Below are 144,179 nucleotides of genomic sequence, written 5' to 3' on the forward strand. Positions count from 1 at the left end.
GATTAAGGAAAATAATTTACTCTCCATAATATCGATCAATAATTTAAATAGGAAATGAGATTCGAATCGTTACCTCTGAGAAGAAATATTGTTCATTTTCAGGATAGTCGAGATTATTGTAGTATGATTAATATTAATATATGTGCATAACTAGCATACTTCCCTGTGTAGTTGCGGTGCCTATTTGTTCTTTTTTGAAATGTGGCACTTAACGCTATTGCTTATTATGCAAAAATATTAAAACAAAATGTTTGGATTATCGAATTCCCCGAAAAGCTCAAGTATTATCTACCGTCTCCTAACTCTAGGCTCGCTGCAGCAAATGGTTATCTTCAGTTACACAAGATTATCGCCTTTCGCACCTCCCCGGCATTATAGGTAACCCAAATACAATTATAAGACAAGGATGCATATTACTAAGATAACGAATAATATTTACGCATCGTCAAGAAATTTCAACCATGATACTGTAACTGTTTTCAATTTCAGCATAATATATCAGAGAATAAATTTGATAAGAAAATATGTTCTATGAATGAGAACTTCAGGGAGTTAGTTTCAATCTGCTTGATATAAAAGCTGAAGGTTATCTTGAATTTTATTTTTAATCATGAAATTCCTTTGAGATTTAAAAATATGAAAGTCAATTAGCGAAACAAAGTTGTTTGCTCACTTATAATGAACTTGCTCACTCCCCACACATTAACTGATTTCCCCATAGAATTGTCTCGATTGTTCAAATGGCTTCTCCATTACTTTGTACAGCATCAATTAAACGACAAACTACGCATTTGAGCACCAGAATTAATTTTTTTCTATTCTGATATGTATAGATATTCAATACAATGTTTACCTGCTGTGTGTTAGCATCCTCCACTGGGATATCCGTCATTATTAACAAGTATAGCAGGTTACTGGTTAGTATAAACTTTAGAACAAACAAACATGATACATAACAGAGCATTCACATTCAAGATCTATGGTACGAAGCCAGACAGTTGCAAAGCTCGTTTCAGCAACGGATGCTCTAGAGCACACACTTGGACTCAACTCTTCGACCGCCTCCTGAGGAGTCATTCAATAACCTAGCAATACAGGCAAGGTAATCGGCACCAGGACTGGAACGTTTGCAGAAATTTAAAACTACTTAGAGTCATTTTGTTTTTGGCTGGGATCTTAATAAATAATGTAGCTGAATATACCCACAGGATAATGTGTAACAGTTTTTTAATTATTTACAATTGTAATTATTAAACAATTTTAATTATGGTTATAATTTATGCGGAATTTTTACCACGGTGAATCATGATTGTTGAAATGTATTTGAAACCAATTAATATTGATTTTTAGATCAGGATTAACTTATTTGAAAATCGTGTTAATGGCTACGATAAAATTTTTTACAAAATCTTCCTTCCAATGAGGAAGGGTTCGGGCTAAAGTCCACGGATATTTAAGCACTCATTTAAGTAACTTCGTTTTATTCAGCTTTTGTATCTGGCATTCGCATGACTTGAAAATAGTGCATTAAATTTTATCATCATCGTTTATGAGGTTTTGTTCTTTGAACACATGTACATGAATACACGCTGATAAGTTAAAAATGTCAACTGTTGAAATTGAAATCATTATGGAATAGAATCTTACCTAAAGATGTAATACATACTTTACATCAGGTCTTATGGATCAAATCTTGAAGTTTATAGCAGTGAAATAAAAGGGTATGACGGAAGCAGAGGCCGACTCTATATTACCCTCTATTCCGGCTGGCGCTCTTCCCTCTCTCTTAATGACGACCCTCATCCCATCTGTGATACATGGGGCGCATGCGATTGATGGGCAGTGGCCATCAAGCCACCGTTAACTATAATATTTATGACAAAATATAATAGAAGACTAAAATAAAAGATAATTAGGAATTCAAACACCCACCAGAGAATAAAATTTTTATGCGATTGATGGGCAGAGTGGCCATTCAGTCACCGTTAACTTTAATATTGATGGCAAAATATAATAAAAACCCGAAATAAAACATAATTAGAACTTAAATTACCAACAGGGAACACAATTTTTGGCCTCTGTGCAGTAAGAAACAAAAATAAATAAGTCGCTTCCATGATTGATGACTATGATCCGACGCTGAAAAATGAAACGAAAATATTAGTGATTAATTATCATTGTCATATTTGAATGCAATTGAGTGTTGATAACATAATATTTAGGTATCGGTCGGTCATATTTGGTGCCGGCAGAACGTTTGCGGTATGTGTACTCGAGTTCGTTGTCACGTATTTGGTAACCTCAAACTGACAATATCACACAACCATGTCACATGCCGAATATTATTTGAATCCTACAGCAAAAGGCTAATTTGTTTGAATAAATTTATGTTAATATATCACACATTTTAATAGTTTTATTCTAATTCGTTTAAAAATACATTCAATCTTCAATTTCACTGAAACCACTGAGAGTTATCACATGAGTGGTATGGCGATAAATGGAATGGTTGGAACGGTCAGGCGCTAAATTTCGTAACATATTGTACTTCAAAACAGTAAACTATTGCTATTGGAGTAAATGCCTTAGAGCGCGAGCTTGCAATTGTATTTGTGCACTGAAAACTCACGCAACATCAGATAAAATACTGCATGAAAATAGATATGTCCTATAATAATTTGCTTATAAACTAAGCACAGAAAATAAAATGTCCAGTTTCGTAAAAAATAAAAGGATAATTTTAATAAAAAGTTAGCAATTTTCTTCGAATTATTACCACAAGCGGCCATTATTAGGATTTGTGCGAGGCTTGGTCCTCCATTGTCACTGGACGCCAAATCGGCGAAAACTTCAACATTTTTCCACTCCAGGGTTAGAAGACCAGCCTTGCAGACCTCATAATATCTCTCTTAATGACACACAGGCTAAATCCAAGACATTCCCTGGATTTTCTTTCGTTCAGGATTAGTTAAATATTCTGCGCTATTTGTGTGGCTGCCAAGAGGAGACTTCGGGTGCTTTTTCTAGCAGATAACCGTTATAAGTTTAGTGCTTATAATTAAACAGCGCTATTAACATAATATTGAACAAGATCCACGAATTTTTTTTCATTTTCTGGTGCTATAATTTTTAGAATATTTTTTTAGATAATAATATCGTGCCAGACATTAAAATATGCAAGACTTTAAGAATAATGTCAGACATTAAAGAAAAAATTAATAAATTACTTTTAGTTTATTTAATGGTTAAAGCGGATGAAATGCGATCATGAGCCTCTCGGTTTTTTTGTGCTATTTATTAACGTATAAGTTAAGTGGCCTTCATGCACAGATGTAGATATTTATGCGTCCATCAACTAATGTATTAAAGAAAATTTAAATTTTATGCTCAAGCCTTCTTTGTTATTCTTTAGCTCACAAAAAATTATCCCAAATTGCCTCGTATAGTTCCTTTGCCTTTTATTCATACCCCATCAATATCCAATAATATTATATACGATCTGACGACTAAAATAGTTATCCACCTATCTTGCATGATGTTAAGGCACTCGGTCTTTGCCCTATTCACTGCAAGTCCTACTAAGGAAATACAGCTCAGCGATTATCATATCTAACAATTATAGAAGCCTTTCTGTTGAGAAGAAATAAATGCGATTGGTGTGGGTAACTTTGAAGTATTAGGTAATATTTGATCCCAATATAAACACAGTGTAATAAACCAAAATGATTTTTTACTCGGCAAAAACATTAAACATCTCAATGGTAGCTGCAGGAGCCATGAAATTCCACTACGATTGCACAGACAAATAATATCCTTTTAGATAAGTAAAAAATATGCCTTGTTCATGATAATCACGCACTCACTTCTGAGCGACGCCGTTTTCATGGCCACGTTACTGAGTCAAGATCAACTGGAACCAGGATCTGCGAATGTCATTGATGTGTCGCAAGCATTACAACCCCCATTTGATTGCTCCTTGAACGACCCTTAACTTGCTATATTGCCAGTCGCCAATTGTTCTCCGTCACAGAAAATTTCCCGGATAATGGCCTCTTTTCCTGAGCAAGACCAAACTCGATTCACTGCTCGCCTGCTTACTGCACCCGGCCTTGGTTCATAGAACCTTGAAGAAGTATTGCTCGGAATTATTAGCAAATTATTACCCACAAGCAAATTTTGTTACCCGACTTTCGAAGCATCAAATACTAAAACAGTTGAATTGGTTTGGCACTTGAGGATATAACCTTAGACTTGTATTATACTGTCTTGCGTACTTGGGATTTTCAGCATGATTTGTCATATATAGGAAAGAAATGTTCTAATTAGGCTCCTATATACACTCACATTAACAAGTTGATCAAGTAACTACAAAATTTTTTCTAAAGTTATTTATATGAAAATTATTATTATTATTTATTATTATAATTATTATTAAATATAACCGATTTAAATGTTGAATATTAATAAACCATTAAATCCAAAAAACGGTTATTCTGTTTCATTTGAACATAAATGGGAATGTCGAAGAAAGGCTCCGGAACGGGTTTTTCGACAGCGGGAGCAATAAGAACAATATTAAAATTATGTATTACTTACCTTATATGTAAAAGTATTCCCAGGCAAATAAAAATTGTACGTCGATTAAAATGGACCATATACAATTATCCTTTTCAGAACCAATGTTAATTATCTCATATGCATGTGCCATCATCACTGCTAGTATTTTAGACTCCAAAGCTGAAGAGGCATTTTCATTCGGGAAGTAGAATTTTTAGGTAACAGGTTAAAAATCTTGATGAATTAGTTTAACCATAAACTCAAGCTATTTAAGTAATTTAAGAGTGGCAGATGCAATTTAGGGATGAGACTTGAATCAAGGCCTACCCAGATTTTAAAATAAAAGGTATCTATAGTTTCTTCTAAACTACAAAAAAGTAAATCCCAACGCATCCGTAATGTTTGGTAATCATCGAATACATGATTAGATTGAAAATACTCCAAAAAATCGATTGATTGTAATGATTAGTGAACATGCGGCACGATTTCGAATATGTTTCCTTGTAGGAATTGAGGTAGTGGCGCAGGAATTGACGAGGAGTTGAATCAATTTATTTCAAACACCTGGCAAATGCAACGGAGTATTATTGTGATGTTCTGAAAGGCTATATACCAGATTATTATCACGGTTTTAATTCTATAAAACGTGATCAAACTAAAAGTCATAAGCATTCACCCCAATTCTGACTCACTCTGTGCGTCCGACACAAATATGCAAGATTCCGAAATTCAACACGTTTTTTTTTTCATTCGCGCGGTTTTCTGTATCGATAATTGCGTGAAAAAATTCTGAGAAGATTTTTTCAATTCTGTATTATAATAAATAAACCTATCAACGAATAGGAAGCCAAATTACCCCCTCAGTTATTTAACACTTTACCGCCTGACACGAGTAACCGGAGCAATATTGTCACAAGCCTACTTCCCAAAAATGATACGTTCTAGTTAGCCCAAATTGACTGCACTGATGGTTGCCGCCACGTACGACAACTTTAAAATGTTCTCTGTTGCGAACAAACGTCGTCAGGTTGCTACAATCAATAGTTTACATATAATTTGAATTAGAAGTTATGTTCCCGGAGAGTGACCTACGGTGCTAGAGGTTTAACGCGGTCATTGTTCTCCGATAGTTGACTGCTTGTGAACTCACTTTCAGCCCGATGGTAGCGAATGGGCGACCGAAGATCACATTTTAGAAATTATCATGGACTCGAATAATGATGTGAAGCCTCCGTCTTTTTCATGGAATGCACGTGCAGATGGCGGCGGAGGGCGAGAGCTGCGCAAGAAGTTGTGGGCCGCGGGAAAGCTGCGCCAAGCCTTCAAGTATTTGCATGTGAATCGTTGACACTCGTTTGGCATTTGCATGCCGTCTTTTGGGACATGGACTCGACCGTAAAATGCATGTTATCACAAACCCAGACCTTGGCATGGAACTTCTTCAAGCAGTCGAGCGTTCCTGCTTGAGGAGAGACTGCATTCAAATATATTTTCATACGTGAGTTCAACTAAACTGAAATAATATCTTAAATTTTTTTTAGTTTCTAAGAATACGAAGAACAGAATAATCAGAATTTTCTGCCATAATGCTTCTTTAATTCCATGAATCCGGCCACTAATTACCCCTTTCAAAGTTATTAACAAATCTTCACCTGAAAACTACGTTCTGACGTTTATTCCCATGTTTTGCTATAGACATTTTCAATAAAAATGTTTCGAAAACGAAATTATAATGAAAGGATTTTGTGACGGCAGAATGTCACAGACGCAAAGCAATATTCTCTGCCATGACTGGGCCGTTCATAAACGCTGTCGTTTCCTCGACGCTGCTACTGACGGATCCGCTCGACTGGAGCCAGACTGTAATCGTCGCTGTTATGAAGCGCTGCCCTCGAGACCCATTCCGAGGGCATCAGTAGTCGGGGAGCAGGCGTGACGTGAGGTGTGTGCTTGGCTGCGCTCTGCTTACCGTCCAGCGCGTGTCTTTCCTAATCTTTCTCTGCACCCTCGCTAACTTTAAAATTGGCGGGAACCATAAACTTTGCGTCATTATAAACTCTTAACCCCCGCGAAACGATTGAATTGGAACAATTAATTAAAATATCATGGTGATCCATTGTTTCAGGTCTGAGGTGTGCTCTCTTTGAAGAAGAATGCGTGCGCGATGTCATTCTAGCCCGTCACTAATCTAGTGAGTGAGTATTGTTGCGCATGGCCACCCAAGGTGACTATGCTTTAAAAAATCCCTTGAATGTATTATTCCTTAGATGGCTGTGAAATACGGCCAAACGTATTGTGCACAACTTAGTGAACTATAGATAGAAAGTCGCGGTGTAACTATAAAGTGATAAAAATATTCTTTTGTGCTGCCACAAGACTTGGAAAAGTTTGAAATGTTGAAGTGGAAATTTATTAATTTTCTTTTTAGTATTTTCTAAAGGACTACTTGATTTGCCTCCGTCAATGATTCAATCCTACCGCATTTTGTTATTCATTTACTTGCCTAGTTAATTTTATAGGGAGCTTCCATCTTGTTTTTTTTTTTTTTTGCTCACCAAGTGTTCTTTAAAATTCCTTTCGTTGAAATTTAATCCTCCAGCACAGGAAAGAAAGAATTCAATAAGTGAACAAAGAATAAATTGTGGCTCCAACCAAGTTAGCCAATGGAACAAGCATCCTAGTGAACTCTACCGGACTAGCAGCTCGACAACTGAAAAGAATTGGACGTGCCATGCCAACGATGTCATTTGATCCGAGGGTTGGATGTTGCTTCGCCATTGTACAGATAAACCGCAGATGCGGACACTCCTGCATACCTGCACATGCACCCGAGATTCTTTTCAATGGCTCCCATCATTCACTTTCTGGATAATCAAACTTCTTACAGAATTTTATTTTTCGGAGATACTCCAAAATGTAATTGTGGTTATCAGTATTTGGTAGAAACATGAGTCTGAACAATGGATGAAATATTACTCACTGCATGATCTCATATTATTTGAATTGTAAAGAGTGAAAATTAATGCAACCTTGGAAATATTTCATCGGATAGCATATGGGCAAAATAATATTGCTCTGGTTCCGTAAATGACTTCAGATGAAAATCGTGGCTACCCAAATTTTTATCTGAATTTTAGTTTTCAACTCTCTGTTCTTGTGACTGTTATCAATTTGGAATTGTTTACGATAGATGTTTTCATGCCGGGCCTTTCAAATAAAGCAAGTATATTCGCCAATTTTGGCATTCTTAACACGCGAATGCCAGTTGCATTTGCAAAATATTCGGCTTCTTCTAATGGAAAATTATTTCTCTTGCGGTTGCAAAATTTGTCACTCATCGTGTGAAAAATTCCACTCCTTGCAGTTGGAAAATCTACCTCACCTCGAGTGAAAAATTTCATCTTTGAAGTTGAAAATTAGTCTTCCCTCGTACAAAAAATTCCACCCCATGCGGTTGGAAAATTTGTATCCTTTCGTGTGGAAAAAACTAGGTACCCCTCGCGCGGTAAGAAAATTTGTCCCCTTTCGTATGAAAAATTCTACCCGCGTATAAAAAATTCCAACTACGAATATAAAAGAGCCGACCCCGCGGCTACAAAATATTCTACAACCGGAGTTGACAATTTTGACATAAATATGACTGAATGCTCGTGCGAGTATCAGATTTATTTAATTATCGTCGAGTCCAAGCCTGCTTGTTAGTTTGTTGAAATATTTGAAGAATGCCTGTAAATGAGTAGAGGTCATTCGAGTCCTCATCTTGTATACCAATGCTGTGTGTTAAAAAAAATCACTAAATGAATTTGATTTTTTATTTAGTTAGAATCATGAAGCAACGGGTATCGGAATTGAATGAAAAATTAAACTTGAGGTAATTTTCCTACGATTCAACAGAAATACCAAATTGTAATTACTAATGTGGTGTATTTGACTGGTTTGTTGTTAAATGCTAGATTGGACTGTTTTTTTTTTAATTGGACAATGCCTGAACTCTAGAATGGTTTTGATCGACTAGAATACGATGTGATAGAGAAATTATCGTATGGTCTATTCATACTATGTTATATCTTTTTATAGAGATAGTCTATTTATAATATTTGTTCCCATCAAAGCCGCGAACGGATGGGTAATAAACCGAAAATAGGCTACTGTTTGGTTCAAGCTTATATTTTGATTCAATAGCTTGTATATTGGCAGAGCATAATACGGGATGCTTATCACTAATACAAGGATATATTTTTATCTCAACTACAGTGCAATATAAGCCTCATTCATTATGTCATTCCTTCATTCAAATTCAAGTGAAGGCATCCCGGGCCCTAATTAGTTAATCATAAGTTAAGAAGTTCATCGGTTCATAGAATTTGACATGGAAAACTTTAGAGAGTGATTTTTAGAAATAAATGGAATATAATAACCTGATTACTGAGCTAACAGTATATATTAGAAAGACTGCACGTTTAGATCTTAATGTAATATTTGCCATGAATTTGCATCATGACTGTTTTTAGATTATTAACTTCGATTTATAGAAATTATATGGTTGATCTCATCAACTTCGATTTTTCGTGATTATCTTAAACTCAATTTAAAAATGATTCTTCTTTATCAATGTAATATTACGCCGCCGATAAACACTTCGCGTGATCTGATTCGTCATATTCCCAATTTTTGGTCGCCAAGTTCTTCGACAAAAAATCAGCGAATCACGATTGATTGATTTCTTTCAGTCGAGTTAAAAGGAGTAGATAATTAAATGAGTCTGCCTTGGAGCAGCCCGAGAAATAATCAAAGCTTAATTGACTGTCGGCTGGAATTATCGCTCTTCATTCACCTGCTTGGTCTTGTGGGATTAGGAAAGACGGAGATATTTCAGACAAATTATTCTTCTAAACGGAATAGAGCGGCTATTTATTTGCTCATTTATTGGAGCAATTTGATCTGAAGGCCAGTAAAAGCAAAATGAACGTAGAAAATAAAAAATTTCATACACTAATAAGTTTGAATTTAAATTGTGAATATCTTCACCAGAAGGGACGACACAGGAAAATGATCCGAATTCACCCAGGGCCATACGCTGAATAAATTGAATAAAGCATACAAAATTCTCGTTCTTCTCTCATAATGAAAAATCATCACATTATTGAACTCTATTTTTTAACCTACTGTAAAATCCTATACTCCTTCAATTTACCGGAATAATCTCCAACCATTTCCTAGAACTTTAATACAACATTTTTCTTGAACGAATATTTATAAGCTCAATGAAGTTCACCTGGAAGCCTGTCCTGTAATTTTAAACAATTAAGTATCCGAGGGTTGTAATGCGAGGCTCGTGCCTTAGCCAGAATTTGCACCCTTTCCCCTCATGACCGCTTGAGTCAACTGCTATCTCTACCGCCGAGGGGAACAGCACAATGGCCCTCAGTCTTACGGATTATCTTTTTCCATGCGACGGCGTCCGTAACGTCTCCTACGGCCCGGAAGTGCATCTGCCGTAACCGAGTTTCCGGACATAAATTTAGTGTCATTCTTCTTGTCACGTTGTGGGTCGTAATATTATACAAACATGCCACTGAAATAGAGCGGCTTGCATAGTTAATTGCGCTTGAATTAATTATATCAGTAACGCAGCGGAGGACTTTTTTTGTCTTGCGATGGGAAATGTAATAAGTTGCATCATTCAAGTAAATAGTTCAATAGCATGCTGTTAACATGCAATATGGGAACATATGAATAATTTTATGCCATGAATCTTTATTGTATTTATTATACACTGATTATATTTGTCTCTTCAAAACCTGATCTTGACCTCTAATCATAACTTCTTCTATATGCTTTTTCGTAATTCTCCCTCACTCAGAGCTGTTAAGTGTACTATTTCTCAAATTTTATTAAATTCATGACCTCTGGAAATTAGGAATTAAACTTTTTAATTATACTAATATGGTTCAATTTTTAAAAGAAAGCAATTAATCTACACCCATAGCTTTGAAAGTACAAATGTCAGTGGACGTCTTTGAAAAAAAATGAAACAAAGACATGCATTAGAAGATGCACCTTGGAACACTAAGTGAATTACCTCTCAAGCTCGAGGGATTATTCCCGGCCTTAGGGTTTTAAATTGCAAAGGTCAACCTGCCCAGGCCGCTACGATGACTGCCATTACGGGTGCCCAGGCAGGCCTCGTTAGAGGTAATCATCTGCCATTATTTAAGGATGTTCACGAGCAAATTTTGCTTTGGATGCAAGCGAGTCAACAGCTTCTGATCACTCTTATAGCTGCCATAGCCTCCCTCGCCCGACAAATCATCAGTGTGATAAGGCCTCCAAATAGGCTACTAAATTACGCATCGTTTATATACCGTCTTCATGCCTATATTAGGTATACATATCTATTAAAAGAAGGAAGGATGCCTAATAGGGCCTCCCTATATTTCGGTAGCTGAAGCTGAATTTCTGCGACAATTTATCCTATAGTGGAACATTGGATTGATGAATCCGGAAATATTTTTTAGAGTGATACGAATGCCAAAAGTGCAAAGATTATAAATCACACAATCAGATTGCAATGCTAATCTTTTACTTATCTGGTTTTGAACGTATTCAATGATATAATAATACTATGAAATACGTAAAAACAATAATGGCCAAAGCTTACAAAAGTGTGCATAAATCCTTATAAGTCTTTCTCTTGGGCATACGTCTGAATTCTAACTGCACTGTTTCGGAATAAAACAATAAATTTTTCAATGATAGACTGCTGAGGCTTCAAATAACTTCCATTGCACTAATGCTTCATCCCTTCATTAATGACAAAAAAACCAAGAGAATAAGATTTAATTGAAAGACAGGACCCTTTCTGAATTCTTTTGTCTGAAGAGAAGCGCCTCAGACAAGAGAAGTCCATGCGCCGCCCAATATGCCAGAGCCACGGCCATTTTCATCACATAGCAGCTTCCGTCGATAGCACGGTCTGCTTTCATCTTTAATTGACTGGGAAAAATAGGGACCCGCATTACTGAGCAGCGTCGGAACGCATTAATATTATATATGCCCCTCGGCCAGCGCCGCTGCAGAAGCCCAATCCCCCAGACTGTAATTGACGCCAGAGAAAAAGAATCGAATGCCACAATGGGGAATGTGGTAAGAGAATCGAATGCCACAATGGGGAATGTGGAAAGAGAATCGAATGCCACAATGGGGAATGTGGAAAGAGAATCGAATGCCACAATTGGGAATGTGGGAAGAGAATCGAATGCCACAATTGGGAATGAGGCACTGCTTAATTTCTTTTATTCTGGAAACGCGTTCTCTGATCGCATCGAAAGTCGATGTGAAAAATCAAAATTAATCTCGGAGGCGTTGTGTTTCAATGATTGGAATTCCAGCTACAGTAAAAATAAACGATTTTTTGTTCAAATGATGCTGCAGCTATTAGAAGATGTCGTAGTTTTGATGTAGCCGTTTCGTCACTATATAGAAACAATCATTACTTCATTTATCAATTTTATTAATAGGAGATTTGATTTCTAATTCTGTCTAATACAGTTTGATAAATAAAAAATGCCGCATGCAAAATTTTCTCTTCTAAGTAAAACTATGCACGACATTTTTGAATGAAAAGAATTTCGCCCACTTGAAGCAGATATTTTAAGTGCAGAGTAGTTACATCAAATATAAAAGTTTTCATGCCTTTTTCTACGCTCCCATACAACTCTTTTCAATGCTGCTCTGTACACTGTCATCCATAGACGCCCTAGCACAGAAAGACGGGTCTTTCAATGCCAAGTTTACCGCTGTTTATTAACTCAGTGTTCCCTCTGCCTATCCTTTCCTTGGTCGCCGTATAATGGCTTAGAAATACTGGCCGCTCATCGCGTCATTTTCGTGAAGCTCTTATAGTTCGGCCAAGTCAGGTAATTGGGGATAACGAGAAGCTAAGATCTAAAACTAAGTCAGGCAATCTCTCAGGAAACGTTTTCAGGAGTCACCCTTAGAAATTATGCACGAAGATAGGAGTTTACGCCGCAACTTGGGATGGTCAGTCGAGGTAAACGGTCTCAGCCACGGAAGCTCTCGGATCTCAGCTTGTTACTTCTCTAAATTGATTTTTTCATAGTTTACTTTGCAGGGTCAAAAAGAAGGAATCTTCAAATGATCAACTTTACAATTTTTACAATTATATATTACGTGTTTCAGAAATAATAAGAGCTGAAAACCTCATTTGTATTTTCAGGGAACAGATTGATAATCTTTTTTCTATAATTTTAGAGGTAATTGATTTTAAAACTTGACCGTTTTTTGACGAATACAGGAATGAGATTTTTGCCTCTCTTGTTGATGAAGAATCGCTAAAGATATCAGACAATTTCGTCATTAATAATTTTATATAAAATTAAGTAACTAATTTTTACGACACAATGCTGGTGCTGTAAGCTCATGATATTTCTTATATCTCGAATAATAGGCTATTCATCTTCAATATTATACCTTTCACTCATAAGCATAATTTGCGCTGCACATTGCATCATTAAGCTGCTCGACCAGGCATTGCGCGTGATACATAGTCCGTGGAATTTGAGAATTCCAAGTCTCGTTATTCCGAATTCTGTTACCCCGAATCCTGTAATTCGGAATGCATGGGAAAGGAAATTACAGAGAACACAACATTTGTCATAGAACTCCCTTTAAAATTTCAGTGTGGAATTCACAGTAAACTTAAATTCTTCATGGTCTAAAAAATTACCAAATCATATTAAAATCGAATTTCAAATTATATATATTTTCCAACCTCATGATCGAATCACTAAAAAACTAATAATAATATTTTTTGTGAAAGTATTTCAACATATTTCCAGCGTCATGCCACTAAACCACAAACTTTGGTAGATATATAATGTATAATTAATACTGAAATTCTACAAATAATTTCAATTATGGTTCCCAATTAAGGTTGGAGAAGATTTTTGGCTATTCATTGAGCAGCTTGAGTATTACAAGACTATTCAGATTATTTACACGTTATTATTAAATCTCCTAAATTATTGTTGCACCTTTGTTCCGCCCCAAATGTATGGTCTTCATTGTAGATGAAGAAATTGTCAAATTGTCGCAACAAATTGTAAATGAAATAAACGATGTTTATCAAGCCGTTGCTATTCTTCGGGTAACCCCATGGCGGTCATGCTCGGCAAATTAAACAGCTTCTTCCCTTTGCCCTGCATTTCTATTGATTGAAAAATCAGGTGAAATGAAAATCCAGCTTTATTGAGTAGTTCGCGAAGTTTGTCAGTAATAAAATTTCAAATAATTTCTATGTTAATTGTTTTGGGAGCACATTTAAATTTACCTTATTCCATCTGATGCTAAATGTAGAGTGTGGACGAACCGCGTGCAGTTATTTTACTAAATAATAGAAGCCATTTTCTGAAGGTTCTTGAACATTGCTGTTTGATATCGGGTAAATTAGAGTTTTTAATTCAAGCTGCACGCGCTGTTTTTGGCCCAACTGATGGCAAAGATCGCAGCCAAAGCAAGCAACGTTATCATGCACGAAGTGTACACTGATAGAAATGGATGAAACTTTGTTCAAATAACGGTGCACTTTTTGTCCTATTAAAGGCCATCCTGACCCGATTTGGCCCGGCCAATATAGAGAGTATCAGACCTACTTCCGCTTTCCGTTAGAGATGCTGTGAGGAGGTTCGTCGTTATTTGGACAATATTATACGTTGATTTTTCCGGGTGTACAGCGGTGAAGTGTATTTGAACGCCCTAACGTAACGCACACTGAACACACCCCATGACCTCGTCAATACACTTCCATATGGACGATTGCTGGATTGCATGTTCCTCATGGAGCTATATTAAAAGCTGGCCTCAAAGTCTAATTCTTATATTCTTCTCTTACGTAATTTTTCGAGACGTTTCCTACGTTTCTATTCTGCAATGTTAGCAGTGCATGTGGTATTTTATGAAAATTTTCTCTGAATGTGATATGCTAAAATTCTGTCACAGATAAATTAAAATGTATGAACAGATTCTCTCACTAATATGCTAAAATACATAAATAATCTGATTTTATATTATTTCAGATCAAAATAATGTATGCATGAGTACAATATAGAGAGAAAGAACAATATTTTTCGTCAGAACGAATTTCCATGAGTGAGAGAGTGAAAATTAGTACTGACTGTAAAACTTTGTTTCAATGCCATAACTTCTAGAGCTAAATAATAATATAAAATCTAAAAACGAATTGAACCTCATATTTTGACGTTTTATTGAAGTGTAAGCTCCATAAAATCGGAGCTGGCAGGAAGACTGTGACTGGATGCAAACGAGAATAGAAAGGCTTAGAAAATCAACGGCAAGATGCAGCTGTTTCTTCTGCTTCTATTGATTCATTCCGGTGAGTAACCGCTGTTTTTACACGTACTCTAAATATTTTTTATTAAATTGAATGTGTTTTTTGCTCTCTTAAATGCTAGGTCATTAATTTGGGTTAGTTGAGAATAAGGTTGTGTCAAATACAATATGGCGGTCGAGGACTTGCATGTTTCGCTGCAACATTTCCCGCCTGAGGCATAACCAAAATAAATTTTGCCATTCATTTATTGCAAATTAATTTTAGAGGCAAAGATTTCTTTGGAACTTCAAATATATATCCCATTGAGAAGCCCAACTCGAGGAGGCTCGCGGCTTTACTCCATGCACTTCAGCCAAAAAACACTTCAGCCTGCAGCATTTCAGCCTGCAGTATTAGCTGGAAGTTTAAACTTTAACGCACGTGTAGCTCACGTGTTGTGCACCAAACTTTTGAGTCTATTTCGCATCGAACGCAGTGAATATTTCGCAGTGCAATCCAATTCAAATTCAAGGACGAAGTTTTTTTCTTATTAACATGCGAATTTTTTCGAGCGCCCTGCCTGCTCAAGGTCGCAAACTACTCGGAATTGAAAGTTTAATGCTATTTTTCTCTTGATTATTTCGAATTCTGAACTAAGTAATTTGTTCAGGTCAGCAACAATTAGCTTACAATCGAGATCTAAATATCAGTGAAACAATCAATGCATTTTTTATTCAAATTCAGGTATAATTGTCAGAAAATTTCTCTAAAAGTGTTCTCGCGAGGCAAACTATAGTGACCTCCAATACCTGAAAAATTCTTACAACTATTAAATAGCTGATCCTTTAATTCCGTTGTAATTGATTCCCCTAAATAATGATGCATGCGATTTAACGTACACAAATTGAATATTTGTCTTATGTATAGAAAATGAAGCAGCTTCCTGAAGCAAAAATTTACTTAAATTTATTCAGCCTGTTTGTACTCCGCTTAGCTACCGTCCGAAGACCGCGGTCATGACTTGGAATTCTCTGTTACAAATTACGATTTTACAATCGGATAACCTTGCTTTTAAGTGAATATTTTTTTTCTTTTGCTAACAATATCATAAATTCGGAAAGCAAAGCATGATTTTATTATGATTTTCTCTCATATGTTGTCATTTACTTCGGGCTTTTTAATCTGTTCCTGGAATTGCCGTAGAGATTCGTCTACCGAAGCTCTAATAAATCTCTCGTCAGGATATTTAATTCGTAAAATTTCAGTTGATTGAGGAAATATAGATATCCCAGTTTTAAATCGAAACACGTAGTAAAATAAATGATCACATAAAGTTGATCATTCTCGTTTCTTGCGTACTGGTATTTTTACCTAAAGAGCACCTTGAGTGGACGAACGTTTCTACATTTAAAGCCTTTGCAAATATTATTTGATTTTATTTAAACGTTACTACACTTAAGCTTTCAAACTTCCATCATTACCCTAAATCATACCACTTGAGTTCCACTTAAACAAAAGCCAATGTTTTTAGGTTGGAGAACAAAATGTAAAGCCCGTGGCAGTTGAAGGCAGCTATTGCGATCAGGAGCGTTCAACTTTGACCATTAAGATTTGCACTGCGTAACTCTCCTCTGAATGTTACAGCAACGTCAGTTACGGAGGCATAAACTGGCCGTGGTCATTCTCATATATTTTAGAGCATTCATGTAGCTTCTCTTGGCATTGCCTTACATATAACTTAATATAGAGTGATATAATTAAATAAACACTTGATCCCGTTAAAAAGTACTTGCACGCATTTTATTTCAAAGTTTGGCAATCATACAATTTATTAATTATGTGTAATTATTTTATTAACAAGTCGCTCAACATTTTCGTAATTAAGTGATAGTTACTAGAAAGAAAACTAGAAGTTCTGCACAATAATTATTCGAAAGGAACGGATGAGATCGTCATTGCATTGCACAGTTGTATCACAATGAAGTTTTTCTTATATAAAAATAAGAGAGCAAAAATATCACTGCAATTAAAAACAACTTGTTCATAGGGGACACTAAAAGGTTATTCGGTGGCACGACAATTCTTTTTCGGTTTTACCGCGGGCCATCATAGGAACCTACCAGATTAAATGGAAAACTTTGCATTTACTTGCATTTTTGAAGTCGTGTAGCATGTCTAGGCAACTATACATTGGTTTTCAGCAGTAGAATATTTCACTTTCATCACGATTGAATGATTTTAGTTGATGGGATTATTATTTATAATTTATTGAAGGAATTTACGTGACGTTGACAATGCGAAAGAGAATTTCAAGTGGATACCATCTTGAACCAAGTACTCGTACATACGTACACTAAACGGGGATGTTAATGTAGTTAGGCAGAAGTTCTTCATTTATACAGGTTTGGTTGAATAAAAATAAATAAAAAGTACGCTCTGGTCTTCAACCAAACCTGTATAAACGGGGATGATAGATGAATTAACTTCGTTCTCGAGACACTATTTTTAATAAAAAATCAACAAAAATGATGAAATTTCAATCTACTACAAAGCTCCAATTATATCGCGAGCAGCTTTTCATGTTCACTAGACAAAATTTCGGTATTCAGCTCCTCCACAGCGTGCCTGCTCTTCTACAATGTCCGCTCAGCGCTGAAGATATGAACAGCAATTCAAGCTTAGCCAGTCTTGCTGTTTCTTCGTGCAGCCTCCGATCGCTTTTAAATTCGCACTCAAACAACGGACACTTGAAGCGTAATTCTGTCAAGTTTTAATTTGTTTTAGAATCGAGCCCTCGGTGCTGAACGGCAAGATCACCGACAAACCTTTAACGCGAACGTCGTGCCTGCGAAACGAGTCTTCTTTCAATACAGAAGTATAGGAAATTAGGAGTGTTTGTTATAGTGTCTTCTTCAACGAAATTCCCGTCGAATAAATAAAGCGCGCCAGATGCGGCCTGGCGAAAACTTTGCACTGGAGTTATTTCATAAATTTTGTTTACTTGAACTACCTCTGCTATGCAAGGCTTGAAAAGTTGTCCGGTTTATATCGGAGGTTCTCCGATGCTTTGTTCTTGTGAAGAGGCAAAAATTTTCAGAAAATCCGCTTCTAAAAATTCATGCATTCAGAAAAGAATAAGTCTCGTACACTTTTGTTAGTTCAGATAAATTGACCTCTATGGCTTGCTGCGAATTTTTATGAAATATAGAGGAGAGAGGACGTATTTTTAACAAGGAACGCGCGCGTTGTTTTCCGGTAAGAGCTCTGATGCGAACAACCAAGCTGTAAGTTTAGATTCAGATATGAAAAAAATTGTATGTATAGGGTCAGGTCACTAACGCCTTTTCAATTAACTCATGGTGAAAAATTCCAACCACTGTTGCTTCACTTTCAAATTATTAGAATTCATTTTTCTTTACAGGTGGATAGTTTTTCGTGATATAAAAATTTGTCTGTTGTGTAGTCGAAGTCACTATCTAACGGATGGGTACGTCCAACACATTTAAAAATATGTTAATAGCAAAGATACAATTTGATTCGGCTTTCGGCTAGCCGACGCCAAATAACTTTGTTTCCTATTTGGAAATTCGACTCTTCTCAATTTTCCTACTGAAAAGAGCATGCAAATAAATGAAATTGCTATATTACACCTGCATTAACATGCACTCATATGAATTAGCTACAACACCAACAATCCCTGAACTATGACTTAATAACCACGATATTTTTTTCACTTGAATTGCGGCTCATTCGTGTAATTAATCACTGCCTACAATCTTTAGTACGGATATTGTGACCCATTTCATTATTTAAGTGATCGCCTGCATCTGTGAATAGCTTCGCTTTATCATTATGAGTCTGGGGATGGCCTTGCGTTATGGCGCTAGCGAAGCGTCTACAAAGCGCCCCTGTGGCACTCCATGTAAACCACGGTCATCTGAAATTCCAGTCCGGAATGCCTTCCAACAGATTCCCTATAGGGGCGCGCTGGAGTTTATTGGTGCCCGTAGGTCGCTTGGAGTCGCATTCCGGTCGTTGAGATGAAACTAAATTCCTGTAATTGGCACACATGCGAGATCCGGGCGGCAATGGAAGCGAGCAAGCGGCATATATGTGCGCTCACTGTATATTGTGCACATGTAGTTAATCTTACCTTATGAAATGCGTCGCACCTTCTGACGGTTTACATAGCGAGTCATGTCATTGGGAGCAACAATGCGGGATGGTTTAAATATTCAAATATATCATTACTGCTATGATTCATACAATTCCTACTAGCACGGTGGCCGATTTGTCTAGATTTTACCATGATTGGGGAAAAGAATGTGGGGGTTCGAACGCCCAAGCCACTTAATTATGAAAATTTTGGTCGAGATTGGCGAAGTAAAAAAGTAATTAAGAATGAGCTACAGACCACGCATGCCTAAATCTAAACTGTCACCTAGCTAAGCTATTACCATTGGTTAAATGAAAGTTTTTTTCTTTCATGTCTCAAGCTGGATGTCCATTATACATTTTTCAGAGACGTAATCTAAATGTGTATCTAAACGTACAGAAATAAAGGTACTGTCTGAAGTTTGACTAGGTCTGCCTTTGAGGATCGTTAAAGAGAAAATTAATATTAACTGACATTATCATCAAGTTAACCGTGAAAGTATTTTGAGCGGCGAGAGATCGCATGTCTCATTTGCGGGTCGCTGGGAGATATTCGATGATGCAATTACTAAGTAGTATGAACAACAAAGAGCTCGTGTTTCGATATGTTTTCAGTAAAAATTAATTCATCGTCAAAATTTTTAAAATATACAGAATAAGCGACTGATTCGTAATATTTCAAGAAAGATGGAAATATACCAGCTTGGTCCCAGAATCGCAATCCGTATTCGAATAACTCGCTATGCTAAAGAATGTTAAATTCTGCGTAACAAAAAAAACATTCACAAATTTGTAATGAATGCAAAATTATTCCATATTTGAATTGCTGTTTCACAGATCCCTTGGTGTTTTCAACTTCAACCTAAACACCACCTATCAACTCAATCACGTGTGGGTTTTACTACCTCCGTCTATTTAATTTCAAATTATTCGTTTCTTGTTTCAGTGATGCAAGAGAATTTTGAGTTTATAATGTTTATTGAGGGTGGTGTTTAATTTTTTTTTGCAATAAATTTAAATAATTTATAGCACATTTTATTATTATATAGTGCGAGAACGAAATTAAATCTGATCGCCCCAATCGGGCCCCACTGCCCCAAATGGGTAATAGATGCAGACAACATTAAATTTCCGTTTTACAGAAGAAGTTTGGATTGTTTATCACATCATTGAGGGGTCTTAGTTCCAAATAATTTTTGTTAACTGTCCCTTGTAAACTTACATATCATAGTTTCCCTAACGATGTGTAAATAATTTTAGGAGGTCAACGTTTACATTAATCCAATTACAGTATTTAACCGTATTTCAGATACACTCTAATGAACAGTTTCACGGGCCGTATCCTGTCAACGTCTATAGAACCTTGTCCATAACACTGAACGGGCATGGTGATGGTCCTGAATGGTCACTTTATTAAATTTGAGAATTATACTGAAATGACAAAACTGGGCTGGCTACAGTTATTGTTTTAAAGCGAGAAAAATAAGTAAATGTGCTTCGTTAACCATGAAAGATATAATGTTTATCGATTATAAATTGCATCGTGTAATGCCTCAAAATTTCATTAACCTCCCGCCAACTGACGGTAACTATGATCACCAAGCATCAGGTAGGAATAGCATAGGAGACGCTTAATATTGATTAATACTACTAATCGTGTTATGATATTTGGCGCTATTATAGTGGGTTCTTGTTGACATAGTCTTGTGCAATTGTTATTGGTGTGTCTCATTTTCTACATTGATGGATGAGCTTCCAGTTTAATCAGTGTGAAGAATCTAAATAAAATACATTCTTTGAAATACATTTAAGCCAAAGTATATTTTAGTAATTTTATTTACTCCTGAGAAATGGAGTGCTTACTCTCGCTCAAAATTTTTACGCTGATAGTAGCTTTTGAAAAACCATGAAAACGTCCATTTCGGAATATATCACAGGGGTCCGCATGGGTTGATAAGGTTTGCACTAGAAATTCAATCACTCGAGCAGCCGCGGTTGTCAGCTCAAATTTCAATTTTATTCCCGGAAATTCTTCCGCAATGCGCATTGATATTGATGGGGTTTCCACGAGACTTCAAACTTTCAATAAGATTTCGGCGTCTCACGGAATTCGTGGCAGTGGACATTTTGTATGAAGATATTGCAGTCCATGTTCGCTTCCACTGCATTGCATATGCGAGAAACTCTGGGCATATTTCCATCAACTTCGATGGGGTAGACGACGCTATCAAGCTAAACTGTCATGCATGTGATGTCATATTCGGGTTCAACTATGATTGAAATTGGTGCATTGTTAGCAACGTAAACCTCAGGATCAAATAAATTCACACAATGTCAGTTGAACTTCATGCATGGAAACGAGGATCCGTTGTTGGATTTTATCTGTTCTGCGCTTAGTCCAATGGTGGATTAACTCCGGAAGTGATAACTATCATTCCAAAATGTTGTTCTGATATTTTACACCCGCTATAGCAGAGGAGTTTTTCTACCTGGTATTATATTTGATCAGAAATAAATTGTTGTGAGAGATCCAAGTTCGATTGGTTATCGATACTTAATTCTTGCTGGTAAAATTATATTCTCGATGGCATTAGATTAATGCCCGATATATCATATAATGACAAACTTTTCAGGATGATTGTGGAGTAATTATTGCGAAAACTTAAAATCAGTTTCGTGATTTCTATTTGCGTCTGAATAACCCTCGCTCCATTTACGCTGCACTGCATGTAAGCCAAGTTTGAGCTGTACAATAATGGAATTAGCTCCGAATGTTCTAATTCTAAATAACATTGCACAAAATCAAATTATTCCTCGTGTTCCTACCAAAGGAGTCGCTCCATTTACTGCAAATTAAATTCAAGGTTAAGCTTATTCTCAGATTTGAATGCAGTTGAATGCAATCCGCCTTCCTTATCAGCAGCCTTTGCAACATCCTAGCTCCCAATCTCAGAATAAACTTCAGATAAGAATTTGTGTTGTAATTACGCAATCGAAAGTTTTTTTTCCGGTAAAGTTATCAAATCAAACATTTTTTAGTGAATCCCAGTTAGAAATATTTTATGCAGGCACTTCATCAAATGTGAATATTTCATACGGTCATTTTTGCTGTGGCTTGAAAGTCCATCAAACCCAAGAACAAAACATTATCTCTTTAATTTTTTCCACGGCTGAGTTTTTTTAGAGGATATATAGGATTTTCTTATGAATAAACCATTGCTAACACAACTTTAACAATGATAAAACCGAACACACACAATTTCATTCGATCTTGACTCCACATACAATTTTATTCGCCTCCTAATTTCACTCAAATTCATTTTCGGTTTCGGCAATTCAAGTCCTATTCATTGTTATGAGTTCCACGCAACAATGTCGTTCAATTTACCATTATCGCTCCCTGAATTGAGGTAAAATCACAATCCAAATTCACAGAACTGGTCAATCAAACCACGAGGCTCCATTGAATCGACTGCTGCTATTGGAACTCTGATTAATTTAATAATCTGGAAATTGAGTTAGCCAACTGAATTGAATGAAATTAAACTACTGGTATTTGGGTGCAATCCTGCATATATACTACTCTATCGAAATGGCAAGACTTCGATTCTAAAATGTAACTCAAATTGCAAACAACGATATAAGGGAATCTTTTTCCTGTTGGTGTGATATCCTTATTCGTGATCTTGCAATTTTTTGATAATTAATAATATCATAATGCTACAGATTTTTCAGTACTCGTTTCTCCCATGAAGCCCACAGATCGTATCCGCACTTACTATATATCAGACATGCACAATTTGTACAACCTTAAATCCTTTGTAATGACAGTTAATGACAACCACTAAAAGTCTCTAATCAACTATTCAAGCATCAATTTTACCAATTCTCAAACACTATTCCTCTTGCAGCAGAGAAATTACCTCGGAATTTTGTGGAATTTTGTGGCATTGGGGGCCAGTCTGCCGTATGTTTCCTCTATCTCACCCATCGCCGATCAAAGGAAGCTCAGGCTGCGGCAATCGGCCGCGATCTTTAGCGCCACTAAACGCCGGAAAACGAACAATGCACCGAGCTCGTGCGGTCAGCAAATAACTTTGATCATTAGTGACGATGAGAATGTAAAATAGAGAGCATCCCGTTAAAATTAAGCTTGAAACTATGTATACGAATGAACTACATACGAAGAAAGTGTTTTTTTTCTGCTGTCCATGGTGTTATGAGTTACTGGGCGACCTCCGTAACTTCTCTTAGATTGTTTCCCGAAAGTTTCTCGACTGAACTCCAATTAAACTTGATGCTGGGGTCGCTGTTCAATTTTTAATTCGGACTCTAGATTATTCCCGTCGGAACTGAGGTTTAGACAATGCGTCTTCACGCCGTTAAACATAATATTGTAACCTCCATTATGATGAATGTCATTCATGAATGAAATCAGTACTCACAACGAGCAATTCTCACTCCAGAATTCATGAACTATTTTTTTAAGAAGTTTTTATTCATCACGACATCAATGAGCTCAGTGCTGCGAGCTTAGCTACAACATTCGTGCTCAGTTCAATTTGTTTTAGCAGGTCAATTGCTCTCCTTATTTTTTATTCGAACCCTATGCAAGCACCGTGATAAAAAAGTTAGTTTTAATGATTGGGGAAGCAAATATACTAGAATATCATGCATGTTTCGCTAGTTACTAATAACAAGCAAGTCTACATTTTTCCCAGGCTTGTCTCCTCGCTTTCGAAAGAAGTAACAATCAATTCAACAATAACAGAAATAAATACTGTATATTTTCATTCTTCTCTACCAATGTCGCGGGGAGATATTTTTCAGCAATCCCATGGACGATCGTTTAGGAAAAAATTCTTGTGACGGTTATCTCATTACTTGCTGGATTTCATTGACCTCTTGTAGGCCTTAGAGCGAACACAAATTTCCTGCATGGAAATGAGATCGGCAGCTCAAGCTTTCCGTGCGCCGCTGCCACCTTGACGCGCATACGCCCGGAAATGGGGCCGCAATACCGACAAGTTGCCCGCTCCGTGCGTAACCGTCCGGCGTACGGCTGCGTAGGCTTTTGAACGCTGCGTAAAATGACGGTTGAACCTTTGACATCAAAACCCATTTATTCTATTTTTATACAATTTGTCATTCGTAATTCGGAATAGTGATAGAACAAGTGCCTTGAACAGATTCAACTATCGTAAACGAGAACAATTATTTCAGTTAATTTCAAATTTCTTGGAATCATTCAACTTCTTGCAAAGACTTTCATGTTACGTGGAATTTACATGCTTTTGTTGCATTTTTTATTTTTAATCGATCGAAAGGTTGAATTGAATTTATCAATAATGAGCAACTAGCATGTCTTGCAGTAGTTCACTGTTTGTCTACAGAGATACTTTGAATACAAATAAGCGTCTATAATTGTAATTTTTAAGAAAATTTTATTAAAGTCGCCATGAAATTAATACTGGCAGTAAATCAACTACAATATTTCTTAAATGACATTACCGAGGAATAAATTCTAAATCATAATTGAATAACTTCTCTGCCAATGGTAACCTTCTACATATGATTCGAAAAGTAATCATGTAAAATAGTATCATAGATAGAAGCAGTTTACGAAATTTTATGAGGTGAAAACTCCGTTGATAGCAATTAAATATTATTTGAAATATTTATATATAAATATATAATAATATTTATTAATATATTTAGTTATTAGTTGTTGCCGGAAAATATTGTATGTATAATGGTCGCATATCGCTTGCTAAATAAAGTTTTCACAGGCTTGAACTAACGAAAATTTGCGTATCGTCCCAATCTTATGAATCAATCACGTATTGATGAGTAGAGCTTAATTAATTAAATTAAAAACAGTATTTTCGATTGCCTCAAATGTTGCCGATCAGTCAGCGGCTGTCGAAATAAAATCACCTCCTTATAATCGGCCACGAAATTAGATCTGTTAATGAATATTTTCAATGTCTCCAGGGAATTAATATGTCGCGAGATATTGATTCATTCCACTCAGATCAGAATTAATATTGTGGTTCTTCTAATCAAACGTAAAATTTGTCGCCTGGCAAGAGGTTGAGTTCGAAGAATTTCTGCTCAGCAGAAATCATCTTATATGATTTCTGTGTGGGGCATATGTAAATTTAACGAATATTTTTCGGGAAATTGTCATTCTTTAATTAATAATATGGAGCCATGATCAGTTGAAAAATGCGTTGGTATGTAATTTGCATTAGTAAATTAGTAAATTTGCATTAAACTAGTAATCACTTCTTGGAATAAGTAGACACTGCCTGAAATATCGTCACTGAAGCTGAAGTCAAAGTTGTGTTTGAATTGTATTAAAAAATTTGATCATCTACGGTCTATCACATAAAAAATGGCCCTAGCAATACCACGTAATAATATTATGCGATATATTAGATATATTTATATAAATTTGTTTGCACTAGCAGTAATTTAAAAGAAGTCTTTCTGCTTGAGAATAGTACTTATGATTTTATTTTCTATCATTGAAAAAATGGTTAGGACATAATTGAGGCAAATTTGATGAATGTGAAAGAAACATTTATTTCAGGTTTTAGTGTGCCGTATTGATAATATGAGTACATCCAAATTTTCTGAAATTATTCTTTTCCTACATTTGAAACGTAATTTGCAGTTAACTGAGTACTGAAAAGTAACTAAGAATAATCAAGCAATAATGTTTTATTACTTTAAAAGTTGAACATGTCGGCAAAACTTGCACCCAACCTAGCAAAAACATCCGCATCGAAAGTATGTATTCTAATTTCCGAGCCCTGTCAGATCCGTTCACGTTGCCACGATAGCGAGTGGAGAAGCGATATCCAACCTTTTTTCGGAAGCATCTCCTCATGTCAGGTAAGCGAAGATTTTATATTACAGTACACAAAGTAGGAAGGCAATATTAAGTCAAATTGCCAGATCATCTCTTCATGTCACGTCAGCCAAGATTTATAACCAGTACCACAGAATGGAGGCGATCTAAAACAGCCCGTTTGTCAGATCATCTCCTCATGTCACGTCAATTAAGATTTTACACCAGCACGCACAAAGAGAGGCGATCTACAGCCGGTTACCAGAGCTTCTCTTCATGTCACGTCAGCCGAGATTTTATACCAGCACCTACAAAGAGAGACGATCTACTGTCCATTTGCCATATCATCTCCTCATGTTCCGTCAGCCAAGATTCTACACCATTACCACCGCAGGGAGACGATCTGCAGTCCATTTGCCAAATCATCTTCTCATGTTCCGTCAGCCAAGATTTTATACCAGTACCGCACAGAAGTCCTTTTGATCCACGCGCGGGACACGCATCGGCAAGGATTTGCTCGAGATCTTCGTAGGATATTTTTCCTGCAATGTTGCGTCGAGCTCTGAGAAGCTGCGGTTCACTGCCAGTTGCTCCTTGACAGGATCAACGTTTCCCTCGAACTTTCAGACAAATGCAGTCCAAAGATCATTGTCGTTCTCACCTGCAAGACGATATTTTGGTTTGTGTTCATGCTGTACGGAGTGTCAAACATGCCCAATGTTGGAAAGTAAAATATGTAAAGAAAATAGTACAGGATTTGTTGGACAGCTATACCGGGAGGTTTTCCAAACCCATCTTTTTATGAGCATTTGCATGAAAAAATATCTCCACCTTATAAACCGGGATTTCGAAAGCTTTTTCAATAATAAGTGAAACCCAATCCTTCAAATGAAAGGATTTCAATGATTTGCATTCATGCTTATACAATTCAACAAGATTTATTACATCCCTGAATAAATTTATTTTTGCGCTTAATTTAATTTCACTTCGATTCTACTGATTAATTCAGTGAAACTGCACTGAATTTTGCATAAACATATTATTGAGCCGCACTGATTTTCCATGCCGTTTGATGTCAGGGCCGAGTTAACAGCACATGGAGAGTCCCTGATTAGCTTTAATGTCTCCGTATCGATGAGCTCATATAACAAGAACGTCGCGTGCGCTCTTATAATTACGCTTATCGTATTTCTGCACGGGAGTATCGATGTCTACAGCTCATTCAACTTAGGGTGCACGCAATACATTGCACGTACGCTGCTTCGGGTATAACTGCCGGAGTTGTAGGTGCATCTATCGCTTTCCAAGGACTAATAACGTTACCAAAATAGCTAGTAATATTAGCCGATCCCATGGCAAATTCATCCATATTAGCCTTTCCAAGCATTATTGTACCGTGTTCTTGAACATTTTTACTTACAGTAGATTCATATGTTGGCACAAAGTTGCTGATTATTTTTGAGGTGGCAGTAGTTTGTACTCCTTTTGTACAAAAAAGATCTTTTATAGCAATAGAAATTCCTTCAAAGACCAAGGTCACTCGAAAAAATTTCATTCGGTACTGCGCTCGAGGATTTTACTATAAATGTAATGGATTTTTGTTGTGAGCTGTAAATATCGTCTACTCTAACCGAGAGCTTTTTGTCTGTAATATTCATGCGATTAATTATTGTGACACATAGGAATCTGTGGATACTCTAGAAATAATTCAAAGATTTCACTTTATTCGAAATAAATGCTTCGAGGTTTCCTGCTATTTAAAATTAATTCATTTAGATTCATGTCCAGCAGCTCTTCTCCTCAATAATTCTCAATCTGACATGAGTATCTAAACTTGTCTATGCATTTTACAACAATTGAGTGAATCTGCTCTTGGGTTTCTCAAGTCTCATAAAAACATTCATTTAAAACTCCGGCTAATTATCTGATCAATTGAAAGTCTTGTAACGACTTCGGCTCTCGAGGGGTTCTTCCAACAAGTCAATAGCCGATATATCGCCATCGGTAATCATTGATCCAATTAAGAGAAATCCAACCATCAATAATCCCCTTAAGGATGAAGACTCGACAGACTTATTAGACTGTCACGACTCACGGTACTTCCATTGAATCATTCGATGCCCATCCAATGATGCTTCTGCCGTCTATGACATCAAAGAACCTGTCGTGCAATTACGGCTAACCGATGACTTCTTTGGTCTGCCAATGGTCAGCCAGGAAAAATTCTGGAAATTTCAGTCGAGAACGACCAATGAAACAAATTTTTTTGAGAGGTTGAAACTCAGTTTAGAACTTGTTGCCGGAGCAAATGTTTTAATCTGTGTGTTCTGTTTGGAACGCTCTTGGAGAAATAAGATTAAATTTAAAGAATCACTATTGAAATCAATAAATTGAACGTGGATGCATTCCAAGGTATAATTTTTGAATAGTCTATGTGACCATTCTGTTTAACGAGAATTTTACAACTTATTGCTGGCGATTAGAGTAAATATATACAGTGGGGGGAAATAAATATTCGTACACTTGAAAAATCGTATTTTAATGTATGTAAGTACACAAACTGAACAGGAGAAGTGATTTATATTATGTATAGAGGCGCATTGTATTCAAAAATAGCATCAATAGAAATTAAATCTCAATGCAACAAAAATTAATGCAACACGTCTCTATACATAATTTAAATCACTTTTCCTGTTAAGTTTGTGTACTTACATACATTAAAATACGATTTTTCAAGTGTACGAATATTTATTTCCCCCCACTGTAATTTAAACGTATTTCCGATAACGTTGCCCCACACACAAAACTGTATTGCCATAAGTGCCATTTAACCGATATTAGCTTTTGACGTTAAAAGTGGCCCCGGTAGAAGCGGAAATCTGAATAGCTATGCCCCATCAACAGGCTCTATTGAAATAGCAATTATGAGAAACAATATCGTATAGATTCAGTACCAATAATACCGAGAATCATTTTTACTGTTGAAAATTTCTCTCGTAGAATGAAATCTGAAGAGCTCTACTAATCAGCACCCTCGTATGAGATAAAATTTAGGGGAACAATATCTTCTTAAATTAATATAAAATATACTGGAAGTCATGCCGATGGCACCGGGAAGGCCACCGAATATTATCCTCAGGGATTGTGCTCTGTTGCCCAACAGACGCGGTGGAGAGTTGATTGATTGGGGATTATGTCCTGCGTCGAGTGATTCAGAGCAGATACACTGATGGCTCGAAACACTGCATCGTTTCAACTCTGTAGTGTTTAGCTGTCATTAGGAACAGGACTGTGGCTCTTCATATCCCAAGGATTACTGTTTAATTGAAGGATTTCCGATAAAACGACTGATTTCATTTCGGTTCCGATTATGGTAACGCCGGACTATAAGACAAAATTATTTAATTGCAGGTCTAATAAATTAAGAAGTCGATTTTTTCCGCTATCCACTCTTTGAATATTTTGGTGCAGAAAAAATGTGTAAGTAATTTCAGAAATTAAAAAATTTCACGAAATTGTCATACCACCTTTGCGGTCCTATAATCCTCCGAATTCACGGTTTTCAGGTAAAGCAAACATTCAAATCAGCTTCAGTTGCCGGTAATTTTTCACCAATGTTCGCTTCACCCGAAATAACAGTCATTACATGCATGATTTGATGGAGCGAACAGCCAATCAGAAACGCCGAAAATTATTCTGCTCGATTTTCAAGTCGTTCGGAATCAACGTGGGCAATCATGTTTTATCTCGGGTATAATTCTTCAAATAAATGATGACTGAATAGCCAATTTCAAGCCTCCTGAACCAAATTGAGCGGGGATCAGGCGAAATATTCTATGCGTCTCTTTCATCTAATTTTATTTTAAACTGTTCTTATAAATTTTTGCAGCCACAAAATATTCTCAGTTAGACTACATTGTTCCAATACTTGTCTCACAAACAGTTTGGTTTTCCGACTCAATGCATGGTTCACAAATATTTTGTTCTCTTATAGTCGGCTATTAGATTCCGTGTTTCATTCAATATTTTGCTCACAAATAGTCAACGATTTTAATTTATGGTTCACCCAATAGTTTGCTCACGTATTGTCGGTTATTTGATTCCATGTTTCATCCAATATTTAGCTCACAAATATATAGCCATTTTACTGAATGGTTCATTCAATATTTAACTCTTAAATAGTTGGCTAATTCACGCCACGGTCTTTCCAATACATACATCCCATAAAGCTTGCTCTGTATGTATTAGCTAATCAAACGTTAGTGTAATGTTTTATTCATTTAAAATGGTCGTGATGTTCAATAAGTCGATTAGTGTTCCCTGATACGCTATCACCGTGTGCATTCTTGGTATTTACCATGCTTTTATTACTTGCTATCCCAGAATAAGCTTTACATTAAAGGAGACAAGCCCGTGAATGTCTCCTGGCTGTCAAAAGACATCATGTGTGCTTGAGGACTTATTTTCCTTATTCATGTCCCGCAGAGGGTGAATATCATCATGATTTTTAATCAAATGACATCTTGTCCGACTGGATACCACTCTTTCATCATTATGATATCAAATGAGGCTCAATGACAACATGTTAGAATGTTTCGAAAACTACCGTTAAACTAAACGCCTTGATTTCCACATTAACATATCAAATGATGTTGAACGAAATCATATCCGATAAACAAATTACATCATTTTTGACTGGTCTTTTTTTATTTTTATTCAATTATTATCCGTTGAGGGTATAACGGCAGCATGTTTGACTGTATGCCGCGCTTATTTCATTAATATATTCGTTGTTGTTGTTGCTCCAGCGATGTGATTGACGTGTCTCGCTTTCAATCTTCATATATTAATTTATTTAGGTTCAAAATGGTGTTGTGTTTGACTGCTCTCCAGTCACGGTCTGAGCGAACACTGTAATTAATCGAGTTTCCATAAACGGAAGTTTCTGTTCCTTGTGCCCATAAAGAATCCAACCCGAGTTCAAGTTTCCTCCGAAGTTGTGTTCGTATTAAACTCTGGTTTCCCTCCTTCAACTTTGTGATGTATAATTCTCATTTTTAATGGAAATAATCTTGCCTAGTTCTCTCGCTTACGAAGAACTTCGTGGGATCAAATAAATGATGTGTATGTGCTCAGTATGGAGGAATTTCAGACATATTCTATTACAATCTCGTGATGAAATGTTCTCACTATGCTCAAGACGTGCGCTCCTCTATATGTTTAATCTTTGAAAGTGAAACGTTCCATTTTCTTGGCTTAATTTCATGTTCTAGTCAAGTCACTTTTACTGCCTCTGTATTACATGTTTGTAACAATTTGATTGCACTGATATCGTATTCTACGTTCGTAATCAAGGTAGTTTTTTATTGGTTGTTTCAAAATTAAAATTAAACCTCATTAATGCAACTAAATGATGCCAAATATGAAAAAATAATTAATAATAAAAAGTATTTTGGAAATACGTTCTCAAAATGAATAGTTCATGAAAATATTTTTTCAGGTTCGTAAATAGTCTCTTCACTTACTGAAAACTATCAGAGGATAAAATAATAAATGCATGCTATTCGTTTAGGAAGTCTTCAATATTAAATTTGAAGAGTACAATATTAGCATTCTAATGCAGGTATATAGGAATGAATAGTTCATTTAGTGAAATTTTATTGCCCTAAAAGTATACATTTCAGCAAATTTAGCCATTATTATCGCTAGAAATCAGGATTTTCCTAAACGACCAGTTGCAGAAACATTCCACGATTATACTTCGAATTATGAGGTTGAATTATTAATGTCCTCTGTGCATTATTAATTTTTAAATAAAAAATATAGCCCAATATAACAATTATCCGGACCAACAATCATTTCCACTATTGTTACTGCTCTACAATATTAGACAAAGGAATACAATTTCACGACAATTACAGCAGTCACCAGTTATTTTGTTAGTGACTGCCAATTTAACATTGACGTTTCACGTAAGTCGGTTTTTTGTAGCGGACGCGACATGGATTTCATGGCAATAATTTTTTGTATTCATAATTGAATGTGAATAAATTAAATTCTCAAGGTTGTTGTTCAGCCAAAGCAAAATAGTAAGTTGTACACGCATTGACTTGAAGCTTATGTCTTATCCCAGAGCATCGCAAGATGGAACAAGGCACAGATCTGAACCATGGAACATGATTCCTGAAACGCGACTTCAATTAACAAATGGAAGCTCCGATTTACTGTGAGATGTGACTCCACATATAACGGGGGTGGACTTTGACTGAGTATTCGCAACTGTTGCTGTAAAATTTTTCTGGATAGATGAATCATAGTCTCTACCCATTATAATACATTCATTTTCATTCCATTATAGTTCAATCATTTTTGTTCATTCTGAAATCATGCTGGCACCCAAAATTCTGCGTGAGTTATAGCAGAGTTCAAACTTAGTTAAATTTTAGAGGTCATATATGTACATATACATCTTACAATTTATAAGTTAAAACTTAAAGTAAATCAATTGATATATAAGCTATATAGAATTTCTTACATTTTTTACTAGTCAATTTACTCGATTTCAATTGGCTTCCTTCGTCCCGCCTCATGCCCTTACATTCCATAGCTACACAATAGCCCTCCTTTGACTCGTTGCCGTCTCCTTTTAGCCGTGGTATTCCAGTCGCCGGAGCTCCGTTGAAATTTATCTGCAGTCTGGAATTGGTTTGCTATGATTTGGCCGACGACACATTTTGCGGCGCTCGCTTAGGAAATGATCTGTGAGACCGAGTAACTCAAAGCCTTGCTCGGACCACCCGACTTTAATATGCGAGAGCTCAACCCAGGGGTTCAGGTTCTCATTGAAGACATGTTATGAGGAACGAAATGTTATTTTGACCGCAGCGTATTTTCATTGGAGATAAGAGCGCCGCTGAGAAAATGTAAAATAATTTTAATATAAATTGCGCGATGCAACTTTTGATGCTGCTTCGCACAAACCAGGAATAAATAATAATGCAGCAGAAATAAAGTTTACATTTTTAGTCATAATTAAAGATTTATACGGACGATTCAATTACCAGTTGCTTCTTTCTAATTTTTATTAATTATCAAAAATCATGGAACGGGCTAGAAATTGCTGTAAACTTATTTCATAAATTTTAAACCTTCTAACGATGGTTAATTAAAGAAGAAGATATGTATTTCATCGTAGTTTTTTTATCCGAATAAAATAAGTTCCATGAATTGTGGTGAAGCTCAACTATACATATCAAGTTTCTGAGGAAGTTAGAGGTGTTATTTTCACAGGACTCACCTGAGAGAAAAGTTTCGCCAAGAGTTTCGCGCAATCTGACCCTGGAAAAAAATGCTCATTGGTCTCAGCGATGAAGACTTCTCGGACTCTGATAACAATGTTGTTGCCTGTGTTGCTCACTGTACACGTATTACAGTCATGAACTACAGTCGGAACTTTTGGATAAAATATTTCATAAGCGAGGGCTGCATGAGGCTTAAATTCTTAAGGAAAATACATAAAATAGTAATGATATTAGGAAGTAGAATGAAATGCGTTTAAAAATTGCTTTTTAAAGACAACACTTCTAAAGAATATAGTGTCTTCGATGTTACACATGTACAATGAATATCTAATTTTATTATCAATATTAAAAAAATTCAAATTTTACTTTTAAAATTAAAAAAAATTAAAATTTTCCTAATTATCTATTCTGTCAATTGATACATGCATTGTCTCCGACTTTACGCATGTGTGCAAAATTTCAGATCGATCAGACAGGTAGAAATGTGTTAAATATCGATTATAAGAGATGTAGCAGACAAAATTTTTTTCCACTTTTTTAATATCAAAAATAAAATTTTTTTAATTTGCAAAATTATTTATTCTGCCAATTGATTCATGCATTGCCTCCAACTTTACGCAAGTATACAAAATTTCAGATCGATTGGAGAGGTAGAAGTGTGTTTAAAATTGATGATTGTAAGATTTGTAGCAGACAAACAAACAAACAACAAGAAGTGAAGTTAAAGAGAAGTGTTGTAAAAAAATATTCATAAATGTTGCCCACACCTTTCAATACAGAAAAAAGTAATGACATCATGCATATGAAAAATGTTCATAAATGGTGCCCACACCTTTCAATAGTTGTTGTTGAATTTTTTTTTTTTCAAGGATAATGGATGTTTTCGAATCTTCAATGATATTTCCAAATGGATCGTAATTCTCATTTATACGTCAAACTAACTTTTCATCTGTCCTTGACTCCATCAAGCTGGCTGCGCAATAATTCATTCTACTTAGTTTTTTTGTCATTCATTGTTGAAACCATGTTTTTTTCTTATGGGAAATTTGGTAACATTCCATCAGCACTTTCACGCTAATCAAGTATAATTAAAATCTTGTGTGTAAACTTGGTAATCAATATTTTTTCATCATTGAAAGTGCGATATGGCAATTGCTCTATCATCGATGGAATCATTATCCGGTGCAAAAATGAAAGGCTGCGCACAAAGGAGCTTTGTCTCTCGCAACGACGCCAAATTACCTCCTTGCAATCGCCTGATGATCGGCGTCACGTGACCTCGTATACAGGATACGCTGCCCTACTCTTGCCTTATTCCAGCTTTGTTGCGATCTGTACAGAAATGTTGGATATTTGTTTTTGCTATTTTAAAAAAAATGAGGAAATAAGTCACGTTGGTAGACCAGGGCCCATACTTTCAAAACTCGCTAATGAACGTAAGTTCTTACGCTCTATTTTCCTGTCTACGATTGGTGGATTTTGCTTTAAAGGCCGTCAATGATTGGCTGATGAACTTAAGATCTCTTAACTTTTTTTGAAAGTATAGGTCCTGAAGGATACGCGCCAAAAAATTCCTAATTTCATTTATTATACTGGTCTGTAAAGAAACATTTCTTAAATTGTCTCCTATATTTATTTAGCTATTGTGAAAGTATTGATTACAAGTCCAGCGCGATTTGACATGTAGGATATACGCAACATACCATGGCTCAATTCATAGTATTTAAAAGAATTATTCATGGCAGTATATTTCTGTCGATGCAAGTCTTTAACCTGGTTTTATTACAGACTTCGCCTTGTTTTTATTTGCAATATTCATTCATTTGAAAAAAATATATGCTAAACAATTCATTGCATTCGAAGGTGCTAGCTTCCTCTGTTGCGTGTCTTATGTTATTTATTTTGCAATTAATCGCTTAAATTGGTGACGAAATTGAATGATTTTATCTTTTACACTCAAATTGTTTTTAATTTTAACCAGCTAGCCGTGTTAAAAAGGTCATGGGTCATCCATAATATATGCTAATAAATTGAACCCGGAGTGAAATTGTCACAAAAGAATGGAATTGTCTGTGTTTTTTCAGCCGATGCGATGGCATCATAATGTTTTTTGCGCCTTGTTTAATTGGAGATCCCAAACACAATCATAATATAATTGATTCAAATCTTTTAATGAAAAATTTATTTGCATTTATTCGAACGAATGACATTAGAAGGGCCAAAAAATTTGTCTTGAAATCTTTTCTCAATCACAAGCACAAGTCACAGAATTGGAAATCTGATTAACTCATTGTAAGTTTTTCGACTCATGGATCGAATACAAATTTTGTTAATCAAAAATATTTTTGTCTAGACCAAATTTTTGTTTTTCTCACAAAACTTCTAAGCCGTGCACCTCAATGAAGGTTCTTGAGATTTTCAATCTTTATGATTGAAAAGCTAATCATATCAAATCAAAACCTCATCTTATTCAATCCTGCGAAGAATAATACGATCTTCTTTGCCGACATATTGGCGGCTCTGATGCGGCCCTGACGCGGCTCTGATGCGGCCCTGACGCGGCTCTGACGCGGCTCTGATGCGGCTCTGATGACAGTCAATAAATTCATGACCTGAGTTCCATACCATGCATGCGTGTCGCTGCCTATGTTCCAAGGAACACAATTTGCCAGCTCCCTTTATGAATACCTTAGCTCTCCCATAAAACTGGTGCCAGGACTCGGATTTAGTCAGCCTTTGCCTAGGGTTTGCAGGCTTTATGTTTACTTCCCTTCTGGCAGTATTTTTCTACTCTGTCAAATGACGCCCTTCTCTATCAATCTCAATAATTAGTTATTTTGTTATTTCCAACATTCTAACCTTTTTAACTCCTCCATTAATTTTCGCATAATGTTGGTGCATAATTTCAGTTATGTTGTAGCTATAATTATACTGATTTATTTACAAAACATTCACTGATATATTATTATTGAATTTAGCTCTCAACCTGCAATCATAGTTTATGGAATAGAAAATGTAATAATACACATATTATGGAATAGAATTGTAAATAATACATCAATATGAGACTTAGTTGATTTCGGATTTGCGAGTAACAATGTACGGAAAATATGAGCAGGGTTTAAAGGCTCAATATTCAGAGAAATGTGTCTGGCTTTGTCCAAATAGCAATGCACTTTTTGCCATTGTCAACTGGTGCTCACGACCCAGTTTTGCAGGCCTAAGGGCGTATCGGTACTAAGTTTGCTCTCTACTTGTGTGATGGGCAAGAAAGTGTGTCATTATACGGACACTATAACTCTTTTTTTTCCTGAGTGTAAGGAATAGACTAATTTTTGCCCACTTTTTAGATCAGATCCCGCAATTATTATAGGATTAGCGTGTTCAACAGGTACTGGCATGCAGAATTTCTGGAACAGAACATAATGTTGAATCGAACTGGTCAGATGTCCTGTTGGTCAGAATAGATCAAACTGCCACCTTGAAGTCGTTTTTCTTAACCGTGGATAAGGCTTTGTTTTCGAAGACTTACAGTGTATGACATTTTATGGGGATAGAAGTGTTTAAACTGTTTGACATTTATTTGCAAAAAATTCACAGTCAATAATTGTTGCGTTGTTGAAAAAGTATGTTGAGAATTCTTAAACCATTTACGTAATATCTTCAGAGTCAATTATATAAGTCATTCTTTAGTGTCAGTTAGTTTCTTATTTTATTTCATTTGCATCAAGAATTACAGACAATTTCCTAGCCTCTCTCTGTCCACATCGGAATTTTTCTTTGCGATTTTGCTAGAAAATTCCTAATCACAAATTTTTCCTTAATTATGTTGAATACAGATTCCCTCTTATCGCCCAGAAACTTTTTCACTGCCGAATTTTGGCTGTAGGTTCGCGCTCTTTTCACGCACAAATCTGCTTGTATCGTAACGAGCTCTATTTCATCAAGTGCTGGCGTGCCGCGTCAAAGAACACGCACTTTAAATCCACGTAGAATTGGTAAACACAGCGGAGGTAGATCCACGCTGATAATTAGGTACTTTTTAGGTTTGGTATTGAAGAGAATAAAAATTGATTTCATTGGTGAGATTTTTTCGGGGTAATTAATGCATTTACAGGTACCATCAATGCTATTTGCTCACATGTGCCATCAAATCCATGGCTCTTACCAAGGCTGGTCCACCAGCAATTTACTCGTAGCCTGAATGCACTTCATCTCCATACTTTCAACATTTGCATAAGAGTGTAATAATATTAATATTCCCTGGCAAAAAATGGTTGCACTTGGTACCGCTGATGGATTGTCATCTGTCATTTTACCTTACCAACAAGTTTAAGGTTGAGCACAAAATTTGTTTTCAGATCTGCGTGTGCGTATTTTGACTTACTTTTTATTATACATAAACGCTTAAATAAATTTTATATCTCTTTTTAGCGCATTTTCTCATTTATGGAAAAAATGCACTATTGTGCTCGCCTTGTCTGTCTGTCCGTCCGTCCGTCCGTGACTTCACGTTTTCGTCGACGAGAAAATGCGCTCTCTGACACTCACTGCAGTGAATAGTGAGTTATATTTTTTAAAGAATTTAGAAATGAGAACATCTGAAAATTTAAACAATGTTCTAATTTTGGCCGAACTTTTGGATGTCGAAAACTGAAGCTCATCAATACGCTCATGGTAACTTGGCCGTCCATTTTACCAAAATTTTTTTATAAAAACTTGACAAACTCAGCTGTTGCTCTGCATGGTCGCGAGCACTCCTGTTAACAGACGCGCTTGTGATCACGAACCTCAATTTCGTCACTGAGTAAACACGCGAACTTCCCATCGGACAATTACACTCATGTACGAAAGATATGCTTCACAGTACCACTCAACTCATGTACGTTTTACGTTTCCTACTCAAGAGCCTATTTCGTGATACCGCAATACCATACTGACCAATTTTATTTGATTCATCGGTAGGTAAATTACTCAAATTTTGAGCCAATCCAACTGTTTGATTTATATCCATTGTAATATTTCTTTGCGTTGTTATTATGTTATTAAAAACTCGTTTAGAAGCGATCAAATGATCGCTTCTAAACGATTTTTTTCTGTACACGTGTTTCAGTGTATGGCATATACAGTGCATATCGGATATACCGTTTCAGTATGAGAATGAGATTGATATAGTAATCATTAACTATAAAATAGAATAATGACTCCTATGGGGTAGATCAGAATTTTTATTTGAAATTAATTAATGACTTACATCACCCCGTTGCCTGTCTCTACTTCGCATTTTTATTTCCGATTTTATTCCAAAAATTACTTAAAAGCAAACTACTTAAAGGCAAAAAACGGAAAATTTTATCCCACTGAAATAACCCAGTAAATTTTAATTGGCGCAAAACGTTCATTTATTTATCAGGTTCAATCAAATAATTGGATAAACTCCTGAGAGCGTGTGACGAATAAGTGATCCTAAAATTCATTACAGAACTTGCGCGCTCTCAGAGCAGCCAACTAACTAGTCGAAAATTCTCATCTTCTAGCACTAGCGCTATGGTACCACTTGAAATTTGTCTCCAACCTAAATATATGCGAATCATTTCGCAATCCCCATTGAATCCTTCCTCGAAAATTACTTAAAAATTTGCATATATAAGCCACATTTACATTATTCTCCAGGCCGATCTCTTCGATCAATCGAAAATTACATTTTAAGAATCCAATATTAATCCATTATGAGCATTTACATTTGCAAAATTTCGCCAAATAGTCATCAGGCGAGTCTAATTTTGCAGCCTTCTACTTGAGTCAACATCAAAGGCGGGCTCGTTCCGCCGAATTGCCTTCGTTTAAGAGGTGCTAAGCAATTAATTCAGGAGCTGCCAATTTGAATTGTGTTTTATCACAGCTTTTACTTTCATCATCTGCGATGAGCAAGAAAGAAAACCAATATCCTTTCTGATTCTTTGATGTTCTCCGAATACGTAACAATCGGATCCTGTTCTCTGCCAGGATCAAAATTTTGTGCGTTTTTTATTTTTTGTCTAACTCCTGCTGTTGTAGTAAAGCATTAAATGTGTGTATTAGGTTTTGACACATGAACTTTAAGACTTAGTGTTTCATGGATGGAACTCATACGACTTATTCAATTATATCATTAGCCGAAACTGTACGATGCAATACCGATGATGTGTAATCAACTGCCTTTAAATTCTTATTCGTGTCGATTATCATCGGTTTTAAAATTTACCTGTATTTGCACCTGAAATTAAAGCTGATTAAGCCAATAATTCCTAGAAATCACAAAAAACTCTATTTTGGCTCAACTGGAAAGATTATGACTCCTGATCGATGTCCTCATAGAAAGAAAACTCCGCTCATTAAGCTCCTTATTTTATTTGAAATTAATTTTACTTACAGGCATACAACGAAGAAGAACGTAAACTTTAAAAAATCAGGTCGTGCATATTAATGAGCAGAAGAAAGACGACGACAAGAAGCTTTGATGCCTAAGCTTATAAGAGAGGCGCAGCATGCAAAATCCCAGCGTCACACAACAATGTTCTTGCTCGTTGTTGACATTATTAAACTGAATCTGAGTCGATAACATATCATTTAGGAGTGAAATTCTACAATACAAAAAATTTCTTCGTTTTGATGTTGATTAAAAAGTTGACTATTGTTTACATGATGTAAGAAAAATGTTGAAATGTTGATTTCATAGCTGTGGGTGAGTAATATCTCATGCAGAAATCACAAAACGCTCCTTCATCCGAGTTTTGTAACCTCTTTGACTGATTTTCGAATAATTCTGAAATCTTAGCTTACTTTTTTTAGTGTTGCTATTGCTGTTAAGCAGTAAACTTACGTCTACGTGCGAACATATTTTTATTTAGGCATAAAGTTCTCTCTTTACTTACTATTACAATTTAAAATTTGTGATGTCTCACTGGAAGACTTATTTTCATGACTCACACGGGAAGGCTTTGTGAAATTCATTTCCAAAATCCTAGAACTCGTAACAGTATATTTGCACGTGAATATTATGTAGTTAATGTTCTTCAAAAACTCACCAAATAAACCTCTAATGTCATGCTGATTAACAACCCAAATTAAATTCTAAATCTCACAACGATATTACTATCACAACGAAAATTATTTTCACTGTTATACTCAGACAAATAGAATAGTTTCTCAAACATTACTAACGCAAAAATTTAATTTTTATCATATTACTCAGGTCAAGAGGGAAAAACGAGCTTTTCTTCACTGACCGGAGTGGATTCAAGGCATCTTCTGCGAGTGAGCCTCTGGACAGCGCGGCAGAGCAGCCCATTAATACGAGTTCACCATAAACACTGAGCTCGTTAGCCTCCCATAAAGAACTGCAGCCGTAATTACCCCTCCGACCTGCAGCCCTTCCACCTAACATTGAAAGTCATTGCTAAACCTTAATTTTATTTATTACTTCCAGGCTTTATGGCGAATAAGAAACTTTACGCGCTTGTTGAATTTTGTGTACTTATGAAAATTATAGAGTTAAGTTATATCCGAGGCATTTCGTTTCTTCGATGTATTTACGCGATTTGAGTTGATCGGTACGGTAAAGACATAAATTAGAGAATAAACCGTTCGATATTATCAATCTTTGAAGTAAATCGGCAGCCGTTAAGCCAAATCAGAACATCGCATCAATTCCCAAATGAGAATCGAGTGCTGCTCTTCAGTAGCTAATTTTTACTTATCTCTCTAATCGAGACCACAGCAAAATAAATGAGCTCACTCAGCAAAATGAATGGGTCATATTTTTCAAATAGTGAAACACAATTTTACCGCAGTACGAGCTAAGAACGAACGTAGCCCTGACACGTAAATTAGCCGGACCAATTGGGTCAGTTTGACCCAGACAAGATCAAAAAGTGTATCATTATTTGGACAAAGTTTCATTCATTTCTCTGGGTGCTTGTGGTTTTTTTAAGGTGGTGCTTGAGAGCCGCGAGCCCTCAGGCAGGCTTGGCAGGATCCCTATGGGAATCTATCACTACGTATAGTCATTATAACTCCGCTCGTAAATAAAATATCAATCTGAATTTTGTCATGCTTATTCAGCTATTTATTTAAAACTTGCCGATCTGAACACAGAACAAGGGTTTCACATCCTTGTCGCGAATTTCTCGCTCACGGACTTCGCCGCACTGTGACTACAGGCCTTAAGGGGAGCAACTGAGGGAGTCAGAGGGAGTCTGAGAAAGCAACTGCGATTGTGAGTGCTGAGATACATTTGGATTTTTTTTGCCACGAGTGAAAAGCAAAATTTGTCAAGAAAAGATTCTGAAAGATTGAATTGGGGGAAAATGAAACCTATTAGGACAATACTAAATATGTATTATTTCATTCATATGTCTATAAATTTTTCAATGAGAAAAATTCTAGTCTAGTAGATTGATAGTGGTTTGTCAACATTATAGGTGTAATGATGGAATAAATCACATATAATTACGCTGCAATACACACACGTTAACACACGCTCATACGGTTACCAGTAGCACTCGTAATTAGTTGTGCAAACGTGGCAGATGCTCGCCAACAATCCCCCTCCCCAACACCAGGCCTATTCTTTCCCCTCAACAACACCACACCAACAACCCCTCCTCACCAACACCAGGCCTATTCTTTCCCCTCAACAACACCACACCAACAACCCCTCCTCACAACACCAGGCCTATTCTTTCCCCGCAACAACGCCTCACCAACACAAGGCCTATTCTTTCCCCTCAACAACGCCTCACCAACACCAGGCCTATTCTTTCCCCGCAACAACGCCTCACCAACACCAGGCCTATTCTTTCCCCGCAACTACCCCACTCCAATTCCCCCTCCACTTCAACCTGAAGCCGATACGTCACCTCGACCTTGCCTCTTCCTTGACATGGCAGTTACGTGTAGAGTTTCGCTCTCAAGTTTACTCTTTCTTCCTTGGCAATAAACGTCATCCCGTGACTGATCGACTGTCCACTTGGCACATTTTTCCTATCTTTCGTCTTTGTGTTGAAAGAGGGAACATTTTTTCATATCTCCAGTCGTCTCTACCCGGCCTTTGTGTCATGCAAAGATGTATTTTTATGCTCCCGCATTATAATAAGAGTCTTAAAATATTTTTTAGCCTGTCGAGGACAATATTCTTTACGTAACTGTCATTCCTATTTAGCGTGATGGGCTCATGATTCCGGAATACTGATATTCTTTTTCAGCTACCACTGCCTTCCAACAAATAATAATTTTTTCGACTTTTTGAATTCTTAGTGACATTTTTGTTTAAGCGAATAAAGCTTATATATGTGACGTCAAACTCAATATTTAAAAATGAGAGTCTCGATATTTTGTGACGTGCATCAAGCATAGTCACTGTTAAACTATCATATGCATGCAGGAAAATTATGTCGTGGTAGAATTATGTTGCCAGCTTCTGGTTTTTGGACCTAAAAAGAAAATAATTAGTTTTTTTCGAATCTGTTTCTGAATTAATTAATAGGCACAAATAATTCTCATTATTAATAGACCTACAACGCATACGAATTATTCAGAGTAGTATATCTACTCATACATCTTATTTCCTGATGCATTCAATTGATCGCATAAACGATTTGCAGTCGCCGATTGCGCAATACGAATGCAAATCTCCAACATTTTCAGTCGAACAAAACACTAGCACTGACAGCGAGCTTCTTGCTCTGAAGGTCGCTTTGGTTCTCTTGTAAATTATGAACTCGTAAGAGAGCCACTTCCCGTGTCATTATGTGAGTCACTTATGTAAGAGAGCCACTTCCCGTGTCATTATGTGAGTCACTTATGTAAGAGAGCCACATGTGAGTCACTTATGTGAGTGACTCACTTCCCGTGTTATTATGTGAGTTACTTATGTGAGTGACCCACTCCCCGTGTCATTATGTGAGTCACTTACTTGTGACTTACTTCATGTGACAATAAGCGAGTCACTTATGTAATTGACTCACTTTCCGTGTCGTAATGTCTGGGCGCGTCGTAATGTTTTCAAGATGGTAGCTCAAGACATCGTTCACAAGCTCGCTTGCTGGACGTGGCAAATTTGCGGAATATTTTAGCGGTGCTGGCGTCTCTCAGCGCATAATATGTTCATGCTCCTTTGTTTGATGACGGGCAAGTTTTTCTTAAGGGTTTTTATCGTTGGTTTTCTTGTAGAGTCTTGAATATTTCTTCGCTCGTCCGGCTGCTGGTCGCATGAAAAATTAGAGACGTGAGAACTTGGGAATATCGCTTAAAATTACCAACAATTAATTCGGCTGGAGTTATTTTACATTTCTTGCAAAGAGGTATTTGCTTGATTAAGGATAAAGGGATGTTCTTCGCGGTACTTCTGTTGATAAATGTTATTCTTCATTTCTCTTAGCACAAATTTCCTATAGTGCCTCGAGAAAAAGTGCAGGGTTATTCTAAACTATGAACCCTATTCAATAAATGCGTATTTAGAGAAGTATAAATTCAAAATGAATAACTTATGCACCAATGGAAAGAGAAGTATTGAATTTTTTACATATTTATTATGTTCAATATGTCCCCCTTAATTGTGCTGCTCGGCAAACATCTTAACGGCAGCCAAACTCGTCTCACACGAGAAAGAATATCTTCTGTTACTGAGTGCACCGTAGCAGTGATACGGTTCTTCAGATCAACCAGAGTTGCTGGTAGAGGCGGGACGTAAACAGAGTTGCTGGTAAAGGCGGGACGTAAACAGAGTTGCTGGTAGAGGCGAGACGTAAACAGAGTTGCTGGTAGAGGCGGGACGTAAACAGAGTTGCTGGTAGAGGCGAGACGTAAACAGAGTTGCTGGTAGAGGCGGGACGTAAACAGCTTCTTTGACGTAACCACTTAAGAAATAGTCACATGGGGTGAGATCAGGTGATCTCGGTGACCAGAAGTGTACAGTATGAGCTTCATCTCCTATGCGTCCTACCTAACGCTCAGGAAGTTATTGATTGAAACCGTTTTGGACATCAATTTGCCAAAGGGTCATCCCAATTCCGCGTTTTAATAGATTAAAATTTTGTAATTTTTCTTTCCCCATTGGAGTATGAATTTCTCATTTTAAATACACACATAAGTAAATAATAATTTATGAAATTGGGTCCATCATTTAGAATAACCCTGTACATTCTTCATGTCATAGCAAACAATTTTCATGGAAAATCCTGACAGTATTCGTGCATTATATTTCCCCGGTACAAAAGAACTAAATTTCATTTTAGACGTTTAATAAAATAATATTTCAAAAACAAAGCAAGTCTAGTTTATTTTGAATAGTTGATGGAATTAGTCCAGTGTTAGATTAGGCCGCTTCAGCGAGAGCTGCACTCGAGGCATGATTGCTGAGCGTCTCCTGCGTGGCCTAATATCAGCGGCCTTGGTGAGGAAAATATAGCACGCAGCCTTGGAAATAAAAGCATCAAAAGTTCAACCCTTGGTTCCATGTTACGTGTATGTATATAATAATGTTACTGTGCTCAATAAGTGCATGGCAGTAGTGATTTCTTGTGAATTTTTTGCTTGAATGGCGGTCTGAGGAACATTTAAATCGTCTAAACTTCGCTGAACGCATGATTTGCATCCCATGTCGGCTTAGAGAGGATGATACATTAAAGCTTCAATTTGAGTTATAAAATAACTTATTGAAACGTGAATTTTCAAACATAAATATAAGTATTAAAATTTAATAGCTTATCACCTTTTTGGGAAGATTGGCTTATAGGTCTGAAACTTTGTTACGCTCGCGTTTACTTTTCTTGATGACGTCATTGGAACGCTGTGGTTTTCGTAGGGGTAAAAAAAGACAAAATTGTTTTCGTCAGAGTACATTGAAGCACAGATTCCCGGACTAAATCTTTATTTATACCCCGAAATGCCTGCTACCTGCGTGCGTGCGCAACTGTATGCTGAACTTCTCATTGTATGTTTTCCACTACATGCACGAGAGAAAATTAAATTTTGCTCCTCACTCATGAAATGCTGCCATTCATTGACGAGTGTGTAAGCTTCAATTAAGTCCCGTCCTTCACTGCTTCTTTCTTTAGCCTTACATCAGTGCATCTCATTTGCATGTTCTCCTCAGTAATCCCTTCTATGTCACCGCTCGAAGACCTCCCTCCATTTCTGCGATATTGTTCGCTGCATTTCCCTGAACACGGAAGCGACACGGCCAGTCAACACGGTGAGGGCTCGCCCCGTTAACAAGAGCCTCTTGGTCAAATAACAGCTAAATCAACGCCTGTTTATCGTCGGCCAAATACTTGCCGGCTAAATGCCTGCTAAGGTTCACACGAAGGGAAAGAAATGGTCACTCTATCGCCTCTTGACCGCCGGCCAAATCCTGGCCAGCTAAATGCCTGCCAAGGTTTATATGAGGGTGAAGATATGTTGTTCCCCTCGCTGTCTAGCTGACAGACGAAGGGTCAACTTGCCGGCAATTAAGACCCGGTGCAGCGGTCAGTGTTCCCTGAAACATGGAGGGAAATCCGCCATTCTTCACTCATTAGCCACCCGCCCAGAATTTGCATTCTCTATATACCAGTTGCTCGTGACAAAATTTTTTCTAGCAAATAGAATATACTTTTTTTGTTTGAAGAGAATTTAGAGCAAATAGGATCTTAACTAATCGACTGTAAGGTTTGCGTGCCTGCTTTATTAAAGTGCCTTATGATTAGGACGACCAAATTTCAATTTCTTCATATTTTCAGAAATAAAAAAACTGCTTTTCTATCGTATTATCCCCGACGTAGTTTTTCAGATGGTATTGCACTATAACTGCCAACATAGATTAGCGTCCAGCTAATTCTCTGCATTAGTCTCGGTGCAACTTTGGTGGCTGCAGCCTCGGCCGTCACGAAGCCTTTGTTCTGCCGCGGCCTAATTCTTCGCGGAAAAAATACTGGCAGGTTAATAGGCCGTTACTGAACATTTGAAACACAACGAAACGAACGATAATTTTCATCCTCTTACTTAAATCATGCATGATTTCGCCTCTTCATTTTTTTGTTTAAATGGAATTGTTTTTTTAGAGTCTATAAAAGCCATGTAAATTCGTAGAAAAATCTCGAAGACTCCAAGCTAATTAAACATTTTTGATGGCTTATAAAATCGTTTTTAAATCCCAGAATTTGGTGAACAATGATGCCTAAAAATCAAAAATCTCAAAAATGTTGTCAAAACTCTACTATGCGATTCGAATCGAGACGAACGAGAAGCGCATCAATTCATAAGTGAAAAAATTAATGAGCATTCGAATATATACATCAATGTCATTAGTCTTTAACAGATATTTAGTAAAATATCCACGAAATGAACCAAAATGTGCGATCATTTTATGCCAGGCAGCTCAAACAACCATAATTTGCCGAGAATTCCAGCGGCTATTATGCTTTCAGTTGCCAATTTAGCACACATGAATAGTTTATTCGTGAGTAATTTGCACTTGAATGAGAGTGTGAATAATGATAAGTGCAAGTGCCACTACAAGTGACAGCGTCACTAGTGATAAGTGCCAGTGTCAATAGTGATAAATGTCAGTGTCAAAAATAATGTCAGTGTCACTAGTTATAAGTGTGATTATCAATAACATTTAGTTTCAGTGTCTTTAATAATTTATAAGTGTTAGAGTCACAAATTATAAGTAGCACAGGTTCATTCCCATTTTCATCTATCACGCTGGTTTCACCCAAGATATATATAGGAGCCTGATTCGCGAGTGTCATCTCAACCTAATCAATATTCATTCAATACCGTAATAACTAAACTAGTTTAGCCATGAACTCCCTTCAAGGCTGAATTTTCTTTCCATATTGAAATGCTGAAACTGAGCTTCAAAACTCTATGCATGCACCTTTGGAGCATCCTTTCCATAGTCGAAACTCGTGATTTTTCGACGCATGTCTTTGGAAAGCAGCGACTTTGATGCGACAACAGAGTTCTGGTTCTTTCCTTGCATCTCAATCCAATAACTGAGCGCCCCGTGCTTCAGTATAAGCTCTGTTTCGGCAGACCTCGCTGTCGCTTCCGGCGACAGGAAGCCAGTCTGTGTAGTCTGTAATTAACAACTTGCAGATTCCTGCCAATAACCGGGAATAGAGCTTGCAAGCGATGCGCCCGTGGCTAGGATTACTGCTTTTGTGAAGAGGAATCCTCATGATAAATCCTACGAATGTTGCGCAGTTTCGATGTCATTTGAAGCCGAAACGATTGATGCTTCTCCTTTATTGTTATATAATCTTTCTCGGTTGTTCTCGTCTGCATATGTGTCTCCTCGGCTGTCATATAGATATAGGGAATTGCGGAATTATAATTTCATTATTGTTTCCAATTTGTGTTTCAATAAATTTATTAACAAGGCAATGAGATGTATATAGTACATCAATCAACATGCAGTGATCAGAAATTGTGAAAAATCTTGCTCTGGGGTGGATGTGCTAGAATACAATTTAACTGACACAAAGAATTCATTCATCAGAAGTCGCACGAACTTAAAAGCAATTACAAATATTAATTTATTCCACTCACTACGGCGGCCATTCACTAAACCTTCGCTCCAATACCTGATAGTAAATTCGATTGTTTGAATACTGCGCAATATTTTCTGTTTGTTGAATTTAAAATATGAATAGAGAGGATGGAATTATGGTAATGTTAAATTGTATTGCCGTTAGTTTTTTGACTCAATATCTTAGATATATAACGCTGTGGCTTTGCGTCTATCGTTTAATAACGGCGCTACATTGAGAAAATCTGTTCATCATTAATCATCACTTTTCTAACAATTATTTCCCCTGGAGTTTTCGTTCTAAATGTTTCCTGTATGCGTAGGCAAACGGACTAGAGTTTTTTTTTTGGATTACGTAAAATTTATTTGATACAGTAGCAAAATGTTTACTTCTTTACGTTTTATTCAAATTAAAACTACAACATTTTTTAATCCATCTTAAAGAGGTCCGCGATAACAAATTAATTCACATAACTTCTAATGAATCGCTTTGTCGTGACATTTACTTAGCTCTGGAACACGCGTTTTTTACCACAAACTCCCTTACCTGCGAGCTCAAAACTGGAAGTCACATGGTCGTTTTTGTTCAAAGTTTCATAAAAAGTTGAAGTCGTCGAGTGTGCTCGGTCGTATCTTGAGCCAGCGTTGCATTTTAGCCGCTGGCTCGATAACGCGTACATATTGCATGTGCGCATTCAAGCGCACACAGAGAGCTCTGTTTGTCCAATGTCGTATGCCAGGAATCGTGACCATCGAGTAGATGCACGTCTACATGAACGTACATATTTTATATATATTGTATCATGAACATCTACTAGCTGCATGTCATCTGCACAAACGTCCAGGGTATCGTGACCATCGAGTAGCTGCGCGTCATTTACACAGACGTCCAGGATATCGTGACGTTGGACTAGCTGCACGTCATCTGCACAAACGTCCAGGGTATCGTGACGTTTGACTAGCTGCACGTCATCTGCACAAACGTCCAGGGTATCGTGACGTTTGACTAGCTGCATGTCATCTACACAAACGTCCAGGGTATCGTGACGTTTGACTAGCTGCACGTCATCTACACAAACGTCCAGGGTATCGTGACCATCGACGAGCTGCACGTCATCTACACAAACGTCCAGGGTATCGTGACCATCGACTAGCTGCACGTCATCTACACGAACATGGGATATATTGTCATCGATATTGTGCGGAATCGCCGTAAATTGTATACACTATAAATATTGTTCCGTCAGTACTGCGCTGGAAGAATTAGCACTGCAATCAACGTTTACAGTCTAGTTGGCTTCCGACTAGAAACTCCGACATAAAAAAAACTTTCGCTCTTTCTGCGTTAATTTTTTTCATATTGGTCAAAGTTCATGTGTTATATTACCTGGGTCAAATATATTTTTTTTCAGATGAGATATCAGATATTTTTATTCAAATAGAATGGCCGAATTTTGAAATTTGCTTTGAATGTTGATCTTTGGCAACGCCTGGCTAAACTGCTATTTTTCAATGAGAGATATTATGCGATTTGCTACATGCGAAGTAAACTTTGCGATTATTGGAAAGAATAAAGTGGCCGAGAATGAGTTCTGTAATACTTATTTTTCAAATTTTTATCTACCTCTATGAGCTATGAATGTTCTATAATATTTAGCAGTAGTTCCCTATGTTCATTTTCAAGTCAATTTAAAGAAATAGTCATTTCGGTACCTATAAGGTGGCACGTACATGGAAGCCAATAATGGTTTTAATAATGTACGATAACGTCTTGTATAGCTTCACATGCAGTCTTCTTGATTTATCCACCGTTTGGATATTTTCTGTGATGTGTGGCAATTTTATGGCATCGCATGGCTTTCGGCCAAATCCATTGCCTTCGCTTGTGGAATTATAGATGCCCATCGATCGGTTTTCTGTAAAGAAGTTAGATCCCAGAATTTATATCCTTGATATCATGCAATGACGATGGTATTTGGATCACTAGTGGCAGAGAATTTGGAAAATCTCTTTAGCTAGGACTTCATTTTACCAAAAATATCATATACTGTAGAAATAAGAGTCTCTCATCAACCTCGTCTATTCTTTTCTCGACAGTTTAACTTTTCTCTGTAATTCGTATGTTATGATCGCAGCATTCAGATTTAGACCTCATGAACTTAAAGGCAAAGCAAATAGCCGAAAAATCACCATTTCCTTGTACGAGAAAACGTTTCGAAGTTCAACTTCATCGTCAGTTCAAAATATTTCGAACAATTTTTTTCTACGAAACATTTAAATTCACATTGAAGATATTAAAACCTAAATCGATAAATGAAAATAAAATTACCTATAGCAAACAGACCTATCTATTTATAATTTATATTTAGGTCTCGTCTCATTCTCCTGGTTTACCCATCACTGGGGCAGGAGGCGGCCGTACTCGCGTGATCGTAAACGCACTCAAGACAGGATGATAAATTCACCACGGCTACGACGCGGCCTCGTGGCTTTGTTTTTCAAGTGTCTCAAATAACGCCCTGTTTGGCATGCAAGGAAGAAAGCCCTTATCGTAGACGGCAGGCTCGCTCCCAGCTACATCTTAAGCTGCCTAATTAATAGAATCCTTGCTAACGCCTCAGCTTGCGGACGCTCATACTTTTTCTCGCACGTTCACAGGCTTAACAAATTTGTTGGTGATATTCGCTACGTTGAGGCGCAGCCAGCGAATTGTGCAGTAGCGATTCTTGTACTACATGAGACCTCACAGCTGGAAAAATTCGAATATGGCGGTAATAATTCCAGCGCTGCAATTGTCAGTACAAATCCAGTGCTTTTCAGGCTAGTCATGCGTTAATTTTACACTGACATTTACAGAGCTGCAGAAGGTTCAATTTGGGTTTGCTAAGCCTATCATTTCCAATTTTAGGCTGATCTAATCTTGTTAGCTATCCATGCTCTATTCCGCACTTCGTATGCACCGAGTTTTATGGTTAAAATTTGGATGACGTAGTGCTATCTAATTTAGGTCAAAGAAATACGTACGAAAAATACTTTAGAATCTAATTCATTTATGGTGTACAGACAGTACCTCCAGCCATTACAGCAGAATCCTAAAGTATTACAGTTCGAAATTTTTATTTTACTGAACATTGAGAAGCTTGAAAAGTGCTGTACAGGCAGTTCTATTTCATGTCCGGCAGTATTTCAAAATTTCATTTGTAATGGAGAAAGTCTGGAGCCAGTACGATCTGTTGCTCCGGCAGCGCAAGATCAACTTCCTCCCCTCGAATCATTCCATTTTTGAGGGTAACACTTGCTGAGTTTGTTTATCGATTCCTTCAGTCAATCAAGGGTGTTGGGATTCTGGGACGTTTTTGACCGCAGTCGGCTTTCTCTCGCAAAGTGAGGGGTCAAATCCAATCATTCGAGGCAATTCCCAGTCCGTCTTTTTGCAAAGACCATTTCAATAGGCAACTGTGGCCACAATTGCTGCGTGATTCCATTAGAAGAGCGCGGGATATACGGGCTTGAGAGCGCCCCCTCAAAGCCAACCTTTAGAGGGACAGGCGGTATTGTGGACTCGATACCTCGACAGACTTCGGCTGTCCTTCCTCACAGCGGCTCGGCCAATCATTTCGGTGCACCGAATATTGGCTCTATTGTAGTGATGTGATCAGTAGGTTCTGCATGTATGCATGAAATATATTCACTATTTATAAAATATACTAAATAACTATTCCATGGCTCTATTGTAGTGATGTGATCAGTAGGTTCTGCATGTATGCATAAAATATATTCAGTATTATAAAATTTACTAAATAACTATTCCGTTGCGTTGAATAGTATATGCACTTCGATTCATAATTTCTTCAAAGGTGTGTATGAAAGTAAATCATATTCTACGCACAAATTAAGTCAAATGTTTCTTTTAAAATTTAACCATGCATTTCTATTCTTTTTCCGATTCAAAACGTCACAACTGGTCCCTAAAAATATTTTCTGTCAAGAAAAAGTTCACATCCAAACCTTTTCACTACAAAGAGGAATCATTTCTTCAAATTTGAGCAATAAACAATACAATCAATTCCTCGCGCGGTTTTCGTTTTTTCTTCATCATAAACCCTTAAGATAACGGTACATTGTTTCACAATCGCTTCTTCACCGATACTTCGAGCGGGTCCGCATTGGCGCTTATTAATACTTTTATTGGTAACTTGGCGAGTAATAAAAAAGTCTCCAGGGGCTTTAGAAGCCCCAAAAGTGATCCTTCGTCGGCCGCAGACGGCCACTAAAGGCGCCTCAGGCGTGTGACGTGGGCCCTGTGTCGTGCAGTCGATCTTTACCAGTGAAAATGTTTTTACTGCAAAACAGTTCCCAGTAAAATATTGTTCCCAGTAAAATATTTTTACTGGAACTATTTTTATTTTGGTACGTGTTGTTGTTGTTGTGGTTCCCCGGTCTCATTTTCATAAGAGACCTCATACGTGTAGACGAGGCATTTGACGATATAATGGTATTATAATACAAGTGTTGGACCCCAGACTAATGATTATTAGTCACGAATGTTTATTGATTCGTCATTGCGATAGTAAAGATTCAATAACGATTGAATGTATTTATCGTCACTATAACATCCTCGATTGCCACTATATCATCGTCACTGAACTTGTTAACTTCCACTTCCATGGTTATTATTGTGATAGAGAAAAACTGCATTTCCAATAATATAAAAAACATTTTCTTTGTCCTAGCGGAAAAGTTTTAACATCTCAACGTCTAACACGGAAAGGTGAAGGATGCTTTTTGTGTTGGTTGTTTATGATGATCTATGAAAAACATTAACTACTGCATCTTATATAATGCTGGTTTTAACATTTCGACTTTCAGAAGCATTCATCGCTATGTCATAATTCAATATATTACATGCGCATAAGAGATTTGCTTCGTGAATCTGAACTTTCCATCAATGGAAAAAAATATGTTCCAGAAACAACACCCCTTTAGTCCTAACTCTTTGGGGCTCATAATGCATGTATTTACCTCTGGTGCTGGAATGGCACTCATCATAAAGATTGCGAAAGGTAATCTATTCAGATATGAAGTGTAGAAGTATAAAATTGAATACTATTAAATGCTATTCCATGAATGAATTTATTACATTCACTGACACATGATAAAGCTTAATGTCTCATTGATATTATTTAGTTGTTTATTTGCAGTATTTGCATAATACAGCTTCTGTTACATGATGTGTAGATACTGTATTTTCTCGAAAAGGTTAACTGGAATTTTTCCACTGTGTAGGTGCTTAGTGAAATATCCGCAGAAATTATATTCTTTTGGTGTCAGCTCTTAATTTATTCTGTTCTACTTAATGCCATATCATGTGGTCCCTGAAGCACACTTTGCATCCATTAAAAATTCACTGGAAATGCGTACCAGCATTAAATTTGTTACGGACCACTGTAGCGAGCTACACGTGACGGATTTATTTTATTTCTTCATTATTAACTAAAATTTGGTTTTTATTTACGATGATACTCGATACATCATCAACATGGTAGAGTCAAAAATATCCCATTTTACAATTTTTGACAGTAACATTTAACGGAACTATTTGCAGTTGCGCAGAAACGATCCATCATAAACTTTCAGCCAAAAATGTTTTCATAATAAATCAAAGCAAAATTTAATCGATATTTAAAAAATGATGCACTAATTGATACAATAACTTTTAATGAATGTTGCGAAGTAGCATTTATGTTGCACACAAATATTTGATCTCAGGATATCTTGTAATATTCTCTTCGTTAGAACCAAGCTTGTATACGACTCGTGTAAAAGAATAGCATTTTATGATCGTCATGTCAATGAATTTTTCCGCTACGACTTTGCAACATTATTGTATGTTGTTCTCATGCAAATATAGTTGAAAATATTTGTAACTAAAGTTGTTGTTAAGTATCAAATAATCATAACTAGACGTATTGTCAAATAATCATGCTTTTTTTTGTACCTGACGAAGGAGCTCTATTATTTTTGAAACTAGTTTTTATTACTTTCTGTGCATAAATTTGTTATATATTTTGCTAGCAACGAAGGGTTTTCTTCCGTAAAGGATCTTCCCTCACTTAGTGCTGGCGAAGTCCCATCTTTTTCTGAGTATTATCTAGTTGTCTATATTTTTTTGTCGCAATTCTCCAGTTGTTGTAGAATTTGTTCCAACAAAGCTTGCGGTGAGAGCGAGCAAGCGGGGGTGTTTTTTCTCGACGCTCGCTCCTGTCCTTTGCTCTATGCATTTGGTCCGTATAATTACCCAGCGCGCGTCTTAATTTAGAGACTCCTTCGCTCACATAAGCGCATTTAATCTCTTTAAAAACTCGCCGTATTCTTCGTGATATTCATTCTTTTCCACGTGTTTCTTGCTTAGGAAACATGTACCTTAACCGCTAGCATGGTGATGGCCAGAGACGGTGTTTGCTTGATTTTTGTTGGGTGTTTAATTTGTCTGGTCTTTGCTTGATGTTTGGTTGATTTTTATCTGGTATTTGCAAATTGGTGCGTGCCTGGTATTTGCTTCTTGCAGGTTGATCGACTGACCTGCGAGATGACATGGGCAATGTAATGATTGTTTGCGTAATGAAAATAAATTGTTATAATTTTGATTTTGATACTTATATTTTCATCTTACACGATGTATCTCAATATTATTTCAATTTAACCAATTTCAATTTAATCTCTAATTCATTATTACCCTTTATCTTCAATTAAATTAAATAATTCTAAGGATAAAACAATCCGTGCGAAAGATTTCTCAGTTGGTCAACACTTTTCAATCTATCGTATAACGCCTCCTCTATATACGGAAGCATCTATATTTTCAATCTACCGAGCCTCCTCTATCTACGGAAACGTCAATGATAAAAATATCAATTTTTAAAGTGATTATTATGTAATACACCATATTTTAAATTATTTTCCATTAACTTTCAAGCTTCACATATAGTTTTAATTTCGCTATTCTCACTCGATACGTATTGAATTTTCAATTTACCTAATGACTCTTCATGAGCCTCGTAGCACTGAAAAATGTTCCAGAAAATTCAGAAAAAAATGTTTCCAACGAAATCTAATAGCTGTGCGTTCTGAGAGTCTTCATCGATTTATTTCGCAAACTCATACCCTTTTCCATTATTTCTGACTTCATGATATATTATATATGATTGGAAATTGGACAATAATCCACTTTGAAGAATCAATCATGCTATATATGTATAATTATTCATGTATAGTATCAAAATTCCAGGGGCTGTACAGCTAGTCAATGATACGCCTCAGGGCCGAAGTTCGATTATCATCTATGCAAATCCCCCTAATCCGGCAAAGTTCCCGTACAGTCGAGTGCTATTGTCTTCAATAGCTTTTGGAGAGCACTCAAAACTAAGTGAGCGGACGCAGCAATGATCGAGAGAAGTGAAGTCATTGAAGTTCTCGCGGCCTACATTGAACGTTAGCCGCGTTCGACCTCAATGACTGAGACGTAAAATAGCGCCAAAACGAATCGCGTAGCAGGAAGCCTACAACGATCGAGGTTCAAAATACACACCAGTATTTTCGTGTATAAAATATTGTTCAAGTACAGAGGTCGATGGTATTGAACTGAAATGTGTTTCCTCGATTTTAATGGCAATCAGTATATATAGGAGATTTCTTTGTCTTTCAACTGAAGTAAAATTAGTTCACTAGAAATTCTGCAAGGTTGAAATTTTCAAGTAGAATGGTGCTAAAATTTTTCTCCAGATAAAAATGATTCAATGTAATTTGTTATTGTTTCCGCACCAACATGCGAATTTTTGACGAATGCGTTGAGCTCAACGATTTTCGCAGCTTCATATTTTACTTATTTTTTATATAATGTTTTCCTAGTAGTTAGTATATTAGATTAAAATTTTCAAGCCACACAATGCTCAAAGTTGTAAACAATTATTATGCATTGAATGACTTGGTCGACAACTCGCATCATCGTTTCGAATTCTCTATTCCGAACAACTGAAAACTATGACGATTGTAGCGGCAATCGCTCCCCACAAATCGCCTCCAGCCCGCCTCGTTCGCATTCCTTCACCGCATCGAATTCCCATAATAATCAAACTCGGTCTAATAACTTTCCATCAATAAAGTTTAATCGTGCGTGCATGCTGCTCATTATTAGCTGCTTCGTCTCGATAAGGCCAATAAAATGATGCGGTGCAATACTCCGTCATATAAACTGTCAGGACGACTTCCGAATATCGACGCCGGATATTGCGCTTCGTTCCGCAGCGCATTTTGATCTTGTTTACGATCGGCTCGCTCTTATATTGTCGTGCTGCCTCAGGCGCTGGCTTGCTGAATCAGCAATGCGTGGAGCCCTTATTAATTTTTTACTTCATTGTTATGGGCCCAATAACAATGTTTTAATCAGCGGATTTTTTCCTCTAGAATGTGGAAATCATTTCCTCTGGAATTTAAAACGGGTCGGAATCTTTCAAAAGGTAATAAATTTTCCTTGGGTGATTTTCTCATCGAATACATCTAGCCTACTGCATTATCAAAATTAATAAAAAAATCTTCTATTGAAAAATTATTACTAAATGCAAACATATTCATTTCAATCTTCAATGCAATGGATAAAGTAATATTCCACTAATGATTGTTACAGGAAAACTAGTGAGCGCCCTGAATTTATAACAAGCAGTTGATATGCATATTTGGACCGTGAATGGAGTTTTGCTTTAAACAGAAACTCGAGAGTTAGTTAAAACCAAAAAAAATCATGCAGTTCCACTCGAAATTTATTCTTAAAATAAGTCAGGTGTAAATTTTTAAAATTGAAATTGGCTTTATTAGTTTTTATTTGTACTAGTACAAAAGAAGCTGCACCAACACAAACGGTAGAATCGTTCGTTATACCATAAAGCATATATTATTATCTGACCCAGAGATGAACATCATACATTGAATGAGGTTCAAAATTCTGGAGTCGAAACCACCGAACGATATTCTGAGATTATGCTCAAGCCACAAAAAAAATGTCCGAGACAGCTAGGTAAAAGCGGAATATTGGACCTTCTCAAGGCAGAAACCGGACGCCAGAAGAGTTTATGCCCAAGCTTGAGTAAGGCCTACACTTTGGTGTGTGTTTATCCACAGCGTAAACACTTTGTTATGGAGCGAGCATCTGTTGGACTAAGCTGTGGAGCAACATGCCACTAAATATGGCCTAAAATACGCGCACTACGCGCAAACTTTGTACCGGCGCCGCGATAAATATTCACAGTTAAGAGCTGGAGTTCAAAGTGCTTCTTTCGCCATCCTTCGAATTGACCGCAACAATAATTGTTTGCTTCGGTAGCGACGGATTGAATGCAAACAGAGCCAAAAGATCCACAAAGTTTGTTTCGTTTGTTTACTAGCTGGTGGTCGCGGCCGTTGAAGTTTAGGGATCGTTTCGATATACTAGCCATTTGTTCATTGACTCGACTTTATGTCTTGGATTTCAATTGTCATGTCTCGACATTTTGTCACTTTGAACTGCAAACTCCATTAATATAAATAAAGAAAAAGTTCATGTAAGAATTTCCTTATCAAGCCATTTTCCTTGTGGCAAGCCGTTTTCAACCACGTTTTAGATTTAACAACGTATGTTGCTTATGAAATTTTACATTTTTAGCCTTCCGTTAAATAGTCGCTAGATGAAGACTTACTTGAAAAATTCGAAATGAATTCTAACATGAGTGGGAATAAGAATATTGGATGTTCAAAGCCCTATAAACTGGTGAACTTTTAATTTATTCTGCCTTATATAGATGGACGTAATAATGAGGGGAGTGAGAACAAAAACCCGGAATTGTTATATGTAATAAAAACCCAGAATAAATAAAAATTTACATTGAGCATCGATAAGCCAAACGCACATGTGTGGTCTGTGGCGACTATTTTTTATTATTATTGTTATATAATAAAGATTTATGTTCGAATTATTGTATTAATAATCCAAGTATTACTACTCTAGAGCTGATCGTTAGTTATAGTTATCTCTCCAGCAAAAAAAAGATATCATAGCAGGAATTTTTAGCGTAGAAGTTGGGCAAAGCACCACACGTTGCCGTCATTAATTTAGCCTCAGCGCCCAACTGCGAAATTGCAGCCAAAAACTTCCCTTGCAAGTTACAAGTGCTTCTGCAACTACATTTTTATTGTTGTTTTCCAGTGATCAACTTTGGGACGAAGCCTCAGACAGGCCGTGATTCAGGGCAAGGCTTGGCCTCATTTTTTTGTCCTTTCTGGGACAAAAAAAAATGTGATCCATGTTCCATTCTGTCGTGTCCTCATTTATGAAGGGTGATCCGTGTTCCTCCTGTATTGTCCTCATTTATGAAGAGTGATCCATGTTCCTTTCTGTTGTGTTTTCATTTATGAAGGGTGATCCATGTTTCTTTCTGTTGTATTCTCATTCACGAAGGGTGATCCATGTTCCTTTCTGTTGTGTTCTCATTTATGAAAGGAGATACAAGCCTCTCCTTCTCATTTCCTCCCCTGTGAAAGGAGGTACTCGCACAGCCGCTGAGGCTTGAAACGAGAATCTTTCTTGCCCTCAATGCTGACGTTCCCTGAATATCTGATTATTTGTCTATAGGACCATTTTGCTTTACTTACACTAAACTCTCTTTATAACTAAATGTAAAATATTGTTTTTCCAATTAATTGCAGTGAATTTCGTTTCAGTGGGGTGGTTTCCCCATGAATATTGCTGGAAACGAGTATCAGTAAAAATCAAGTTCACAATTTAGTCAGTGAAAACTGGACTATGTGACTGGACTAATCTTCTGTTTGATCCGATAAAAGCCAGAAGACAATACTTGGACAAAATTATTAGACACAAAAAATCGCCTCCCAGGTCAAGAGCTTGTCCATTGAAATCTCCAAACCAAGTCACAATTGAAAGGACTAGAATATTCAGATATATAATTTATAAGGTATGCATTAACTATGTCCCAAAGAAATCTATATTCCAGATAAAACATTTTCAATCTTACTTATTTAAAAGTAATTAGGTGTGCTCATTCAGATAAATTCAAAGCATGGGCAAAAAGCATTAGATTGGAAGATTTTAAAAATTTCTTATTCATGATGAATATGTGATGAATACTGAATCAGGCTATTGAATCGTCAACTTCAACACTAAGCACAAACCTGGAAAAGTCTCCACTTCTGCTATAATGGTAATATAATTTAACAACCTCGTATAATCAGATAGTTTCTTTATTTTCATAAATCAGCAAAAGATTCTGGTTCTACGAGCTAGCGGCAATAATCAAGGGTAGGTTACGAAAACTGAAGCATAACAGATAGCAAGAATGCTGTGTGTTCTAAGTTCTTCAAGCCGTTAAGATAATCGCATGGCGAACCTCATTTGAAAGTAGCCTTCCATATCCGTTTAAATTAGTTGCTACAGAATTTGCTCGACTGTTGCCCGTTGTCAGGCTGTTTGATGCATGAAGAATCTGATTTAAAGTCGCACGAGGCAGTAACTTAATCAAATAAATCTTGAAATTATTGAACACATATTGTGTACTATATTCCAGATAAGTGCAATAACACGTCGGTTGAGAGTAGCCTAGAGCATCTTAATATGATTAATGAAGCAATTGCACTTGTTTTCGGCATTATGGAGTCAGTGGTGCAACATTTGTTCTTCTAATTTGCTTTGGTTAGTCGGACTGGTTAGATTTAGAGACGCAGCTGCGGCCCAGAAGCTCATATGAGCCTATCTCAGTCGTGTAATTAAAGCGGCTTTCTTGTTCCGGCAAACGAGATGAAGTGCTTCGGAATTCTCAGCTGCACGACACAATCATAGAAGTTATATGTGGCCCAGTGTTTTCTTTGCACTGTCATAAATGATTATGATGTATTGTGGTTGATATTGTACAATACAATCATAGATGTTATATGTGGCCCAGTGTTTTCTTTGCACTATCTTAAATGTATATGATGTATTGTGGTTGATATTGCACGAAACCATAATGAATGTTGTATGCGGTCCAATGGTTTCTTGGAACGTTTTCAAATGTCTTTAATATATTGCGGCTGATATTGTACAACATCATCATAGATGTTATATGTGGCCCAGTGTTTTCTTTGTACTGTCTTAAATGTATATGATGTATTGTGGTTGATATTGCACAACATCATCATAGATGTTATGTGCGGTCCAGTGAATCTTTGCACTGTCGTAAATTCTAGAGATAAATTGTGGTTGATATATGTGGTGCGACATATACCATCAAATATGTTGTGTGTGTTCCAGTTAGCCTGTTCCTTTGGTCTAAAATGATTTGTCAAATGGATTTCAGTATAAATAACAATTCTCTCTTGAAACAAAAACGAATCAAGGGTGCAGGCTGAATTTATGTTTTACAACAACGCTGATTTGAAATTAGTGCATTTAACCTGGTGTAATTCAGTAATCACGAACTTCATGTCCGACTTTACCTTTGTAAGTTATTGTCAGTTTGTGTGTCTTGCGGATTCCTATGCAAAAAGTTGCTGATGAACAGGTTGATATTTGTATGTTACTGTACAGCCTTAAACCCACATCTGCCTGCTTAAAGCGCCGTTCCTTTGGACTTGTGAAATATAAATTAATATACATACGAAGATTTATAATAAGACAAGAGCGGTTCTTAAATGGAAACCATCTAGCATGAGACTGACTAGTATATTACTGAGTCAATCCAACAAATTAAGAAAAATAACTTTAAAATTTTATTGTGTGAAAATGATTTGTAAATAAATTCCAAATTTTCACTGGTAATGTAATTTTTTTAAGAATGACAAGTTGCCAGGAAATCTTGCGATTTAACGCAATCAAAATTCATATATCCCTCCTCCCTCCATGTAAGCCAATCTCATATCCATCGCAATTCCCCGTGAGCAAATCTCTTATTCACCTCCATTTGCGCAAATAAATATCATATCCATCGATTCCACACGTTCCACGTAAACAAATCTTGTGTCCATCTCCATTCCACGTAAATAAATCTCATATCCATCGCAGTTCCCCGTGAGCAAATCTCGTGTTCACCTCCATTCCACGGAAATAAATATCATATCCATCGCAATTCTACACATTCCACGTATACAAATCTCGTGTCCATCTCCATTCCACGTAAACAAATCTTGTGTCCATCTCCATTCCTCGTAAACAAATCTTGTGTCCATCTCCATTCCACGTAAACAAATCTCATATCCATTGTCATTCCACGTAAACAAATCTCATGTCCATCTCCATTCCATGTAAACAAATCTCATATTCATCGCAGTTGAACGCAAGTGCCGGTTGTTCGCATGGCGCGCGTCGTTGGGAAGCTTTTATACACCCGAGCTTCGCATCGAACAGAGCTCCACGTATGAGTATATGCAGGCAAATGAGCAGCGACAGGCAGACCGATTTACCTCTTTGCTCAGATGTAATGTGATGCAATTAGCCCAAATTGATAGTCATTAAACACAAGCTTCTATCAACGGCGGTTGCTAACGATGGTCTTGAACAACAATGCTGAGGTAAAGCACCTATAGTTGGGTGTTCCTTCGTTGAGATGACGTGCGCTTGATTGATAACAGGAGTGCACTTTACTCGTATTAGATGTCATCTATAGATACTTTTATTCAACATGCTTTACTATTTATAAAATGCCTTATGCAGGTTTGAAATACTTGTTTACGGTAGGTATTCATCGCTTCATGTTTTTTAATGATGTAAAATTGGGCGCAATCCTTAGACCAAAGTACAGTTTTTTGTGATCAGAGGTGATACAAAATTTTTGTCATTTTATACGTATCCTTTTAATTTTAATTTAGTCCTTTGAGTCCTCGAAAAGTTCCTCTTTGACACGCTCAAGTACCTGCGAGATTATATATTCTAAACAGAATTCGCGATTATTATTACATGCAGCGAAATAAAATTAATATTTCATTTTATTAATAACATCGAGTAAGAGGGTTACAAGTGTTAAAATTATTATGTTTGACCTGCAGCATCACAGGCGAAGGTCGCTTCTCAATCTCGACACCTTCAATTCTCTCACTCGTGTCATTTATGACTTGATTGAACTAATCTCTCAATATAAGCGACTTCAATTTATTCTGCTACTTCAATTAAGGCTTCTCGCCCAGGCTCTTTGTTGTGATGCAGGATTGGTTTTAGAAATATGTGATTGAAGCTTGTTTTAAGTATTAAAATCACTTGGCTGCTTAAGTCGCAAATTTACCAGGAATTTAAAAGTAAAGAAAATAGCCAAAAAGTTCACCATTTCTTATAAGCGAAAACGTTTCGGAGTCCAGATCCATCGTCAGTTCAAAACCTAGAACACAGGTACAAACAATTAGTAGCCTAAAATTCATATTCAAACAATTCACCTAAACTTGAGGACATTAGAACTAAAATCGAAGGTAACAGAAATAAAAATGAGATAACATGTAGAGAGAGTACTATCTATTTACAATTTCTAGAGGATAGGAACTGAATGCAGTATTTAAACTGGGTTTCTGTTTGAAAATATATAAAAATTCTAAAATTCCTAGGTCAGAAACACCGGTTGTGGAGGCTAAAACTCTAAAATCACTATTGGTGGCAGACGATGACATCGTCTGCAAGTTTGTTTTATTTTCAATAGGATTTACGTCCAGATACTTTCAGAAATCAAATTTTTAAAAGGTTTCGAATGATAAAGAAATTGAGAATCTCAGGAAGTTTAATTGCTAACTGAGTAATTTAAAGTCGCATGCTATTCCACAGCAACAAATTTTTAAAATGAATTCTTGCTGGTTTGAGGGCTGAGTTTGCATGTGTCGAACATTGTGGCGTTCATGACCGAAGCGATCGTAAGCACATAAATTCAGGTGAAAATTCAAGTCTCAACATCGAAATATTGTGTATATGACCAATCAACAGTCGAACTAATAAAATAGGTTGGAACATTTATTTCCGTTTGCATCTAAATTCAAAAATTTTAAATGTCAGTGTCCGATGTTCAAGTTATTTGAAATTCTATTTCATTCGGAATTTAAAGTGTATGGCATCGAGCAATGTCTATATATTTTCATAGTGACCTACAGTGTTACTTAAATTCTTGAATATTGTATCAATTCAAAATTCTTCTTGCACTAAACCCTAGCTACATACATTTCTTGAAAAATTCACATAGTTTTCAAATCACAGTCTAGAATCAGAGAATTAGAAAGAAACTCTGATTTTAATTTGAAAACTTTGTTGTTCAGTGAGAGCTTTGCAGAAGGTCGAGCCGGTTAGCAGCTCGTGGAATCCTTGGTATAATTGGCCCACAATTCCGTGATAAGAGCTCCAGCAAAACTTTATTGAGGGCAAAATTAGCGAAATGAGCATCAGGATCGTAAAGCAACCTACTTCCTCAGTAATAAATGCGTGATAATGTTCTGTCTTTTAATATAGCTATACAACCGTAATTTTTTTATAATTCTACTTTTTTGTATAGTTGAAAATTTTTGCAGTAATCTTCCATTATTAATGTTGGTGGAGCAGTGATTCAACAGGATTGGAGTCAAATAGGTCTGGCAGATAGATTTTTCTATCACATTTAATTTCGAAATTCTCTGCTGTACGACACAATCAAAGAATCATAGAATCATTTTTTTGTTATTTTAAGAAATTTTTTTTCTTCGTTGCAAAAAAACTCTAAATAGTGCTACAAATCATCGATCTTGCAGCTTTGGCAACATTGCTTTTCATCTGTAAAATGGAGTTACAGTAAGCATAGTTTCCCACTCATGTCTAAGTGGAATAATCGGAATATACTTCAATTCATAAAATGTGTAGTTCATGCTAAATGCTGCTGACCGTAAAAATGTTTAAAAGAAATTGTTAGTAATTCGAAGATGAATGATTAATATTGGAATAATCCACGAGTGTTTTGTTACGAGTACTAAGCAGCTAATTCAATAAATAAACTATACACTATTTTAAATTATTTCACAAAGATTTTCATGTATCGCTCACTACTTTAGAAATATTTTGAAAGTGAATATCATTGGCGATTTTTTATTATTTGAAACAAAGTAATGCATGAGTCTCGACTACTAAAATGAATTTTTTAATGAAATACTAAGATTTGACCTTCCTTGAATGTCAAACCAATCTCGTAGCACAGTTCCGTTTCCAATCAAACGACGACGTAAAATTCGAATTGAGTTTTATTAAAAGACAATGACAGAAAAGTTTTGTGTATATTTCGCGACATATGATGAGATTAGTTCTAGAACTGAGCCTTGGGGCAAGAGTTTGTGAATAGATTGGCAGCATTTAAATCTTTAAGAGATGTCCGTCGCGAAACGTATGGCGCGAATAAATACGCTGCGTTTTACAGTAAATGATTCGTTGCTTGTACACCAGCTATCGCTTCAATTGCTTTCAGGTCGAATAAATAACTACTGGAAATCATTCTAATTATTCTAAATCGGAACATATCTCCCAAATACAAAAATTATCAGCACGGATCACAAAAATCGAAGAAAATTTATTCCGAACACTGCTCATACTTCACCAAATGATTTTTTCATTTTTTCATCTCATTGACTAGCTACCTTCGCTTAATTTAACTTAATTTCACTTGTCACAGTTGTACCGCCCCCGTCATAACCACCCAAGTTTTTGTTATGTTTTAAATCCTCTAAAATTTTCCATCTGGTGAGCAATATTGTGTAGTAGTCACTAAATCCTTCCGATAAATTGTGTAGTTTTAATTATATAATTAGTGCACATTTTATTTGAATTTCTGAAATATCTGGCTAGCATTTTCCAAAAGGCCGCACTATAATTGAATAAATTCAAAAATTTTCAATTCAATCTGTTGAAATATTTCCAAGTTGATTTTATTATTTTATCATACAGCAAATATACTTTCCGTAATTCACATCGAACTTAAATTAGTTCGAGGATGAATAATAATGATTACGATGAATAATATTATCGCTTCAATGAATTTTATGTAATGTTTAGCAGGCTTAATCCAAAGCTCGTGAAGTTAGATTTTAGAACGCGAAAGTTGAGAGCGAAATCCTTTTCCATTAAGTCCAGGCTCAATCGGATATTGCACAGATTAAAATTTAACTTTGCGATGTTTAAATTTCAAGCCTAATGATGCCGGTATAACTGTGAATAATACATGAAATAATACATGAAATTGAACATATTAAGTATAGTTTCATATGCGTAAAATGTCTAAAAATTTACGATCAAACTAAGCGAAGCAGAAATCGAATGTTAATGCACCTCATGATGATTAGGAATTATCTCGCACGAATAATTTCAACTTCATCCACCATTACAATAATAAATGAGTACCGGCTTCCAGGTGCCAAGATGATTTCCGCGTATGCATCATCTTCCATTGCAACTAATTTCATTTCTTGATGGGAGTTAAGTATTGTTATGATCACATAGGTCATAAAATCTATCTGAAATATGATCTAATAAATGATATGATCTAAAATATGATCTAGTATGAGTACAATAATATTAACTTATTATGATGATAATCAAAGAGGCATTGTAATCAAGTTCTAGTAATCTAAACATGCGAAAAAGCTGGCATGTACCAAAATTCAGTACAGAGCAAAGTTGATTGGTGTGATTTTTGAAGTTTATGACCGAGTTCAGTGAGGAAGGTGGATTAGAAATCTTCAACACACGTCATTAATAAGCCAACTGAAGAGAATTTATCGCAATGGGCAGATGGTCCAAATCCGGGAAGGATTTGGCCGAAGAAGGTCAAGGAAAGTTTTCCAAATGATTGATGATGGCTTTAAATCTTACCATTTCACGGACTGCGGTGCAGGGCGATGGAAGAGCCCTACTTTCTGAGCCATCAACTCGAACAAAGTTTCTCAATCGTAATTGGTTTCGGAAATTGGTTCGTAAACAAAACGCTGGTCCAAAAGCAATAAACCTGAACTTGTTGGCTTCCAACATCAGATGTCGAAGACGCAAAGAAGAAAAAATCAATTTTGAAAGTTGGTGTGCGTCTCAGGAGTCAAGTGGTCGACCAAGCTCTTATCGGGAAGCCGTCTCAATTTACGGGATGTTTCAGCTTTATTACCGAAAGTCTGGAGGCAAGAAAGCCTCTTTTCTGCTCTATTACCTGAATTACTTCCCTCAAGTAATTTTTCTAGCTTCCTGACTTTGGTTTAATGGTTACCCCTGATGATGATGAAGTTTGCTGAACCGAGTTAAATTAGTTGCTTGTCGAGTTCTGCTAACTTCGTCTCGATTGAGAGCGTTTGACCTGCTTGCCGTTGAGATGCGTTCGCTACAAAGCTACCTAACTGCAAAGTCTGGCTAAGAGGCTACTTGTCAATCTATAGGTTCTTCGAAACAAAATTCTTGAAACGTTTGTTTAAACATTGATTCTGATGACATCATTGAAGAACAAGCATTCAAAATATGTCTGATCGAATGAACTGCTAGAGCAGATTGCTAGAATTTTCAATCTCCAATTCCTCATGTGAATTATATTACCAATCCCAATATGCTTGTAGGGAGATATCGAAAAAAAACAGAAGTTTGACTCTGTTCTTACTCACAGAAAGGAAACTATTTAGTTTAAGATTGATTATATTAACTATATCTTAAGCATCAAACCTCACTTCGGAAATTGAATTCAGGATAATTTAGAGCGCATTTCTTCATCGAATTTTTTTCACATTGCGCATAGAAACTGAGATCATTTCTATTTTCAACATTGAATTCGTTTATTTTTCACTACCACGGCGCTGTAGTTTGTCCGTGGCGACAGGCATAATCCGGCGCTGCTCAGGTATTGTGAGGTCGCTCACTATTGTGTGGTGGTTAGGTTCTGAGGTATGATTGATTGTGAGGTACTGATAAATGATGAATTTTGAGGTTCTGCGGTATGAATAGTTGTGAGGTTCTGAGGTATAACTGATTGTGAGGTTCTGAGGTATGAATGATTGTGAGGTTCTGAGGTATGAATGATTGTGAGATTCTGAGGTATGAATTATTGTGAGGTTCTGAGATATGAATGATTGTGAGATTCTGAGGTATGAATTATTGTGAGGTTCTGAGGTATGACTGATTGTGAAGTACTGAGGTATGAATTATTGTGAGGTTCTGAGGTATGACTGATTGTGAGGTACTGAGGTATGAATTATTGTGAGGTTCTGAGGTATGACTGATTGTGAGGTACTGAGGTATGAATTATTGTGAGGTTCTGAGGTATGACTGATTGTGAGGTTCTGAGGTATGAATGATTGTGGTTCTGAGGTATGAATTATTGTGAGGTTCTGAGGTATGACTGATTGTGAGGTACTGAGGTTTGAATAGCTGTTAGAATTCGATATTGGCTGTGGCTTTGCCAGCAATTCTGCAGCAGTCATTTTTTTGCATCATTTTTGCAAAAAATTAACAAGTCTTTTTTGCATTTGCATCAACCTGCAGTTGCAATATATCCTGTTCATTTCACTCAGAATTGGACTGCAGCATTTTATGTTTACTTATTTCATTTAATTAAATAATATTTAGTGTTTGCAGAACTCTGATATCTTATTTCACATTGTTACTTCTAATAATTGCGTATTATTCGTCGTGTACCGAACTTTGATAGTCGAACTTTGATTGGTCGTGTACCGAACTTTTTTGATGATACACTGAATCCTTCATTAGAGCCTGCAAATTACCAGTGCTAGTTGCTTCTTCTAAAAAAAACATTCTGAACTTATTCCATTCATTATCGTAAATGTTAACCTAATTATGCAATATGAAAATGAACGGCTTTTTCGTTTTTTTTTGGTTATTTGGTTATTTTAGGAAATTTTTTTGCTTCGTTGCACAAAAAAAACTCTAAGTTGCACTAGAAATCATCGCTCTTGCAGCTTTGGCAACGTTGCTTTTTATCCGTAAAATGGAGTTGCTTCTGTATCTGTAAAATGGAATTGGTCATCGGAGGCCAGAGCTTAATCTAGGCAATCAAAACTAATGCATCGGCAATCGATCGTTCGAGAAGCAAATTAGATTTGTGCCAAATGCTCGTCGGGAATGGCTGACCTGTCCAAAGTTCTTGATGTTACAGCTAGAGAAGCTGCTGCGATTTACAACGTCGTATGATCTAAATAACGTAATACTTTCTTGCAGGAATTAGCAATCATTTGCGTAAAGGGAAGCCATAAGTAAAATCTTTAATCCATTTCAATCTTTTTTAAAGAAGACTTTCATACTTAATAAAGTTTATAATACAGTTAGCAATATTCTGAATGGAACTGCTCACGCTTACCTGTATGTGAATAATAATTATATTCCAATGCAATAGATGATAAGGACCACTAATGACTGAATGTTTGAAATCGGATTAAAATCAGAACTCCAAGTCACGTTAAGAAATGAATTGAATTCAGTAAAAATGCGTAGATTGTATTCGTCAGTTTACTTCGTATGTTGGAGAAATTGCCTCAAAACATACCGCCAATTTTGAATAACGACCCATGAATAAATAAATGAGAAAAAAATTCTGAAAATCTGAAAAATTTCGCTTCCTATGAGCAGCTGCTCTAGACCAGACCTGAGGCGAAGCATCGGCCTATGCACGGCCTACTGACAAGACGATAATTGGATGGGCCTTCAGCTCCAGATTGTGTCAAACCGAAGAACTTTCCTGAGGAAAAAACAAAGGGAGGAAACAGTCAGCCTCCCAGATCAAGCCTCCATCTGATAGAGACGTGGCGTAAAGCTGCAGCGTCTGCAACTCTTTCCTGGCTTTTGTGATGCTTCAGCATAATTGAAGTCAAGGGTTCTGATCATATATTAAGCTTTAGTTGACGTACTTGTGGTTTTATGGCTATGAATAGATGTTGAGAGGCCCGTGAAATTTCTTCAAACTCTGGGATAACGCTTACAGCTATTTATCTTGATAGAACTTGTCGATTTATCATAGGTTATCAGAGGAAATTTCCAAGATCCAATCTATATTGATGGGATTTTTAGATGAGATCGAGGAACTCTGATTTAAAAATAACTTGAATAAATATTTTCATCCAATCAAAATAAATTCTTTAGAAATTTCTACCGTTAATATTATGTCACAATTTTCAAAAATTCTGAATGCTTAGCTTCCACATGTATAATATATTACAGAGCAATATACACATTTTTTACAAAAACGTCATATCAAATGTGTATTTTCAACTTCATATTATTACAGTAAACGGGATAAATTCTCAATACATATGTCCTATTTAAAAGGCATAATAATTAAATAAATTAAATCACGTGATTGTTTTTCGAGCAAATTCAAGTTTTATTCACAGGTTGAGTTGGGGGAAAAACATGGTTTTTCCAACTAAAAACAAAGAAGAATTAAAATCTTCTGAACTGGCCGAGGAAATAAATGTTTTCATCTTTGCTTTGGTTACCTGATCTCCTGCAGTATTGGATCGCTAATAGCTCAATTTGTTGCCCAGCAAAAATGAAATTTTGTAGTCATTGCATTTGCAGTCAAATTCATAGAATTATCTCACTAAGATTCTGATGAGAGACACAATCCTGTTTTTTTTTATATTCAAGCCTCAGTATTTGTCGCAAGCGTTAACAAACACCAAACAACATGAGCTTAGTATGTTCTGAAACGCAGTCACTTTTTTACCGCACTACAGGTGATACTTTATTATTCACCGGGAGTACACTACAGGTGATACTCACCTGCGCTCGTTGCAGCGCTACTGCGGGTGATACTTTATTAATCACCATGAGTAGAAAGAATGCATCAGAAAAGGTATATGCATCGTGATCAGCATAAACACATTGGCAAAGATGTTGCATCAATGGTTATACTTTGCACATTTTAATTTTAAAATATGCCTCTACTACTAGCTTCAATGGTTACTTTTATTAACAAATGCATCAAAAACCTCAATAATGTGCTCAAAATTATTTCCACACCTGTTTTATTTATTACGGTATTGGTTTCTTGAGAAAATTCGCATGATTTCCGTCTGATAATTTAAACTTCGTTTCCTTGCCTAAGGTGTCGAAAATATTATCATTGAGGGCCGATGTATCGCCTCTGATTGATCAAAGGCCTTTGTGCCTTGAGCCTCGCACGTGGCCTCCAGGCATCTCATGTGATCAAGCCAGGAAGAGTGAAGATCATTTCAGAGAATAGATTATGCAATCTGAAATTTTTAGGTTCCATTTATTGTTCGACGCAGAAATATGTTGGGAACTAGTATGAGTATGAAAATATTACGTCGCATGTCATAATGTCGCTCACATAAAAATTTCACATTGTTATTAAAATTGCATCCCGTGCCCCAGGCTGGAATAAAGAACTAACAGATTCAAACTTGAATTTTTTATAATTCAGTCTCGTCATCAAAGCCGGAGTTCTGATCACAAGCCACTCAATCAGATGCTCCCACCAACAGCGCTAATGAAATTCTAATGAGCAATTTTATTCAAGTTTTCTGACAAGCCTTGGTTCACCAGTGAGGTGAATTTAGCCATAATGGTTTGTAAAGCCATTAAATTCCTACTTCTAGTTGGATGCCTGGTGCTGAACGTTGGTTGATAGCCTTGAAGTTGCGACGATTGCCTCTGGGCCCAGAGTGCTTCGCCGACGTTTCGTTGTTGCTGGTTCGATGCAGGTACATTTACGTATGCTTGCTGATATTGAACTTAGATCTGTTCACGGATCACGGCAGCAAAATTTGTCGCAGTCAATTTAACTTGTGTGCCCCTTCGAGAGCTGCACTTCCTATTACTGAATACCGCTGAGTCTCTTCACTATGGGTGTGCGAAAATGCACGTATACATAGGGCTTTATATGTTACGCATCGTAGTTCAAGTTTGAGATACAACCTGAGATTTGATTCAGCGTGTACCTTCAAGTCGGAAACAAGCTGAATCTAATTTAATGGTCATTGTAAGGTAAGTTTATTTTAAATTAGATGCGTACTTAATTTCAAATTAGGCCTTCTTTGTATTACCTGGAAATTCTGTCTTATCTATTCGCCTTTGTCAACTCATTTTTGTAGTTTTGAGATGTTAACAAGTACGAGTAGTTCATCGAGCAGCATCTCTTACAGGAATATTTTAGTAATTTTGAACTAGTAAGACAAATTTTGTGTTATTCCTTTTGCAATTCACTAATTGTTATAAATACACTACATTTTAAATGTTTTTAAATGCCTTATTTTGAGATTTTTCAGTTTCTCGGCAAATTGGCTTCGGCGATCAAGTAAGCACCTTGGCATTTGCAAGAAAATTTGATAGCGACGCAAACTTTAATGAATACTAAAATAAAATCACCAATTAGTGATTGAAAAAAATATGCACTCTTACAAGCCAATTTAATGTCTGTGTATCCAAAGCATTGTTCAACTGGATAATAAATTTTGCACTTCGATGAAATTGTCTTCGCCATTTTCAGCTTTGATGATATGATTTGTTTCTTCCATTAGCTTATTGGCCTGCCGCCTGAGGGAGCAGTTTGACCTTTCCGTTAAGCAGGAAAATTTCAGTATCTTGATGACACGGCGGATGCGACGAGACCTCAAGTCTCAGATCATGATTAGGAAATCACGTGTGCGACTTTCTCCACATTATCAATTACTTAAGAATTGAATAGAATATTTAACTTACAAACGTGAAGAAATAATAAAAAATTTATTTCGATTTTATCGCACGTTGTCGCGCGAGGCTCGTGTCATTTTTAAGAGGTGCTTTATTTTTTATTTGATGCCAGTAAATCTGAACAAAGTCTAGTGTGCGAAGGCACAAGCGTTACTGACTCAAGTTGGCCACTTGAAAATATAATATATTTAAACTGTACATTGTTATCGGATCAATTCGGAATATATTAGCCTACATTAACTATTTATGATCGAGATACACGTGAAAAATATTCGTGCACTTACGCTATTTACAGTTTTTAAATTTGTGGAAAAATATCAGACTACTCGAACTATATATAGTTGGGATATATGCAGTATCAATCACGAATTCTCATGTGTTTTAGCAATGTTGTCGATGCCTGTGTCAAGATTGTCACAGTATCCCAGGGATTCCTGTTCAATCGTCGCTGCATTTTTGTTTTCTCCGTAAACATCGCCGACTGCTCTGCAAAGGATCAAAATTCTCGTCTCAATTCGGCCTGAGATCAGGCATGTATTCGAGCTCTGTTCCGTCACTCTGTAACCCAAACAAGAGCTGACGGCAGTGAATCCTTCCATATCCACAGTTTTGCCGCGATGCCACCTGCGACAGATGTTCTTCTCATTGCCAATGCCATTGCCTCTCTCCGAGATTTTTTTCTGCTACAGGCTCAAGGCTTATTTGCATAATGAAACGCGTTATCTGAGATGAGAGCGTGAGACCCTTACCACTTTCTGTGTTCAGTGTTACGCTTGGAAAAAAACGCATCTGACTGCAGGGCATTTGCTTATCTGAACCTTAGGTGCTATCCTCACTTAAATGATGCTCCTCTGAAGCAAAGGGCAAATTGTCCTCGGCAAGACAATGTCTTCTGTAATAACATCAGCCATCCAACCTGCAACTTACATATTTCTTCATTTGAACAGAATTCCCTGGGAATTTTGAGACATGAAAGGCTGTATTGATAGTTTGATGGCCTGTCTAGAGTTTGTATAACGTCGTGTTTACGAAGCACTTATCAAAACATTTTCTTGCCGACCTTTATTCGTACGTCAGACAGAGAATGTCGGATAAAATTAGATCAGTACTCACTGCAGTGAGTGACTGAGAACTATTTTCTCGTCCGTCCGTGAAGTCACAGCCAGCCAGACGGACGGACCGACATGACGAGCACAATAGCGCCTTTTTCCATAAATGAGAAATTGCGCTAAAAACTAATATTGTCTAGAAATTATTCTATGGAACATATAAAAGACCTTTATCGTTAAAAATCCAAAACTTTAAGCCATTCATCATTGAAAGTGTGCATAGTCATATTCATTCGAAATTCCATTTGCATTACGTGAGCACATAAAATTTCACATCAAATACGTTCGTACACAAACAAAACTCGTGTCTGTTAGAACAAAAAGACTCGACGGCTGCGATTGATCATGGACAGTTTTTAAAAGAAATGAAGAATTTTCCATTTGATAAACCAAACTTTATCCACAACAAACACAAACACTGCAATAGTTGGCATTATTTTACTAGGCCAAACTCCGGCAAGTGAATATTTACTGGATTACCGTGTGGTTTCCTACGGTGAAGGACAGTGAACAATTAATACGAAATTGATTTTGAGTTTCCAAGAAATCTAATACTTATGCTCTATTTTTCTAAACTAAGATACTGGAGCTTTAATTAATCGGGATGATTAAAGGTGCGGATTCATATATTATATTTACTTATTAACAATCATGATATTTTTTTCATGCTTCCCCCACAAAACAATTGTAACGTTCAAAGTATTTATAACTTATTCTAAATTCCATTTAGCTGTTTTATGAAGATCCTTGAAGCGATTTAATCAATATTTCAAATTAATTACAAAATTAATCAAGCAAAGATATTTATAAACAAAATATCAGCAAAGTCATTTCCAACCGCAAATTTCAACGAAAATTCTCCCTCATTAATTGAGCAGCATTATCGGTAAGAACCCCAGCTTAACCTTGTGCTTAAAGGACACTCACAACTTCACGCAATTACCAACATTGCGGGGCGGCTTTTAACGGTTATTTATACGGCTTTTATAACCTGCTCATTCATCACATTTCTCCGGCGTATCCGTGCTACGGTTCTGCCGAATTAGGGCACCGTATATCTTCATAAACGAGGCGCTGTGTGAAAGCTTTCCCTCTGCAGCTCGGACAATGGCCGTCTGCACTTTGGCGTTAAGATCTAACATCGTTTAGAGTCGACTTAGATTGATATCTAATGACCATGAGAGCCGTTAGCTACAATCAACATCATATTAACGACGATGAATGAGGAATGGAGAGGTGGAGAAAAGTTTCGGCTCGTGTGCAAAATATTTTGTTAAATTTCAGAAATACTTATTAGAATACAATTCACTTCAGGATATTATTCGTATAGTCCATTGTGTATCATGGAAGGTAATATCAATAATTTTAAATAAATTTTAGGTAATGATATTAGTTGCATTTATTTATTTGTACTTTGAAGGCATGAAAAACCTATTTTTGCCATTGACATCCAGTCAGTCCTATCCATGGACGTTCATAACTGTCACCGGACCTCCTCAACAACGAAGATATCGACGGGCCTTCCTTGTTACTCTGACACCTCCATGTTTTCCGTAGACTTCGAGTGTGAGGTCGGAGAGAAAAGTCTATTCTTCCTCCGGGGGCCAAATTCTAATAGCATTGCAAATTTCGCCAAGAAGTCGAACGACGACAGTATCGTCTATTGACACATTCCCTCTATGAGATCCAATCCTCTATTGACATTTGCCGACTCATTTTCCGTGCGTATGCAAATCGTGATTGCCTTGCCCTTCCGAAGACACGGAGAGACCCGCGTTCAAATCAGCGTTGTGCGTGCTTTTTCCTGTTTGCTTCACAATGTTGAGAAATTTGTGACTTTGTAATGGACAGATTACTCTAGGTGAGATAATTTGTTCAAGCGCCAGGTACAAGATTGATTCACTACATATAGGGTCAATTAGTTCATTTTTAGATATTTCAATAGTCGTCATTTTTTTAATTAAAGTCATAAGAAATACTAAAATGCTTTTCTAAAGGGAGCCAAACTAACTACTTCTAAAACCTTATGGGGATTGACTTAAATTTCTTTCCAGACGTATTCAATTTCCGCTCAGCCAGCACTACTGCTATAAGCAGTTTGTACTTTGACACTGCTTTCATTTTTCGATTCAACGCATCCTCAGCCACCACGAAGCATTTCTGCCTAAATATTTGACGATTGATGTGCAAACTACCAGGACATTCCCTAGGCATTTCACGTCCTGAACCCTCCCTGTGTTATTGATCTTGAGGCTCTCTTGAAACGCCCTCCATCTCTGATTTCTAAGAGTTCGTCAGGCTTCCTCCCCTCGGAATATCAAACACCCAAGTCCTTCAAGTAAATAATCTCAGGTTCGCGACCCTAAACCTTCAATTGAAAAGAACTCCCGAGCACTCCCGGGTCTCGAGACGCAGTAAGATATGAAGATTATCTGTTGTGTACCCCGGCAACATTTCCTGCCCAAAGTTACGCTACCTCGGGACTTGGCAAAAACTTCTTTAGCGAAACATCTTCACCAGTTTGCCAGGATGAAAATGATGAAACTCTCGCACTGCGGAGCGAAAAATCCTCGGAGACCTGAAAAAAAGCTTGTGCGATTTGTGAATAATTCATGCACTTGGAAAAGATGGTGAGTTTGCCGAGTGGTACAGCAGTCCGTTGCACGGAAAGTCACTTTTCATATTTGAACCTATAAAACGAGCCCAAGGAAGGTTTTGGACACCTCGGCAGGTTTGGCGCTACATTCAAATTAAATAAATTGAACCTCAAACTTGGAAATATCTGATTTTAGAAGCCGGTTTTCTGACTCTGAAAATCTTCGAATCACTTATGCATCCTGTTGGGACTGAGCTAGAATTTAGACCCGATTTTTCCATGATATTTAATGCATGCCTTTGACAAACCTCACAGATGTACCGTTGATTTAAATGCATTTATGGATTATTAATTATGCATACGATATCCTCTATGACTCTTTACTGAAATCATTAGAGCGATTTTGGCATTGATCTTGCGTGTAGTGAATGTTGATTTATTCATAGATGTGAATTATGTGGACATGAAATACGTGATTTCTTGGGATCTTACGTCATTCGCACACAATACATTTGGTGAATGAAAATTTAAACATTGATATCGGGGCCCGGCACTTTTTCATGCAGCCCAAAGTAACACATATTCAATAGTAAGGTTATTTAAAGAACAAAAAGAATTTTCATAACTTTTAAACATGAAGACATTTATACGTAGCATTTCAGGAATATCGGTGCATCAGTGGGTATGATGAATAAAATTTTTAAATAATTTCACCCGAGATGATCGGAGGCAAATCTTCATGTAATTTTCGTATCATTAAAATATAAATATATTTTGTAGGTAACATTTCACGACTATTGCTGAGTCATTGAATAGAATAATTATAATTGAAATATAATTATACCCACGTTGATCGATGGCAAATCTCATTTAATTTTCGTATCATTAAAACATAAAGATGGTTTTTACGTAAAACTTCACGACTATCACTAATTCACTGAATCATGATCTATATATAATTACACCCATGTTGAGCAGACCTAATTCTTCCGTTAAGATATAAAATCATAAGAAATAACATCATCTGTGCCCTCACAGCCCCCAACCATTCCAGCTCGCCGAACGCTACGCAGAATGTCTTGCGTTCAATGGTAATTCCTGCCAGGCTTCGTAGATGTCGTAAAGTCAAGAATGTAATTAACGTCAGTGCTTCGCATCACGTCCTACACGAAATTTTATCCTTGAAAATAAAGTGTCGGCAAACGCAAATGCACTATAAACGCGGGACTAATATGCATTTTAGTAAAAATAATTCGTTCAGGTACACAAACTTTGTTTGATTTTAATGCTAAAGTATTTTATCTTATAATGATTTGTAATTTATTTGCTGGAAACGTTCGCTGAAAATTTTTGGTTCATAAATTATCCGTATAAAAGCCTGAAGAAATTCAATGAATAGTGATGATTAGATGGAATCTAGGTTGAATTATACAACGATATTTTCAATGTCAAATCTCCCGTCAAATTGAAATATAACAAAGAAAAAAGTAAATAATTCTATATTTTGTTGCTGATTCTATTGTAGTTTTAATTTTTGTTGCAACGTATGAAAATTAATCGTTATCTGTTCTATAACGCTTGCATTATTCCTAAATAAAATGATAGATCTCTCATTTTTTAGCGTTACCATCATTCTATGATGGAACTCTGTCTTGTCACCTCAATTCAATCACTTATACTATCTGTTTAACATGTTTTCTAATATCAGTATGAAATCAATGTAAGAGTTTCTTGAAAAAAAAATTAAAAAGACACGTTGCCAGTGGCCCGTAGACTCTCATAAAATATCTTCCATTACCGGAGCGCTCGTCCAGAACTTCCCCCAAAACCACAATCAAAAGCTAAGAGCGGCGCGTCTCTCGCTCCTTCCTGCCCTGGCAACTCTAAAAGTGGCGGATTTGTGTTATTGGAAGCGCGATAAAAGGATCCCTCAAGTTTGGAAGAACCTTCCAATGAGGGAAAAATTCCTTAAAATTTTTTACAACTTCGCTTTTAAGAAGCAGCGCCGATTTTCACTAGAATGTTTTTTAGGATGGTAAGCAATATTTAATAAAATTTTTCGTTATCTCAAATTTGAGAAACGAGTTAATCAGCTTCATTATATATTTAATAATCTGACATTCAAATAGTTGTATATATGATTTTATTTTACTTTTTCAAGTCAGCACATAAATGAAGTGTTTCAGGAAACCTTGGTTGAATATTAAAAATTAAAATAAATTTCTTAGAACCTTTTTGTAGTTGCAATTTGAAATAAACAAATTTCGAAAGTAGCAAAACCATAATATTTGGATCACATTGATACATAATTCACGTCGCAAATGAATATCACTGGTGACGTGAAAATATCATTCGAAAAATATCCTCCCTTTATAACCAAAATATTTCTTGGGCTTAAAATAAAATCCCCTTCATTAGTTCCTACACGATATAATTCTCGCTAAAACGCTCCTTGTTTACCTTGAGCGACCAGCGTCCATGTTAATTGGATGTCAAGCGATGCTCATTAGTCTGTGTATTGACTTTGCGTCCAACTTGTTTAGCTTTTGCAACAACACCGAGCTTGAATTAGTCTCAGTCTTTTTCTTGTCATTGTTCGATTCATCTCCAGACCTGAAAATAACTGATCGACGACAAAAATAATCACTAATTGGATGATCTGCCTTTGAGAAAATGTATTATTACAAGAAAATATTGATGAAAATTATTTGTCGAAAAATTATCATCAAAATCTATTCACTAGTTTTTTCGAATTACTTGTACTCGCCCCATCGAATGTGCAACAATTTATATCACTGGGAACATTCGCCACGTACAATACATGAGTAAAAACCTATTGCAGGTTAAAAATGCGGGCGCTTTGAACTAAAGCGGTCATACTTATTCTGATGCTCTGACAATGACGGGCGGATGGACAAAACGAAAAAAAATAACTGTATACATTACAAATGACCGTTCGAAAGCCATTGTTCTTATCTGCTATTCGCAGCAATTTGCAGATCGCCGATGTCTCGTTCGCCAGCGTTTGTTTTATACGGAGCAATCTGAAATTTATTTACTCAATATATGCCTCGAATGAGGGGAAAATTTTTGCATAACGGCATGATATGTTTGGAAATTATTTCATGTTCAAATAGAAAAATTACATAACAATTGTTGTACGACGAATCTAAAATAAATAAACACCTGCATTAGTTGAACTAATAAGTTCAATATAGGTTGGTACCGGTAAACAAGCTAATAAAACTATAAGAGTTCTAATAAGTAGCAATACGTACCTATAGGATTAGCAGTATACAGTAGTAGCAAAATGTGCAGTGCGGTTGAAGTCTGTCTCAACGAATTAGAAATCAGTTAAGTGATTAATAGTGAAAACTTTTCAGTGAAAATTTCATGCAGTATTAGAGTGCAATGTCGAGACGTTGAAGGTAATTTAGAGCTGATTTGAGATGGCGCCTAACTGAGCTACGCGCACTCGGCTGCACGGCACATAAACCACGCGTTCTCAGATAACAGTGACAGCAGCAAGACAAATGCCCTCACATCCTTGACGCTTTACCCTCACTGGTGGGCTTAACTGAGGGCTGGAGTGTCCTCAGATACACTAATGCATCCTCAATTCTTGCGGCTTTTCTTGGCTTTCACTAGTTTCTTTCAAAATTAGTTGATGTTGGTAAGCAAGGAATTTTTGTCACATAAAATATTTCATAACATTTTAGCCGAAGACATGTCTCTACGATTATGTTTTTGCATTATTCATATCCATCAGGTTTAGTGTTCTATTGTATATTATGTTCATATTCGATCATCAAATATTGTGTAATGTTGTCATCCCTAACTACGTTGATTGAATTCCGTTAGTTTCTTTCGAAAGTTCATATACTTACTACGAGAAGGCTATGCTATCCTATCAATGCTATTCTATGTGAATCTTTCTCTTATTGTTTGTTTTTGAGGGATTGGATAAACGATGGCATTAAAATATAATTCACACTGCATTTCTCCGTCAACAAGCTTCAATTTTAAATGCGTGTTAATTTTCGATGTTTGCGAAGGTTCTCTATTTCTGTAGCGAAGAGTTAAATGATTTGCTTCGTATCATGAAAAATGAACGACGTATCGAAAAAACATATGAAGTTCAATTCAAAACTATAATTTAATTTTAAGTCGTTTTTTGCAGTAATGGTTCCATTTTACTTTTCCTCGTGGTTCATCGAGTTACTTGACATCTTATCATATGTATAATCGTGAAAAAGTACACGGAAATTGAACCCAAGATTTAATTAGATTTAGTTGAGCTCCTTCCTTATATTAGATTCACTGTAAATTAATTTCTATTAAAGTAAGATAATTTTCATGCTCAGTTTTTTTCTTGTTGTAAAAAGATATTCAGGCGCCTTACCTGGCAAAAAAACTTGCAAATTTCATTTGCCTTTTTTTCAGCAATTTGTTCTTTTATTTTCGAGTAGCATCACGATACTTGAAATTTGTTACAATAATATCCCTCTCGAAAACTTTTCCTTATTTCTTATTGGAGAATTTTCGTGGCTTTAAACTCATTGGGAGATTTGAAATAACTTATGAAAAGGCTCATAATCAGAAGCATTTGTGTCATGTGAATTATTTGGTAACATTTTCTTGGAGTCTTACAGCATTCCAGCTGTGGATCATTAAATTCATTTTTCAGAATGTGCTATGTTCTTACTTATACATTATTTGGATTTGTATTCTTACATACCGACCGCAAAGAAATATATTTAAGATAATGATACACTAAAAAATACTTAATGAAATTTCTATTAAAAGGCTATTCCATTTATAAAATGTCTACTGAATTGTCTTCAAATTCTCATTCTCCTTAAATTAATCTGAAAGACGAAAATTTTATATAAAATATCGACAAATTCTTTCAAATCAATTTTGGTTCTCGAACGCTGAAGCAACGTTTCCGCTCCGCTGTAGGTCAGAACGCATTTGAAAGCATTAGGACGTTTATAGCTTCATCAACGAGGTTCATTTTTAATCAGCAATTATGGTTGAGTTCATAGCAGTTGCTTTGGCTCTTTCATTAGTCTGCGACTCTAAATCTAATCCCTGGATTTTGTCGGGCTTCGTTTGTGAAGCACTGCGGATATTTGTGGGAAATTGCGGCTTCACATTACTGAACGCAGCTAATGATTTTGTGTAATTAGTAACAACAAATCTATAATTCCAGCACCATTCGGTCGTAATAATTGACTCCAGTATGGATGGAATTATTTCCGCATTAACTTTATGAGCTTTGTTTCCATGCTGATAACGGCAGTGAGTGTGGCTCGATCTAATTAATGATGATTAGGAATCAGAAGCATAGTTCTTTCATTTATTTATTTTTTTTTAACTTTCTGGAGGTACCAGTATGCAAATGATAAAGTTTATTTTTGCATCGCTCAGTAAGTGTCTTAAACTTGATTAATAGTTGAATAATTTCTATTTAATACAATATACATTGAAGCACAATACATTCAAAAACCCTAATTTGCCTCCCGTGTTTTCTTAAAATTGATCATTTTCAGCCCACCTGCGCTGTACCGCGCGACTCACTCTCATGCATTCCGCTTATCCTAGCCTCAGGTGCCATGGTGAAGCTTCATATTCCGTATGCAGGAAAAAAGTTTATCTTATTCATCGCCAGTTAGGTATTAGAGTGCTACGCCATCAGCCGCACCCCCACAGTGTCTTGTCAGCGACAGGCGGCGACGTCGAAGCTTTTTTTCACAACACCAATTTAGCTAGTCGTTAGTTGGCAAGTTTTTACAAATGCTGCTGGCTTACTTTTTCCGAGAAATTTTTTTCATGCTTTTGTTGCGAGAACCGTTTCTTAAAAGTTGGGCACGAACACGACTCATCACCATCAGCCGGAATTTTTTAGAGTGTGCAAAACGTGTCGAGTCTTTTAACTTGAGCGAAGTGCAGCCCTTGTTGATGTACAACAGAATGAAGGACGTTTTCTTGCAAATTTTTTCCAGTTCCCTAATAGCCGGGTGACTATAAGATGAAAAAATATAATGAGATGCTCGCTGTTCAAAATAAGATCGGACAGAATTTTGTTTTATTGAATTTCTTACGTTCTACACATTCATTGCCATTTTTTGTGAAAATATAAATCATTTTTGTAATGTTCATGTTTTTTGTAAATATTACATCGAAATAACAATCACAAATGAATTTAAGAGAAAATAATTAGTTTCTCGGTCCATTAACTAATTTCGAGATCTCATATCGAACCAAGATAAGTAAATTTTATTTCTTTGTTTAGTCGAAATACAGACATTTCAACGCAAGAAAAGAATGCTCAAAATTCTCACCCTGTTTCCTGAACTACCAAGACCAGTATTTCCAACCTTTCATGTAATTGCGTAGAATTTGAATGGGATATTTTCCTGACAGTGAGTCTCGAAGTCCTTTTAACGTGAGAGTCAGGCAACTTTTCTGGTCATCGACCTGACATCAATTCCATCGTGATTCATAGATTAATTTTAATCTTTTACATTTTTCGAGGATTTTAAGATTGGTTTGTATATAAAAGACACCGACTTTCAGCTTTCATTCGCTGTTTCGAAGAAAGTTTATCTGAGCCGTAATAAATTTTGCTCAACATTCCAAGCAATTTGATAATGAATCCATTTTCGATTTCTTTGAAATTTCACGGATTTCAAATACGGATGTTTCCAGCATTCTCCGTAGCTGACACGTACATGTGACACACATAAAAATTTTACACACGGACTGACAGCTTCAATTCATAAATTATTTATTTTGATATCGCAGAAATTTTTGCCTCTGCAGGCCCCGAATAAACACTTGTATTGGCTTTACAACTGATATTTCAAATCAAAAATGGCTCAACAAGCAACAACTTTTGAAATATGAAGCATTGAATTTGAGTTAATCAGTAATAATGCAGTCTTTAAATTGAACTTGAAGCAGCATATGACCAAATCTCATTGAATTACTTCTGAAGAAGGAGAATGGTAAATAGAATTCCAATACACAATAGAAATTTACAAAATTTTCAAGTCTGCAAGAGATTAAACATTTAACCTTTAGTCCTCAGACGTAAATTTCCAACTGACGCTCTGCTTCCACGCTCCGATGAATGTTGCAAAAAATTACGCGTGCATTTGTTACACGGCTGATCATCATTCGTATGTCATGTCATATCGGAATTTAAATGAAAATGGAGTGCTGAGCTTTAAAAAGCTCGCATGGCGCTCCGAAATTCATGAGCGTTAGCCAGACGTATTTTTTTCATTTATATGTTTGACATTATAACTCTCGATCACGTATCACGCCTTTTACACGCTATCCAACCGCCCATAAACTATGACCGGGCTTGACTGTTTTTTTTATTAATTTATCTGATAACCAATATACAGTATGTACATTATTTGTAATATTTAAGTGTAACTAATCTAAAATATTCATATTTAAGAACCTTTGTTCATGGACAAATCTTTCTTACGTCCCGATCTGACGAACGTGAAACACTAAGGTAACGCATAAGGCAGGGACAGCAGTCCCATTTGATCAGGGGAGTGAGATCTCGAAGGCTTTCAGATGATCACATCCGTCGGGCGCTTCATGTGCAGCTTCCGTGTCGTGATGAGGTACTGAGGGAACCTGTCCATGATAATCAAGCTCTCTCAGTCGCGGTGTATCTGCCACTTTCATGGGCGTATCCTATGTCCGAACGAAACGATGTTAGTCAACTATTAGCTAATAGTTATATAGTATAATAGCCAAAAGGTATTCGTCCAGCTCAAAGTTTGTCATAACTCCAATTTTTAGTTTTACGTTTGATATGAGTTTTTATTTCAAATACTGTTACAATATGGCGAAAATAACTGAGTAATCTTTAAAAATCCCAGGGTTACTTTATGTTTTTAGTGTTAATATTAGTCAAATTTCTGTCCCTTAACTCAAAGTATTTTGTTCCATTAACCGATTGAAGCTCTTATAACCAGGCCCAACAATACCACACATTTAGCATAATAGCATAATATATTTCATTCTACGTGCGTTCATCTTGAATATGAATACAATATTGCATTAACTTGGTCATTTCTAATCCAATTGAGGTTAAAAGTCATGGTTGCCAAATGTTTCTCAAAGCTTTGATATTTTGCAGCATAAAAGTGGGAAGCCAATGACCTAAAATTGCATGGCTCTGTGGAATATTCATCGAACATTAATTCGAGATGTCGACGTCTCTCTCTAGCAGATTCTGCGAGTTTTGATTTTCTCTTCCTGAAGATTGAATAGATGACATCACACAGCTCTCAATTACTAGATTGCAGCTGAACTTTGACGTGTTTTCCTTGGTGGAGGTATTTATTATGTTTTATATTAACCTTTTCCTAGAATTTTGCATCACTAGTTTAATTGCATCCAATGCAGGATTTGGTACACTTGCCCATTTTTTCGGTGAAGTCTCTAGAAATTCCGAAGAACTGCACTCAGCCTCTGCCTTTCTCTGAACAATCCACTTCAAAACAAGGATCAATTGCCAATTAATCTCTAACTGCACTTTTTTCTTTAAAATGACTGATTAATATTATGCACGACATTCAAGGTCGTTTCATAAATTTTCAACAATTGACCATTGAATCAAGCAAAGTAATTTTATTCTCTCAAACTAACAAAAAATCCTTCATGACTTTTAAGGTTTACATTTCAGAGCAACATCGCAAACATCCCTTGCAATGTTCATTGTTTTTGAACATTGCGTGTTATTTCAATTATGTACGAGTTACATTTTAAATTAAGCTAATATTAAAACTGGTCAAATAATAATCTAAAAAGTCCAATTTCTTTTCCTACATTCTAAAACATGGTTATTTCAAAACTGTCTTCTATGATAAACTTGAGGGTCCGGGCGAGTTTCTTCACCTCGCCATATTATAAAAGATTAAGCTGCTCGAAACGTCATCGATTTTGTTAATATATAATAAAATTTGAACGCTTTCATCCTCTTGTCCGTTGATCAAAAAAATAAATAAAAATATCTCGCTCTACGCTATCTCGCTAAATAAAATATCTTGCTCTACGCTCGTGAAGAATTATATCTGTGTAATTTTAATTTAACTGAAATATCAAGAGATGTGCTGTCAAATTCTATCAATTATACATAAAAATTATCAACAGCTTGGCCAGAAATCATATAGCAGCTTATTTAATTTTCACGGATCATCTTGTAACCAGATAACAGGCGACAATTTTTTTATTATTACTTATTTGTTCACACTTTTCTATTTCCCTAGCCACGACAATCCATAAACAACACACACAAAACCCCACCGTGGCGCTCTCCTGTGTGTGTGCAGCCAGTAGCAGATAGTTACAATATAACTTGAACGATCCCAACCATTAAAAAAATTCTGTAGGTTTTTTTCCGAGCTCTGAGCAAAAGTTTGAAAAAAACGGCCCAGCGCCCCCCGATCTGAGTTCACAATGAGCAGTAGGGGTAAGTAGCGAGTGACAGCTTAAACGGCCCTCCGGGCATTGGGCGACAAGTCGCCTGGCGCATCGAAGGACAAAAATACCTACATTAAGAAGTTCATGCATTAACACGAGATGCAATTTGCCGCATGTATTTCTCAAAAGTCGGGTATGCCACGTCATGCGGTTGTGTTTCATTAATGCTTTAAAAATCATAAGGAGCTTGCGCACTGAAAACACTCGAGGCCTCTGCCACGGCCTTGGCGAGCGCCGCCAAAACAATCGAATAACTAAAGGGTCCGGACTACTGGAGTTGACTTTTCGGACTTCCTCATTAACATTCTGAGACCGGGCAGCGCCCAAGTGTTTTGATACCCTCTGGATGGCGCTAAAATCTATGATTTGCGAGCTTCTCGAGGTACTCGGCGCATGAGGGTGAAAAGACTGAGGTTTTTATCCCGCAATGCTTTTCTTAGAGTCACTGTATTAAGAGATCTTCATGAGTAAGATAATAACGGTGGATCTGAATGCCGGAGTTATTCGCGTATTTCGTAAAGTAAATGTGAGTTATTGTTCGAGTTATTCGAGTACTTCTTTAGTTAAATGTGAGTTTCGTTAATACTAGTGCATGTTTTTTTATTTAACAGGATTAAGAGAAAATTTACTGACAATTCTTGTTCTTGATGAATTGACTGTGCAGTTTCGTCATTGTGGCTAGAGTAATTGCAGCGCTAACACTTAACGATTAATGTGATGGGAATTTATGATCAAAAAATATATATTTAACGACTAGGGTTACATAACACACACCAATCATAGTTTCATTCATTTACAGAAATAAATTAAGAATGACACATAATTAATAGTTTGATCCAGTTATCTCTGTTTAATTACATTTTATTCATATATCTAAGCTTAATTTATATTTTTCTCCCGCTTAGTGTCTCAGTATTTGCTTATCGACCGAGAATAATTAATACAGTATAGAAGTGCATTTAATCATTATGAACACTCGGCATTTGAGCAGAATATCATAAAACTGCTATTTGACGTAACGTAGTTGAGCTTGTGCAGATGCAAGGCAATTAATTTGATTCGTTACATTTTTGCCGGTTTGAAAATTTGAAGATTGTTGAAGCCATTCATCCACGCTCGTTAATTTCCTTCACATTTCTGGCTTGACGAGGGAACGTATCATATACCTGATTAATATTCATGAGTGCAGCAGTTTATTACAAGTATTAATTTCTTTTATTACGTTTTTAGCCGTTAAATTTCATTCTTTTCGGGCGTTTCCTGGTCTCGAGAGAGTTTTTAAATCGACGCTGAAAATTGCATCCATTTACTTAATTGCCTCAGTCTCAAATGGTGACCTTAAAATTTGCTTGTATGACTTGTGAAACGTGTGTTTTTGCAGCGGCTTTAGGTGCTGCCTGAATAAGTTATTAGGGTGCGAGTTCAGCCATAATCTTTAGTGTGCAGCCGCTAAAAGCTCGCTTATGTTCACGGCTCGCTTGACCAAAATAAAGAACGGTGTTACCTAGTAATGCTCGCAGCAAAAATTGCGGCATCATTGGACCACAGGGTAATCTGACCAAAAACACACGCTTCAAATTGCCTTGTTTTTAGCCGCGGAAAAAACCCTCAAACAGCGCCGAGTGCTCTTGCTTTCGGCTTTGCATTGGAAGGGTAGCGATGGGCTAATTTAGACGCGAAGTACAGTCGCGCGTTGGTGAAAGTTCTTGGTTTTTAGCGTCACTGGATTTAAGAGGCCTTGACTTTTGAAACGCTAGCTCGAGTTAGATGTACAGTTCCTAAAATTTTTGTTTCTATTGTTGCCAAGTCATATGCAAAGATTGAAGAAAATACCTGATAATCCATTATATGTACACAGAATTTTCTTTAGAGTTTATTTCATCTTTTTTATCCTAAAGTCTCATGGCTCTTTTCGTAGAGAAAATGGTTATATTACAATAAAACAGGCTTCAATTCCCTACAACTGCTAGAAATATATTATTTTATGATCCACTATTTATTATTATAATTTGCAAAGTGGTCAACTACAATATTATTCATACTATAACATTAGTGTTTTTTTAATCTTTTTATCATGTATATTCAGCAGTTGATGAGTTTGCGTTTTATGACTAACAGTTGACTCATTACAATGAAGCGTCAATAATAATATATTCAGCGTTATCGACAAACATAATTCATCAAGAATTACCAAGGGACTCTGTAACGTTGCATGATTGGTGGAAGTCAACAAAGCTCTTTGTGTTATCGGCTTGCGCTAGAGGCGATGTAAACACTTCCACTAGTTACGTTTCTCGATCAATGCCGCTAAGTTCAGTACACAAATGGTAAATATTGACAATGATCGAGCGGTTGCAGCCATCGGCGACAAACGTTGACTTACGGGGTCTCACTCGCCAAACAAATGCTATGAAACAACTGAATCTTTTAGCGCTTCTAAAACAAAGGAAACCTCGCTAAAGCATTTACCTTGCACGTAATTGCTCAATAACCTCTCTACTGGTTAAATTTGATGTTGCTGGTATTAAACATATCCTTAATTAATGGTCCAAATATCTAATATCTACAGGGGAAATATTGGTAGCTCAAATAATACTTAGACGTTAGACACAACTGAGTGTATAAATTTTGATTTTTTGTGTACCTACATCGCGTTTATTATCAAATAATGAATCATTGACTCTTGTCCTCAAAAAGTCCTCCACAAAGCTTTTGCCGAAGTCCCCGGCGCTCACAAAGATGCCTGCCTATCCTAGAATATCATTTCTAGTCATGTTTTCGAGACGGATATTAGCCGCGACTCTAAAAGCCTCCTCCACGAGCACCAAATGATATTGTTGGAAGAGCACTTCTTGAAGAGACGCAACATCTAATTTGTTCCAGCCGAGCGCTGGCAGAAGTGGATATGAGGCGTCGTCTGCATCACTGGTTTCACTTAAAACTCGCTTCTCAAAGTTTGCGTTTAAATAAGAACTAATATTTGGTTCCATTTCGTCTCTGGAAGTAAATGAGATAGATGTGTTAGTATCATGTGAACGAAAATTTTGCACAACGCACACACACACACGCACACTGTTAATAACACTTAATAAATACAGCTAACATTTTTCTTCTCCCACGTCCGTCAGCATACAACGATAGTTGCTATAAACCATCTTCACAAAATGATATTATAATAACATGATAACAAGATCACGATGATAACCCAACGTCACCAAACATGCTGTAACAAGCTCAGGTCGTGGCCCTCGACACACCATTGCCATATAGGCTCCCTCATACAACGCGTCGATAGAAGGAAGACTTGCTTGGTTTGCATCACTGAACACAGGCGCATTAGCAGGTGAGTCGCCGGCAACAATTCAGTTGTTGGCGGCAAGGCTCCGGCCTAATCCAGTTTGTCAAGACTCTAACGTGATTCTCCTTGGGTAATCCAACGCCAGATTTATCTCGGTGACTGACAAGTTTTACTCTTTAAAATAAAATATGCTACTTGGAGTTCTATGCGTTTCGGGAAACTTATGCCTTTGGTGCTGGTGGAAACTTATGACAATTTAAATGGAATTTAATTATGAAGACAAATAAATCAATTTTAGGTCAAACTTATGTTCAAGCGAAGAATAAAATAACTCGCTTTTAACTGATTGAGCACTTTATTTGAAGGTCGTAATTACAATGAATCGTTTTTAACTCAATTACATGAATAAATTTGTAGCGACCAAAGCATAAACTTCCGCTACTGGATTTGTTTACATGTTTGGTTAGGTCAATTTTAATTAGTTTACTATAGTTAGTTTAAACTAAAAATTTTAGTTCTAATACGCTAGTAACTGGTACGAATTCAAGTTCGCGCATCAATAGATTGTAGATCTAGTTTATATTTGATCGATCTAATAAATGAATTGATTGGTAAATTGAGAGTTATTTATCTTTTTACTCTTGTTTTGATTTATCCCGATATTTATCGAATCATACGAAATTAATTCAACATTGGGCATTGATTGCATTGCCTGCAATCACGAACTCATCACACACGCTGTCCCTGGCACGTCAGTTACACGATAACATCCGTGGTGTGCGTTTTGGGTTGCTTATCTCTTGTCGTACCAATTGTGCCGAAAATTCAGTAACATCACAACCGAAATTTTTGTCTCATTTGACACATTGTTGAAGTTGTTTTAGAGCATCGTACGCTACAAATCAAGGTGCTTGAGAGATGATATAAATATATTTTGTGATTTTATTTTCTTTGCATTTCTGTTAGCTAATGCATTCCTAATTTTTTTCTTGTTATGACTTGCACAACTCGCATTTTTACCAAAATGCGATTTTGGTAAAATCGATTTTCCACAACTCGCTTTTTTTCATCAGCCCGGCTTAGTATATTTAATGCAGCAAAATCCCACTAAGCTCTCTTCGAAGTGATAATCAGGCTCCGTTCATCCCAATTCGAGCGTTTCGGCGTGCAATTTATAACGTAGGAGTTCACCCAACTTGAAATGATTTTTTTAATATACCTAAATTATATAATAAAGAATTTTCTACGGTGAATTATGAATCGTGCACTAATTTTACCAGAATTTGGAATTTTTGTGGTAATAAAAAGGTCTAAATCGAAATGAGTGATTCCAACGATTTATTTCGATATTAAGGGAGTTAAATGTCGATATTACAGTTTAATATTAAAATTTATTAAAAATTTAATAGCAAAGTATCACCATTATAAAGTTTTGCCTACAAACGCAATTGAAAAAAAAATAATAGCAGAATTTGCCCGGAAAAAAAGACCCTGCATGGGTCGAGCCCCACTCAACGAGTTAAACCTATGGTAATGTGGGCTAAATTTCCCGCACTCAACTTCCCCTGTGTCACATTAACAGCTCTCTAAAATCATTTTAAGATTGAACCTTAGCCCCCCCATTAATTTTCATTAAAAACGTAATAGTTTCGTACCTCAACAAATAGTTTCAGCAAAATAAAGCAACTGTTTTCCTGCCACTGAATAATGGTTTGAGGTTTTACTACATGTTCGCCGCTGGCTGCCTGCCACTTATGGCACCAGTTTGATCGATTAGACAAGAACTCGACGCTGCGCCAAAAACCTCGACCAGTTTTCATTTTTTTTAGAAACTGTTAGCGTTCTGTGATTTTCGTGCTTTAAAATTTTTTTTCAGTGACGTTCAAGGTTTCGAACAACGAACACAAATCTAATTAGCTTCGTGTTTCATTCCTCGTGCGTGGATGTATATAAGCTTAATTAATTGATACAGTTACAAATAAAATTGTGATTGGGTAAGTTTGTTTCTAGTGCGAAATGAAAGGAAAAGGCCTTCCATAATAGACTATAATAAGCGCTGGTGATTTTCTTTCTAGTAAATTTAAAAATATTATTTTGCATGTACATTTTTCATGGCATTAAAAATGGTTGTAAAATATTGCCAAATGTTCATTTTACTGGTTTTCGGATACTTCATGTTGGGATCGGATTAAAAATATTCATTCATATTGATTTGATGCCTCAGTGAGGTTTCTCATACTGAGCACAAGCGCTCCGTTTGCAACGGGTTGAGATTAGCGAATAGATTTTTTGCATGAGTTAAGTATGATCCAAAATTTGAAATGGTTTTCTTAATTGAAGATATATTTTAATATTTTTTGCTTATCAAATTTTTGCAGTATTTTTCTGTTAGTCGTGATGTGGGAACTACGAAGTATTAGATTTTTCATTCTTTTTATCATTTTAAACAAATGTTTATTCCTTTTTATACCAAAATATTTTAACTGCATTATTTCGGGCTGGAGGTAATTTTCATTGAAGAATACGTTTAACGACTCCAATTAACGTTTTGCTATCGACCGTTAAAGCTTTCGACTGTCGTGGAAGCTACCCCCACCTGAAAGCCTAGCTACGAACTTTATACCAACTATAGACATAAGGATGTTAATGCTAAGGATATATAGCGTGATGTTAGCGGTTTATTCCTTTGACATGTACCAATGAGTACATGTCATCAGTACTCGTTGACTCCTACATACACAATCTATTAAATATGATGACTTTATTGATACACACTCTATTAAATATGATGACATTGTTGCCCTCATATTGACGATTTATAATATTTATTTCTGGTTGAATATTCCCATGCCACAAGGAAAGTGCACTTATATTTACCTTGAATTCATTAAAAATTTTAAGCCAGCAGTACAGTGTTTTATTCTGCAAAAATTGCAAGAAATTTCGCAAGTCTCTTATATAGAATCTATTGCCCAAAATTTGTTTTAACTTCCAAATTTTTGAAGTCTGCTTATGTAGAATTAATTTCAGTACGACTTTCAAGCGCTAATTTAACGGATTTGAGTTTTTCCATCGGCGAAGCTCATTAATTTACAACGGCATTCGCTTACAAATTTTCGTCATAATAATTAAAAAAATTTATTTCGTTTCGTTCCATATGAATAACGCATTAAAACTTGCCTCGACTAATCTGCTGTTTTCGCTTTTCTTTCCATTTTTTCCCGAAACAGACAAAACACTTTAATCAGTGTTGAATTTGGAAAAACAAAGCGTAGGAAACAAAGAATTCTTGTATTTTAAACTACTCTAACACTTTTAAAGAATAAAGCACTATAAAACTCATATGGGGAGCAGATGGAAGACTCCTAGACGTGAAGATGACAAGCACAAGCGGGGCTCGAGCTCATGTCGAATTATTTATTAAAGGAAATTGGCAGGGCACTTGCAGCTCAAGATTTGTTGATCGCGAGGTGTCGGCAGCATGGAGCTGCCAGACTGCCGGCGCTCTTTATTGGCCCCAGTCCCCGACCAAAATATGACTCCCGGACCTAATATTTTGGACGCTGGATTCTAGTGCACCCTTATTGTGGACCGTGCCCGGCCACTCGCTTACATCCCTCAAGGAAAAATCATCTTTTCTTCATGATGGAGTCTCTGTAAATAATTAAGGAACAATTATTTTCTTGTTCTTAGGTTTTGAGCAATGGAGAATTTAGCATGTTAGGAGTTTCGGATTATTTTTAATGAAAAATTAAAGAGAATCTAGAACAAACAACGCTATAGGTTTAGTCAGAAAGCCTGTTGTTCCTCGAAGCACTTCAGTTTGAAGATTATAAAGCTTTTTTTAACCGAATTTTTTCATTGTTTCCCGATATGAAGTTTTTTTAGCCTCGAGAGCTCAAATCAAGCGTATTATATAATTTTAGGAGTCATGATTACTGCGCGAAAATTAATTTCTTAATGCAGTAGTTGGTGAATTTTTTCCTGGGAACTTTCCTTGTCATGAAAGCATTCGCTCCAGCCTCTTTTTTTGTCACTAAGCGTCGATGATTGGGGCATCAAAAGACGATGTTGGTGCAGGGTTGAGGAATCGCATAATGATGCTAGAGCAAGCGGTAGAAGCTTACTACATTGCGTGACGATGCTGGTGCATGCTTTTGGGATCGCATGACGATGTTGGTGCAAGCTGGGGCTCGTTCCTTGGTCTTCCGGACAAGAGGTGGCAAGTGAGGCGGAGTCTTAACACAGCTGTTGCCAAACCGCTGTAGTTTTTGTTTCACAAAAGTTTACAACCTTCTTCATTACAAAATATTTGTAATCGATACAAGGCGCGAATTCTTGTCCATTAACTGTTTACATAGCAAGGTTGTTGAATTTTTCATTTTTTGTAGATTATTTCGATTGTTTTCAATTGTTTGTGCGATGTTATTCTTAATATTGAACTGCAACACTCGTTCCTTTCAAACTTAATTCATTTAAAATTTGAAATAAATGGTTGTGGCATTTCCGTAAGGTTCTGCTTCATTTTTTCTCGTTTTTTTTTTGGCACTAACGATGCTTCGAATTTTTAATGTCGATAGTTTCATGTGCATTTTCATTGATGATTGAATTTTCTTTGCAGCTTCAGAATTCGGGTTTCCAGTCACTATCATATGCTCCAGTATTAATGGTTTGGAGGATGAGAACGTAAAAACGTAAACATTTGTCTCGCCAGTGTCCGTTAAACTTTATCCCAACAATACACATAATATGTGCAATCGAGCATTATTAAATCATACTCGGTGCATTGCTTTATCGTTTGTTTAGCCTGCTTCAATTTTACGAAACTTTAACAATTTTTAATTTGCTCTCCGTATAAAAAATACATTTCAACTCTTACCATCAGTATTATAAAACATACATTTACAAAAAACTTTTTCGAAATTTTCATGTGCAGAATAATGTACTGTATTTATTATCAATAGGGACCAATTTCGTAGTTTTTCGGTGATATTTTTGAGGTGTTCCTGGAAAAGATTTTCAAAGTTAAAATTCTTGAAAATTGTCTCTTGATATAAAGGTTGACTTGTAATTGTTCATTCAGATAACTATTGGAAGTACATTAAATTAAAATGAAACGTATATTTTTTTGTATTTTTTTCATTTGGCGTTACGTAAAAGGGGCGATTATCAGGATAACATTCTTTCTCCAACAGCCGTAAAAAATTCGCACTGAAATTAGCCTCGACAGAAAAATTTCCTAAGAGACTAATCAATAGTGCGATGTTTCGTAGATCGGCTATGCTCTCGACTCGCGCTGCGCTCGCGAGAAACGTATGCTGACAACCACAAGCCACCACCGCTCGTAAATGGAATGCCTATTATGCTGAAACTCGGTACATGTTCTCGAACGAGCGATTCAGTTACTTTGTATTCTTGAAACAAAATTTTTTTTATTTTTTTCGTATTAGAAGATGTTTAAGGTTCATTGCTCCCAACACCTTTTTGAAAATTCTCAACACTTGGGCTGTCAATATTACACGTTTCTTTCTTGTTGAAGTTTCTAAAAAGAAATTATTTCTTCACCTCATCATAGATATCAGCCGGTAATGTAAAACGTTAATAATTTTCTGTGTCTCATCATGTATTTGAAATAAAATTAGGGAGAATTTTTAATGACGATATGCATAATTTTCCTTGTGCGTATGTAGGATTATATGTTCGTTTTGTGTGCGTTTCATGACTTGGGAGTCTGCCAATTTTGCAATTCGGTTGAATTTCATTAGCGCTCTACCGATTCCCGAAGAAAATTTGAAGTAATAATGCAAATACTAATTACTCCGCAGTTAGAACCAATAAATTTCGTTCAAAATAATATGAAAATTTAGAATATTTTACTGTCACACTAAATTTATTCATTTTATTCATCGATATAATTATAATCGTTCCACGAGAAGCTTTTATCAGTTGTCTTTTATGTTAACGCTGATTTTCTTGCATGGCACTTCAAAGATTTATTTCTCATATAATGTTACATGTTAATTAATTCAGGCAACGCATTACATTTCAAATTCATGACATGCATTGCATTTCCCATGTGTGGAACTCGCTGCATTTCTCGTGTATGGTACGCAATGCATTTTTCATGAATGGAACTCATTTATTTATTCAGTTGGTAAAATCCTGAAAATGCATGTCGAGCCCCGTGCGCAAAATATGCCTTGCTTATCTACCCGTTGCTCCTCTTATAATCTATCCTACTTTAAATCATATCAGATACTTATGGAATAGCTAAATTAAATTGTCTTTAGTCAGTGGAAAAAGCTTCGATCATTACCGAAACAGCGCAGATATCTTGGCCCAATGCAAATCAAACGTCAGGAAATTTGTGCTTAGAATTCCTGAACCCTGCATAAACAAAGCGACGATGTGAGTGATCCTTGCCTGTTTGAACTCACAGCACGCACAGGAAGCCTTGCGTTGGTGTTTGGATCGCCTCGCTGCTGGGAATTGCATCATCAAATTAAGTGTGGTCGAAGCCTAAACGCTGTTGCGTGCAACTCTAACGTTAATACCGCACTCTCTTGCTTCCTCGAGTCCCGCTTTGTACCATATTTTTTTCTGGTCGTGATCGCATCAATAAGTCATGCGTGATATGCACACTACTCAGTAACACCCCGCAATCATATCGAAATATATCAAATTTTGCTTAAGACAGCTTCATGGCTAATTGATTTTACAGATAAACGTTTTTAACTTCTGGTAAAAAATTGATGCAAAAATCTCGTAGCAAATTTTTTTCTCCCATTCAATTTGACGCTGTAAAATCATATCGATTTACAACGATCATCCCGATCCACTCTTCGATTATCTTGATCTTCTTTGTTTTCATTTGGTCTCACCTTTGCAAAGCGTTATTTTAGTGAGTTTTTTTTTCATACATGGCACGTTTCATGCATTATATAAAACTAGATAAATTTAACAATTCCTTATAGTATAACCTTGTTAGACTCGAAACGCATAAAAACGCATATGAATAAAACTTGTTTAATCTGTCAATATTATCAATAAAAGAACGTTTTCATATGAGTAAGAGGAGCGTGAGGTACAAGCATTAGTATAGTAATTTGGCCAGTGCAGCTTCGATGGAACTTCGCTGCAATTGCCGGCCGTTCTCATGAATGACAAGGCAGCTCTGAACTTTGCTTTGCCTGGACATGTAATTGCTCCCTTATTCCAGCTCAGCGTGTGGCAGCATGTACATATCTCTTATATTTCATCATGGCTAACAACTGCTCTTTTTCGACAAGAATTTCTGATGTATTACCAAACTTTGTTATGACAGCTTGGCTACTCTGGAACGAATGAATGATGGATGAGACCCTTTTAAAACTTCGCTAATCTAACAGAGCAACAGGAGTGATTAGGCATTAGACTCTTGTGGTTTTATTGCCGACTTGAAGGGTATTATTTCATTACACGGAATTGTCTTCCCAAGCTCTAGATGAGTCCACGACACGCATCATGGCAGCTATAAATCAAATGCTTCCGTCTGCGTTCATATTGATAAATAATTTATAATTCAAAGCATGTAATTTTGCGAATGTTTATCTTATCTTACATAAAGAATTATCTCACTGATATTTAAGTTCGCATGTAAGCAAGTTAAAGTCCCATTTAAATTTGTTGTAAAAGCTTCATTTTTTGACAGCTTTTACTGCTCCAATTTACGTGTCCTATCAAAAGCTTGAAAAATTGCATTTCCGAAGTTTAGCTTCAAGGAGGACCAACTGCTTGTGCTAGCGAACTTCATTCGAAATTTGCTCGGAACTAATTATAACCTCTTACTTGAACAACTACTCCGTTAATTGACTTTATAATTTATAATTTCAAGCAACATCGTATGTGAAAGTAATGATTTCTCAACCATGCATGAACCAGATTATGCTTAAATGAAAATTTAATTTTCAATCCTTTCTTGCCCTGGTTAAGTTTGCGACTTGATTATTACAACTTGTTAATACTGAGATGCAGATGAAAATTTATTCAGTGCCATTTTTATTCGAATAATTCGAATAAAATTTAATGGCGCTGAGGAGTTGGTAAGTGGGAAGTTATTATTTTAAATAGCTGGTAGCTACCGTAATTACCGTCAACAATATTGTTCACTCAACAGAGTTAACAGGTCTTCACTTACTGGTCCAATCACAGTGGATTCAGTTTCCGATTTAATGCCGAAACCAATTTGGTTAAAAATAGCAATATTTTATCTCTATAGCTTTAAGTCAGAAAAAATATATCTTATACAAGTATTATCAATATAAAAAAATATTGGGCCCAAAGACGAACGATCTCTGACGTGTTTACCGCAAGCCTCGCTAAAGTGGAATAAGAATTAAATTGTTTTTTGTCGGTGAATTCCATCAGGATTTGGCATGGAACTAGTCCATCCCTGGGGACATTTGGGCATGCAGAGCTGTAATTACACGTGTGATGCGCTCGTGAACAGGAAAGCATCGTGTAATCTCCGACTCCGATGTCCAAGCCTATGCCTTATGTGCCTACCACGAACCAATTCCATAGCTCTGGTCACGCCTGGCTTAGGGATGTTTTTTCTTCTTCAGTACGCTACCATATTGCGCTTTTACCTTAGAATTTTTTAAATTGTGTATTTGTTCAGATGTCCCAGGGGCATATGACAGGTGCAGTTTAACAACTAAAAATAATTACTGATCCAAATTAAAAATCATGTACAGTTTATTTAGCACCCGACTACCGATCGCTAGTTGAGCCAATAAAGGTTGCAGTCAAGTTTCGATTTGAATAATTCCAGTTCATTTCATGACGGCGTTGTTTGTGAAGAGCTTTGTGAGTACAAAGACCTCGGTCAACCAAGGCTCCTCGATGGACTTCACTCTTTAGGGTTGCTGTAATGTCGGTCTTCTGGCACTCTGACAAATCACCGTGGATTTTTAGCCTGTAATCCAGGTCCTGCCTCATCAAGGACCTGTGTCCGAAGTGAGTTCTTGAAGCACAATACCATCCATCAGGGAAGTTTGATTATATGCATCCCATAATCTGGATGATGAGAGTGACTAGGGCACCTGCCTCGATGCGGTCAATGTGAAAGTTGAGGCTATAATTATTGTTCTAACATAGATAATAATTAGGCAGGGTGACTGAACGTCTTTATGAATTACTGCGCTAGAGATGTTGACAACGATGCCATGCACGCAACGCTCGTAAAATACAACACTCCTAACGACCATTAGTGATGCAACAGCGTCCAATTCCAACCTTCATACCGGATTCATAATGAACGTTATAAATATCGTAACACGATAATCAAGAGAACGTAAATCACCGAAGTAAGTTAGTGCTTAATAGAAGAATCTTATTTAATAGAAGATTTGTAGCCAGAAGCAAGTTCTAAGTTCAATCATGTATCCAAGAACACATTATTGAATAACGCGCAATTAAAATAAATGTTACACACGATAAGAAATTTCTTAGTTAAGATCTTCAATTTCAGTGAAATGAATTCTGCGACGAGAAGTGCTTCAATTCGTCCGATTCAATAAAGTATTTATTTTAACGTACAAGTTGAAATTCTTAGCAAGAAAAGTCGATCAGAGAGACGAGCACGTTTGCAGCAAGATCGAGCATTCCGGCTGTTTATCAGCAGGTTTCCAGAAAAATTAGCCCAGGTTTGCACCAATAAATGTAATTTATTTACCACTAAGAAATACTTAAAATCAGCACAAATGGCGGTTATCACATATAGGTATTCGACATAACTACAGTATACCAGTTCCTTCATGCCTGCCTTGTGCGGCACTATAGTACGGCGTAGAAACATCACCAAAAAATAAACTGCGATGTGAAGTCCAAATCTTTCTCATGCATGCTTATAGTCACTATGCAATAGATATAATGCTCTTTTGGAATTGGAAGTATGTATATAAATGGCATGATTGCGGTTAGAGTAAGGAATTCTAAATTGTTTATAAGTCGTCGTCAGTCAGTAATTACGCATTGAGCATAGTATGAATAATTCATAATTTATCATTGGTTAACTATGAACAAAATCAATAACTGAGTCCCCTGACAATCTTTTTAGCGCATTTTCTTATTTATGTAAAAAAGGCGCTATTGTGCTCGCCATGTCCGTCCGTCCGTCCGTCCGTGACTGCACTGACGGACGAGAAAATGCGCTCTCTGTCAGTCACTGCAGTTAGTACTGATTTATTTTTTTAACCTTGATCGAGCGAAAATCGCAGTCATCATTTAAGCATGGCCTCACTTTACCCAACATGAATAGTAGATCTTCCGGTACAAAATATCAGTGTCATCTGAAGCTCGAATCCTCGAGCACATAACCTGCTACCAAAGCGTATTTTTTAGCAAGTATAAAGCACCGCTGCACAGGCAGCCACCGATTGACTGTCTTATTTCCAGCTCTCAACAGGGCCTCTCCTTCTGCTTAAATGAACGGTTATTCTCTCGGCGCTTTGATGTCCTGAAACTTTCTTTTTATTGGAAAGTTGGAGTCAGAGTCTCTCATCTCAGGATCTGGTGCAGCAACCAGAGTTTCCCTCACATCAAAGGAATCCTTTCTTAATTTCTCGTGAAACTCTGACGTTTGGCTACCAAATTTTTTTATTACTTACCATAAAACGAGAATTTAGCCTTGATTTTTGATAGGAGGATATACATTATACATATAAAAAGTGGAAACACGGACTTTCAAAATAATATTACTTTAGGATGAAAACTAGGAAAATTTATTTTCCGGTTACTTCCGTGATGTAGTGCACGATTTAATTCATGAATAACGCAGCTATAACCTATGCGATTTTCATTACATCTTCCACTTCCTCGTCGTTTTACATGAACATTTAATGTGTACATTTTTTATTAGTGGGCTACACACACTCATTATTGATTTTCATTTTAAATCAAGGCTTCAACATGAACAGAACTTATCACATGGTAATTTTAGGTCATTGGTGTGTTATTTTCTCCCGCGTAATAAATTTTCCATTGCACAGTGCCAAAAGAATTAATCATGTCGCCCATGAATTACGCTGCTTTCCCGCTTTAGGAAACTCTGGGCCTTTGGATACTGACTCGTAAAGTATTTCTCACAGAGGGGTGCACGAATAACTTTTTATGACGCAAAGTTATTAATCATACATTACCCTTCAGAGTATTTTACTGACTGCTTCATATTTCCCCTCCCGCAGCTCAGAGTATTTTACTGACTGCCTCTTATTTTACCACCCACAGCGCAAAGTATTTTATTGACTGCCTCTTATTTTATCACCCACAGCTCAGAGTATTTTACTGACTGCCTCTTATTTTACCTCCCACAGCTCAGAGTATTTTACTGACTGCCTCATATTTTACCTCCCACAGCTCAGAGTATTTTACTGACTGCCTCATATTTTACCTCCCACAGCTCAGAGTATTTTACTGACTGCCTCATATTTTACCTCCCACAGCTCAGAGTATTTACTGACTGCCTCTTATTTTACCTCCCACAGCTCAGAGTATTTACTGACTGCTTCATATTACTGCCTCATATTTTACCTCCCACAGCTCACAGTATTTAACTGACTGCCTCATATTACAGCCTCATATTTTACCTCTTTACAGCTGAGTATTTTACTGACTGCCTCTTATTTTACCTCCCGCAGCTCGCTGCACCGAATACACCGACTACTACAACTACGATGGAGGTTATGAAGAACAGGGAAAAGTTAACAGCGCTGTCGAAGATCCGCCATCTTTCCTTGATCGACCTCAAGAGTTCGTCGCCAGGATCGGGGATTCTGTCACTTTCCCTTGCGATGTCGAAGAAAGTGAGTTTTTGCGATATTGTATATATGTATGAAGAAATTAATTTAGCTCAAGATTGTGCCAGCCATCCATGAAAAACGCGTGATTTGACGTTAACTTAATAGCGAACATTAAACACGCTATTAGTTCAAATAAATTTGAACTAAATTTGGATAGGTTGCAAATCAAGCGCAAAGGAAACAGTTTTTTTTGCCAAACATTCGAAAAGCCACATTTTTAGAAAATTTTTATAGCTTTAATATTGCATGTTCAGAAAAATTCAGCAGCAATGTTGAGTAGAATATGAAAGTCAATCAAAATGCTTCTCAATTACAGCTTCCACCAGATCGTGCTTTGATGACTCAAAACGAAGCTAAAAGTTGAGCCTATTTTTAAACAACGAAAAGCTTTGCGATGCTCGAAGTTACCTGAGGCATCAAGTCAATGCGATTCGATCCGATATTATTTGGGACCATCACTCGCGTTTCTCGACTTTTACCATCTCGCTGAAGTGTTGAACCAATAATGTTTGCAGCTGACATTTTGTGACGATCCGTACGGAGCAATTTCCACTGTCATGGCCAAACTTTTTCTTATTGATGAATACTAAAGCTGAGTCATATCTATGACGCTCCTCAATACTTAGTCCTGCTATCGCACAAGCTCCCATTCCATGCTTTAAAAACTTATTCCTGTGGATTCAAGTTCCATTTTAGTGACAAAATTCTTGAGCTAGGGAAATAATGGTGATGCAATAATTCAATTTGGTTATCAAATGCTTATAATCATTGAGGGCACAAAAATAAGTCTAATCATGCTTATCTTCGAGTCGCTGCTACAAAACCTCGTCTAACATCATGGTACTTTTTAATTCGACATTAATGAATGGAAAAATTGTGTATTGTGAACATGATCATGCCATGGATTTAGGCACCATCTTTGTGGCAGTTATTGAACTAATAATCAACAATATGGCACTGTATTTAATGTATTTGCCCTCGAAAATGCCTTCTCCAGCTCTTTATGAACTTTTGTAGTGGCATCATTTGTGAAAATCCTTGTCAGAGGAAAGGTTCTTGTTATCTTGAATGTGCTCTCTGGAGGGTGATGAATGTTTAACAAGAGTGACAATAAAAATAAGGCGTATGATCATGCCGGTAACAGCCAAATGTCTGAGCCACCAGCCGCGTTTTATTCAAGAAAATCCAAAAATATTTAATCTTCATGATTTATGTGTCTGAGGCTGCTCGCAAAATAGCCTCCTAAATCCACCGTGTCTGACGCGATCGCTATATGAATCCATGCTGTACAAACTTAAAAAGGAGAGAACATTTTGTTTCATCTGAAATTTTTTATCGGAGTCTGGGATTTATTTAATAATCTGGTTTTATTATGCTATTTTAATACACTACTCTTCCATAACATTCCATTCCATTTACTAACATTGTCAAATGATAGCCAAAAATTTTAGGGTCGACGATGAGGAAATGTCAAAAATGTAAATGAATATTTCATTCAAAATTATTACAATATTCGTAATTGCTGTTTATTCTTACCTTTCAAAGCCGATTTAGAAGTAATTTCAACATATTAGTTCTAACATCGACTTCCGTTATTAAATCCCCAGATTTGTCCTTTAGCTCATTCCAACTTCAGCTCTTTCTAAATTAGAACAGTTCTGATTTACAGGATCGCATTCCATCCTATTTGAATTCAGAATTCAGCCAGCGTCGATTAAAGGGCAAAAGCGATGATCATGTCAGTGCCTCTTGACGTACCCTCTTCACGAGCCCTCGTGTGTGCCCTTAAACGTACCCTCTCCCGTGCCCTCGTACATGCCCTCAAACGTTCCCTCTCACATGCCCTCTTCACGTGCCCTCAAACGTACCCTCTCATGTGCCCCCTCGTACGTGCCCTCAAACCCACCCTCTCACATGCCCTCTTCACGTGCCCTCAAACGTACCCTCTCACGTGCCCTCGTACATGCCCTCTTCACGTGCCCTCTTCACATGCTCTCTTCACGTGTCCTCAAACGTACCCTCTCACGTGCCCTCTTCACGTGCCCTCAAACGTACCCTCTCAGGCCTCCTATTGAGAGTGTCTTCTAAATGAGTTTGTCGAAGTCCTCTGCCCCAACATTTGCATGCGTATCAAAATACGGAGGAAAATTTCAGTGATTCCTAAAAGCGGAATTTCAGCTGTGACGACCGAAAATTTAGATTCAGTTCATTTTCGACCATGAATTTAGATTCAGTTTATTTTCTTGGCTCGTAGATTTTTCATTGCTGGTTTGCACTTGAAAATTTCTCGTAATGAGATGCATTTCGGAGCTATATTGTTACACTGTGATGGAGTCCAGGTTAATTAAACTCAGTTTTGGAAATGGGGAATTATGCAGAGAATTTTTTATTAAATAGTAGCAGTGAATAATTGTGTTTTATATTAATTCCAGATACACTCATTCAAATGTCTGTTTGAGTGAAAATTTTCCGTTTTTATTATATAAACAATTACAATCACTCACTTTTTAACCCTGAACTTACAAAAAGATGAGATGATTGATGACTCAGCAAAAATATGTTTATTCATTGATCTTAAATGAGTTACCATTGATTAAGCAAGGATGAACAAATTTATACTATCAATCCGGGAAAACTCAGACAAATCCATTCCCAGTGTACCTCGAAATCCTGGGAAAAATTGAAATTTCCTCTGAAATTTTCACGTGTCCACTTTTTCCTCGTAGGCCATCACGGCGTGAGTTCTAAGGTTACACCCTAAATTCAGGGAATGTTTTTTCTCACTTTTGCAGCGGACCATGTGATGACGTTCAGTCACATATCGAGTTACCCCAGACGAGGAGGCAAAAGTCTCTACTTCGCCGCCGAGAGTCCAGTAAGTGCCCTGATATAGGGTGACTCGGCCGCTCGACGCTTCGAATGGCATAATTTGGGTGTTAGGTGCCACTGGGTCTTGGAATCAGTGCCCCTATAGTTTTTTGAATAAGTGAAAATATTTCTCGGAACAGGTGCCACTAGTTCATGAAGTGCCACTTACTTTTTTCCAAAAATGTGCCACTAATTCTTGGAGGTGAGACTCGTTCTTGGAAAAGGTGCCACTAGTTCTTAGAGCAGGTACCACTAGTTCTGGTCTTGGGTGCTAGTCGTTCTGTCATAGGTTGCTCGTGTTGCGACGGCCTTTATTCGTGGTGTGGGCTCTCATTTATGGTTGTGGGGTGTTGTTATTATATTGTTGCTACCTATTCTATTGCTAATATTGCTACTCATGGTCATTAATGCAACCTATTGTTATAGTATTATTAAGGCGTATTTATAACATTATTGCTATTTTTTGCTGTTTAGTTTTACCGACTTGTAGATAAGTTTCAATAGGCTCTCACACTCGCTCAAACTTATTGTATTTATTATTAAGAATAACAAAATTATATTCGCCCAAATAATCTTATTTCACGCACCTGACTAACACATGTCATGCAAAATCAGCGAACTCTTCCCCACAGCTAATATATAAATAATATCCCAAAAAATTTTTTAAGAAAATTTTTTCATCCAGTCATTCACTCCACGCGACTTCCCGCTCACTGCTCACTCTCAACCCTCAGCTCATTTTCCCCACGTACTCCCTCGCGACATTTTGATACGGGAATTTGTCAGGGTTCGACTTGCCGATACTCAATCCTTGCTCGACGATGCCAGCTCGAGCGAACTCTTTTCGCCGGTGCAGATTCTGTTTCTTTTTCCTTGATTGGCTGCACTTACTAGGCCCTGAGGAGAGGGTTAGCTTGCCATCGTATTGGATCTTTGGCTCAACGATCCCTTCGATATTTCGCGGCTTCAGTTTCTTGGCTATTCCTTCTCTGGGCTCTGGTCGTAAATCTTAATCCCATTCAACCCAAACTCTTTGTTTATTTATAACCCTGATTTACTGTGAAGTGTCATGTGTTAAAAATTTCTCGAAAAATTTAAGTTTGCAGTTTTGCAAACAATTTAATTCGAGATATAATTATGTTTTAGTATTAAATCGATACTACTCTTACCTCTTATTTTACTCATATCGTTTGATAAAGGATTAACTTCGTAAATTTTTACTCGTGGAATTTAAAGCAAGCTGACTGACGCTAATTTTTCTAATCGAAAAACTTAAATTTTAGGAATACATGACCTCTATCATCTTACCGATACCTGTTGCCAGAACTGACGCATGACAAGTGAGAACGCTAAATCGATATTAATTGAACGCATGAAAAAGTTCATCATTCGACCATGGCTTCCAAATTCTTATGACGGGTTTAATGTTTCGACAACTTCCACTTAACGGAGTAAGTTGACCACTCACTCACCATGTATAAAAATAGCCAATGTATCATGATAAAGCTAAGCCATCATCACAGCGAATGCTCTTCTATCAATGCTCTACCATCAAGTGGTCAGTTGAATGGATATTTTCAGTTACCGACCTCTGTAGAAACGTTCAATAGGATTTTTTGCAGCCTATTCATCTGATTTAACAGAATCTTTATCCCTAATTCAAGACTGATGAATAAATTTTAATTCGTTCAGCGATGTGTAGACCAAAATTATAGCTTTTTTTGCTGTCTGACATCGCCTTAACAAATCATTTAAGGAAATGACATTTTCTTCTTATTTAATCATTGGAAAACTATTATTTAAATTCACCATAAACTACATACACTTTAAACATTTCTGTCTCCGTAGAATTCCTATGCAAAATTCTGAAGCGTTGTAATTTGTGACCTACTAAATTCACAAACTTCGAACTTTTCAAAAGTTTTAAGGTTATTAACCGTCTTTAACATTAACATGAAATTTAACTAAATATATTAGTGCTCTGTCTGAGACAGCGTATCTTTTCCAACTCAGCGTTTTTAGCTCACATTTCCTGCTGAATTCAACAGCATATCTAAAGAACAGCGCTGCATCTTTAAAGAAACCTTAGGAACTGCGGCAAGCCCTTTTGGTAGAGAGGCTGAAAGCGAGGCGGCCAATAGTGACCCGAAGTCTTTACGAGCTTCGGAGCCTCCTCGAGTGCGAGGCGCGTGGCTAAAAGATGTTTTACAGCCGAGGACTGGAGTAGTGAGCGTGCTATCCTCAGCATAAGGAATGCTTTAACACGGGCTTTACTGATGGTGTACTGCATGGAACCGATCTTACGAGATATGCTCGAGCCGTACATGGTCCTGCATAATCTCATGCATAATGTTATGGCCTCGCTGACTGACATCATCTTCAATGCGTGCATGCGAGTGGAAGCTGATCGGCTCTACTGCGTCGAGATGAATGCCATACACATGGTCGTGGCGATGCTCGTCTGTGATGTACGGAAGCTCTTGTAAGATTTGTCCTTCGCTGAACATCAGCCAAGTTTTTAAATAAGGATTTTGTTGCTGGAAACTCTACTAACATCATTGCCGATTCATCATCGGCCGGAGGTTCATCTTCGAAGTGCGCGCCAATATTTTATGTCCTGATCGTTCCTCCGCGAGTGCCTGAACTGCAACACGGAATCACAACAACAGATGCGTTGTACAAAGCCGCTTAAATGTTCATGCTGGTTTTAATCTTGGGGACTCGTAATACTTCTGTAAATGATATCTATTTCTCCTTTCGGTCGTAATGCGGACTGACACACTTATTCATGACGCGAGCTCAAAGCGATCTGGCAGGGTTTGTTTGTAGGCTTAAATTCTTTTCACAAATTCCTACATCTGTTTTAGCGGTTTTTAATTTTATTTCAAAAAAGTTTAACCTATCAGCCTAAATTCTAAGGATTAATTACAAGAATGAATACATGATTTTGAGTAAAACAAAACGCTTTTGGAACATTTGCCTCACTGAAGAATATACTTTTATTCAGGCAAACATAGCGTTCGCTAAAATTCCTAGATATTTAAAACAAGAGTCCACTATTATCGCTACCTTCCAGTTTAGGCGCATGAAAAATTTCGCAAATATATTATTGCGCGCCCAGTTTTGAAAATTTGAAATGAGTCAGTGTATTTTCGATGGACGTATTATTTTGATGTATTTTTCGAGCTGTATTATGATTAATGTTAGACTGAATGCGTAGGATCTTGGCTGCATGCCGATGTCGTCGGTTTAAGGTCTTCTACGTACTGCTGGAATTTCTGAGACACTTCACTATGAAAAATAAATCAACCTATAATCAAATATGAAAAATAATTCAATACTAAAACATAAAATATATATTCCACCAGTATCTATATTTTCTACCAGTATCTATATAGTCTTCTAGGTTATATTCTACACGTAGCTTGTATCAAAATGCAAAGTCGTAATATTTCGTTCGACGTGGCAGCTCCTCAGGTAGCATTACTAGTCGTAATCAGTGACACCTCATACATCCCACTACTGTGTACTAATATCCATATTGTCTCTCGTTATACCAAAGCCAAGGAGATAATTTTCATCATTTATTTTACATCGCGGTTTAATTAAATTTATAACGTACATTGCCGCAATGTATTTAGTAAAAACCTCATACCTGTTTTTATACCTTATAAAAACCTTATCAATTAGCACCACTCACCTTGTCGTAAATTGAAGTTTGTTGTTGACATATGTTTGCAGGTGCGCAGAGTTCCGCGCTTCAAGAAGAAAGGCAGCAAGTATATCTTGTCATCAGTGAGGAGGTCTGATGCTGGTGTCTACATTTGTCGAATTGAGACCAAAGTTCCCGTGGAATTACAGCATAAGCTCACCGTCCAGTACGCTCCCAAGGTGAGCTTTGATTATGACTGAAGCTTTTATGAAAGTATAGCTATACCTATAGATATGGATTTGTTTACATTCAATAAATGAATGAAATATTATCTATTATTGCAATAATTATATGAATATTTCCAATTCTTCATGATTTCTTTTGTCTGAAGCTTTTGCTTTTATGAAAGTATATGAAAGTATATTTTATGAAAGTACTGAAGCTCTTATGAAAGTATAGTTATACCTATAGATAAGGATTTGTTTACATTCAATATTTGAATGAAATATTATCTATAATTGCAATAAATATATGAATATTTCCAATTCTTCATGATTTCTTTTGTCAAATGCCACTCTAAAATTGATTATTGTATTCATGCCCTTTTGCAAATTTGCATTAAACTCTATTATTTAACGGTGTATATTAAAACAGAACGATCTGAGAATTAAACAGAGTTTCACACATGATGCGCGTCACTAGTTCATACATAAACTGCATTGAGAAGTTTGAAGAGGACCCCAATTAGTATATTTACTTAATAGTTACTATAAATAATCATTGATGCAAAATATTGAGGTCTGTTTAGTCGTGAGCGGTTATAATGAAAGATCTTATTCCGTTCCTTTAAGGTTACTAGTTTAATTTTTTTAATAATTTTAAGACATTTTTCATCTGTCTCTACATGTCAAGACATTTTTCATCTGTCAGTATTCTCAACGCACTAAAATGCACTTATTTGTAATTTTAAATAATATCTGCATAGTAGCAAATCTGGTAAACATTAGTTTTTATTAATAATGGATAAACTTTCGGTAAAGCGCTTAGCCACTCAGAATTTTTTACTCTGTAACCCAAATAAAACAAAACATTCAGTTGCATGAGAGTATTTGACTAATATAAAGGCACGCGCTGAAAAGAAGAACGCGCTCGGAAAATTCTTCATAGCAGTTCTGAGCTTTGAAATGTAAAGGAAATCCAAATGAAGTCAGAGTCAATCAGAAAATATGAGAAAAATGCAAAAGGATTCTTGATTTTACGTCTGTTTGAATCTTGAAATTTCAAGTTTCTCGAATCGAATTGTCGTCAGTAGTAAGTTAATTTCTTCATTTCCTTGAACATTAATTTTGTTCTTCAAGCTCTAGGCCTTCATACTTTCCTCGCATTAGTCTGTGCATTTTTTAGCAGTTTTTATCCGTCTTAATTTGCTCTTGAAGTTAAATTTTCCGTTCACTAGAACAAAATAATTCAAAGTTCATGTCTAGAATTCTGTGCAAATTTACTATTTATCTTCGGTATTTATTCTTTCACTACGTGAAGACCACGTGTGAATTGAACGAAATGCACGTTTCTGCAAGGCGCTTCCAATTTCCGATATTTAAATTAACAGACCAGTCCTCGCTTGGCTTTACTTGTCACTACGCCGCCCAAACTAATCATCCAGAACTTCCCTTTGGGCTGGCGTTTCATTCGAGTTTTTTAAATATGGGAAATTCTTTCTAGTGCCGATGGGCTGACGCTACCGCATTTCCGATCGTCGACTGGTAATGTTTGTAGATAAGTTGACGAACGTCAGGCATTGTTCGTACTCGTAACTAACTTGCCCCGATTTCACTCTTAAATGGTATTACGAAAACATTCCACGCAAAAAAAAATTGGCAGATAAAACGTCAGAAAATATATAATCTGAAATTTGTGCGAACATTATAATTTAGAACTCGATTGTCTCTCATCGAAATGGCATATAAAATTCCCCCGGATTCCCCCGGATACTTACTTATCCTCCAAAATTCGATGCAAATGTATTTATTTCAATCAGAAAATAAAATTTGAACAGTTTAACTATTTTGGAGTCCACTGCTGGCAATGCATAAACAGGTCTGGCAGTGCAATATGATCATGAAACATTCTCGCAATGGCCTGTCTTTTAAATGGAACTTTTAGTCTGCATCAAATGTAAGCAGCGTTCGACGTTTCTCTCCTCTTACTGAATAATTAATGTGCTTGAACAAGAGACAGATGCCGCTGTTGCGTAGAAAGAATATCTTGTTTCATGTGTACACGAGCTCTACACACAAAGCCGATGAAACAGTATTGATTCATGTGCTATAGGTCATTTGAGTGTGAATTTCTCTACTTCATAATTTCATTGCCAACTGACACGCGCTGAATGACGACGACAAATCAAAAATGAAGAAAAACTTCTACAATACCATGAGATTGTTGTGGAAGCACTTAAATATCATGGTTCGACTTCCTCACGCATGGATGACAATATTTATCAGCTTAAATGCTCGTTTAACTGTCGTTGTATATAATCACTTAGTAAATATGCTATAAACCTGTAAATAATAACATTCATTGTCATAATACCATACATTTTCCCTTTACCTGTAGAAACTAAAAATTTTCACCTATATAGGGCTCATATTGTTCCAGTCTTGAGGGGAATTATTTCTATAGAAACTGGATATTTTTTCTTTTCATTATTCAAATCATGATGGAAATTACATTTATGGAAATTTTTTCACTTTAATAGATCTCATATTGTTCCTGTCTTGAGAGGAATTATTTATATAGAAACTCGATATTTTCTCTTTTAATTATTCAAATCATGAGGTAAATTTGATATATAAATTTTTTTTCGATACACAGGCTTCGATAGTTGGCCCCCGAGAGCGGACAGTTGACCAGGGCTCCGTGCTGGAGCTGCAGTGCGCCGCAGACGGCGAGCCTAAGCCAGAGATCGTGTGGCAGAAAGAGGGCGCTGCATTGCCTGCTGGAACAGAAACTAACAAGGCAAGTCTTGCCATGACAACTCAGATTGGAATTCTTGCCTGTGAATTCATGGTATTGAATGGAATAAAATTCGTGAAACAATTGTTTAATTAATTACTTATTATATTAGCATTTATCGGTATAGGTTTTTGCCAAATCATGTACTCTACTATGCACTTTTCGGAGCAATATTAGAGGATGGTGAATTTCTCGCTTCTTTTCGATAAAAAGAAAGTAAAGCATAATTTTGCTTATTGTTTTTTCTCCCATTTATACACACAAATAAATTTTGAATTATATTATAATACAGTTTTAACCCATTCTTTATGGATTATATAGAATAAGTCAAATTTTTCTCCTGAAGGCATAGATCTTTTCTCGCACAAAAATTTAATTCGATTTCACTGCATTGAGCTTAATATTTTCCTTAGATTTCGTGTGATGCTCAAAGTTTATTTTTCTTTTCGCTAGAACAAGAGTAAGAATGTCCACTACCATCGCATTTGCTCAGGCGTCCTAATTTTTTTCTGACATTTCCTCGGGAACTTTTTCCATCAATATTGCGCTCTCATTTCGTCTTGATTATCAGTTAAAAGTACACGAAATGAGCCAAAAGTCTCTTAGGAAAAACCTGACATCCTCCCAAAGACTTTGGCTGAGTTTGAAGCCTTGGATTTTCATTATTTTTGTGCTCCCGAGAAAAGACCTCTCATAAACGCCTCCGTAAACTTGCAAAATCTGCCATGATGAGAGCTCAAACTCTGGCCACGAGGCGTGACCTTCGTTCTTCGTCTCATATTGAACGATGATCTCGGCTCATCGGCTCACAAATACTCCGAAACAACATTTTTGACTAGACAGTTGCTTTATTTTAATCAATAATCAGTAAATAATTTCTATTAATTTAAAATTCAGGATTATCGCTCGAAAATATTTTATAAAAGATTATCGCTCGAACATATTTTATTACTGACTTGGATCTCCTTAGATAATTGCAGAAAGACGCAAGACGCTCGTAAAAGCTTCATTTTACACCCCAGTTTCTTTTTAATGCCTCACATCCTGGCACCTTCATGGAGCAAACTGTAGATGGTTTGGTCCTATCAGTGGTTGGTTCTTAAGGCGCTAAGTTTGACACATCCAGCTTTTATTTGTCTATTATTTTTGTGGCCACATTGTTGATGAGTCACTAGTGTATAATTTTTTAAAGCAACTAAGGCTTTGATAGGTGGCCCTCTAGTCAATATTCCCATAATATTTTTAACAACACTTAGTCTTTTTACGAAAACTTGGTTCAAATTAAGCTGCTAGAATATACATGATAACTGTAATTCTCATACAATCTGCTTTCGAAGAGTTTTTTTCATATGACTCACCGTACCAGGGGGGGATAAAATCCAACGATGTTTTCATACCGCAGTGATTTCAGAATTAACTCTATTTTCAAGAAATTTACATCGCTCAAATTATTAAACTATGCTTCAATCGCTGCTTACATGCAAGTTCTGTCAGTTGTCGATCAGGCGTCTCATACCACTCATTATAATCTCGATCGATCATCTCGATCGATGATCTAAGATTAGATCATCGATAATAGAGATGCAATTTTCACTTGACGTGGAAGAGATTGATGGAAAGCTAGACATGACACTGAGCAGCATAGAAAGCATCAAGTGAGCAGGACCGCAGTGGTGGGTGAATCTAGTAAGTCTATAAAAGGACTGGGCACCTTAATCAGTCCCCTGGTAGTTAGCACGGCCACTGCGATGCATCAATTTGTTAGAATTACCCCGACCTGTGAGACGTAGCCCTATGCCTGACTGTACTCTATAGTAACTCTCGTGTATAATAATTCGTAATAAGATAAGTTTACTATAGAACAACACTTAACTTTTCCCTCGCGTACATAGCCAACGAAACCCTGTCTTCAGGGTAAGCGTATATACAACATATCTACGTCGGATTTTCATCTTATATTAAACCACGGACAACTAAAATGCGACCAGTTACTGTTTATGTATTCCATTATTTGCTTTAATAAAGTACACGAGCAATTGCTTTCCGCTTTTTCAGTAAATATATTATCATAGCATATGACTATTGATTTAATATTGTCTGTCACTTGAAAATTCATGTTCTAATATAAACTTGAATGTATTTCACAGGGCCCCATCTTGCGCATTCGGCCAGTTGACCGCCACATAGAAGGAACGTACACGTGCTCCGCCAGTAACAGCATCGGCGAGCCTTCGAAAGCTTACGCAACAGTTATTGTCCAATATCCTCCAGAAATACGGCCGAAGCAGGTAAAGCACAGATATTTGTCACCAGAGCCCATTACGAGCATGAAAATTCCCTATTCCATCAGGTTAATCACATAAACGAAATACTAAAATTCCCCTAGATTGACAGCGGCAATGACATTTTTAATACGCAATTGTTAATCATCATACGACCACAGATTGTCATGACTCAAATTATTCAATTCGCCTGAGCTATCATATGTACTAAAATTTCGTAAATCCCTTATTTGTAATTCCAATGATTTATAACATTATTATCCAAAGTAAGTTAAATATTTGTAGTGAACACCGTGGACTTTACTTGAGATTTCTGAAACTGCTGCCTCAGGCAATGGTGCACGGAGGCGAGGGGGACTCGGCTGAGTTGGTTTGCATCGTGCTGGGCTTCCCAGCTCCCAGAGTTTCCTGGTCCCACAACGGACAAATTCCTTCATCAGACAAATACCAAATGACGACCGACGGAGAGCGCCGCTACAGCCTCACAGTGCGCAACGTCTCCGAACAGGACTTTGGTGAATACAGATGCAACGCCAGCAACAGTCTGGGAACCAACAGCAGCAGCATCAGATTAACAGGTTCGTGATGGTGGGAAGCAGAAAAGTTTTTGTCAATGGAAACATATTAACATCCGGATTACTGTGGCGGAAGATTAACATAAAGTTGATTTGAGGACTGTAAACAGTAATGTATCACCACTGAATAAGAATGCGTATGGTTGTTGTACTGCAAAGGCTAATTCTAGAAGCTGTTATTTTACAACAAGTTTAGTGTGCATCGGCTTCGGTTCAATCAAATGTTTGCATTTGTCTAACCTAGCTTTAGCTGAAGGCCAACTATTTAAAAATTTTTATAGATTCCAAATTTTGGAAAAAAATCTCAACAGCTGGTCCTTTATTCTGTATATCATATGAAAAAATGTTCCTTCATAAGGCGGATATTACTAATGCAAATATTGCTATATTTATTCCAGTTATCCTATAAATGAATTGTAAATCAGTTCGTTTACATTATTTCTTAAGTATATTTTTTTCTTCTTTGAGTTATTCAATTGATTTCGATGAATTTTTACTTTATCGGAAATCTAACTCATGGGCTGCATATTCCTCACTCTGAATAATTGCATATTCCACTCTACATATTCCTCTCTCTCACTCTAATTCGCGGACTCCATATTCCCCAGGTTTGCCAGGCACTCCGATCATCACCAGTAGCCCCGCTGGTGGGGAGGAGACCACCTATACCATCACCTGGGAGACTGAGAGCACCGCCCCACTGCTCCAGTACAGGCTGAGATACCGCGAGAAAACCGTGAGTATCTTGGATACCACGAGAAAACCAAGGGTATTTTATAAACAGTAAGTATCTAAGATACAGATAGAAAACCGTTTCGCAGTTACCGCGAGAAAACCGTGAGTATCTTAGATACCACGAGAAAACCGTATCTCAGTTACCGCGAAATATCCGTGACTACACCGCGAAAGTACCTCAAGTATATTAGATACCGCCAGAGAAACAGCATTGCAGTTACCACGAGATAACCGTGTGTTTCTCCGCGAGAGAAACGTGTGTATATTATATACAGCAAGCGAGATCGTATCGCAGTTATCGCAATATAATCGTGAGTATACCGCGAGAGAATCGTATCTTAGATTTAGCAAGATAACATTTAATATTTTACTGCTACGCTTCTTGCGTGTCGTCATGAAGAATAATGTAGACTAAAGTTACTGGAAGCGCATGGGTGACACCAGAAAATAACTTTTTGTACAAGGTGACTTCTTTGACACTGGGTCGGCTTGATTATCGTTCTTAACAATATATTTTCCGTAGTTACTGCTAAGAGAAAGACCGAATGCTGTACAGGGTGCGGCGCGGGAACTTACTTATTTGAATTGCGCGCCACGTGGCGGCCATTAGTCCTAGGAAGGTGGCGCCATGCGCAATATGGTGCGCGGGCTATGAAGTTTTTCGTCCACTCAGTTCAGTTGCGACCATGCAGTGGTCGAGAGAGGAGCGCGCGTTCGCAGTCTCTGTGTACTTTTCTAGTGGCCGGTAGAGGTCACCTACAAGATGTAATATTCAAGAATTAAACTTGTAAGTAAACCCAACGAAACTTTAAATGTAGCTCTTTGTAAAAAAGAAAGAATTAAAACGCTATCTTTAATACTTTTTACTTTGTGATTTTTTTAAAAGAGTAAGTTCCCACGCCGCACCCTGTATTAATTTTTTACTAAACTTCATTTGAATATACTAATATGTTTGTACATTCTACGTGTTTAAACCTAATAACTATCAAAAAAAATTAATAAAAATTCCCACAAAAAAATTTTGTTCATCAATCCACTGATAAATTTTAAAACGTTTCCCTGCCATGCTAATGATTGCAGCTAACTCTGTACGTGCTCCAGGTTTGGATTACCATTACTATTATTATTACCTGAAAAATTTTAGGAAATTTGTATGAAATAAGTGAGAGTTATCTGGGTAATCGATTTATTTTATCATTTCAATTGCGTTGCTTTAGCTCGTCAACCATATTACTTCATTCCGTCATCATTCAGCGGTTGTAAAAAATGCTTTCAGTATCCGGCATCATGTTACTATTTTATCAATTTTGAAAAATTCTTTGTTGATTCAAGTTTACTCTATCGGATTAATTAATTGACCTGCCAATCGATTCCCAGCGCCCCGATCTTGTCTGTTCCCATCTTTGAACAAAGCGCATTCTCGCGCTTCGCTCAACGTCAATTTCTTAGGCACTTATCGTTAATTTCTTTTGACGGAAACGAGCAAATTTTGCGGGCTTTTCTTGGCCGTGACCAGCTTTTTGGGAGGATTTTTTTCATGTGTCCCATAATTAAGAGCAGCTCATTTCGTCTTTTGCGCGCCAAATGAAGAGCTCGAGTTTAATGAAAACCCAAGGCGGGGAGCTAGGCACCAACTTGAAGCCATCACAGAGCATCAGGCTTCTCTTCAGGCCTAAATTATGTCCTCATTCTAGCTTTTAGGATATTTTTAATATTCACTCTGTACCTCATATGAACATTCCATCCGCTGCCTGCGTAAAATTTGTGCACTGAGGAAACTCGGAATAAATTCTTGTTATGATAAAGAGTTAAACGTAATTTTTTCAGAGCATTCCTAAATTGAAGATTCTCGACATTTTCGTTTTTGCATTAAGAATCTGTCTGAATAATCGTCTACAACGATTTTTATATTGTAGAAATAAAGCTCAACTATTTAAATTTTAGTCACTGCTCTCTGTGGCATCCTGAAATCTCCCGCTTATTCATCAAATTGAAACAACGTCTACGCTTTTTATCTTTGGAATTTGACGGATGCAATCTAATCTTTTAGAATTTAATGTCAAATTTCCCTCTGCATTTTGCGGAACAAAAACCTTTTTCTTTGACTCATTCTACGTTTAGAATCAATCTTTGGATTCCTCTGCCCTCAGTGAAGCTAGCCCTGTTAGCTCGCCTATTAAGCCTCTTTTTAGCACTGGTGAAAAACTCGTATTCTTAGAAGCATCACATCAATGCCTCAGTAAGCATCGAAACTCCATCCTTTTGAAAAGCTCTAAATATTTTACGAGAGAAACTTTTTCGAAACTTTGAATGGAATTGCTTCAGTAAGTTTTTGTGACGATTAAGGGTACGTTCAAGATTTCGCTTGAGTATACCTACGATTTTATGTCAGTTTTACACGGTCGATTAAAAAAATTCTAGCATTGTAAGATTCGCTTGGTTAATTCCATTTATTTTAGTATGCGCAGGAGCTAGCAAGAATGCCCAGGTTACTCGTAAAGCCTGATTACGCACCGAGTTTTGATTACAAGGGCAGTTGAATGAGATTATGCAGCAGTTAATAGCAACAGACTTTCCCCTTGTGATTTCCAGACCATAACGCAGACTTTCTGACGTTGTTAAACTCTTTCGTATTTAAAAGTTGACCACATTGCCTTGAACGTCAAACCTAGGACTGTCCCTTTGACATGAATTTTTTACATGATAGAGATAGCTGAATGGAAATTTATTCTACTGCATAAATTTCTGCTGAAAAACTTCATCATACCAATATTTGCTTGCTCTTTTTTACTTTCATTCGACGTTCCCGGCGATAAACTAATTTTCCTGATAATGGATCTTAATTCTTTTACTCCGAATTGGAAAATCATGAAAACATCAACCCAAATCCCACGAAATCTTCAACAGGTGCCCCATTAAAACTTTCTGCTGTGTTATTATTAATTCTAATATTCGAACCTTGAAAGAATGAAAACCTTGCCTGATGTACTATTGAAACTCTCTGCTGTGCTACAGCCTCCCTGATAGCATCGTTGACGCTCCGAGTATGAACACCTTCAAGAACAGACTAGACGTAGCTATGCAGAGCATATGTTCAGTCTTAAAATGCCTAGCAAATTACGGACCAAGCAATAAGTCCAGCAGCTATCTCAATCAATCGTCAGCTATGGAAAGATCGGGTTCCAAAGGCCGGATCCCTTTTGAATCAGGTCACGAAAAATTCAAGAATCGGCAACAGGCCATGAGCCTATTTCTTCAATGCTCACACTTCTATTCTATTCTATTCTATTCTATTATTATTCTATTCTATTCTATTCTATTCTATTCTATTCTATTCTATTCTATTCTATTCTATTCTATTCTATTCTATTCTATTCTATTCTATTCTTTTCTATTCTATTCTATTCTTTTCTATTCTATTCTATTCTATTCTATTCTATTCTATTCTATTCTATTCTATTCTATTCTATTCTATTCTATTCTATCTACCCAGGAAAACGAGACTGTATTGCACGGCCCGGGGCACTGGCACGACTCTCTGTACTCCCCGAAGCTGGCGCTTCAGCAGGGGTTGGTGCACAGGGCGGCTGCTGTCAGGGGCAACCATCGGACGAGTGGTGGACCGGCTGGCAGGGCCTTAGGGCAAAAGGTGAAGATTGCAATATCATTTTTATGGGCGATGTGTCAAAAATATTTTTTGTATTTATTCTGTTGAACGCCACTGAAAATTATTCCTTGATAATGATTGTGATGTTTTATTTTTGCATACGTTAGCTCGTTTGGATCTTAATACTAAAATGTTTGCTTTTGTCAGGGTAGAGTTTAAAAAGGTTCACATGTAATTTTGGAAGAAATATTATATTCCCTCACTCTACTACATTCAAAGAATAATCACATAAAATTTTTGCAGCCTGCGTTTCAACATGAATAATAATACTTTATTCGCACATCAGTTGGAAGGGAAGTTGATTCCTGAGGACCGCATCAGGCCAATGGCTCACCCTCTGGACACCCTCCTGGCCGCCACCGAATACCAGGCTACGGTTCAGGTCGAGAATAAGTTTGGTTGGTCACAACCTTCACCCGTCTTCTACTTCCATACCAAGAGAGGTGAGACAAACTAGTCATTTTCACGACAAATAATGGAGTTCAAGAACCCATCTGTCTCCGTTTTGAATGAAATAGAATGAAAATTTGCATTGAGGCCAAATTTAAGTAGAAAATCCGAGAGAGAGATGAAGAGGCAAGTGAAGAAGCAAGTGAATTTATATTGCTTTAACGCGGAATATTCCTCCAATAAAAATTTAGTACACAAAGTAATTTAAAATTCATAGGTCGTTTGTAAATCTTCAATTACGAGTACAAGTCATGATGTTATTAATTTATTTTGCTAGCCTTATTTTAATGTTGTGGAATGCAGTTCCAACGTCATACTCGTATTCCTGTTTAAATCAACAAGCTTTTGATGCAAGAATAAAATTTCATCCCTGATGTTCATTCTCTATTAATTCTAGAGAATGATTTTAGAAAATTTAGAAAATTTTCTTCTTATTATTCATGAAACAGCCATAATCTAGATTTAAACATGGAATATATTTTTACTTCAAAAAGATATTTTTCTGGCGACAGAAGTGGCCGTCGGCCAGTCGGCGACAACAAGCAGCGACAGTCTACCTTCCTGGCGCGGTTGCCCGCTCCTACGCTGGCTGATGCTCGTGCTTCTTTGTTGTGCCATTAGACTCTGAATTTTCTCAGGCGTCGAAATTAATTTTAATCAACTTTACGTACCTGTAGTAAAACTGTCGAATTTTCGATTTAAATTTATGTGTCTCATAGTGTCTGAATGTTACTTACAGTATGCACGAGTGTATGCGCTTCGAACACGTGTAGAATTTATAATTTGTTTGAGACAAAAGGTTGAATGATGAAAGCCTTTAGAACTTGAGAATTTTACATTTATTGAGTTGAGGTGAGTCTGTATTTTCATGTTTATTATATTGTGTTAGATCTTGAAGGTCAAATTCCCGCTCATTTAAATTTTTGAATGGCATATGGTTAAAAAGCAGCTGCATAAAACAACTTAATAGCCAAACATCACCCCTCTAGCGTTTGCTAACTTTAAAGAATTGCATTATTGAATAATCTTTAACAAATTGAATACTTACATGTCAACCAAAGTGATGTGGTTGATTGCTTTGAGAACATAAATTTCGAGAGGCTCTACCTATGTGAGAAGTTTCACTTAATCATCAACAATCAATAATTTTGGTAATGATTGTTTTTTATCTTTTGTTAATTTCAGGATACTGCAAGAAATCAACTTGGATTTATATAATAAAAAAGGAACAATTTTTCAGTCCTGAAACGATGTTTTTTCGATGGGACTTCCAGTTGAAGTTTTTAGGTAAAAACTAAGCGATAATTTCTTGCTGGACATACACCATCAATCACTGTGACTGCCATTCATTAAACCTGCACAGACGAAATTCACGCATTAAAGTGTACATGAATCAATGCAAGGCGCAAATTAGGTAGTTAATCTTGATTGCTAGGTCGGTAGTAATAAGTATACAGAATCTTTTAGGCAGTTTTGTAAATAGTAGGAGGGAATAGTTTACAAATCTAGATGGTAAATTAGTCGGCGCTCATCGCACTGATTTCTGTCGGGATTTACGTAAATGATAAACGTTTACTTGAAAGGAAATTTGCTAATTTCCACATTTTTAAGCTGCGTTGGAAGTTCATGCATAAAATATTCTTCCGTTGTCCAAGCATCACCAAAGAAGGAAAAACTTTGCAATAATTTGATCGATTCTTATACCGAGAAACGTGACTTTAAATATTTCAAATTTTCTGGATTAAAATTATTTGCCATACTTTATTCATTCCATTAATTATCAGCGGCTACAATGAAGGCAATGAAGAATAAGGAGCCACTAAACACGTGCCACTTCATGGCTGTGTTTAGAGAGTTATTAGATTATTCGTAGAGTTATTAGATTATTAGTAGAGAAAAATAATAATATATCACACTTGCAAAATTACATTGATCAAGAAAAAAATGGATTTGATTGCTCCAACTGACCAAGTTTCATTGTGGAGACCCTATTTTAGAGTCTATGGGTTCACGTTTGGTTGTTTATAGCTTCATGGATTTCGCATTTTTACCGCATTTGTTTTTAAGAAGAAGTCAAAGAATTATTATTTTATAAAAAGCAGCATATAGTTCAGCTCTTGATGAGACTCGCGCAAGTTAGACAACTGAACAATTCTTATAGATTCCGCCATTTTATAGATTTGCCCGAGTTCTGATTGTTGCATTTATTAAAGATGAGGTTGATTAAGATATCGATGATGAGAGTTGAAATGCAAATCATAGGCCTAAATTAAATCGTTACGACTAGCGGATAATTTTTTATGCGTTCGATAATTACACCGATCAAATAGAAAATTACTTACAGCGCTAAGTTCTATCATTCTCTCTCGTCACGCTGTTAAGGTTTTTTCTTTAACTAAGCTACCTGTTGAGACACAAAAAAAATAACAGATCGATGAAGACCAAGTCAATACCAATCTGAATTCATTTAATGTAAACTATGTGTTGTCTTTATTCCGAGTCATTCTTTTATTGGCAGGTAATTGAACGTTTGAACGAAGCCTCGAACGACGCTGAACTGGAAGACCGTATTTGTTGACGGGATTCATTTTCTTCACAGTGCGATATCAAAGTCGCTGCTTAATTACATAGAAAGTTCACAATGGTTATCATCGATTGAAGAAATATTACCATCCGCAGAAATATTATTTTTAAGTCAACACTGAGATTTAAATTTCAAATTTTATGGCATTGAATCTTCATTGTTTGAAGCATGACCAGATAAATTGGACAATTACGAGTTAAGTAAATATTCCTTCTGTGCGTCATCTCGGATAATTAAATAACAATGCTGAAAGGAAAACTATTTTATTTTATTTTTGTTTGACAGAGGGCCATGTCTGGTCTAAAATGAATGTATGTAAAGCTCTAGATGTTTAAGATAGATTATCCAAATGACTATTTTTACTATGAATCTTTTCCTCATAGGTAAATTATCTCTAAGAATTTTGTCGCCCATGGTCCGCGGTTTTCGCGGTAACTTTAAATCTAGAATGGCAGAGTTTTCTCTCTTGCCGCAATATCTTAAGCTTAAATTAAGGCATTTGATGTAGCGATAATGTCCAATATAAATCTCAGTGTTTCCATGTGTTCTTACATGAAATATTATTTTAATGTTCAACTGTTCGTACTTGCCAAATTCATCTCTCTGATAATAATATTTCTAATTCACCTATTTTCAATGTTTTGATATTCTTTATTACTGATGGTCTGCACCTCATTCACGCAAATATCCTCACTCACACTTATTTTTATGACTTGAAACATTCAACATTTTGATAGGTTGCATTAGTGATAGACTGCACCTCAAATACACACATCAAGGTCAGAGTTAAGGCCATCATGAGGCTAAATGAATAAAACTCCTGTTATGTCCCGTAAAGCAGAAGGGATGGGGTTAAACAGCTATGGAATTAATTAAAAATTTGCTTAATACAGCTGAAATGACTACAGTTAAGTTTAATACATAATAAATGAATGTAGTTTGGCTGAATATAGTTAAAATGAACGTAGTTCGATTGAATACATTTGAAATTAACGTAGTTTAATTGAACGGTTGAGAGAACATTGTTAAGCTGCAATCGCAGATCATGAGTTATGTCAGTTATTCAACGCGTTTACTTTGCTTAAAATACTATTATTTGCATCTACGTTTAGATGAGAATATTCCAGCATGGTTGCTACTCATCTTTGTTCATTTCCATCTGGAGTTTTGATGAATTTTCAAAGATAAGCAATTATCGCTGAGAAATTTCAAATGTTTTAATATCATTGTCGTTGTAAGTTTTTAAGACTATACTGAAAATTAGCAGACACGCATCTTATCGGCTTTAATTTCAGTTGTAAATAGGTAATTATATCCTCCCTTTGTTTTTATTTTAAGAATTATGCCCAGTGATAAACATCTACATGACGATTTACTTTAAAAATATTCATTCAGCCAATCTCCACTTGCTTTCACTTATTCAATTTATTTTCACTTATTAAAATTTGTTAGCCTCATTTTCCACAAAATTGTTCACCCAACGCTTGTATTTTAGGGTCGTTGGCTTAAATAAATTAACAGAGTTTATCCCGTCGGACCTTTTCTTTTCACACTTTACCCAACCAACAAGAAATTCGATAAATCAAATTTTTCTATGTTAGCTTTTTCTTCCTACATTTGAAATCGAGATTGCAAGCTGATACATTAAGATTTTGAGACACTCTATGATCGCTAAATTGACTTTGGATCATACACGTATCAAACGCAGCAGATAAAAATCGTTAAATGGTCACTTTTTGTTTCATAACTAAATCACGAAAAATTAAACATTGTTCACTGTAAAAAGCGACGCTTTTTTTCAGTGATCCTCCAAAATTTTAAAGAAATTAAAATTACCTGCCAAAATTTTGAAGAAATTAAAATTTTAAAACCCGGTTGAAATATGGCAAACATCGCAATTTTAACAACTCTCATGAATAAAATTCTATCATATAACTTTTTCATCCTAATCCAATGAACATTTCGGCGCCATCTCATAAATAGTCATACTGAGACGTAGTTTTCTTTATGTTTTGATTAAATTTAAATTTTGACTGCTTTGAACAGGAAGGCAGGCAAAATAAATTTCCGTTCTCCTGCCTTCTCACTTCAGCGTGGTTATGGCTCTCTGATAGCATTCATCTTCCATCCATTCAAAAGTAATTAAATTAATTCATTATCTTGTCTATATTAGTATTTAGCATAAAATAAATATTTTATCTTATTTCACTTAAACATTTGTATTTTTTGGTACGAAATTATCATAAATTTTTTCTATCCTCATAGGATATCAACATTTCTGATGGTTTACAATGACTGTAATGAAGGTATGAATAAAAATACCAATTATCTGGTTTTGCTCCTACATCCTACAATGAACGCAATTGTTTTTTCTCTACCAGTACATAAAATTACTTAAGAATTCATAACTTAAAAAAATAAGTTTGAAACATTCAAGTTTCAAGTCGTGGATGATCAATATATTCAAAAGTGATTTCAAGTTCTAAAGTCGATTAAGCATATATTTATCTAGAATAACAGGGAGGTATACTAATTTAAAATGCAAATCTTGCTATATTAATTTTTTAATTATATGATTTGGTTATCCGGCATTTCATTAATTATTTAAAACACCCTCATGATCTACGCAAAAATACTCATTCCTCCCAGTCATCATATTTCATTTGCGTTAAAGTAATGTGGATTCATAGTTTAAGGGGAGCGTCTACCCTAAAATTTATCTCGGCTATTTACAGACAGATCACTTTGAAATTTGGTACATATATATAAAACAGAAATCTAAGACTTTTTTGTTCGTGTGAATTTTTCGAAAAAGTGTAATAAAACGTGAAATTCTTAGAAAACGGCCAAAAAAAGGGGTACCGTAGAAATCCTACTCCTCCTAGGGTTTTAGAGCTACAACATTGAAACACATATCATTCGATGCGTAAAGACCATATCTATAATTCATCGTGAACGTTTTTTGAAATTCTCATTTTTGTGGGTGTGGCGGCATTTTTTGTAAATTTTTCGGAAATTTTTCGATTTTCCCCCCCACACCCCCCCCTTTTGGCGGAATAAAATCCAAACTATAATGAAATTGTAAAAACATTTACGATGAATTGTAGATCTTTCTTTTGCAACTCGAACGGTATATGTCTCACTGTTGTAGCTTCAAAACTCTAGGAGGAGATAGGTTTTCCGTGACAATAAGTGTGAATGTTGAGGAGAGCGCGACAAAGTCCCGCGCGCACCACAATATGCGCTCAATGTAGCATAGATACCAAACTAAACGTTTCTGGAGCTTGATTCCACTCAAGGATGATGGGAGCGACTACATGCACATCTCTCCGTACAACGCCCGGAGGCACACTGAGTCAGACCTCACAAAAACACTATATTTATAGTGGTGGACAGCGAATTATCTCATATCTAATTACTGAAAGAACTCCCCCCCCGCCCCCCTTTCATGAAGTGTCGTGTACGTAAAAATCGACGTACAGAGATGGTAGTGGTACCATTGGATAGGCCAGAATGTCAGCTTTAAGATGAGACTAAACGCGTAACTGCAGCACAACTCAAGTAGACACTATATATAAAGAGCTCACCAGCTAATTAGTTCCTATCTAATTACTTAAAGAACTTCCCCAACGCCCCCCTTTCATGAAATGTCGTGAAATCATAAATCAACGTAGAGAGATGGCAGTGGTACCGTTGGACAGGACAGAATGTCAGCTTTAAAATTAGTATGAAAACCGAAAAAGTAAAAATTTTCAATTTTAGGGTAGACGCTCCCCTTAATCCCTACACCTCTGACATCTATCATATTAACGTAAACAAATGCAGCACACAGTTAAATATTTTCTATTCTCTCTCACCATGGTAGGTACAGAGGCATAATTTACGAGATAATACAGCTTAGAATCAATGTGACCGTAAATTCAACAACGACCTAAAAAAAATATTGTTTGGGTTCTGAATGTTAATTCAGATGAATGGTGGGCGAAGTAGAGAATTTTGATAAAGAAATCTAATTAAAGATGCAATTCTCCAAAAAGTTCTTAATTACTCCCAAAAATTACATTAGTTTGTACAGTTCGTATTGTGTAATCATATCCCAAGGTAGGTAAAGCCATGGTTTTTCGACAACGAAAGTTACTCCCAAATGCAGTTGTTGCTTTTAAATCCTTAGGTGGCAAAGCCATGCGATTTCAACGATAGAATTGAATCGCATTTGCGGTTCTCAAAGTAGTTCTCCTCTCCACTTTAGAAAATTTTGATTGGCTTTTAAACCTTTTTTCTCATCCAAGGCAAGGCTAGGCCATGCGTTTTCAACGCAGGAAGTGAATTGCAAATGCATTTCTCAAAGAACTTCTCGACCTCCCTTCATGTCGTTCGATTATAATAGGCTTCGTTGCAGGCACCTAATAAGCCCCTTTGAAATGCGCTTCTCGATCAATGCCCGGCACTAGGGGCCGCGCCACGCAACTTTGGTCGAGAGTCCGGAACTTTTACCCGAGATGTAAACCTCGCGTTGACCACAATCACGTCATTATACTCGATTCATGAGCTACCCAGCCTACAATCTGTTTAAATTCAATGGTTATATGGGCCATTAATCTTACACTCGCAGCTATCAAGTACTCGTTTTTTCGTATTAATCCTATCAAGCCTGATTAATACGTGTCTCCTAATAGGTATCTCAAAATTGCGTGTCCCTAACACTTGCCCTCTAATCTATGCTCTGTTAAGCATTTATGAACATGGGTTTAAAAAAATACGATCAGCATATGCTTCTGGCCTTCTAAATCTTTCGTGGGGCCTATTACGTTTCAATATCTTTTTAACTGCAGCTTAAAATATTCTGCTTTAGCTCAAAAGTTTACGCCGACCAATTGTGATCCTATTGAGCGACGATTTCAGAGCAGCTTTTATATTGTGTCATATTTACAGAAAATTTTGAAAATAATCACGAGTCATAGGGTTCCACGCTTTGTAATTTAAGCTCGTGAAGGCATAATTTATTATGAAACGTTTACAAGCTCCTCAATTATTCAGTACATGGATCTGAGTACGCAGTTTTAATGCCTGTGGGATAATCTTTCGACAATAAGCCAAGTATCATTCCATGTTGTACAGAGATTATGCCTATGTGCAGCAGTGATCCGTCAGTGAAACTAACTAAAGAGGAAGCATTCCTCCAGCACCAGGTTAATATGGACGACGATGTAACGTACGCTTCGCTTGATTTGCATATGGATTAACTCTATGGCCTTTAAAGGGCTTAGGCCATCCATATTATATGCGTTTTCATTGATACATTTTCAGTAGAATAATTTTATGCAAACGATTAATTTCACTGTGCTGAAATCTGTTTGATTTATGATCGCATGGCAGCATGACTTTTTACTGATGTAAATCTGTAATATTTGAACGAGAAGAAAATTTTCAAACAAATCAATTTTTTATACATTTACAAAGTTTATCTTTTTCGAGGATCAATGGAAGTGTTTACATTCGACGCCGGCTTGAATTCTAAGAAATTATAGATAAACTATTAACTAGGTAGCATTAAATTCTTAACGTTGTAATTATAAATTTTCCTCGACAAATACTATTCGTAATATTCCAGTCCTATTACTTTTAATAAGGCAAAAAAAAACTTATAAACTGTTCTCTTCTTCAGAAATAGAATCTCCGCCTCAGCGTTTATCTTAACTTGCCACTAACCTTCTGACATTCAAATTATGTTTCCTGTGAAGTCCAACGCTCTCTAGTCGCTAATTAATAAATGACAGTCAAAACTTGGCTAATTAGAAGGGCAGGTCAGACGATGCCAAATAGCGGGTCAAGACGCCGTTATCAAATGAGGAGGCAAAATTCAGGAGGAAATTTTGTTAATTATTAGAAACTTTAGAATAATTTCTCCTGCCTTCTGTCGTGGATGGAGTAATTTTTTACAGCAATTCAACGTAGTGTACATAATCTTAATTAATTAATTATTTAAAAAATTACTTTTTACTCCTCATCAACACTTTTTCCACCTGTTTTTGATTTTCTGGCTAGAATAATGAAACAAATTAACGATAATTCTTCACCTCACAGCAGTCCAAATACAAAGAGAAATTTATTCGACTTGCATGTGAAATTATATTCATAATCAATATCATCATATAATTTAAATTAAACTTGGTTAAATGCATTGCATTGCACGTAAGTTATCTAATTGACTGCAGAGTAATGAGTGCTCATAGCTCCCCTAACGAGGTGTGAACTTTGTGTCGTCGAGCTTTCTACCTCCGACTCGTGCTCAACTTTAACTTAATCCCAACTTAAATCCTGTGTTCTTCTCAAAATGCAATCTCATTAAACAATTAGCCAATCATTTCCTCGTAGCAGAGAATTTTAATGTGCCAGAATAATTAACTTTTAAGCTGCTAGTAACAATAAAGTCATGTCTCTTCCTTTGTTGCCGCCATTGCTACTGATATCAAAGGCCTCGAATGCTGAGACGGGTGATTGCAATACCGCGCTGTCGTGGTGAAGCAATATTATTCCAGCTAATTGCCATTACCTCAAGCAGGCGCTCACAAATCCGTGTGGCCTTTACAAATTTGTTAACTTGAACTCCTGCTTAACTTGAAAAGCTTAATTTGCTCATGAATAATGTGAGCAATTTGAATGTTTTTAGCAAAATTAAACATGAATCCAATACATTGAATTTGAAATACAAAATTACATTGAGCGCATTAGTTAACGAGAAATTTATCTCTTGGAATTAATAATATCATAAAAGTAAAGATATTATTTTAAATAAACAATAATAATTACGATATCATGTCGTATTGCCGAAAATATTTCATATCCACTTCTTTCGAGGGACTTATCACATGTTTTTTCATATTCAAATTTAAATGTGAACGTAAATTCAACGTCAAAATGTAAATGGAAATATTCATTGACCGCTTCGTGGTATGAATCTCATGTAGTCGGCGTAATTTACCTCGCACTAATGATGAGACGGACGATGATGGACGGTCACTAGTGGTGATAACGGTCGATACAGTGCGCTCGACCATGACAACATCACCTCATATTATTGCATCTTCAGAACTTACCTTAATAATGTGTAATCCCGTTAAACTTGTTACTTAATTAATGACAATGAATCTTTACGAAAGGATCCTTGAAACAGAAATTTGAAAAGCACATTTTTTGTATATTTTATACGTAATATTCATATACATGCAGAAATACAACCAACATGAACTTTTTAAACCGAAGTGATTTAGAATTTTTTTTTTGCTACAACACAGCAAAAATAATTTAGTGTATTTCGACCTTCGATAAAGGCCATAAAATATATTATTAAAATTTATATTACAACGACGTATTCAATTAACACTGGTAACATAAATTAGAAAACAATGTAAAAAATTGATAGAATTTGATAATCAATCTGATACTCGATAATATAGAGCGTAGCGATTCATGCTCAAAATTAAAAATAAATAAAACGACTGATTAATTTATTAATATATACTCCAAATTGATTTCTCATGACCTTATTCAAAATTAAAGTAATTACAATAATTCAACTGAAACTACTCGGGATCAATGGTTTCAATGCTCAGGGAGAATTCTGGACTGAAAATAGAAAAGTAGGGCGTTTTATATTACAGAATGAAGGCTTCAGATATGAGTTTTCAATTTTTCCCTCCTGTGGTAATATAGCGAAAATTGTTCGCGTCATTTGTAAACATTCTAAAACGTTCTTAATCTGAAACATTGTTTGCTCCAGTAAATTCACTAGCCTGATGACTTGTTGTTACTAAGAATAGAAATTTGCGGGGTTTACAGAACTATAGAATTTATTATAAAATTTCAAAAAAAAATTAAAATTCAAAAATGACATATTAAAATTAAAAATTTTCATGACATATGACATTTTTTCGATTATATGATTTTATATACATAATAAAGCTTTGTTTACTTGGTGCCGTAATCATGAAATGTGTATTTTATGTGTATTACATAATCCTACACTTATTTTATTGAAATAAAACTCGTTTTCAAGTAATAAATCTAAAAACTCAATTCCAAAAACCGAACTTGAATATACTCTATACGAAGCTGACTGATATTTAAAAACATCGGTTCATCTTTTTTAGAGTGTGCTGCTAACTTTTCCAATACATGTAATCATCTATCCAATTCTTCTTTTTTTCTGCTACAAGCTCCATTATTAGTGTTCCGCGAGAATTAACATCTGTCAGGTCTGGTTATTTCAGCCGACCACCCGTAAAAATTACTGTTGGCGCTGTATAATTTAACAACTTCTTACCGTTTCTTCCCATAAGGTTGGAGTTCAGCATAGAGCTCCTAAAGTACTGATGGAGATGACGAAGACACTGAACTACAAGTAAAAACTGTATGAATATCCTTGCTCGGTGGTTCGCCTCCTGTGGCGCAAGGGGGACTCGCCCGGGGCCGGCAGCTGTTGGCCCCTGGAGCGGCAAAGGATCCACCAGGGGGCGGGGGGCAATGTGGGGTCAAGCCGCAAGGGGAGATGCCCAACACCCCCCCGCTTACAGCAGAGGAAGAAGGGAGTAGCCGCCCCAAACAGGGTGCTGTCGGTCGCCAATATGGCGAGGCACCAGAGGGCGTGCCTGGTGTGGGACCCTGGGGGGGGGGCAAGTCCCTGACGGGGATCGACGGCCCGAAAACGGAACGGAAAAACGGAACTGTATGAATATAATTTATAATGTAAATGACTGGATGAATACAAATTTTAGCACAAGTTTGACAGGATACATTTAACATTTGTAACGATACTAAGTGTAGGGTCGGAGTGGCTGCTAACGCCGACTATCGTCACTCAACTGACTCCACATCTCAGCAAAAAACTTATATATGCTTTACCGCATCATGGAGATGTTGCTCCCACGATTATGCCGATTCTAAATAAACGTCTAATGTATATGCAACCTATAAAATACGGCGACGTTATTAAATCACAAATCTATATCCTCTAATCATCAGTCCTTCAGTTATGGAAAGATCGGGTTCCAAAGGCCGGATCCATTGTCAATCAAGTCACGAAAAGTTTAAGAATCGGCAACAGGCCATGGGCCTATTTCTTCAATGCCGACACTTCTATTCTATTCTATTCTAATCTTATGAACTGAAATACTGAGACCTCCCTAGTCATATATCCAGCGTCAGCAGGAGGCGTTAATATACAGCTCTACCATGCAGAAGCTTAGCGGCTTGGGCTACAAAGGTTTGGGAATTAAAACCTTAATTTGTTTCCCGGGTCATTTGCATTCAATGAGACAAACCAATGATTCTCTTTACAAATATGTTATAATATATCTTAGAAATAAAATTTTGTATCGTGATGTAGATTATTTACAGCTTGGAATATAACTAATAATGTGATATGAAGTAAGGCTCTTTAGATATTTTTGGTGTCTGTGTTTCGTCCTCATTAAAACTTCAAAATATATCTATCGGAAATAAGCAACGAAATAGTTTAGTTGTTTGTAAACTTTCCCTGCTCTAATTAAGTAGGATCTGTAATTAACATCTGAGGCCATGAGGAAGGTGAACTTACCCATTCAATCAATAAATCATTCACTCAATCAAACTTCAATTAACAATATATGATGCATCTGAGAAGCTGGAATATGAAGCAAAAATCATTGTTTGAAAATAACTTTTGTTCTAATAATATTCAGTTATTCCAGAAGTCGTTTTGAGCACAATAATTTTCTTATTTATACTTCGGTTAACAATTCCGAAGGGTTGAGATCTCCGTTGTATATTTCTCCTAGAACTTAGGTATTTTCAGAGTGGAAACCTCCTAGTACAGTATTCCCTTGCTATATCGCTCTTCACATACCTTGGCTCTGCTTCATTGCAGATTTTCAAGAAATATTAATTGAGATAAATCATTCGCGGATCTTCGCTGGTTAGTGGATTATGAAAACTTATCAAAGAAAACTTAATAAATAATTACAATATACACACTCAGATAAGAAGAGTCAGTCGATAAATTCTTTAACGTAACACACGGAAAATGTGAAGGATTCTACTATAGTGTATAGGGTGTATACTTTCTTCTATAATGTATAGATTGTCGCATAGACGGCATCACTATATAATGAACCTCGCAAGTACAAGTAAAGGGCTCTGATTGAGCAATAAAGGAAAACATATGATTTTATATTTCAATGCAAATGTAAACATCAAGAGATTAAATACACTTAAAAAATAATTGTGTTCAGATGTCTTTAATCTATTGAGGGATTTTCCAACAGTATGGGATACATCGAACAATAAAATTAAATTACGTACTGAAAATAATTGCTCTCAGATGTCCATATTTTGTTGATGAAATAATTGCGCTCTTCTCTTAAACGATAATCATTGTTCTATTCTTCTCGGGGGATGTTTCTGACCTCTTGACTTCCATGTATCAATGTAAAAAATTTCCTTAAACGATTGTTTGAAATGAACCAGGACCGCCTACGCAGTAAGAACGATAATTATTCCTATATTCGGTCCTAAAAAATCTTCCATCAGTGGTAAACTTATTGATCTGTATAGACAGCGGAGTTTCCAGTCTCTACTCAATGAATCTCCTCGTTGACAAAAACCTTCCAGAAAACTCTCCTTGAAACCTGAAGCTGTTGATCACAAAATTCATTTTGAAGTTTCTAACAAGTTCGGGATGCACCTTGCAAATCAGGAGATAAAGGCGTCGATGGGAAATAAGTGATGTCTTTTTATTTGCCTCTCTGTGGAAACAGAAGTTCTGCCATGTTGTAAATTCATTATTATCTGGAAGATTGTCTGATATTTATGTTATAAGCATTCGTGAACCATCATCACTCAAGACTTTCTTTACCAGTTGTATTTTACCAGTTGTAGAAAATGGAACTATCAACTAGATTTTTACGAATCAAGTTCTTTGTCACATTAGGTATTTGGCCGAAAAAAATTAATTACAGTAGCTGCAAATATTAGGGACATTCAGTCCGCCACTTAATTGCCGGAGTCTTAGTATAGTTTGCCAGTTTGTCGCATTGGAAAACGGCGAGGTTTTGTAATGTCTGGTTCTGGGGGTTAAAACCTGCGAATAGCACCTGTGACATTTTCTTGGATAGTTCAAAGCTTTTCCGGACCTCATTTGTATTTCGTCTTTCAGCAGCTATTGATGCCAGATTTGCTTGTATATTTGCTTACTTATGCCAGATTTGAACGTTCTCATGCCGATAGGTAACTCAAGTAACGATCCTTGTTCTAAGTTTGAATTGTTTAACTTAGATTTTACCGATCTTTCATTGAGAATTCATTACTGCTAAAACCCAGCACAGCTTACTTCGACTGTGTTAGAATTTTGATCACTATGGGCATTCTCCTTAGTAAATTGCTAAGATACTGTTACTTGTACTGCTACCTCCTGGAACATACCGTTTCAATTTGTGATCATTGTTTGAGAATGATTGAACGAAATTGTCCATTCATGTTTTCTTCCTAAAACATAATTTACCTTGCTGTATTATCCTTGTTAGCGCATTTTCTAATTCATTTAAAAAAACGCTATTGTGCTCGCCATGTCCGTCCGTCCGTCTGTCCGTCTGTCTGTCTGTCCGTCCGTGACTTCACATTTAAGTCGACGAGAAAATGCGCTCTCTGTCACGCACTGTAGTGAGTACTGAGTTATATTTATTTTAATTTACGGACGCGCTTATGGTCATAAAATTGATACCTCTGTAGATTTTTAAATTCGGAACAAAATAATGATCCGTTAACTCGGTTTATAGCACGTCGAAATTGAAATCCGTCAAGCAGCCGATACATAATTTATAAATTTGTAGTTCAAACAAATTTCAGTTCAATATTGTAGTGTGTTTTTTCAAACACTACTGTATTTAAAATGATGATTAGTTAGTGTGATGTCAAATGGAATAGAAATTATGCCTACGACTTCTCCATTTCAGAATATACCTTCAATTTATGAAGATAGTCAGGCGTCGCCGGCCTCTGTTACGAATTCTTAAAAGTTAAATATCTATTACAATTCTTGCTGGAGCTTAATTAAATTAATTTTGACATTTTATTAATAATTTGAATTATTGATGCTTGGTCTTCCTTTAACTTAAGAAATTCAGGTCCAAATTCATATCACGCAATAAAATTAATAACTTGACACTTTTCCAGCGTGTTATCTATTAAAATATTCTTGCAAGCGCTTAATTAATTAAATTAATTTTGACATTTTATTAATAATTTGAAATATTGATGCTTGGTCTTCCTTTAACTTTAGAAATTTAAGCCCAAATTCAAATCACGCAATAAAATTAATAACTTGACACTTTTCCAGCGTATTTACTAAGGCTTACAATCAGCGTGTGTCAGGCACGCAGCCACCAGGGGACGATATGCTCACCAAATACGGCGCACAGGCTCATCAAGTATTCAGTTTTTCCGGCCCGTTTGAATTGCACTCCTAGAGCTGAAGTCCCCACTTTTGATTCACTCTTAATTGATAGGATGCGCGCCGAGGACTTCAGATGCAAAACTCATCATTCCAGCATTGATCGCACATCGCACTCGCTCTGAAATTTTTCGCCGTGGTTATTCTGAAATGTGGTTTATGGTTTGGCTTGTGCATGAGATCTTGCAGCAGAACAAACTTGCAGATAGTTCTGTTCAAAATAGAAATATGGACGTTGATAAATGAAATTGTAACCAATTATTAATTCAGTAAATGCCCTTTTAGTTGATTTAACTCGAACTTCCTGAGAATATTTTCAAAGAACGCTAATGAAAAATAAAATCATTTGTATGATAAATTCTGAAGATTATTTTTTGTCATCAAAAGAATTTAATGGTTAAGAAGTTAAAAATCTTGAGAAACATTTCAGATAAAGTTTCTCTTCCTATGGCTGTGTAGGCTATCCTTTTGAACGAGTTAAAATATTTCGCACTTTCTTCTTTGGTGAACGCCAACTAAAAGTATATAAATTTTATCTAAATTTTTGAAACAATTAATGGACCAGCGTAATTCTTATTTGTTCCCCTATTTTCGATGTCAGATCTTGCCACATATCCAATATTGAATTCTAAAATGTTCAAGTCGGGCGTAGATTGAATGGAAGCATGAATTGTAAGATGGAGCGTCGTTTTCTGTTAATTCCGTTCCGGAAAATTTCTCCCCTTCAATAGCTCGAGGAAAAGCTCGACGAAGACAGACATTTTTTAGCGAAACCTAAACACGGCCAAGCAGTCCTGAGCACACAATTTGCTTTGATTGTCCATTTCTGCTCATCACAATTTATTATTTTTTCATAATTTATTCTATACTGCACGTACTCGCTCAGGAAGACATCCGTTTAACAAGACCTGATCCTGATGAATTCAGCCAAAGCTCATAATTTGAGCGTATACAGATGGCCGTTAATTCGAGGCGCAGGCTGGTACAGCAGAAGCAATCAAGGCCGGCATCCAAAGTACTGATTGCAAGGCTGCTCTTCTAGAAGACAGCATTTTGTAAAGTTTTAGCGAGTTTTGTCGGGGGAGTTAGAGCCTTGCCTTCGAGTTCTATTTAAACTTTAAATGGATCAGTAACTGGCTCAACCTGGTCTGCAATGACAGACATTGCGCATGTGCTGATTTTAACAAGTCCAAGTCTTGTCAGCTTAGAAAGCAAAAATTTGTAAAAACACTGGGGATGTAAAACTTGAGGTTATTTCATGTACGAGACCGTGATATAATCAATTTTTTTTGCAAATTTGAGTTTCTAATTAGCTACTGAAGATTGATGAACAAATTTAGGAAAATATCGGTTTTTAAAAACATTTCCGCAGTTGATAATAATTAAAAAAAATTAATCCGTGGTTAATGTCAGGCTTCTTCGAGAGCTAACACAGTATTGGATGATGATTAATTCATTAGTGATTTTAGAACTAAAGTTTGTGAGTTTGTTAATATGATTAAAGCGGACGTCCAGGAAATATATAATAATTAATATAGAGAGTCGCTTTGAAAGCTTTTTCACAATATCTCTCGATCTAGGATTTTCCCAGATCGATTTATATATTATATTATTATAATATTATTTACTAGGAGAACCTAGTAAATAATATTCGCTAAACTATACATTATTAGCAGGTAATCGGAGAAGTTATCGCAAAGAATGAAAAAAAAAATATTATACGTGTACACTATGTGTGGTAGTAAAATTTATTTTTTCTCAACTGTGAAGCAGAAAATTTGTATTAGATGAGAACTCATGGATATTAAGATGTTCATTTGAATAATGCATTACTTTCACATGATAATGTCATGACTCGATTCTGACTTTTCGTTTTTGTAGGATGAAAAACGCATCTTTGTTTAGATTAATGTAGAAAATTTTTTACAATTATACTGAGAGTCAACTTCGGAAGCTCATTACGCGTTTTTTTCTGAAAAAAAACTCGTTAATTAGTCACCGGTGCAAATGAATGCATGTAAAAAAATGTAAGTCGTATTCACATCTAATATTTAAATTCATGATGGAATAATGAATAGTATTAGAAAAGTTAATTAATTAAACATAGCACGTGTCCAATAAATACCGTAACGATGTTGACATGCAAGTTTCCTGACAAGTCATAATAACAAGAGACGTTCGTAGGGTCCCGTCTGTTTATCGCAAACTTCGCGATTCAAAAATCGTTTGGGCAGCTCATTAGCGATCTCACTCTCATCATAGCATTAATTAACAACAGCTGAGCTCAATACACGATTCAGAAACAGCATTCGTCGTTGTGAATAGCATTAATGGAGCATTGTTCATCAGTCTTTTGGATCGAGATCTAACGAAGTCTTTTCAAGGGGGCGTCTAGTCCACCTCAACGCTCCACTTCTGACGGGTTAAATGAGCTGCAAATTCAAAGGCATCACTTGGGTTCAACTTTGGCAACAATTATAATGGCTTGGTTTTTAGGCTTGCTATTGCCGGATGTGAAGTGTGAGAGAAACAAAGCGAATTTCGTGAATTGTGATAGTGAATTCGACCAGATTTTTATTTGTATTTTTGTGAGTTTTAATACAGTGATACTCAAATATCCAGCTTTAATCTTGTCTCATAATTACCATTTATATTTTTTTAAGCCCATGCGCATGTTGCTACACGTTTTGCATAAAATTACATTGCATTATCAAAAGCTGCCGCCACCTCCTCTCTCATGCAAGCGGTCACATGAAAGCTGGTGTTGTTCCTGCTTAAAAGGATTTGACATAAGTTACCCTCTTGTATATATTATTGCTTTAAAATAATTTTCCGCTTCACAAATAATTGTTTTACACAAGCGTCAAGCTAAGATAAACTTTCAAAACAAACGCCTCTCACGTTCACTTTTTGTCTTCTCAGTAAGACTTTAAAATATGTTTTTAAGCCTATTTGTACAATTGCAACATATCCAAAATGAGTTTAGTTTCTGTTAATTAGAGAATTTTAACTCCATCCCGGTCGTAATCACAGAAAATCAATGTAGTGGATTACCATCTTGACGTATTTTGCATGGTCATTTGCTACGAGAAATAATCTTCGAATTTTTTAAAGCAAATTTTCATGCGTGGATCATCGCTAATTGTGAAGAAATTAAATTTATCAGGCTAAAAATGTTTTTTGAACAAATTTCAATGTGGATCATTACTTTTCAAAATTATGCAAGCTAATTCAGCGCGATTTCCATCTACCGGAATCGTTTCTACTTGAGTTGAGCGCTGCCGTGGAGCGAGGGTCGCGCTTAATAAATCTCTCCCTTCTTTGTAATTTGTGAGAGAAATATGGACACGCCAAGTGTTATTATGGTCGGCGCGCGGCCGCAATGGGCAAGAGGATGAATAATTGAAGAAAACCCGTGCCCGGCCGTCGTCACCTCGTGAATAATCGACGCTGCACGTAATGAGTTCTACCGCGTATCACATTACTGAGTGACCTCGTGAAACTTGCAGAAAAAGACCCCATGAAACTTTGAGCAAAACAAGAGGCCATTTTATTCTCAGGTCCAGAAAATAGAATGAAAAACACAGTTGATGGTGCAATAATGTTCAGGACCTCTTTTCCGGATTGATTAAGTTTGTTAATTATTAATTAAATAAATTCGTATTATTTAATTAGTTAAATTTTAAAGATATACAGGGAATTTAATTAGGTGAGTTATTTTATTTTGCTGTTTAAAACTGCCTTTTTAAATTGTACCTCGCGACTCTTACTACCACGTTATATATTATATAAACTAACAGATTAGAATTTTGTACATTTAAAATTAAATTTCAGGAATTTTAGATTTCCGCATGTTTTCAAAGCGAATAATAACCCAAATTTCTTTCATCTTCGAAACTAATCCGATTTAAAAAAAACTAATTGTCAACTTATTCTATTTTCTTCGTAATTTCTCCGCAATTAAAGTTTGTCATGTGCTTTTTTGATTAATTTTTTAAAAATAGCAAGATGGGAGCTCAAATCTTTTCCTTCTAAACAACTATTCACAACATTGAACATACTTATTGGTGGAAATATGGTCAGTTTAATTATCGTGTTCATTTACGTCGAAAAGAAATTCAACTCTTCATATGGACCGAACCTAAAATTTTCTTATCTTTTAATATTCAATACAGGACAACTGACAGCTAACTTCCAGAAGCTCAAATTTCTGGAGCTAATTTTGTCGGCGTCACCGACTTTGTCATTTCTTTTCGACAGCTACGGTGATATTGCCAGGCCGCCTCCAAATCACATTTTTCTATAAAGAATCAACAAATCAAAACATCTTTGCTACGAATTCAAGTATATGAGAATAAAGCCAAAAAACTCTGAAAGTTCGAAGAGAATTTTTCAATTTACGACGAAGTCTTCACGCTCAGCTGTCTTCGATCCTCGCGCCCAGAAAATATCTTCTTTTGGCAAGCCGGCCCAAGTTTTTGATGTTATTTTATGGAAAATTCAGACTTGAATTGTTAAAGATGACCTCGCCATTTTCAGCTGAGGTGGAATTTTCTTTATGATAGGAAAGTTTGATGGAGATTTGCATTCGCGTCAATCATTTCGCAAATTTGTTTGGTGGTGGAAAAGAACGTTGAGTTTTTTTCTGGAAAATGTGGCACGATTTATTCAACACTTTCACAATAGGAAACAACATTCTATATATGATTATATATAATGGATTTCCCTTAACGAATAACGTCATTTTCTATAATCTCAATATGATATAATCAATATTTTGAGTATTCGTTGATTAAAGTGGGGTATTTTATCGACGTTAAAGAACAAACATTAACGCAGTGACAATAGTTGCCGCTCATGCAACAAGAGTCTTGATCGCTGAACTTGCATGGTAACTCCATCCAATTTGTCTGTGGCTAAGACGTCCCAAATTGCCAGTAATTTCAATAATCAGGCAGGGCAGCGGCAATCAGCCACGTCCTACTGAAAACACCCACAAGTTAGCGAACAAGGAAAACTCGCCTAAGTGTCACCTTTGAAGAAGCGCTCACATAAAATTGGGAGCACAAACTTCGTGGAGCGGGAGGGCTCGGCTCTGCTTTGACAGCTTCAACAAGCCTCCCAAGAAACCCCTCGTGAGGAAGCCTTGTGATGTCAAACTAGGGTTACGATTGAAAAGAAACATTCCCTTGCGGCATCGATCGCTCTTTTCCTGTTCAAAGCCTTCGTTTGTTCCTCTCCACTTAGAAGAGTTCCTTCCTACATGAACAATTTTGTTATCCCTTTTGAATTTCCGACGACACTTGTTTGCTCAAGTAAACGTGTATTGATCCTTTGGCTTTACTTTCAACGATTGACAAAATGATGGCTGAGGAAATTTTAAAAATAATTCATTCGAAGTCTACAATAAATTCTTGTTTTTATTCAAATCTGTCATGAATTTAAAAGCCTGCACATTGACGATGCGATATTTCAAATCTAATTAGAAGATAATTAGAAAAATTGTCAAAACTCCTGCGCATTTTACCGACAAATCCATGCTATACATCAATAAATTATTTGAATTCAAATTTTGATGAAAAAAGCACACAAATGTGATATCAACATATAGTAACATAATAGCTTTTTCTCATAAACATCACTTTTTTTTCTCGGGAACGAAATTAAACTATCGCATACGTTTATAATTTTTATTTACGGTGAAAATGACATGACGCTAATTAAGAACGTGAGTTTCTGTTTCGCATTATTGGATTCCGACTTGAAGTGTTTTCATGCTCGAGACAAGAGTGAGGCTCGTCGATATTATCCAGCACTCTCTAGACTATCGGTAAAGTTCTCAAGGCTCATAAAACCGATGACACTTCAGGAGGCTGTTTTGAAATGCCACCTGCTGGTTACGCTGTTTTTATAGGGAAATTTTGCCTCCGGGAAAGGGAAAGTTTACCTGCGATGTTATAGAAGAAAGGAAATGTTGATGGTGAGGAACAAATACATGTTTCATGTTTCATTAGCCATCGTGTTTAACATAACTGGATATGGCAAAAAAATGTTAAACTAATTGAAATAAATAATAAAACTTGAAAATCCATGTAACGTGCATGAAAAAATGAATCGCTGCAGCAATAACGATGAAATAAATAATAATAGTAAATTTAAATTAATTAAATTAAAATTTAAATTTAATTAAATTAAATCCATGCAAGCAATATTGAGGGAAAAATAGTGAAAAATTCTAAAGTAAATATTTTACAACTCTTATTCTAGACCGTTCAATATGCAGTTAATATTAAAATTTGTTTCTTTCTCCAACATCACCGCCAAACTACCTCAAATAATATTGTCGGGGCCCATTCACTAAATAAATAATATATATATAAAGCCGTCGCCCCAGACATTTACTTATGATCGTGTTGTGATAACTATAGCCATTAAGAAGGATGAATAAAACTGAATAAATGAACAAAAAATAATAATTGAAACTACCTATCAATGAATACAAAACAAATAAATAAACAAAACAAAACAAAACCGTGCGCTTTCATTGGGCCGACTAACTATTTTCAAAAATGATCGAAGCAAGTTCTTATATAGGAGCCTTTCTGCACATTCAAAGACGAAAACACAAAATTAGAACTAATGACATAAATAAACTAATAAACGCAGAAATATAGCACGGATGACATATGATGCATGAATAAATATAACTACAAATATGCACTAAAAGATCAATAAAAACTTCACTTAAACACCAGAGCACTGTCAACACTGAAAATAAACACGACTAAAAGAACCACGTACCTCTGTGGTGGAACCGCACAAACGAATGACAAGATATAGCGGATTCCTACGCGAGGTCACGTCAGTGGTGACTAAAAACCTAAAATAGAAATTACTAATCTAATATTTACAATAACATACACAATCTAATATTTACAATAACATACATGTTCTAATATTTACAATAACATACGTCCCCTTACAATATGCTCATTTCCACCCGGCTCAAACTGCTGCTATGGAAACGCTGGTAGTTTTCGCTACTCGGATTAAGAGAAGCCCGCGTTGGAGTGATGCCCTCAAGAGGCTATCAGGTATCTATGTGTTGACATACATAGGTCAGATCGCAATATGTTTAGTGGTATTGGCGACTAACCGAAGGATTTTCATCAATCACTACAACACTACCTTTGTTTTTATAATCGCTGTATATTTATGTTCACACATTAGGTGGGTAAGGTGCGGAATATGTGGAAGTAAATAGCTTGGGACATAGATGGCTTGGGCAAGTTTTGGATCAAGCTGTAGAGTTCATAACTCGTTCAAACATTTTTAAACTAAATTACTGGCTGGCGTATTAAATAACTAACAATAAACAAAATAACAATAATTACTCACACACCGGACGAAGCACAGGCATAAAACATTCTTCATTGCATCAAATCGAGTAAAACGTCATCATAATAAGTGATGATAAGTTTTCAAAAAATTATAAGTCGGTTGATTGCAGGCCAACTTAATGGCCATGAGATAATTGCTAGTCTCAGCCGCAATAAATCCATAACATAACAGGCAATAATTTTGAAATCCTTGTACACGGAGCAAGCCATGCACACGTCATGAGAATGCGTGGCGTGCTGCAATAACTGATATCTTAAGAATAGTTCGCCTCTACCTTGCCGAGATTTCTGCCTCGTTACTAGTCAATATATAATCCAACATGTATTTTTAGTTTTTGTATTTATCATCTTAACGCGTATCATTAGAGTTATAATCCTCTCATCAGCATATTCTACTGTTTGTCATATTTATCTATTTCCATTTTCCTCAAAGCCATAAATTCTCTTTCCTAAACCAAGCCTGTACCTACCAAGCCTGTACCTACCAAGCCTGTACCTACCAAGCCTGTACCTACCAAGCCTGTACCAAGCCTACCTAACACAATTCCAACATTTCTTATTTTTATTACTTTACTTTCCGTCACTCATATTAACGTTAGACTTTGACCTCTCATTTGTAAGCCTAAATATTTCCTTGCTGACCACTACTCAATCTATTTTCTTCCCAACCTTCCAACAATGGCACGACATTCAAATCCTAGACCAATTTTAATCTTTACTGACTCGTTTTTCACGTCCACTTAGATTTTATTATACGATTCAGCTGATTGTCAGGATTCTGACTTTGCTCCTGCGCAAGGACAATATATTCATTGATGGAAACATGAATTTAATGTTTCTAGCTCTTCTCTGCGTTTCTGTTTATTTACGTAGCAATTAATTCGACGTCTCGCTCTTGGCTTACGAATGATCGCGCTCGCTAATTCTAACTTTTTGCTCGAGAGCGTTGTCTGATATTAAGTGGAAGCTCCAATTCCAGTTGCCATTGAGGCTAATGGTCGAGAATATATAGAGTACAAGGAAGCCAAATGAATTTATTGGGCCCTGAAAGAAATTTCCTTAAGCTGATTAGTAGCAAATAATTCAATCTGTGTCAAACATTACCGATGCTTGCGAAGAACCCGGAAAATAACTAAATGCATCATACTTTTTCTAGTGAGTTTCTTTTTATACTCGATTACTTGCTTCGTTAAGAATTGCATTCAACGATTGCAAATTATGTTCACGTACTTTCCTGTACTTGTTCACGTTCTTGATGTGAGGATTTGCACATCATTCTTGTACGTGGTGTACATATATGCACGAGTTGTACATAGGGTGTAACCCCTTACAACTCTAACATTGAATAAAATTTAAACTTGTATTGTCCAGTATGAGTCTACGGATCCATTCTACCAATCAATTACAGCCATTATGCGATAATAAGTGCATCTCAATCACGTAATTTCTTCTCTAAATGAATCCACACTTCTTTTTTGCGGGCTCAGAAAATCTTTACGTGAGATTTCAAGGATGGTTTACGACTCAACAAATTACAGGCTTTGTGTAACCACTGCTTCAAATTCAAGGGCAATTCTTCTTTAAATGTGAAATAAAATGGAGTTTATAATAGTAACCAGCATTGCTTATACAGGGGCATGAAGGCGAGGCATAGAAATGAAAACTTTATTCATCTAGTTAGGATGATTTTCTTACATGCTCGTAGGCTTTTTCGTATTCGAATATTACATGCTAATTAAAATAATTTATATAATTGATAAATGTGACAAATTAACCATATAAAGGGTGCTAGACCGCATCAGCAACAAATGCTAATAGTTAACTATATTTTTTACCTTAAACTTACGTAAACGCACAACTAATGTAACATTTCTGTGAAACAAAGATTTTTTGATACACTCTACAGAAGCAGACATGAACTCTACGCATAATTATGTTCAATTGATAACTACCGCTCGTCCGAAGTATATATCCAATTACAAGTTTAAAATGGGATTTAAAGCTATTTTACAACACTTCTCTTTAACTTCACTTCTTGTCTGTCTGTCTGTCTGTCTGTCTGCTACAAATCTTGTAATCAAAATTTAATACACTTCTACTTATCCTATCGATCTGAAATTTTGCCAACTTGTGTAAAGTTGGAGACAATGCATGAATCAAATGTCAAAATAAATGATTTTAGAAATTAAAAATTTTTTTAATTTTCGAAAATTAGATGAGAAATTCATTGTACATCTGTAAGATTGGAGATACTGGATTCTTTGGAAGTGTTGTCTTTAAAAAGTAATTTTTAAACGTATATTATTTCTATGGTCGTTCCTCATTTGTTCCCTAAATCTAACTTTGCAATACAAGGCCAAGAACTTTTCACTCTATTCGTCTCATTCACCATACATCTACCATGTAGTAACAATGAATGCCCCTGAACTTCCATGCAGCGTAATGCCTGAAGCAGAAGTTGGTCCCAGTGACCTTGGCAGCACATAATCGTAAAGCTAATCAAAAACTTTAGCTTCGCATCCATCATCTGAAGCTTGTCAGAGTCACGCGATTCGCCCATGAATCGCCCTCCTCAAACACACCTGAAAGTCAAATCAATTTTGGCTCCTCTCAGTCACACCCAAGCACGAACAGGTCGCCTTTGACCCGAGCCTTGTTTACAATTGAGGTTGCATTATCATTGCAAAATTAGCTAATTGGCCCGAATGAGAGGGATGGGTTAAGAATAAAAGCATATCTTGTAAGGCAACTGATAGAATTACTGTATTGCCTGCAGCTTTGGAACAAGACAGAATAATGTGATGTTATTTTCAGTTACAGCAAAACTCTTGAATAAATTTAATTTATAAATTACTTGAAAACCTAACTTTTCACCTGTAGATGCAACAGCACACGAAATATATGCATATTTCAAAAACTAAAAAAAATGATAAAAAGTACCTGTTATAGACAAGTAATACATAAAATGACTATTATTATTATGCACAATAGAAAATAACAGATTCCACTAAAGAAAATATAGATAGAGAATATAATTGTATTATAGAACATATAGGATAACCATTAACTTTATTCATTGAACGAATAACCGATCAAAGGAAAAATGTTAATCCTTATTGATGATGCGTAGTCTGGAAACGTCATCTCCAAAAAATAAACAAATTGTACGTTAATAATTAAATACCCTTTCGCATCCTCTTTATGAACTATTAAATTATTTAGCAAGAGACACTTGTCTCAGGAGAATGAATCCCATTTATAAGTCTACAAAAAAACGTGCGTTGAATTTTGCAACACCGATATTCACGTCTAATAAAATAGAGAGCAACTAAGATTTAAACAAAAACGTTGCATTTTTACCTCATCGTCAAATTTTATTCCATAGATGAACAATTTTTATATTGAAAACAAACAGAATTTTTGAGAACATGAATGAAAAACTTATTTTAGAATTTCTAGAAATTACGTTTTCCGAATTCGCAAAATTATTGATAGCAGAAACTTATTTTAAAAATATGATATGATAAACCTAATAACTGTAATTCCTTGAATCCAAATCTCTTGATTTACAGTATTTCCAATTATCCCATTTTTCCTAGAACATATTTCCAAGATTGGTAAATACCCATTGAAAATTATGTAGATGACACCCTTGCATCCTCCTTTACCCTCATTTTTGGCTTGAGTCTCGTCAGTAAATTTCCTCTATATTTCAAGACGAACGGTAGTGCAGGTTGCAGTTAAGGTCTTTTTTTGTTAACAATTAGAAGCTGTCGTGAATTTTCTTCACGAGCTTAGCGTCGAGTAACTTGATTGCCTTCAGTTAAGCGCACCCCTAATTGCCTGAGTGACTGACTTTGGGCATGCAAGCTCCAGTTCTGTCCGCTTGATCCCGGAGGTGCTTGTACACGGGGACAGTAGTGGGTGTCAGTCCTAGAGGTGCTTGTACACGGGGACAGTAGTGGGTGTCAGTCCTAGAGATGCTTGTACACGGGGACAGTAGTGGGTGTCAGTCCTAGAGGTGCTTGTACACGGGGACAGTAGTGGGTGTCAGTCCTAGAGGTGCTTGTACACGTGGACAGTAGTGGGTGTCAGTCCTAGAGGTGCTTGTACACGGGGACAGCAGTGGGTGTCAGTCCTAGAGGTGCTTGTACACGGGGACAGTAGTAGGTGTCAGTTCACCCTCTAATGCTAACCGCGACTATTTATCATGCTACTGGCCTCTTCTAAATGGGACTGGGTCGTTCCGCGGTCATCAGCGTATACCCGAGGCTAATAGCACGGTAAATATTGGCGGTTAGTACTTGAAAGTTGTATTGGCCGCCAATACTGTCCCCTGTACACAAACATTTTAACAACCTAGCTTATTTAGATTTATGAAAAGCGTCTCAACGCCGCTGGCCATCGGACGACGTCAAGACTAGCAGCGACACGTATTGGTAAGGCGACAGAGGTAGCTAGTTCAATTTACAAGTGCTACGTGAGATGCAGAGAGTTTTGCGGCTGCAATGACCCATTTATTTATCTTAGTGTTCAGCTCCGGACGTAGAGTTAGAGAAGAAGAGTATAGTTTCGATCACTTTGAGGAGATCTGATGCCGCAAATAAAACATTCTTTCTAAACTTCTTCGGGG

At 36.4% G+C, this 144,179-nt stretch overlaps 1 protein-coding gene across 1 annotated transcript; it reads left to right on the top strand.

Moving 5' to 3' along the window:
• Positions 1-6,685: 6,685 nt before the first annotated feature.
• On the top strand, positions 6,686-117,875 carry LOC108677611 (protein amalgam-like). The gene is made up of 12 exons (XM_018165863.2): positions 6,686-6,752; positions 14,655-14,971; positions 99,673-99,837; positions 102,627-102,709; positions 106,444-106,593; positions 109,229-109,372; positions 111,517-111,657; positions 111,983-112,229; positions 112,835-112,962; positions 116,455-116,610; positions 116,915-117,071; positions 117,591-117,875. The coding sequence occupies exons 2-12, from the start codon at positions 14,935-14,937 to the stop codon at positions 117,704-117,706; spliced, it is 1,524 nt and encodes a 507-aa protein (XP_018021352.1). The 5' UTR covers positions 6,686-6,752; positions 14,655-14,934; the 3' UTR covers positions 117,707-117,875.
• Positions 117,876-144,179: the final 26,304 nt, after the last annotated feature.

Source organism: Hyalella azteca, unplaced genomic scaffold (genome assembly GCF_000764305.2).
Source record: "Hyalella azteca isolate HAZT.00-mixed unplaced genomic scaffold, Hazt_2.0.2 contig7452, whole genome shotgun sequence".
Lineage (NCBI taxonomy): Eukaryota > Metazoa > Arthropoda > Malacostraca > Amphipoda > Hyalellidae > Hyalella > Hyalella azteca.

Bases quoted from the DNA above. Each gene is read 5' to 3' on its own strand.
- LOC108677611 (XM_018165863.2), top strand. From the start codon at position 14,935: ATGCAGCTGTTTCTTCTGCTTCTATTGATTCATTCCG. The intron at 99,838-102,626 runs GTGAGTTTTTGC...TCACTTTTGCAG, and splicing joins CCCTTGCGATGTCGAAGAAA to CGGACCATGTGATGACGTTC. The intron at 117,072-117,590 runs GTGAGACAAACT...TTCTGGCGACAG, and splicing joins CTACTTCCATACCAAGAGAG to AAGTGGCCGTCGGCCAGTCG.